The 144,179-nt window shown below is 42.4% G+C and overlaps 3 protein-coding genes, 2 long non-coding RNA genes and 1 pseudogene across 7 annotated transcripts; 4 read left to right on the forward strand and 2 right to left on the reverse strand.

Annotated features, from left to right (window-relative positions):
- Positions 1–2,860: 2,860 nt before the first annotated feature.
- LOC112256398 (MAPK/MAK/MRK overlapping kinase-like) lies at positions 2,861–10,723 on the reverse strand. Of its 3 annotated transcripts, none has more exons than XM_024429643.2 (12): positions 10,340–10,723; positions 9,433–9,547; positions 9,014–9,103; positions 8,844–8,914; positions 8,640–8,718; positions 8,452–8,500; positions 8,164–8,342; positions 7,836–7,937; positions 7,568–7,741; positions 7,313–7,436; positions 6,899–7,099; positions 2,861–3,680 (listed from the first exon to the last, which is right to left on the reverse strand). In XM_024429643.2, the coding sequence occupies exons 1-12, from the start codon at positions 10,623–10,625 to the stop codon at positions 3,603–3,605; spliced, it is 1,548 nt and encodes a 515-aa protein (XP_024285411.1). In that variant the 5' UTR covers positions 10,626–10,723; the 3' UTR covers positions 2,861–3,602. The 3 variants fall into 3 exon arrangements, with proteins under 3 accessions (XP_024285411.1, XP_024285412.1, XP_042161217.1); XM_024429644.2 differs by having other exon boundaries at positions 10,566–10,722; XM_042305283.1 differs by lacking the exon at positions 10,340–10,723 and adding an exon at positions 9,692–9,954.
- A 31-nt stretch (positions 10,724–10,754) lies between these two features.
- Positions 10,755–49,211, forward strand: LOC112256397 (nuclear export mediator factor Nemf). The gene is made up of 32 exons (XM_024429642.2): positions 10,755–10,934; positions 11,324–11,392; positions 11,543–11,645; positions 11,738–11,863; positions 12,041–12,192; positions 24,040–24,107; positions 24,243–24,332; positions 24,462–24,535; positions 24,633–24,700; positions 24,864–24,939; positions 25,107–25,247; positions 29,331–29,539; positions 31,174–31,350; positions 31,505–31,568; positions 31,665–31,753; positions 32,010–32,113; positions 32,394–32,456; positions 34,167–34,279; positions 34,378–34,435; positions 34,535–34,593; positions 34,715–34,835; positions 34,928–35,183; positions 38,541–38,580; positions 43,159–43,214; positions 43,306–43,456; positions 43,630–43,707; positions 43,934–44,125; positions 45,537–45,575; positions 45,697–45,803; positions 46,005–46,048; positions 46,964–47,043; positions 47,745–49,211. Exons 1-32 carry the CDS (start codon positions 10,876–10,878, stop codon positions 47,820–47,822), a joined length of 3,204 nt encoding a protein of 1,067 aa, XP_024285410.1. The 5' UTR covers positions 10,755–10,875; the 3' UTR covers positions 47,823–49,211.
- LOC112256399 lies at positions 48,419–79,384 on the reverse strand (annotated as a pseudogene).
- Positions 79,385–79,817: 433 nt separating this feature from the next.
- Positions 79,818–81,663, forward strand: LOC121840733. The gene is made up of 5 exons (XR_006079863.1): positions 79,818–79,939; positions 80,345–80,457; positions 80,650–80,720; positions 81,327–81,444; positions 81,549–81,663. It is a non-coding gene; the product is annotated as an uncharacterized LOC121840733 (long non-coding RNA).
- Positions 81,664–81,726: 63 nt separating this feature from the next.
- Positions 81,727–82,354, forward strand: LOC121840734. Its single transcript, XR_006079864.1, has 3 exons — positions 81,727–81,926; positions 82,035–82,118; positions 82,273–82,354. It is a non-coding gene; the product is annotated as an uncharacterized LOC121840734 (long non-coding RNA).
- Positions 82,355–82,730: 376 nt separating this feature from the next.
- On the forward strand, positions 82,731–85,034 carry LOC112255713 (kelch domain-containing protein 1). The gene is made up of 5 exons (XM_042305734.1): positions 82,731–82,834; positions 82,941–83,013; positions 83,233–83,317; positions 83,569–83,621; positions 83,890–85,034. Exons 1-5 carry the CDS (start codon positions 82,747–82,749, stop codon positions 84,023–84,025), a joined length of 435 nt encoding a protein of 144 aa, XP_042161668.1. The 5' UTR covers positions 82,731–82,746; the 3' UTR covers positions 84,026–85,034.
- The last annotated feature ends 59,145 nt before the right edge of the window (positions 85,035–144,179 follow it).

Below are 144,179 nucleotides of genomic sequence, written 5' to 3' on the forward strand. Positions count from 1 at the left end.
ATTTAATCCTAGTAAAAAGTCCCTGTTTTAGGTCAGCTAGGATCACCACTTTATTTTAAGAATGTGAAATGTCAGAATAATAGTAGAGTGATTTATTTCAGCTTTTATTTATTTCATCACATATCCAGTGGGTCAAAAGTTTACATACACTCAATTAGTGTTCAGTAGCATTGCCTTTAAATTGTTTAACTTTGGTCAAACATTTTGGGTAGCCTTCCACAAGCTTCCCACAATAAGTTGGGTGAATTTTGGCCCATTCCTCCTGACATAGTTGGTGTAACTGAGTCAGGTCTGTAGGCCTCCTTGCTCGCACACGCTTTTTCAGTGCTGCCCACAAATTGAGGTCAGGGCTTTTGGATGGCCACTCCAATACCTTGACTTTGTTGTCCTTAAGCCATTTTGCTACAACTTTGGAAGTATGCTTGGGGTCATTGTTAATTTGGAAGAGCCATTTGTGACCAATCTTTAACTTCCTGACTTATGTCTTGAGATGTTGCTTCAATATATCCACAATTTTCCTTCCTCGTGATGCCATCTGTCTAGTAAAGTGCACCAGTCCATAGTCTGGCTTTTTTATGGCTGTTTTGGAGCAGTGGCTTCTTCCTTGCTGACCGGTCTTTCAGGTTATGTCGATATAGGACTCATTTTTAATATGGATATGGATACTTTTGTACCTGTTTCCTCCAGCATCGTCACAAGGTCCTTTGCTGCTGTTCCGGAATTGATTTGTACTTTTCGCACCAAAGTACGTTCATCTCTAGGAGACAGAACACGTCTCCTTCCTGAGCGGTAGGGCAGCTGTGTGTTCCCATGGTGTTTATAATTACGTACTATTGTTTGTACAGATGAACGTGGTACCTTCAGGCTTTTGGAAATTGCTCCCAAGAATGAACCAGACTTGTGGTCTACAACTTTTTTTCTGAGGTTTTGGCTGATTTCTTTTGATTTTCCCATGATGTCAAGCAAAGAGGCCCTGAGTTTGAAGGTAGGCCTTGAAATACATCCACAGGTACACCTCCAATTGACTCAAATTATGTCAATTAGCCTATCAGAAGCTTCTAAAGCCATGAGATTTTCTGGAATTTTCCAAGCTCTTAAAAAGGCACAGTCAACTTAGTGTATGTAAACTTCTGACCCACTATAATTGTGATACAGTGAAATAATCTGTCTGTAAACAATTGTTGGAAAGCTTACTTGTGTCATGCACAAAGTAGATGTCCTAACCGACTTGCCAAAACTGTTTGTTTACAAGAAATGTGTGGAGTAGTTGAAAAACAAGTTTTAATGACTCCAGCCTAAGTGTATGTAAACTTCCAACTTCAACTCTGTGTTGAATTGGATTTTCCCCAAACATAACACTTTGTTTTCTTGACAAAGTGTGTTTTGCCACATTACATTTTTTTTTTTTTATTCCTTTCAGGCAACTGAGTTAGGAATAACGCCTGTATATTTAGTGACGGTGTATTGATGCACCATTCAAAGTGGAATTAATAACTTCACCATGCTCAAAGGAATATTAAATGTCAGCTTTTTTTTTTTACCCATCTACCAATCGGTGCCCTTCTTTGCGAGGCATTGGAAAACCTCCCTGGTCTTTGGTTGAATCTGTGGATGAAATTCACTGATCAACTGAGGGAACTTACAGATAATTGTACATGTGGGGTACAGAGATGAGACATAAAAATAACATGTTAAACACTATTATTGCACACAGTGAGTCCATGCAACTTATGACTTGTTAAGCAAATGTTTAGTCCTGGACTTCTTTAGGCTTGCCACAACAAAGGAGTTGACTACTTATTGACTCAAGACGTTTCAGCTTAATTTTAAAAAATTCATTTGTTAAAATTTCAAAAAACATTATTCCACTTTGACATTATGGAGTACCAGTGACAAATCTACATTTCTTTTTTTTGTATTCGGGCTGTAACGCAATACAATGTGGTAAAAGTAAAGGGGTGTGAATACTTTCTGAAGGCAATGTATGTACACTTTATATACAAACGTATGTGGACACCCCTTCTAACTAGTGGATTTCAGCTATTTCAGCCACACCTGTTGCTGACAGGTGTATAAAATTGAGCACAGACATGTAATCTCCATAGACAAATATTGGCAGTAGATTGGCCGTTCAGTGACTTTCAACGTCGTACCGTCATAGGATGCCACCTTTCCAGCAAGTCAGTTCGTCAAAGATCTGCGCTGCTAGACCTGCCCCAGTCAACTGTAAGTGCTGTTATTGTGAAGTGGAAACATCTAGGATCAACAACAGCTCAGCCACACAAGCTCACAGAATGGGACCACCGTTCTGTGTCCTCGGTTGCAACACTCACTACAGAGTTCCAAACTGCCCATGCAAGAAACGTCAGCACAAGAACTGTTCGTCGGGAGCTTCATGAAATTGGTTTCCATGGTCCAGCAGCCACACCCAAGTCTAAGATCACCATGTGTTGGTTGGAGTGTTGTAAAGCTTGCCGCCATTGGAACGCCAACTATGTCCATACAGATGGTTTGTCAAGATCAGTGGCGAAGAACTTAAACGGGCCTGCACAGAGCCCTGACCTCAACTCCATAGAACACATTTGCGATGAATTGCCCAACATCTTGTGGCTGTGGAAGCAAGTCCCTGCAGCAATGTTCCAACATCTAGTGGAAAGCCTTCCCAGAAGAGTGGAGGATGTTCATAGCAGCAAAGGGGGGACCAACTCCATATTAATGCCCTTGATTTTGGAATGAGACGTTCAACGAGCAGGTGTCCACAAAATGCTGGTCATGTAGTGTACCTCTGTCTCAAAAAGCTGTCACAGCTTTGGAAAATCTTATGTAATATGACATTAAAAAAGGGAAAAACATTCACAGAACGTGTTACAAAATACAGTTACATTTTATACTCCTTTGGCAATGCAGTAGTATATTCTACAGATCTTTTGTAAAAGGGGTGGTACGAATGCACATTCTGAGAGTTTAAGGAGTTTCTTTTGTAATTATTGTCATGCACATGACACTTGCTTTGGAAGTCACTCGGAAATCTGCAACTTTTGATTTTATTATAAAGATATGCTCTATGAGCAAAAAAGTGAATTTCCCAAAATCTAATTTTATCAAGCACTAGCATACACTACACTGTGCTGAATCAATGAACTAATGCTGGCTCTTTCATCACTTGATTAACTATATCAGAGCTCATCCTTGAATTTCTGCGTTGCATGCGAGTAGTCATTAGCTAAATTTTGAGCAAACTTATCAACAGCTGTTAACATGACACCTAATTTAGTTAGGAAATGGCTGGGTAATTAATGGTTAATAGGCAATATCTCATTAGGCTAACACTGATGACAGAGTCAAATATACTTTGGGAATCATGTTATATTTCATCTGCAGGAATTATGACTTGTACAAATTAACCCTGGTAATTATTGCTATGTGATATTCCTTTGTCAAAAGCCCTGTTTGCATTTCTCACCAGAAAGTGGCAGGCTTTACAGAAGCTGAATAGCTTTGTTCAAACAATATTGTCTTAACATTTCAAACAAAGCAGATTAGAGTATGTACAGTAGCTACAGGTTCTGTTAAACAGCAACGGTTCTTAAGAATTGGGGCTCTCAGTAGCCACCGCGTTTCCTGTCCAAAGGAGGCATGTAGTAGGTCTTGAAAGCAGAGCGGTAGGACTCATCCCTTGGCTGTTGGGAAAAGAGACAAAGGTTATTAACAGAAATATGAACAACACATGGGTGAGTCCTGATACTGTATGCATCAAGGGTCTCAGAGTAGGAGTGTTGAGCTAGGATAAGTGTTGCCTTTTAGATCATAATGCATAAAATTACAAGGACAGGGGCGACCTGATCCTAGATCAGCACTTCTTCTGAGACGCTTGACACTTACAGCCTCAGATGTTCTGACATTAGGGTGGTCTTCCATTAGCTCCGCCTTAGCTCACTGGTCACCATAGCAACACCCACCCGTAGCACACGCTCCAGCAGGTATATTTCACTGGTCATCCCCAAAGCCAACACCTTGTTTGGCTGCCTTTCCTTCCAGTTCTCTGCTGCCAATGACTGGAACGAATTGCAAAAATCACTGAAGTTGGAGACGTATCTCCCTCACTAACTTTAAGCGTCAGCTATCAGAGCAGCTTACCAATCGCTGCAGCTGTACACAGCCCATCTGTAAATAGCCCATCCAACTATCTACCTACCTCATCCCCATTTTTGTTTTTCTGCTCTTTTGCACACCAGTATTTCTACTTGCACATATCACTTCTAGTTGACAGTGCGGAGTAAAAACAAACATGAACTCACTCATAAAAACAGCAACTCTGCTGTAGTCGTTGAAGTCTCTCTCTAGTCATGGTTTTAGAAATCTCACAGTATCAATTTTGCTGTAGCTTTCATGTTTTAGTAATTTAGCGGACGATCTTATCCAGAGCGACTTATGAGTGCATACATTTGAATACTTTTTCCCCCCATAGTGGTCCACCATGGGAATTGAACCCACAACCCCAGCATTGCAAGCGTCATGCTCTACCAACTGAGCCACACAGGACTTTCTTTTATGCCTTCTACATTACTGCAGACATGGTAATCTGAGCCATCTGATTGGCCAGCGGTGGGCATATAGTGCTCCCCCCGGGAAGGTAGGATTTGTACCCTCTGACAAATAAAAAGGGAACACGTTATCCACCCAGCGCACAGGACAGCTGAATCGGGTGCACATATACCACCAAAAACGCAAAACTAATTCAAAAAATAGGAACTGTAGTAAAATGCCAAATGGATCTACCTCCTGGTCCTCTTCCCCTGTCTTTACCCACCAAGGGTAGAGACAGAGATGACCTTGCCTACTGAAATACCGGATTGGGCAAAGCCACCAGAAGACGACTCAAGCCAACCAACTACTGAAACTGACTGGTGTCAGGAACAATCACCCTCTGCCTCAAGTGACACCTCTGAATGGGAACAGCTGATAGACTCATTGCTGATAGAGTAAGGGCACTGTCATAAACAGAGGCCCATATGTGCACTGTAAGAAAAGTATTTCCTCATTGTTGCTAGAGTAATAGGCTCTGTCATAACCAGAGGCCCATATATGCACTGTAAGAAAAGTATTTCCTGTTGTAAGATATGTCATCACCCTCTCTGCTCTGAGGGAATGGGAGGAGCAGCGGATCGGGTGCAGAGAATCAAAAGGTATATAAAGAGACATTTGCCATTACTTTGGCGCTGACTTCTTGAATTCTGAATTCATTTAGACAACCATTTGACTTTGGGTAGATTGACACCTGACTCAAATTACTTAAAAGATTCTAACTTGTTGGATCTGAGAAGTGACTCTCCGATATACCGTTTAACTATTGCACAGTTGTTTTGTCGCTTTGCGCCAGGTACATGGGTGCTGATGCAAATATATCCAGAAGAGTTCTCTGTAACCTCTCGATTGAGCTCAGCATCTCGTCCTCGTTGCGGGCCACTGACGCTGTGGTAGTTCAACGGGGTTGAGAGGCACTCTAGTCCTTAAGGTTATCCCTTGCTTTCTCTTATGGATGTCTGAATTGACCCTGTGGTTTTGCGCCAGGCGCGTGGGTGCTGATGCAAATATATCCAGAAGAGTTCTCTGTAACCTCTCGATTGAGCTCAGCATCTCGACCTCGTTGCGGGCACGGAATTTTTGATATTCCATTTGGGGCAGGGAATCACCAGCGGGTTCTCCCATCCAGTCCAAACTTGAATCCCTCAATTTAGCAAAGCACCGACTCCAATTCATCCTCTCAGCCAGTAGAGGGGAGTCGCTACCTATCTAAATTCTTAACAGAACTCTGACCGATTTAAACTCTGCTCCTGATCTCGTGGGTCTCCTCGTCATCTCTCAAAGGTAATTAAATAACTATTACAAGTATTTAATATAGAGATAAGTGTTATCATTGTACCAGGCATTTTATAAGAGCATTAAGTCATTTGCATGTTTTTGATTAACGCTGTGTGTGACCGAGTAACAAATTGTGTATTTTGAAGTGTGTTTGATTGTAAAAGACAAAAAAACAGAGTGTTTTCAAAAATAAACGGTAGTCTTATTTTGTCTCGAGCAAAAAGTTTCTCTCAAAGACCGTTAACGGCACGGGAGATAACAACTCTGACACTCCCCGCTACCGGGACACTGGAAACGGGGATCAATGCTCTATGACAGAATGAGTTACCATTAAAAGACAAGGAGGAAGGTGTGTCCAGTTGTGATTCATTTAATTGTCTTATCGATCTAAGTTTTATTTTCCAAGCGATACATAGCCGACGGGCAGAGTAGTGAGACTAAGTTGACTAAAGGTCTTCACACTTTAAACTAGATACATCATAGAGGGGAAACACTCAACCACAGGGAAATCATATAGAGACTGGTAGGACTAGTGCTTAATAATAACTCAAGGACCAATTAGTGGTGAAACAAAGAGTCTAGAGGATAAATGTGGGGTTCACACATCCCAGCTAGAGCTAGACCGGTGAGAGTGACAAGGCAAAAGACCTCTCTACGCGGACAACGCTTCGATATAGAAAGAGAGGCAGGGCTACGCGAGCGGTCCTGGTTATACCGAGATAACCTGAAGTATCTATAGTGCCCTGTCCAATCCAGGGAACGGGACGCTAACCACCTCTAGCACCCCGCTGCCGGCCAAGGGGCGGGGCTGAAGGTTTCGTATCGTGACAGAACGTAAGGTTTATCGACTTAGAAGGCCTCGGAGATCGACCAGTCAATAGCGATCGACCGTTTGGAGACCACTGCTTTATAAGATGTGCAATAAAGTAATGTCCATACAGGACTTTTGTCGTAGAGAGTAGCCTTAGGGATGTCTTAAAATAGGGAGTAGCCGTAGGGATGTTGTAAAATGTACATCGTAATGGAGTGTGTTTACCTTAGCCAACCGCAAGTGGCACTTTTTTGACGTGATGACTGGAAGGGGGGACCCACAGTGAGTGATGGTAAGAGCTGGCACTGTGGCAACAGGGTAGGTGATCTGGGGTGCAGGCACTACCACATTGAGCTTTGGTAATTCCACTGGATAATGTTGGATGTTGCGTCTGATCCGAGGCTCGGCAACATGCTTTATGTTGTGCTGCAAAACAAAATAATATTAGGCCATCATGAGAGACTAACCACATCATAGCAGGGCAAAGTGCATCGCAATGCTACTTTTGGTACTATTTCCAGTATGTAGCCTACTATTACATGTCATCCTAATATTTGTAATGGGGTTTTCATTACTCATAAAATCTGATGTAGGGTCAACCTTTTGGACCTATTTTTCAGTGATGTGGCCATCTCTTACATGCCTCCTGCCCTGTCTGGCCATGCGCCACATGTGATCCACAGAGTTGGGGGTCCCACTGCTCTGTCCTCCCTCTACAGTCCCAATGGCCCTGTGCAGACTATCAGCTCTCCTCTCTGCCAGCCTGAGACAAGGACCAAAGAGGACAGGAGGGAAGATACATTATTTCATTTGGTAAATGCTATCTTACACACTACAATTTTAAGGCACAGTACAGTATGTCTGGATTTTCTATCCAGTACAGTGTGTGCTTACCGTAGCTCTCTAAAATAGGCGTGCTGTAGTGCCGCTCGTGAGCCAATGCGCTCCTCTGGGTCGTAGGCCAGCATCTGGTAGAGCAATGACAGACTGGGCGCAGAACAGTTTGGGATGAGCCGAGAGATCCCACTGCCCTTCCGTGGAGGGAAGTCAAAACTAATCGCCCTAGACCTGTCAACAATAATGTACAACAATGTCACTAAGGACAATTGTTTCCATTGAACATACTGTGAAGGTATTGGTCTCCATTACATGAGAAACGTACTGCCTGAATTTTTGAAGAAGACTGCTGTCAGGTGTACCCAAAACATCATGGATCTTTGTCACCTGATCCAACTCGTTGGTACCCGGAAACAGAGGGCTGAGACTGAAATATAAAAACATGATAATATGTGATGCCATCAAGGCTACTTACACAACAGTATGTGTTCATGAATGTCTGACTTTGACCATAGAGGAATACATATCACTAAGGCTATAACCTAATTATAATCCTACATCCTATTTAGTCGGCTTTTTGGGTATGCAAGGATGGAAAGTACATAAGCAGTATGTAGTTTGAGAATTTGGTCACAGCCAATGACGAGAGGTACCTGATGATCTCGTAGAAAACACATCCTACACTCCACATGTCCATCTTGTGTGAGTAATAGCCATCTGTGAGGAGGCACTCTGGGGCTCTGTACCAGCGGGTGGAGATGTACTCTGTGTAGGGGGGCTTGGAGTGCAAACTCCTGCACGAGCCAAAGTCTCCTAGTTTGAGCACATCATGCTATGGAAGCAACCAACCAAATCATGGGCAACATATGGTAAATAATGTAACAGTAACAGTTCTTATTTACAAATTAGCAGGCAAGGTTTTCAGCATCATTTTTACTTACTTTGATTAGAATGTTCTCTGGCTTAACATCACGGTGGAAGATCCCATTGCTGTACGAAGGTAACAAAAGAGTAAAACGGTTTACTTTTAGGGGAAGCAAAACAATTACCCTTAACCCCCCCTGTAAGAAATGTAAACTAAAAAAAGAATTATTTCATGGACATGCTCCCATCCATATTTCATTCTTACCTATGCATGTGATCGAGTGACTTGCAAAGTTGATACATGTAGTGTCTGATTTTACTTTCTGGCAAAGGTTGTTGCCTCCCTGCAAGTGAGAATAGTTAGCAATACACAAGATAACAGAATTGGAAATAGTCTTTGATGTATTGTAGTTACAATTATGGTAAAGGTTTCATGTCATTCACAGTAGCAGTTCCCTGTGTGTCTGACCTCGTATGTACTCATAGATGTTCATCTCCATCAGCTCACATACCAAGGACAGGGTCCCTGATTCTTTGTCACTGTAACACATTGAATGAATCAGACAAAATGATCATGTTATAATTCAGTTCAGGCTTCACACATACAATGAAAACGACTGTGACAAACATTGTACTCACAATATCAATTCATGCAGCTGAATGATGTTGGGGTGAGGGTTCAGTTTCTTCATGGCCTGGACTTCTCGTAGGTTGTTGGCCTGTTCCAGGCTGAGCAACAAAAAACAAAACACGTTTATTATGTGTAACTTTATTGTAGAGAACATGTCTCATGACTCATTTTCAAAGATGTAGGCTTAAAAATTCTTGCCACAAAACTTCAAGCCACGTTGTCCCTCACTGACCTACTTGGTCAGGGTATGTTGAAACCAATATACACATCAATGGTTGACACCCAGTAGGATAGGTAGGGGTGTCATACTGCTGCTGCTGGCTTTCGAGGCAAGGGTCCACGTACAAAGAGGATGCCATGCACCTGAAGGCAAGCAGCAGGCAGAAAGAACCATTATATACTTATGGGCAACACTCATGATAATTACCTGCTGAGTGACTGCTTCATCGTTTTACAAGCATAATATTTCCCATCTTTCAGGCTTTGAGCCTTCACCACTTCTGAAAATGTCCCTTCTCCAATTTTCTTGATTATCTTGTAATCTGCATAAGAACAAAGGAGTTGAGAAAAAAACATGCAGCTATCTACAGTAGCTGTATCTAGCAAACGCTAGCGTACTGTACTAGTTTGCTAACGTTAGTAGCTAGCTAGCTCGTTAGTACAGGCAAACAATTCGATCAACTTACTATCCATTCTTCAAAGTGTACACTGCATATAAGTAAATTATCCATAACGTTACTATCTAGTCCTATATTTAAATAACACATTGCGATATTTTCATGACACATTGTTGTCAAAGATTTGTATAACTAATCTCATTGTTCTATTTGTGGTGTTGTGGCATGTATTTCAGCTAACTCCAAGATTGAAAGGCTTGGGGGAAAATACGCCTTTCTGGTCTCTAGGCTAATGAAGACATTTCTAATCTCTGCTACGAGCTGGCCATGTTGGCTGGGCCGTCACCTTGGTAACCAGGCACGCCTCACCCTCAACTCTGACCTAAAAGGTGGATGATTTGAAACAAGAAACTTGTCTCGTACAGTGGCTGGCTATCTATTTCTGACATTGGACTCACACTCAATGATGTATGCACACTTTTACTGTTATGGACGTCCAAATGCCTGTATTCTGCAAATAGTATAACAATTGTGTTTTTGCTCTATTACAAAAGGTCTGCACCCATCAGTCGCTCAAGCAGAGAGATGGAGCCAAATGCAACGTAGCTTACCCAAAAAATGCACAAATGAACCAAATATATATTTCCCATAACGTGGAGCATGTTCATGTAAACATGTTGATCGTTTGAATGCCATTTTGCGAAGTCTTGATCTCACCTTTTTTCCAAAGAAGCTTGCCTAAAATTAGCTCAGATCTATTTCGATTGTACGACGTTGTATTGTTATATATGTCCATGAAGCTTTTCCAGTCGATACTATGCGTTTTGTTTGCTTTGCGAATGCATGCTCTATTTTTCACACCAACAAGCCAATTTGTGTAATACATAATTATACGATAGCTGACGAAGAGAACGCATTTAGTACAACAATGCCCAAAATCTACCGTTAATTTGTATCTTGAAACACTCCCAAGTAGCAGCGGGTGACCATCACCTGGCAGCATCAACCAACAAAATTCATCATTGCGTAATGTAAATCATTTTCGTCCAATGTCCGCGCATGCACGTGCACAAGTGTGTGTTTGTGTGCGAGAGTCCACGCTTGCGTGGTATTTTTGATTCAAACAGGATTCCGTACAAATCTAGACCGCGCATGCGTGCTGTAAAAGCTAGCGTGTTTCGTTGCTGTGTGCTGCTCTCCTTGTCTGCAGTGTAAATGTTTCGGACAACGAATACAAACTACTAATTTTCACCATGAAAACAAGATTCAATACTGTGGATATCAGGGCGGTCATTGCTGAGATAAATGCTAAGTAAGTTAGTCTGGTTAGTGCATCATGAAACGTGCTAATGTTGGCTAGCTAGTTAACGTTAGCTAGTTACTGTAGCAAATGTCGAAGTTAAAAGAGAGTTTTGGCTTGTTCGACATTGCAGGCGACTGACTGATCTTCAAATCACCTTGAGTCATAAATAACGACTCATTATTATTTGTAGCAAGATCAGTCACAATTTACCCACGAAACCTCACGGTTTTGACACTCGTACACGGCCATTGAACAACTAGCTAACTAAATAACTACTGTCAAAAACCGTTTTTGACAGTACAGATATCTAGCTAAATGGATAGCTAGCTAACAAAATATGATTGGGACTTATGAATAACGTCAGCATGACACTAACTTAACTTGTTATGTTATCACAGTTACCTTGGTATGCGCGTAAACAACGTGTATGACATCGACACCAAGACCTATCTCATCCGTTTGCAAAAGTAAGTCTGCTGCCTGTCAGTGGTACCAAGCTACAGCAACCATCCATGTTGTTTCCATGATGTTTATTTCCAGAACTTGTCATGTACACGTAGTCCTAGGGATGACTGGTGTTCAAGGTTAGAATGGAAAACGTTTTTGTTTGTTTTCAGGCCTGACACCAAATCTATTCTACTGGTTGAATCTGGACTCCGCATTCATTCTACAGACTTTGAATGGCCCAAAAATATGATGCCCTCTGGCTTTGCCATGAAAGTGAGGATACGTTGTTTTTTCAGTTGTCCATTCACTTGTCAAGCAATGATGGATGTCTTGGTAACTGACTGTATGATGACTCTTCCCCACAGTGTCGAAAGCATCTCAAGTCAAGACGACTAACACAGGTGAAGCAGCTTGGGGTTGACAGGATTGTTGACATCCAGTTTGGCTCAGATGAGGCTGCTTACCATCTGATAGTGGAACTCTATGACAGGGTGAGAAATTACCATTCCCTTTTTCCTCTCTCCGAGTCTGACGTTTTCATTGTACTCCTCAACTGTAGAATACAGTACTCGTTTCATATTTAGCAATGATATTAGATAGTCCATGCTGTTCTCTTTATGATCGTCATGTTGAATGCAGTGTAATGTGCACCCCCTGTGTATGTGAAGGGTAACATTATCCTGGCGGACCACGAGTACACCATTCTGAACCTGCTGCGCTTCCGCACAGCAGAGGGAGAGGAAGATGTGAAGATAGCGGTGAGGGAGAGGTACCCTGTGGAGAACGCCAGGCCCCCAGAGCCCCTCATCAGCCTGGAGAGGTAAGACATCCCCTGGAGGCAGATAGTGGGGTAGGATGAATGAATCATGGGTGAAGAGTGGGTTAGGATGAATCATGGGGCCAATGCAGGCAAAAGATTGGGAAAATGTAAATATTTGCAGATTAATTCGGTGAAATGTTGAGGGATTTGTCACAAGATGTTTAGTGATCTGAGCATTGTATTCAATTATATATATATATATATATATATATCAGTACCAGTCAAAAGATTGGACACACCTACCCTTTCAAGGGATTTTTATTTTTACTGTTTTATACATTGAAGAATAATAGTGAAGACATCAAAACAATGAAATAACACATGGAATCATGTAGTAACCAAAAAAGTGTTAAACAAATCCAAATATATTTGAGGTTCTTCAAAGTATCCACCCTTTGCCTTGATGACAGTTTTGTACACTCTTGGCATTCTCTCAACCAGCTTCATGAGGTACCGTGGGGCAAAAAAGTATTTAGTCAGCCACCAATTGTGCAAGTTCTCCCACTTAAAAAGATGAGAGGCCTGTAATTTTCATCATATGACAGAAAAAATGAGAGAAGAAAATCCAGAAAATCACATTGTAGGATTTTTAATGAATTTATTTGCAAATTATGGTGGAAAATAAGTATTTGGTCACCTACAAACAAGCAAGATTTCTGGCTCTCACAGACCTGTAACTTCTTCTTTAAGAGGCTCCTCTGTCCTCCACTCGTTACCTGTATTAATGGCACCTGTTTGAACTTGTTATCAGTATAAAAGACACCTGTCCACAACCTCAAACAATCACACTCCATACTCCACTCTGGCCAAGACCAAAGAGCTGTCAAAGGACACCAGAAATAAAATTGTAGACCTGCACCAGGTTGGGAAGACTGAATCTGCAATTGGTAAGCAGCTTGGTTTGAAGAAATCAACTGTGGGAGCAATTATTAGGAAATGGAAGACATACAAGACCACTGATAATCTCCCTCGATCTGGGGCTCCACGCAAGATCTCACCCCGTGGGGTCAAAATGATCACAAGAACGGTGAGCAAAAATCCCAGAACCACACGGGGGGACCTAGTGAATGACCTGCAGAGAGCTGGGACCAAAGTAACAAAGCCTACCATCAGTAACACACTACGCCGCCAGGGACTCAAATCCTGCAGTGCCAGACGTATCCCCCTGCTTAAGCCAGTACATGTCCAGGCCCGTCTGAAGTTTGCTAGAGAGCATTTGGATGAGCATTTGGATGATCAAGAAGAATATTGGGAGAATATCATATGGTCAGATGAAACCAAAATATAACTATTTGGTAAAAACTCAACTCGTCGTGTTTGGAGGACAAAGAATGCTGAGTTGCATCCAAAGAACACCATACCTACTGTGAAGCATGGGGGTGGAAACATGCTTTGGGGCTGTTTTTCTGCAAAGGGACCAGGATGACTGATCCGTGTAAAGGAAAGAATAAATGGGGCCATGTATCGTGAGATTTTGAGTGAAAACCTCCATCCATCAGCAAGGGCATTGAAGATGAAACGTGGCTGGGTCTTTCAGCATGACAATGATCCCAAACACACTGCCCGGGCAACGAAGGAGTGGCTTCGTAAGAAGCATTTCAAGGTCCTGGAGTGGCCTAGCCAGTCTCCAGATCTCAACCCCATAGAAAATCTTTGGAGGGAGTTGAAAGTCCGTGTTTCTCAGCAACAGCCCCAAAACATCACTGGTCTAGAGGAGATCTGCATGGAGGAATGGGCCAAAATGACCAGCAACAGTGTGTGAACCTTGTGAAGACTTACAGAAAACGTTTGACCTCTGTCATTGCCAACAAAGGGTATATAACAAAGTATTGAGAAACTTTTGTTATTGACCAAATACTTATTTTCCACCATAATTTGTAAATAAATTTATAAAAAATCCTACATTGTGATTTTCTGGATTTTTTTTCTTCTCATTTTGTCTGTCATAATTGAAGTGTACCTATGATGAAAATTGCAGGCCTCATCTTTTTAAGTGGGAGAACTTGCACAATTGTTGGCTGACTAAATACCTTTTTGCCCCACTGTAGTTACCTGGAATGCATTTCAATTAACAGGTGTGCCTTAAGTTAATTTGTGGAATTTCTTTCGTTAATGCGTTTGAGCCAATCAGTTGTTCTGCAAGGTAGGGGTGGTGTACAGAAGATAGCCCTATTTGGTAAAAGACCAAGTCCATATTATGGCAAGAACATCTCAAATAAACAAAGATAAATGACAGTCCATCATTACTTTAAAACATGGTCAGTCAATCCAGAAAATTTCAAGAACTTTGAAAGTGCAGTCCCAAAAACCATCATGCGCTATGATGAAACTGGCTCTCACGAGGACCGCCACAGAAAAGGAGACCCAGAGTTACCTCTGCTGCAGAGGATAAATTCATTTATTAACTGCACTTCAGATTGCAGCCCAAATATTATTTTTTATTTTTTTATTTCACCTTTATTTAAACAGGTAGGCAAGTTGAGAACAAGTTCTCATTTACAATTGCGACCTGGCCAAGATAAAGCAAAGCAGTTCGACACATACAACGACACAGAGTTACACATGGAGTAAAACAAACATACAGTCAATAATACAGTATAAACAAGTCTATATACGATGTGAGCAAATGAGGTGAGATAAGGGAGGTAAAGGCAAGAAAAGGCCATGGTGGCAAAGTAAATACAATATAGCAAATAAAACACTGGAATGGTAGATTTGCAATGGAAGAATGTGCAAATTAGAAATAAAAATAATGGGGTGCAAAGGAGCTAAATAAATCAAATAAATACAGTAGGGAAAGAGGTAGTTGTTTGGGCTAAATTATAGGTGGGCTATGTACAGGTGCAGTAATCTGTGAGCTGCTCTGACAGTTGGTGCTTAAAGCTAGTGAGGGAGATAAGTGTTTCCAGTTTCAGAGATTTTTGTAGTTCGTTCCAGTCATTGGCAGCAGAGAACTGGAAGGAGAGGCGGCCAAAGGAAGAATTGGTTTTGGGGATGACTAGAGAGATATACCTGTTGGAGCGTGTGCTACAGGTGGGAGATGCTATGGTGACCAGCGAGCTGAGATAAGGGGGGACTTTACCTAGCAGGGTCTTGTAGATGACATGGAGCCAGTGAGTTTGGCGACGAGTATGAAGCGAGGGCCAGCCAACGAGAGCGTACAGGTCGCAATGGTGGGTAGTATATGGGGCTTTGGTGACAAAACGGATTGCACTGTGATAGACTGCGTCCAATTTGTTGAGTAGGGTATTGGGGGCTATTTTGTAAATGACATCGCCAAAGTCGAGGATTGGTAAGATGGTCAGTTTTACAAGGGTAATGTATGGCAGCATGAGTGAAGGATGCTTTGTTGTGAAATAGGAAGCCAATTCTAGATTTAACTTTGGATTGGAGATGTTTGATATGGGTCTGGAAGGAGAGTTTACAGTCTAACCAGACACCTAAGTATTTGTAGTTGTCCACGTATTCTAAGTCAGAGCCGTCCAGAGTAGTGATGTTGGACAGGCGGGCAGGTGCAGGTAGCGATCGGTTGAAGTTTTACTTGTATTTAAGAGCATTTGGAGGCCACGGAAGGAGAGTTGTATGGCATTGAAGCTTGCCTGGAGGGTTGTTAACACAGTGTCCAAAGAAGGGCCAGATGTATACAGAATGGTGTCGTCTGCGTAGAGGTGGATCAGAGACCCACCAGCAGCAAGAGCGACCTCATTGATGTATACAGAGAAGAGTCGGTCCAAGAATTGAACCCTGTGGCACCCCCATAGAGACTGCCAGAGGTCCGGACAGCAGACCCTCCGATTTGACACACTGAACTCTATCAGAGAAGTAGTTGGTGAACCAGGCGAGGCAATCATTTGAGAATCCAAGGCTGTCGAGTCTGCCGATGAGGATGTGGTGATTGACAGAGTCGAAAGCCTTGGCCAGATCAATGAATACGGCTGCACAGTAATGTTTCTTATCGATGGTGGTTAAGATATCGTTTAGGACCTTGAGCGTGGCTGAGGTGCACCCATGGCCAGCTCTGAAACCAGATTGCATAGCAGAGAATGTATGGTGAGATTCGAAATGGTCGGTAATCTGTTTGTTGACTTGGCTTTCGAAGACCTTAGAAAGGCATGGTAGTATAGATATAGGTCTGTAGCAGTTTGGGTCAAGAGTGTCCCCTCCCCTTTGAAGAGGGGGATGACCGCAGCTGCTTTCCAATCTTTGGGAATCTCAGACGACACGAAAGAGAGGTTGAACAGGCTAGTAATAGGGGTGGCAACAATTTCGGCAGATCATTTTAGAAAGAAAGAGTCCAGATTGTCTAGCCCGGCTGATTTGTAGGGGTCCAGATTTTGCAGCTCTTTCAGAACATCAGCTGAACGGATTTGGGAGAAGGAGAAATGGGGAAGGCTTGGGCGAGTTGCTGTGGGGGGTGCAGTGCTGTTGACCGGGGTAGGAGTAGCCAGGTGGAAAGCATGGCCAGCCGTAGAAAAATGTTTATTGAAATTCTCAATTATGGTGGATTTTTCAGTGGTGACATTGTTTCCTATCTTCAGTGCAGTGGGCAGCTGGGAGGTGTTCTTATTCTCCATGGACTTTACAGTGTCCCAGAACCTTTATGAGTTAGTGTTGCAGGAAGCAAATTTCTGCTTGAAAATGCTAGCCTTAGCTTTTCTAACTGCCTGTGTATAATGGTTTCTAGCTTCCCTGAACAGCTGCATATCACAGGGGCTGTTCAATGCTAATGCAGAACGCCATAGGATGTTTTTGTGTTGGTTTAAGGGCAGTCAGATCTGGGGAGAACCAAGGGCTATATCTGTTCCTGGTTCTAAATTTCTTGAATGGGGCATGTTTATTTAAGATGGTTAGGAAGGCATTTAAAAACAATATCCAGGTATCCTCTACTGACGGGATGAGATCAATATCCTTCCAGGATACCCCGGCCAGGTCGATTAGAAACGCCTGCTCGCTGAAGTGTTTGAGGGAGCGTTTGACAGTGATGAGTGGAGGTCGTTTGACCGCTGACCCATTACGGATGCAGGCAATGAGGCAGTGATTGCTGAGATCTTGGTTGAAGACAGCAGAGGTGTATTTAGAGGGCAAATTGGTTAGGATGATATCTATGAGGGTGCCCGTGTTTAAGGCTTTGAGCAGGTACCTGGTAAATTCATTGATAATTTGTGTGAGATTGAGGGCATCAAGTTTAGATTGTAGGATGGCTGGGGTTGATTCTAGCCATCCCGGATCCGGGATCATGAATACAGCCTCAAGCTCATTACCATAACGCAACGTTAACTATTCATGAAAATCGCAAATGAAATTAAATAAATATATTTGCTCTCAGCCTTTTGTTAGCCTTTTGTTAACAACACTGTCATCTCAGATTTTCAAAATATGCTTTTGAACCATAGCTAAACAAGCATTTGTGTAAGAGTATTGATAGCCTAGCATTCAGCATGCAACATTTTCACAAAAACAAGAAAAGCATTCAAATAAAATCATTTACTTTTGAAGAACTTCAGATGTTTTCAATGAGGAGACTCTGTTAGATAGCAAATGTTCAGTTTTTACAAAAATATTATTTGTGTAGACAAATCGCTCCGTTTTCTTCATCACGTTTGGGTAAGAAAAAACCCGAAAATTAAGTCATTACAACGCAAACTTTTTTCCAAATTAACTCCATAATATCGACAGAAACATGGCAAACGTTGTTTAGAATCAATCCTCAAGGTGTTTTTCACATATCTATCGATGATAAATCATTCGTGGCAGTTTAGTTTCTCCTCTGAAGAAATCGAACGCGCATGGACCTAGAGATTACGCAATAATTTCGACGCAGGACACCGGGCGGACACCTGGTAAATGTAGTCTCTTATGGTCAATCTTCCAATGATATGCCTACAAATACGTCACAATGCTGATTCATCGCCAGAGGAACAGAGGAGGAGCAAAATAAGGGTACGGCTAAAAGTAATAAGAATTGGTCTGGAACAGAGAGTTAAAGGAGGTTTCTGGGGGCGATAAAATAGCATCAAGGTATAATGTACAGACAAAGGTATGGTAGGATGTGAATACAGTGGAGGTAAACCTATGTATTGAGTGATGAAGAGAGAGAAATTGTCTCTAGAAACATCATTGAAACCAGCAGATGTCATTGCATGTGTGGGTGGTGGATAAGGTATAGTGAGCAGGACTAGAGGCTCTACAGTGAAATAAGCCAATAAACACTAACCAGAACAGCAATGGACAAGGCATATTGACATTAAGGAGAGGCATGCTTAGTCGAGTGATCAAAAGGGTCCAGTGAGTAGAGAGGATTGGTTGGGGGTCACGGCGATTTAGACAGCTAGCCAGGCCATCGGTAGCAAGCTAGCATAGGATGGAGGTCTGTTATTAGCCACCTCTTGCGTTCCATCAGTAGATTAGTGGGGTTCCGTGTGGTAGAGGGGATTAATCCAAATCACACAAAAAAAAAAAAAACAATAGATGTAGTTATAGAGGCCCAAGAAGAAAAAATAATACAAATAAATGAATAAATTGTCCGATTGTCTATTCAGATAGCAGCCGATAAAACAGCTAACGGTTAGCGGGCCGCAGATGGGCGTTCAGGTAACGTCGCGACGGAGGAGCCAGCCGGATAACTCCTTCGGGTAGATAACGTCGGCAGTCCAGTTGTGAAGGCCCGGTGGGGCTCCGCGTAGGCAGTAAAACGGGTCCGGATAGGTGATTGTAGCCCAGGAGTGATTGATGGAACTCTTCAGCTGGCTAGCTCCGGAATAATTGATGTTTGCTCTGGAATCGACGAAAGCCGATAGTCACACGGATAGCAGCTAGCTAGCTGTGAGATCCAGGTATGAATGTCCAGAGTTAGCGGTTGAAATCCAGGGACATGGAGAGAAAAATTGGTCCGGTATGTTCCGTTCCGAGCCTCGCTGCGCCGTACAAAACTGGCGATAGATTTTCGAGCTAAAGGATGGCTGATGACCACAAACCGTGGTTAGTTGAATACTAACAATTAGCCAGTAAAGAAGCTAACTAGCTTCTGATTAGCTCCTGGCTAGCTTCTGGCTAGCTTCTTGGAGGATTACAGATTTGAGGTAAATAATACTTTTTTTATAAATATAAATTGGTGAGGTGGGTTGCAGGAGAATGTTTTGAAGATGAGTTTTTGGAAAATTAAAAAAATATATATAAAAGGTATGTGAAAAAAGTTGTATATATATATATTATACGGGACACGACAAGACGAGGACAAAAGACGTCTGAACTGCTATTCCATCTTGGAATCAATGAATCAAATGCTTCACAGAGTTCAAGTAACAGACGCATCTCAGAGGAGACTGCATGAATCAAGCCTTCATGGTTGAATTGCTGCACAGAAACTACTGCTAAAGGACACAAAAGAAGAAGAGACTTGCTTGGGTCAAGAAACACGAGCAATGCATATTAGATGGGTGGAAATCTGTCCTTTGGTCTAAGTCTAAATTGGAGATTTTTGGTGCCAACTGCCGTGAGATGCAGAGTAGGTGAACGGAGGATCTCCACGTGTGGTTCTCACCATGAAGCATAGAGGAGGGGGTGTGATGGTGGGGGGTGCTTTGCTGGTGACACTGTCTGTGATTTAGAGTTCAAGTCACACTTAACCAACATGGCTACCACAGCATTCTGCACCGATACGCCATCCATCTGGTTAGGGCTTAGTGGCACTATCATTTGTTTTTCAACAGGACAGTGACCCAACATACCTCCAGGCTGTTTAAGGGCTATTTGACCAAAAAGGAGAGTGATGGAGTGCTGCATCAGATGACCTGGCCTCCACAATCACCTGACCTCAACTCAATTGAGATGGTTTGGGATGAGTTGGACCGCGGAGTGAAGGAAAAGCAGCCTACAAGTGCTCAGCATATGTGGGAACTCTTTTGTGGTCACTACATGATTACATATGTTATTTCATAATTTTGATGTCTTCACTATTATTTTACAATGTAGAAAATAGTACAAATAGAGAATAACCCTTGAATGAGTAGGTCAAATCAAATTTATTTATATAGCCCTTCGTACATCAGCTGATATCTCAAAGTGCTGTACAGAAACCCAGCCTAAAACCCCAAACAGCAAGCAATGCAGGTGTAGAAGCACGGTGGCTAGGAAAAACTCCCTAGAAAGGCCAAAACCTAGGAAGAAACCTAGAGAGGAACCAGGCTATGTGGGGTGGCCAGTCCTCTTCTGGCTGTGCCGGGTGGAGATTATAACAGAACATGGCCAAGATGTTCAAATGTTCATAAATGACCAGCATGGTCGAATAATAATAAGGCAGAACAGTCAGGTGGAAGTTGAAACTGGAGCAGCAGCATGGCCAGGTGGACTGGGGACAGCAAGGAGTCATCATGTCAGGTAGTCCTGGGGCATGGTCCTAGGGCTCAGGTCAGTTGAAACTGGAACAGCAGCATGGCCAGGTGGACTGGGGACAGCAAGGAGTCATCATGTCAGGTAGTCCTGGAGCTCAGGTCCTAGGGCTCAGGTCCTCCGAGAGAGAGAAAGAAAGAGAGAAGGAGAGAATTAGAGAACGCACACTTAGATTCACACAGGACACCGAATAGGACAGGAGAAGTACTCCAGATATAACAAACTGACCCCAGCCCCCCGACACATAAACTACTGCAGCATAAATACTGGAGGCTGAGACTAGGTGTGTCTAAACTTTTGACTGTGTGTGTGTGTGTAATCTGACAAGGGAAACTGTTTTGAAAACACCACGCCTCCATCTTGACATTCCCCCACCATTGCAAAATGTTTTTGAAGCTATAGAAATGCATTTATTAATGTCTACATTTGTTTTTGTCACATGCATTCTGTTAGAGACACCTTAATACTTACTTTTAAAAATTGTATTATGTCAGCTAAACATAAAAATAAACATGAGAAAATATATAACATTTTCCTTAAAGTTATGCTAATATCCCCACTACAACAACAAAAATACTTGAATATGTGTAATTATCTCCTTTAAATTGAATTGAAATACTGTAGAATTCTTTTCATTACTATGGAGGACTGCTCCTTCTATAGGGAGTGACAATATCGCCGTCCGGTGGCTTCAAAGCTCTACAGAGGGTAGTGCGTACAACTCAGTATATCACTGGGGCCGAACTCCCTGCCATCCAGGACTTCATTACCAGGCGGGTGTCAGAGGAAAGCCCAAAAATTGTCAGACTCCAGCCACCCAAGTCATAGACTGTTTTCTCTGCTACCGCATTGCAAGCGGTACCGGAGCGACAAGTCTCTGACCAGAAGGCACTTGAACAGCCTATACCCCCAAGCTATATTCACTAGATTCTACCCACACACTCACATACTACACTGACACTCCAACACATACATATATTGACACCACAGACACACTTTACATACTCTGCTTCTACTCTGTTTATTATACACTGCTCAAAAAAATAAAGAGAACACTTAAACAACACAATGTAACTCCAAGTCAATCACACTTCTGTAAAATCAAACTGTCCACTTAGGAAGCAACACTGATTGACAATACATTTCACATGCTGTTTTGCAAATGGAATAGACAACAGGTGGAAATTATAGGCAATTAGCAAGACACCCCCAATAAAGGAGTGGTTCTGCAGGTGGTGACCACAGACCACTTCTCAGTTCCTATACTTCCTGGCTGATGTTTTGGTCACTTTGGAATGCTGGTGGTGTTTTCACTCTAGTGGTAGCATGAGATGGAGTCTACAACCCACACAAGTGGTTCAGGTAGTGCAGCTCATCCAGGATGGCACATCAATGCGAGCTGTGGCAAGAAGGTTTGCTGTGTCTGTCAGCGTAGTGTCCAGAGCATGGATGCGCTACCAGGAGACAGGCCAGTACATCAGGAGACGTGAAGGAGGCCGTAGGAAGGCAACAACCCAGCAGCAGGACCGCTACCTCCGCCTTTGTGCAAGGAGGAGCAGTAGGAGCACTGCCAGAGCCATGCAAAATGACCTCCAGCAGGCCACAAATGTGCATGTGTCTGCTCAAACGGTCAGAAACAGACTCCATAAGGGTGGTATGAGGGCCCGACGTCCACAGGTGGGGGTTGTGCTTATAGCCCAACACCGTGCAGGACGTTTGCTGTTTGCCAGAGAACACCAAGATTGGCAAATTCGCCACTGGCGCCCTGTGCTCTTCACAGGTGAAAGCAGGTTCACACTGAGCACATGTGACAGACGTGACAGTCTGGAGACGCCGTGGAGAATGTTCTGCTGCCTGCAACATCCTCCAGCATGACCGGTTGGGCAGTGGGTCAGTCATGGTGTGGGGTGGCATTTCTTTGGGGGGCCGCACAGCCCTCCATGTGCTCGCCAGAGGTAGCCCTACTGCCATTAGGTACTGAGATGAGATCCTCAGACCCCTTGTGAAACCATATGCTGGTGCGGTTGGCCCTGGGTTCCTTCTAATGCAAGACAATGCTAGACCTCATGTGGCTGGAGTGTGTCAGCAGTTCCTGCAAAAGGAAGGCATTGATGTTATGGACTGGCCCGTCCGTTCCCCAGACCTGAATCCAATTGAGCACATGTGGGACATCATGTCTCGCTCCATCCACCAATGCCACATTGCACCACAGACTGTCCAGGAGTTGGCGGATGCTTTAGTCCAGGTCTGGGAGGAGATCCCTCAGGAGACCATCCGCCACCTCATCAGGACTATGCCCAGGCGTTGTAGGGAGGTCATACAGGCACGTGGAGGCCACACACACTACTGAGCCTCATTTTAACTTGTTTTAAGGACATTACATCAAAGTTGGATCAGCCTGTAGTGTGGTTTTCCACTTTAATTTTGAGTGTGACTCCAAATCCAGACCTCCATAGGTTGATACATTTGATTTCCATTGATAATTTTTGCGTGATTTTTGTTGTCAGCACATTCAACTATGTAAAGAAAAACGTATTTAATAAGAATATTTCATTCATTCAGATCTAGGATGTGTTATTTTATTTCCCTTTATTTTTTTGAGGAGTGTATATCCTGATTGCCTAGTCAGTTTTACCCCTACCCATATGTAGTTGTGTAAAGTTCTTAAGTAAAAAATACTTTGGTGTATCTGTACTTTACTATTTATATTTTTGATAACTTTTACTTCACTACATTCCTAAAGAAAATAATGTACTTTTTACTCCATACATTTTCCCTGACACCAAAAAGTACTTGCTACATTTGGAATGCTTAGCAGGACACAAATGGTCTAATTCACACACTTATCAAAAGATCCTCTCTGTTCATCTCTACTGCCACTGATCTGGCAGACTCACTATCCATAAATTAAAAAACAAGAAAATGTTGCTGTCTGGTTTGCTTAATATAAGGAATTTGAAAATATTTTTACTGTACGTTTTGATACTTAAGTATATTTTATCAATTACACTTACTTTTGATTCTTCAGTATATTTTAAACCTTTTACTCAAGTAGTATTGTACTGCATGTTACTTGAGTATTATTCTATTAAGGTATCTTTCCCACAATTATGACAATTGGGTACTTTTTCCACCACTGCCCACATGTACATACGGTATTGGCTCAATTACCTCAACTACCTTGTACCCCTGCGCATTGACCTGTATTTCTTACTTTTTAACTCTGCACTGTTGGGAATGGGCTTGTAAGAAAGCATTTAATTGTAAAGTCTACACCTGTTGTATTTGGCGTTGTGACCAATAAAATTAGATTTCAATAAGCAGGATTTTTGCAATCATCCAGCCAGGATTTCTGGAAAACTTGGTTATTTTGGGAAAGTTTACCGGACTTTTGCAACCCTAGTTGGGCACGAGTTCATTGAAGAAATAATCCTTTGTTTTGGTTTGTTTTTCATGTAGACTCACTGAAGTCCTGTCGAAGGCCACAAATGGAGAACAGGTGAAAAGGATCCTCAATCCCCACCTTCGTAAGTAGTCTTCATCTCCTCAAAGTGGCTCCATCCATTGCTCATCCAGGTTTAGTTTAAAAATAAATGTTTTACACAATGTTATTATTGTAAACAGCAGACTTACCTTCTAATATGATCTATCTGCTCTTTCAGCATATGGGGCTACTCTCATAGAGCACTGTCTGATGGAAGTGGGACTCCCCGGCTTCATCAAAGTGGACAGCCAGTTTGATGCTGCACGAGGTACGTTTCTTTTAGACCAGCTGTAGCCTTTGGCAGATTACAAAGATGTGCTGCTGGTATATATTATTCAATCAATGATCATCAGAATTGTGATATTCTGGATGAAATAGGCTTAATTGTTGTCTGTAGATGCACCCAAAATCCTCGATGCCCTGCAAATGGCAGAAGTTTATATGGAGAAAACGGCAAGCTTCGATGGAAAGGTAGGTCTCACGTCTTATTGAGAATATTCATTCATACATCAGATCCATTTGTCATAGCGAAATTATAGAAAACTGTTTCTCCCTTGTTTTGTTGCAGGGCTACATCATCCAAAAATGTGAGAAGAAACCAAGTTTAGCCCCAGAGAAACCTGAAGAATTGCTCACGTAAGTTATTTTATTTGACTCTCATTCTGTGCTTATGATATTATGTCTCCAAGTTCTGTTATTGGTAAGATCAGCATTACGTCTCACCAGAAGCGTTATGGAGGTTTTTGTTTGCTTGGTTGGTGAGATATGTTCAAGTCTCCAACATTGTCTTCTTTTACAGATATGAGGAATTCCACCCCTTCCTCTTTGCCCAACATGCAAATAGCCACTATGTTGAGTTTGATACATTTGACAAGGTGAATTTTAGAATATATGTCCTTTATATGTATTTATTTACCCTATGCATACGTTGGGAAAATGTCATTGTTTCCCATACGTACCTAGTGTACTAAAACTATATTGGTATTTTCACAAGACGTAAGGTATGAGATCACTTCAGTAAGTCTTGCTCCTCTGCGCTTAGGCAGTGGACGAATTCTACTCCAAGATGGAGAGTCAGAAGATTGACGTGAAGGCCCTGCAGCAGGAGAAACAGGCTCTGAAAAAGCTGGACAATGTCAAGAGGGACCACGTGCAGAGGCTGGAGGCACTGCACCAACTTCAGGTCAATACTGAAGAACTCTCGCATCACCACCAGACCTGAGCTGTGTTCGAATACCAATACTAACCGCACTAACTGTACTATTTGTGACGTGAATTGAGTACAGTTGAAGTCAGAAGTTTACATACACTTAGGTTGGAGTTATTAAAACTCGTTTTTTCAACCACTCCACAAATTTCTTGTAAACAAACTATAGTTTTGTCAAGTCGGTTAGGACATCTACTTTGTGCATGACACAGGTAAGCTTCCAACAGTTGTTTACAGACAGATTATTTCACTGTATCACAATTCCAGTGGGTCAGAAGTTTACATACCCTAAGTTGACTGTGCCTTTAAACAGCTTGGAAAATTCCAGAAAATTATGCCATGGCTTTAGAAGCTTCTGATCGGCTAATTGACATCATTTGAGTCAATTGTAGGTGTACCTGTGGATGAATTTCAAGGCCTACCCTGCTTGACATCATGGGAAAATCAAAAGAAATCAGCCAAGACCCCAGAAAAAAGACCTCCACAAGTCTGGTTCATCCTTGGGAGCAAACGCCTGAAGGTACCACGTTCATCTGTACAAACAATAGTACGCAATTATAAACACCATGGGATCACACAGCTGCCATACCGCTCAGGAAGGTGACGTGTTCTGTCTCCTAGAGATTAACGTACTTTGGTGCGAAAAGTGCAAATTGATCCCGGAACAGCAGCAAATAACCTTGTGAAGATGCTTGAGGAAACGGGTACAAAAGTATCTATATCCACATTAAAACGAGTCCTATATCGACATAACCTGAAAGACCGGTCAGCAAGGCAGAAGCCACTGCTCCAAAACCGCCATAAAGAAGCCAGACTATGTTTTGTAACTGCACATGGGGACAAAGATTGTACTTTTTGGAGAAATGTCCTCTGGTCTGATGAAACAAAAATATAACTTTTTGGCCATAATGACCATCGTTATGTTCGGAGGAAAACGGGAGAGGCTTGCAAGCCGAAGAACACCATCCCAACTGTGAAGCACGGTGGTGGCAGCATCATGTTGTGAGGGTGCTTTGCTGCAAGAGGGACTGGTGCACTTCACAAAATAGATGGCATCATGAGGTAGGAAAATTATGTGGATGTATTGAAGCAACATCTCGAAGTCATCAGTCACAAAGTTAAAGCTTGGTCGCAAATGGGCCTTCCAAATGGACAATGACCCCAAGCATTCTTACAAAGTTGTTGCAAAATGGCTTAAGGACATCAAAGTCAAGGTATTGGAGTGGCCATCACAAAGCCCTGACCTCTGTCCTATAGGAAATTTGTGGGCAGAATTGAAAAGCATGTGTGAGCAAAGAGGCCAGAAACCTGACTCAGTTACAACAGCTCTGTCAGGAGGAATGGGCCACAATTCACCCAACTTATTGTGGGAAGCTTGTGGAAGGCTACCTGAAATGTTTGACCCAAGTTAATCAATTTAAAGGCAATGCTACCAAATACTAATAGAGTGTATGTAAACTTCTGACCCACTGGGAATGTGATGAAATAAATCATTCTCTCTTCTATTATTCTGACATTTCACATTCTTAAAATAAAGTGGTGATCGTAACTGACCTAAGACATGGACTTTTTACTAGGATTAAATGTCAGGAATTGTGAAACTGAGTTTAAATGTATTTGGCTAAGGTGTATGTAATCTTCCGACTTCAACTGCATATAGTATGCTTATTCATCATAGTATGGATATAGTTAGTATGCCAAAAGTTTCCGGATGTCGTACTAAATCCGGATGTCGCCAAAATACGAAGTATACATGCAGAGGACACCATTTCCGTACTTTTTGGGCCCATTATGCACATCTTCAGAAAATGGGCGTGGCATCACAATGTTTTCAGATTTGGAGAAAATGTCGGACTTCGGCAGTATAGTTTCTGGCGAGAGCGAATTCAAATTCATTGAACTAACTAATGGCAAATGTTAATGTTGAGCAATGTAATAAAGTAATGACATTTCAAATAAGTTACATTACACGTTATGTTGGCTGACAATTTGTTAGCTACGCTATCCTTACGAACCGCAAAGCAAAGCATTACAGCACTATGTACCGGTATGTTAGCTAGTTACCTAACGTTAGGTGGATACTAATACATCGAGCTTGCCAGGCAGTATATTAACTATCTGCTGACTAACCAACGTTTTATTGACTTGATTATTCACATCATTCTTAGCTAAGTGGTGTAGTCGTTTTGCGTTTCATTAGACGTTAATTAGTCTCGTGCACCATTGAATATGGCCGGTGTCAGTAAACGTTTGCAAAAAAAAAAGAGTAATTGTTGCCAGCTGCACAGTTAGTCACCAACGCTCTGGATAACATGAAAACAGCCTAACCAGCTCTGCTATGGCGAGTAAAATGGTAAGAGTGAGGTGTTCTCTCATTTGTGTCTGGAAGTAGCTAGCCAACATTAGCTTGGGTGCTTGACTGCTGTTGAACACTCGGATCAGCCTTACTCCTCGTCAAGAGCGTCCAGTGTCGGCTCTGAACGCTCCGAGAGTGAAACGCTCTGAATTTACAATCTGACAACGCTCTGGATTTACGAACGCCCAGAGCACACTCTGGCACTGCAGATTTGAATTTACGAACACACCCAAAATCGTAAAATGTTTAGCTAGTCATTTGTTATGCTAGCAGAGGTTGCATAGCAACAGCATCGACTTACGGTAGACAAGCAACGCTCTAGTACGCTCAACTGAAATGATACCGTTCGTTTACAGTATACTAAAATTAACTAATATAGTCATTAAGTATGTAGTATGTTAGAATGGGTATTCGAACACAGACCTGGGTTCAACTAGTATTTGTTTTCTTTCAGATACTTAAACTGCTCTTGATTTAGCCTTCCTTGCTCAATGGAACCAATGGAGTAAACCCGACCCATCAACAGGCAGTCTCAATCAAGCACTCAAAGTATTTAAAAGATAACCAATGATATTTGAACTTGTGTCTGATCACCACAGTGAAAACAAATGGTCAGAGCTAAAGGAGTGCTAATGGGTCCGGCCAGAGTCATGTATTTAGAGAGTTGGTCCAATGCGGTTTTTACATTATGATGCGTTTACATGACACTTCAACATTCTATGGCAGCCATGTTAGCTCCCAATTACATTACATGGGGAATATTAAAACAATGTTATGTAACTGAATGTCTAGAATTAGAACAATATTCAAAATTCTAAAAGTTTGCCTCTCTAAATGCATGGCCCTTGGTCCCGCTAATCACCCCAAACAACCCAAAAGTACCCACAACTCAAAACAAACACAAACGGGTACACAAAAGAACCCATAACAACCACAAACAGGTTCCCTCTCCCCCTCGCTCTCGCCATACTACCTGTCTAATAAAGAGTCAGGTTATGGCTGGAATGAAGGATGACTGATAGGCTGTGTGGGGGGTAATGATGGGAGGATTGTCATCCATGATGACCCACTTTGTGTATGTGTCCCAAATGGCACACTATTCCCTATAAAGTGTACTTCCCACTTGGTCAAAAGTAGTGCACTTTATAAGGAATAGGATGGCATTTGGAAATCCGCCTATGTAGCGGAGGAATATGTAGCTCCCAGGCTGTGGTTTACATATTGATCTGATCCGTAATGGGGTGATTGGTTTGATCACCTGATCGATCGACAGTCACAAACCTTGTTACTGTAGCAGGTGACATGCATGGATTTCCATAATTTCAGAGGCGAGACTACTCTGCGTCGCAAATGGCAACCTTTTCCTTGTATAGTGCACTACTTTTGGAACATAGTCACCAGGTGTTGGCAGCACCTTATCCCAACATCTGTGTGTGTGTAGGCAACACTAATGTACATAACCTGATCACAGGTAATCTCATTGAAGGAGGAGAGGTGGCTCTGCCAAGACATGTAGTTGAACACCTTCTGTGTGTTATCTAGTTATGATGGTAAGCATGTGTGTCTGTGCCAGGGTTATTTCGAAATGAAGATGGTCAATTCAAGAAGTGATTTTAATTTAAAACGGAAAGACTTTTGATATAAATAGCTTGTACTCAGTTATGCGAATGCTAAAGGAGTGCTAATGCTAACATTTGTTGCAGGAGGTAGACAGGCTTAGGGGCGAGCTGGTGGAAATGAACTTGCCCATAGTGGAGAGGGCTCTGCAGGTGGTGCGGAGCGCCCTGGCCAACCAGGTGGACTGGGCCGAGATAGGGCTGATCGTCAAGGAGGCCCAGGCTGCCGGAGACCCAGTGGCCTGCGCCATCAAGGAGCTGAAGCTGCAGACCAACCACATCACAATGCTTTTAAAGTGAGTTGATGCCCAAAATGGGGATACATTTCTAATTGCCCCTCAGGGATTGATAAAGTCATATTGAATTGAACTGTCTTTGGTTCGGTTTAACTTGACTACTGCCCTTTAACATTACAACTGAGCTGAGCTGTACTAAGCTATACGCATCCATCCTATGCTGCTGCAATCTTGCTGGAAGGTTGTGGGAGCGCGGCGTTGCAGTTTCCCAGCATATATCGCCCACAGCGTCTAGGATTTGAATCCCACGTCCTTGATGCTCCCCTCTATCACTGTGTCCCATCCTCTTTCAAACTGTCTAAATAAGCTGAACAATATGTAAGGGGGGCCGAGCTCTTTACTGTAGGTGTCATATGTATGCATTTAAAAAGCCTGGTATAAACAGTGTTGCCAAGAATCCCGCTCGAAAGGAAAAATGTGATATTGTATCCAGCACAGAACAGTTCATAGTACTCCAAATACTATGAATCAACCACTAACCCACCTTTATCTGCCCTCTAGCCAATTAAATAGATGGATGCTGAACAGAAAGAACAGGGTCATGCTCATTAGGGCCTCCATTAGAGTTCCATGTAATACTGTGTGCCTCCCATAGTCTGTTCTGGACTTGAGGACTGTGAAGAGACCTCTTGTTGCATGTCTTGAGGGGTATGCATGGGTGTCCGAGCTGTGTGCCAGTAATTTAGACAGACCGCTCGGTGCATTCAACATGTCAATACCTCTCATAAATAAAAGTAGTGATGAAGTCAATCTCTCCTCCATTTTCAGCCACGAGATTGACATGCATATTATTAATATTAGCTCTCTGTGTACATCCAAGGGCCGGCCATGCTGCCCTGTTCTGAGCCAATTGCAATTTTCCTAAGTCCTTTTTTGTGGCACCTGACCACACGACTGAACAGTAGTTAAGGTGTGACAAGACTAGGGCCTGTAGGACCTGCCTTGTTGATAGTGTTGTTAAGAAGGCAGAGCATTGCATTATTATAGACAGACTTCTCCCCATCTTAGTTACTACTGCATCAATATGTTTTGACCATGACAGTTTACAATCTAGTGCTACTCCAAGCAGTTTAGTCATCTCAACTAGCTCAATTTCCGCATGATTTATTACAAGATTTAGTTGGGTTTAGTGAGTGTTTTGTTCCAAATACAATGCATTTAGTTTTAGAAATATTTAGGGCTAACTTATTCCTTGCCACCCACTGAAACTAACTGCAGCTCTTTGTTGAGTGTTGCAGTCATTTCAGTCGCTGTAGTAGGTGACGTGTATAGTGTTGAATCATCCGCATACATAGAAACTCTGGCTTTACTCAAAGTCAGTGGCGTGTCATTAGTAAAAAATGTAAAAAGCAAGGGGCCTAAACAGCTACCCTGGGGAATTCCTGATTCTAACTGGATTATATTTGATATGCTTCCATTAAAGAACACCCTCTGTGTTCTGTTAGACAAGAAGCTCTTTATCCACATTTATAGCAGGGGGTGTAACGCCATAACACATACGTTTTTCTAGCAGCAGACTATGATCAATATTGTCAAAAGCTGCACTGAAGTCTAACAAGACAGCCCCCCACAATAATTTTATCATCAATTTCTCTCATGCCGACTGAAAACTACCCTGTTGTTTCCCCGTTCAGGAACCCATACATTGTCCCAGAGGAAGTAGAGGAGGAGCATGTAGCCGAGGTGGCTGAAGAGAAGAAGGGGAAGAAGAACAAGAACAAAGAGAAGGGTCAGAAGGGCAAGCCCAAGAAGGACCAGCCCATGCTGGTGGATGTGGACCTCAGCTTGTCAGCTTACGCCAATGCCAAAAAGTAGGCTCTCCACTCTCTCTGGCTTAGTGTATTCTTTGAACTGAAAAATTAAATAGAACAGTTATGTTTTATCTCTATGCTTTGAACAGTATGGCCAGATGTGGTTTTAGGTATCAAGCTGACGAACCCAAACGTTTATCTCCTTTTTTCCCAGATACTACGACCATAAGCGAACCGCTGCTAAGAAAGAGCAGAAAACCGTGGAGGCAGCCCAGAAGGTGATGGTGCCACATGCATATGAAATTCTCTGTCGATTGTGTTTGTGGTCAGTTTTTATATTTGTAACATTTTTCCCCTTTTTCATTTAATTCAAGGCTTTCAAATCTGCTGAGAAGAAGACCAAGCAAACCCTTAAAGAGGTCCAAACGGTTACGACCATTCAGAAGGCCAGGAAAGTCTACTGGTAAGACACTTAACCTAACTGAATCTGCATTCACCCTCTGAAAACTTGCCATGTGTAGAGAGATGAGCAGTCATTGACAAATCTGAACTAATGCAGCCATTTTCAGCTAATGCAACACCTGTAAGAAGTAATTAAATGAGCGCAAAGTTCTCTCCACCTTTGTGTCAGATTTGTGACAAATTCATATTCTTCTGGGCAATTTACTTTCTCTATCTTTTCAGTATGTGACAAATTATGTATTGTTGTGCTCTGTCAGGTTTGAGAAGTTCCTGTGGTTCATCAGCTCAGAAAATTACCTCACCATCGCCGGACGTGACCAGCAACAGAATGAAATTATCGTTAAGCGCTACTTGAGGGCTGGTAAGAGTGGAATACACTTATTATAGTCCTGCCTTACAACAGGCTATGGACAACTATCCAATGTCCACACCAGCATCAAATACATGCCCAATACATTGTTTCGGACTTGAACGTATGCTAGTTTGGTACACAACACGCTATGTTACACTATCCATACTAGCATACCACATAGAATGCAGTCACAATACATTGCTTCATTGTAGTTAGTATGCTAGTAAGGATATTGGAACAGAGTCTATCTCTACCTGTGTGAAAATCTCATGTTGGTGTCTCTTATCAGGGGATATCTACGTTCACGCCGACCTCCATGGAGCAACTAGTTGTGTCATCAAGAACCCATCTGGTAAGAGCTGGCCTAGTTCTGTGATCAACACACTGTTGTTCAGTCAAATGATGCTCTCTTATCCTCTGGAATTTCTCTTTAATATACAGTACCAGTCAAAAGTTTGGGCACACCTACTCATTGCAGGGTTTTTCATTAATTATACTATTTTCTACGTTGTAGAATAATAGTTTCATATAGTAACCAAAAAAGTGTTAAACAAATCAAAATAATATTTGATATTCTTCAAAGTAGCCAACCGTTGCCTTGGTGACAGCTTTGCACACCCTTGGCATTCTCTCAACCAGATTCATGAGATAGTCACCAGCTTCATTAGGTGTGCCTTCGTAAAAGTTAATTTGTGGAATTTATTTCCTTCTTAATGCGTTTGAGCCAATCAGTTGTGTTGTGACAAGGTAGGGGTGGTATACAGAAGATAGCCCTATTTGGTAAAAGACCAAGTCCATATTATGGCAAGAACAGCTAAAATAAGAAAAGAGAAACAACGGTCCGTCATTACTTTAAGATGTGAAGGTCAGTCAATCCGGAACATTTCAAGAACTTTGAAAGTTTCTTCAAGTGCAGTCCTAAAAACCATCAAGCGCTATGATGAAACTGTCTCTCATATGAGGACCGCCACAGGAAAGGAAGACCCAGAGTTACCTTTGCTGCAGAGGATAAGTTCATTCGAGTTACCAGCCTCAGAAATTGCAGCCCAAATAAATTCTTCAGACGCATCTCAACATGAACTGTTCAGAGGTGACTGCGTGAATCAGGCCTTCATGGAAGAAGAGACTTGCTTGGGCCAAGAAACATGAGCAATGGACATTAGACCGGTGGAAATCTGTTCTTTGGTCTGATGAGTCCAAATTTGAGATTTTTGGTTCCAACCACAGTGTTCCAACCAGAGTAGGTGAATGGATGATTTTGTGAGGGTGCTTTGCTGGTGACTCTGTTATTTATTTAGAATTCAAGGCACACTTAACCAACATGGCTACCATAGCATTCTGCTGCGATACGCCATCCTATCTAGTTTGCGTTTAGTGGGACTACCATTTGTTTTTCAACAGGACAATTACTCAACACACCTCCAGGCTGTGTAAGGGCTGTTTGACAAAGAAGAGTGCTGCATCAGATGACCTGGCCTCCACAATCACCCGACCTCAAACCAATTGAGATAGTTTGGGATGAGATGGATCGCAGAGTAAAGGAAAAGCAGCCAACAAGTGCTCAGCATATGTGGGAACTCCTTCTAGACTGTTGGAAAAGCATTCCAGGTGAAGCTGGTTGAGAGAATGCCAAGAGTGTGCAAAGCTGTCATCAAGGCAAAGGGTGGCTACTTAAAAAAAAGTTTTATTTAACCTTTATTTAGCTAGGCAAGTCAGTCCTAGGAACCGTGCTTTGAAGAATATAAAATATATTTAGATTTGTTTCACACCTTTTTTGGTTACTACATGATTCCATATGTTCTTTCATAGTTGTGATGTCTTCACTATTATTCTACAATGTAGAAAATAGTAAAAATAAAGAAAAACAATTGAATTAGTAGGTGTGTCCAAACTTTTGACTAATACTGTATGTTCGTGCAACTTAAAGTGAATAACCCATCTTAGCCCAAATTCTAGTTATAACTACCCGACTTGAATTTAAGCTTAAGTGTTGACAATCATCTGTGAACTCTCCATGTATTTTAATGGGGTGTATTGTGGCACTTATATCTCTTCCCTCTAGGTGTGCCCATTCCTCCACGCACCTTGACCGAGGCGGGCACCATGGCCGTGTGCTACAGTGCAGCCTGGGACGCCAAGGTTATCACCAGCGCATGGTGGGTGCACTACCACCAGGTGAGTTCTCCTGGGAGCCTACTTCAGGATTGGATGGTTGGATCAGGGTGTGGTCAGAGCTGCTCCAATTATAACTCTTCTCGTCTCTCTCTGTCTAGGTGACTAAGTCTGCCCCCACTGGAGAATACCTGACCACTGGAAGTTTCATGATCCGAGGTATGCCAACATCTTCCCAGTAGCCACCACATGGTGGTTATGTGTCAATTATGTAGTTTTGGATTATCGACAGCTAAAACAGCATTCCTATTTTCACAGGAAAGAAGAACTACATGCCGCCCTCTTATTTAATGATGGGTTTCAGCTTTCTCTTCAAGGTGAAAGCTAATGTTTTAAACGTGTTTGCTCTGTCATAGTCTTAAAATATATCTGACTGCCTTTTGAGGAGTCAGTTGGTAAACCCTATCTTGGCTCAACAGTCTAGTCTTGTGTCCACAGGTAGATGAGCAGTGTGTATTCAGACACCGGGGTGAGAGGAAGGTCAAGACCATTGACGAGGACATGGCGGATGTGACGTCCAGCACAGCAGAGCTACTAGAGGATGGGGAGGAGCTTATTGGTACAGGGCTTCAAGAGCCACAGACACATACACACCTCTGTACATGAATCTATTGGTTGTTGCATTTATGTACCATACATATGTTTTCCCAGGGGATGACAGTAGCAATGAGGGAGAGGGGGAAGACGGAGGAGGAGATGGAAAGAAGAATGGAGTGGAGGTAAAAGTAGAGAAAGCCACTGAAGGGGCAGAGGCTGAACATAAGGAGGATGGAGATGCTAAAGAACTGGACGACATGAAGGAGGAGGATGTGGAGGGGTTCGAGGCGAAGGTGAAGAGTGATGGGGAGAGTGCAGAGTTCAGTTTTCCAGACACCACCATCTCCCTGTCCCACTTGCAGTCCACCAGGTAATATTATGCTGCTACTGTATGTCGCCGTTGTATGTGTGCCGGTCATGTTAATGTTATTCCATTGTAGTTGAATACCAAATATTACCTTTTGAATTGAGTAAAGGCTGGTGTCTAGAACAGTAGACCTAGGTCAAATATGTAGGTGAAATAGTTTAGAGATACAGTATCAGTCAAAAGTTTGGGGACGCCTACTCATTCAAGGGTTTTTCTTTATTTTTTAAAAACAATTTTCTACATTGTAGAATAATAGTGAAGACATCAACAATATGAAATAACACATATGGAGTCATGTAGTAACCAAAACAGTGTTAAACAGATCTAAATATATTTGAGATTCTTCAAAGTATTCACCCTTTGCCTTGACAGCTTTGCACACTCTTGCATTCTCTCAACCAGCTTCACCTGGAATGCTCTTTCTAACAGTCTTGAAGGAGTTCCCACATGCTGAGCACTTGATGGCTGCTATTCCTTCAGTCTGCGGTCCAACTCCTCCCAAACCATGTCAATTGGGTTGAGGTCAGGTGATTGTGGAGGCCAGGTCATCTGATGCAGCACTCCATCACTCTCCTTCTTGATCAAATAACCCTTACACAGCCTGGAGATGTGTTTTTGGTTATTGTTCTGTTGAAAAACAAATGATAGTCCCAAATAATAGTCCCAACCAGATGGGGATGGCATATTTCTGTGGTAGGTGTGCCTTGAATTCTAAATAAATCACAGTCACCAGCAAAGTACCATCACACCTCCTCCTTCATGCTTCACCGTGGGAACCACACATGCGGAGATCATCTGTTCACCTACTCAGCGTCTCACAAAGACACTGCAGTTGGAACCTAAAATCTCAAATTTGGACTCCTCAGACCAAAGAGATTTCCACCGGTCTGATGTCCATTGCTCATGTTTCTTGACCCAAGCAAGTCTCTTCTTATTATTTTTGTCCTTTAGTAGTGGTTTCTTTGCAGCAATTCGACCATGAAGGCATGATCCACGCAGTCTCCTCTGAGCAGTTGATGTTGAGATTTGTTTCTTACTTGGACTCTGTGATGCATAAATTTGGGCTGCAATTGGGGGTGCCGTTAACTCTAATGAGCTTATCTGTAGCAGAGAGAACTCTGGGCCTTCCTTTCCTGTGGTGATCCTCATGAGAGTCAGTTTCATCAGAGCGCTTGATGGTTTTTAGGACTGCACTTTAAAAGTTCTTGACTTTTTCCCCATTGACTGACCTTCATGTCTTAAAGCCTAAACCTTGATGAATGTCATCAGAGTGCGACGTATGTTTGTTGTTGTCGACCGCTGAAACTGAAACCTGTCGAACACTGAAGCCTTTACTAAATACCTTGGTTTACTTACTGACAGTGTTTTTACTGACTGTGTTTTTATATACTTTTATTTTATTTTGAATCCTACGGCTCTGTTGAGCTAAGTTGCTGTGATCGCTGCTATCTGTCCTGCTGGGATCCTGACAGATTCTTTATAGGGGGAGAGACGCAAAAGCCCAGCTAGCCTAGCTGGCTCGACGGTCTCAAATGGAGGCCGCCATTGAACACTTCCAACGTTGCAGGAGCTGCGTTTACTTTGTTTTGTTCCGGGACAATGTGGACCGCGTTGACTTTCAATGTAGCAACTGCTTGCTTGCGAAGGACTACAGAAGCGAAGTAGCTACACTTAGCAAGCAAGTAGCAAACCTACATAAGCTACTGGGCCACGCCCACCTACTTTTTCCCACATGACACTGTCGTAGTCCATGTGGGGTCAAACGACATCAGGAGAGCTAGCTTGGAACGTTTGAAAAATGGATTTTAAAGAACTGATTTTAGCATTAAAAGACTCAAAAACAGCCAATAATTTCAGGTCCAGTACCATCGTCGGGCCGCAGGTATGAAAAATTCAGCAGACTGCTGGCATTACACATCTGGCTAAAAGACTACTGTAGTCACTTTTATTGATAACTTTGACACCTTCTGGAAACAGAAGATACTCTACAGGAATGACTGAGTCCATCCAAATCATCTTGGCTCCTGAACTCTGTCCAAGCATTTCAAGGCTGTGTTGAAACAATAACTGGTAAATTATAAAAAAGGTATTTCTCACGACGGCTACGGAGAGCATGATCACACAGTCGTCCGGAACAGCTGATTCTCTCATGCATGCCTCGGTGTTGCTTGCCTCGAAGCGACTGCATGGCCAGGCACGACTACAGCACCACCATTAAGTTTACAGATGACACAACAGTGGTAGGCCTGATCTCCGACAATGATTTAGCTTGTCTGGTAGGCTCATGTCACTGGGCAGCTCGTGGCTGTTCTTCCCTTTGTAGTCTGTAATAGTTTGCAGGCCCTGCCACATCTGACGAGCGTCGGAGCCAGTGTAGTACGATTCAATCTTAGTCCTGTATTGGCGCTTTGCCTGTTTGATGGTTCGTCGGAGGACATAGCAGGATTTCTTAGAAGCTTCCAGGTTAGAGTCCCACACCTTGAATGCGGCAGCTCTACTACAGTCTACAGTCCTGTAGTTTAGACCGAGTCACTGGTGCTTCCTGCTTAAATTTTTACTTGTAAGCAGGAATTAGGAAGATAGAATTATGATCAGATTTGCTAAATAGAGAGCGAGGGAGAGCTTTGTACGCGTCTCTGTGTGTGGAGTAAAGGTTACCTAGAATTTTTTAAATGTGGTTGCATGCTGATAGAAATGAGGTAAGACTGATTTAAGTTTCCCTGCATTAAAGTCCCCGGCCACTAGGAGCACCGCCTCTGGGTTAGATTTCGTGCACCAGCTGTTTTTTTTACAAATATACATAGAACCCCGCTCGTCTTACCGGACGTAGTGTGTTGTTCTATCTAGCCGGTGCAGCGTATATATCCCGCCAGCTAAATTTTATCCATGTCGTCGTTCAGCCACAATTCAGTGAAACTTTAGATATTACAGTTTTTGATGTCCTTTTGGTAGGATATTCGTGATCATACCTCATCTAATTTATTGTCCAATGATTGTACGTTGGCAAGTAATATTGATGGTAAGGGCAGATTTCCCAAACGCTATCAGCGCATCCTTACGAGGCAAACCCGCCCTGTGTCCTCTATACCTGCGTCTCTTTCTCTTGCCAATGACAGGGATTTTGGCCTTGTTGGGTGTCTGAAGTAAATCCTGTGCATCCTGCTTGTTGAAGAAAATATATTTGTCGAATACGAGGTGAGTGATTGCTGTCCTGATATCCAGAAGCTCTTTTTTTGCCGTAAGATACGATGGCAGAATAAAGTGCAGCTCAAGTATTTGAAATGTCTATTTGACCCAGGTCTGTTCAGTGCCCGAAAGTGCAACAGTATCAGAAATGTTTCTGTTTGTTTCTCTCTCCAGGGAAACCCAAAGTGCTGGTTTCAAAAAGGTGTCCATTCAGGTAAAGCCATTGTGATCGGTGAACTTCTGACCGTTTGCAATCAAATAATTGATGTTTTATAGTATACGTTTTTATTTTGTAAACGTAATATCATACAGTTGAAGTCGGAAGTTTACATACACATAGGTTAGAGTCATTAAAACACCTTTTTCAACCACTCCACAAATGTCTTGTTAATAACAAAACGTTTAAAAAAAAAAGACCCGATCTTTAAGAGGTTTTAACAAACTATAGTTTTGGCAAGTCCGTTAAGACATCTATTTTGTGCATGACACAAGTAAGCTTATTTCACTGTATCACAATTCCAGTGGGTCAGAAGTTTACATACACTAAGTTGACTGTGGTTTTAAACAGCTAGAAAAATTCCAGAAAATTGTCATGGCTTTACAAGCTTCTGATAGGCCCATTGACGTCATTTGAGTCAATTGGAGGTGTACCTGTGGATGTATTTCAAGGCCTACCTTCAAACTCTGTGCCTCTTTGCTTGACATCATGGGAAAATCCAAAGAAGTCAGCCAAGACCTCAGACATTTTTTTGTAGACCTCCACAAGTCTGGTTCATCTTTGGGAGCAATTTCCAAATGCCTGAAGGTACCACGTTCATCTATACAAAGAATAAACACCATGGGACCACACAGCCGTCATACCGCTCAGGAAGGAGACTCGTTCTGTCTCCTAGAGATGAACGTACTTTGGTGCGAAAAGTGCAAATCATTCCCAGAACAACAGCAAAGGACCTTGTGAAGATGCTGGAGGAAACGGGTACTAAAAGTATCTATATCGCCATAACCTGAAAGGCCACTCAGCAAGGAAGAAGCCACTGCTCCAAACCCCCATAAAAAATCCAGACTACAGTTTGGAACTGCACATGGGGACAAAGACCGTACTTTTTGGAGAAATGTCCTTTGGTCTGATGTAACAAAAATATAACTCTTTGTCATAATGACCATCGTTATGTTTGGAGGAAAACGGGGGAGGGTTGCAAATGGGTCTTTCAAATGGACAATGACCCCAAGCATACTTCCAATGTTGTGGCAAAATCGCTTAAGGACAACAAAGTCAAGGTATTGGAATGGCCATCACAAAGCCCTGACCTCAATCCTATAGAAAACGTGTGGGCTAAAATTCACCCAAAATGGGTGAAAATGGGCCAAAATTCACCCAACTTATTGTGGGAAGCTTGTGGAAGGCTACACTTAATGTTTGACCCAAGTTAATAAATCCTCTTATGGCTGCGATCCCTGTACAGGGATCAACATCAGGGGAAATTTCAGTGTGACAAGTAAAAATACAACGTCGTAACATTAAGCATTCTTGAAAATGCAAGTGTCTTACATCCTTCAAAAGATTAGGATCTTGGTAATCAAACTACGTTTTCCGATTTAAAATAGCTATTACAGAGAACAAATACCATGCTTTTGTTTGAGAAGAGCAATCAACAACAAAAACATTTTCCACCATGACAGTTTTTACACATTCACATCTGAAGGTAAAATTATGACTTACATTCTGATATCTTGCTCTTATTTCTCTTCCTGAGGGTCCCAGTCATCAAACGAAGTGCTGTTTTCTTTGATAAAATCCATTTTATACCCTAAATCGAAACATTTTGTAACCCGTTTGTGCCGTGAATTCCATCTCGCAATTTTTTACGGAGCATTCGCCGTAATTACACACGGTAAACAATCGTTTATCTAGTCATGGTTGGATTCAGTGCATTCCTCTGGATGTTTTGCAACACAGCCAAACGTCATTGTTTTTTTTGCGGGGAGTATTGACCGAAGTGAACTGATTTGAAGACAACGAGCAACGACTTATGCACCAATAATTTTAGCGACGCTTCGTTGATTGACTGTATTTCTGCCCAATGATCTTCTTGAAATCTAGCTGGGTAGATAGCCAATGAGCTGAGGTAAACACCAGTATGTAATGGTTTTGGGTTGGACCACCATTCCTTGTTTGTAAATGCACGCGTAAGGAACTCCATTCTCGCCTTGACTCTCAGAGGAGTTGCTGTGACGCTTGTTACGCGCAGCTGTATTTTGGAAAGTTGTATTTTCAACGATTTCATTGAAGACATCATGGCGAATAAATCAGGAAAAGGGAAGTGAAGGTGAAAAAGTGAAAGTGAGACAGATTTTTTGTTTGAGGAATCTTTGAGTGTTATGATTCAAACAGGAACTGAGGAGCTGTTTCTGCAAGGACAGGACATACTTCTGGACGGGTAAGTGCTAATGCCGTTTTATAAAATATAAATATATATATATATATTTTGCACAAAAAAATATATATATTTTGCAATGAAATGTGTGGTTTGTTTGTGTTTGTGTGTGTGTTGGTATGTTTGGGTGTGTATATACACTGCTCAAAAAAATAAAGGTAACACTTAAACAACACAATGTAACTCCAAGTCAATCACACTCACACTGTGAAATCAAACTGTCCACTTAGGAATCAACACTGATTGACAATGAATTTCACATGCTGTTGTGCAAATGGAATAGACAACAGGTGAAAATTATAGGCAATTAGCAAGACACCCCCAATAAAGGAGTGGTTCTGCAGGTGGTGACCACAGACCACTTCTCAGTTCCTATGCTTCCTGGCTGATGTTTTGGTCACTTTTGAATGCTGGCGGTGCTTTCACTCTAGTGGTAGCATGAGACGGAGTCTACAACCCACACGTGGCTCAGGTAGTGCAGCTCATCCAGGATGGCACATCAATGCGAGCAGTGGCAAGAAGGTTTTCTGTGTCTGTCAGCGTAGTGTCCAGAGCATGGAGTCGCTACCAGGAGACAGGCCAGTACATCAGGAGACGTGGAGGAGGCTGTAGGAGGGCAACAACCCAGCAGCAGGACTGCTACCTCCGCCTTTGTGCAAGGAGGAGCAGGAGGAGCACTGCCAGAGCCCTGCAAAATGACCTCCAGCAGGCCACAAATGTGCATGTGTCTGCTCAAACGGTCAGAAACAGACTCCATGAGGGTGGTATGAGGGCCCGACGTCCACAGGTGGGGGTTGTGCTTACATACAGCCCAACACCGTGCAGGACGTCTGGCATTTGCCAGAGAACACCAAGATTGGCAAATTCGCCACTGGCGCCCTGTGCTCTTCACAGATGAAAGCAGGTTCACACTGAGCACATGTGACAGATGTGACAGAGTCTGGAGACGCTGTGGAGAACGTTCTGCTGCCTGCAACATCCTCCAGCATGACCGGTTTGGCGGTGGGTCAGTCATGGTGTGGGGTGGCATTGCTTTGGGAGGCCGCACAGCCATCCATGTGCTCGCCAGAGGTAGCCTGACTGCCATTAGGTACCGAGATGAGATCCTCAGACCCCTTGTGAGACCATATGCTGGTGCGGTTGGCCCTGGGTTCCTCCTAATGCAAGACAATGTGGCTGGAGTGTGTCAGCAGTTCCTGCAAGAGGAAGGCATTGACGCTATGGACCGCCTGTTCCCCAGACCTGAATCCAATTGAGCACATCAGGGACATCATGTCTCGCTCCATCCACAGACTGTCCAGGAGTTGGCGGATGCTTTAGTCCAGGTCTGGGAGGAGATCCCTCAGGAGACCATCCACCACCTCATCAGGAGCATGCCCAGGTGTTGTAGGGAGGTCATAAAGGCACGTGGAGGCCACACACACTACTGAGTCTCATTTTGACTTGTTTTAAGGACATTACATCAAAGTTGGATCAGCCTGTAGTGTGGTTTTCCACTTTAATTTTTAGTGTGATTCAAAATCCAGACCTCCATGGGTTGATAAATTTGATTTCCATTGATAATTTTTGTGTGATTTTGTTGTCAGCACATTCAACTATGTAAAGAAAAAAGTATTTAATAAGAATCTTTCATTCATTCAGATCTAGGATGTGCTATTTTAGTGTTCCCTTTATTTTTTTGAGCAGTGTATGTATGTATATCTATATATATATTTTCCATGTCAGATATATATATTTTCCATTTTTTTAATTCACCTACACACCTACAGTTGCCCTCTTGGTTATCCATCAAAATGATCTCCAGCATCCTATCTGACTGTGTGGCTATTCTAGTACATGTGAAAGATGATGCTACAACAATAAAAAACTGAAAAAGTATGCTCTTTCTTTCTCTTTTCTTCCACCAGATCTACTGTGTTATATTCTCCTACAGTCAATTAACATTTCCACAAACTTCAGAATGTTTCCATTCTAATGATACCAAGAATATGCATATCCTTACCTCTGGGGCTGAGCTACAGGCAGTTAGATTAGGGTATGTCTTCAGGTGGAAATTGAGAACAAGGGATGCAGCCATAAGAGGATAAACAATTTAAAGGCAATGCTACCAAATACTAATTGAGTGTATTGTAAACTTCTGACACACTGGGAATGTGATGAAAGAAATAAAAGCTGAAATCACTCTCTACTATTATTCTGACATTTTACATTCTTAAAATATAGTGGTGATCCTAAGACAGGGAATTTTTACCACGATTACATGTCAGGAATTGTGAGAGAAAAAAAGTTTAAATGTACTTGGCTAAGGTGTATGTAAACTTCCGATTTAACTGTATGTACAATTTATTCTCCATTAGGTTGAGGTGGAGGCGCAAAAAGAGGGGGGAAAACACATTACAGCCAAGCAAAGAAGGTAAGCTAAATACATTGCAATGTAACCTTCCCTCGTGGCTAACATGCGTGAATGCAATGGTTTTGTTTTGCTGCTTTCTTCTTGTCCAAAGGGAGGAGAAGAAGGGGAAACAGGATCATTCTGAATCTCAGGAAGAAGAGGGAAAGACTGAGGAGACGCATGGTGCCTCCGCAGCCAATCAGAAAACCAAGAGTGGGGGAGGGGGAGGAGCCTCTCAGCATCCTCTTAAGAGACATCAAAAGGTGAGACATTTTCAAAGTTTTAAATGAACTAAATTAGTTGTAGTCCAATTCGACCAGAGATTGGTTCTAGTGCTGGCTAAGGTTGTCATCTTTGCTGTCTTCGTGGTGGCATTAGTTAGAATAAACTGCTCTTGAAAGTCAAGCTTTTCATCTATGCTGTTGTTGAAATCTAGAACAAGCTGAAGAAAATTAAAGAGAAGTACAAAGACCAAGATGAAGAGGATCGGGAGCTGATGATGAAATTGTTGGGGGTGAGGAGTATGATGTTGAACTTTCCCTCACACTGTTGAAATGTCTGGATTACGAACTGGAACACAAATTAATGATATGAACATATCTGTAAAATATGATACCAAAAAATGTATAAAAACACGTTGAATGAAACTGAGTTTTTTTTATGGCTGGTTACTGGTTACCAATAAATGTTTCCAATAAAGCAGTACAGTACAGGAATTTATTGACATTTTCCGTCTGCAGTCTGCTGGCTCCACTAAGGAAGAGAAGCCTAAGAAGGGCAAGAAGGGGAAGGGCAAAGACGAGGTGTTGAGAAAACCACCCCAGAAGCAAGCCCAGAGACCCCGTCCTCAGGAGGTCATCTTAAAGAAACCAGAAGGGGAAGAGGAGGGTCTAGCTGTGGAGGAGGGAGCAGCACCTGAACAGGATGACAAGGTAAAAAAAAGTTTTTGTTTTCCTTTCTCCAGGGAACACGCAAATACTCTTAAAATGAATGATTCCTTCCTCAAAGTAATCACTAGGCAGGTTTCCATTGACCTGAGGTTTATTAGACAAAAATAGTGTCCCAAAATTGTGAAAAAGCCAAGTCAGTTAAGAACACATTCTTATTTTCAGTGACGGCCTAGGAACAGTGAGTTAATTGCCTTGTTCAGGGGCAGAACGACAGAGTTTTATCTTGTCAGCTCGGGCATTCGATCTTGCAACCTTTCAGTTACTAGTCCAGCACTCTAACCACTAGGCTACCTGCCACCCCACTAGTATAATAGAAATAGGTCAAAAGTATAATAGAAATGTTCTAAAGATCAATACTGAACAAAAATATATAAACGCAAAACACACAACGATTTTACTGAGTTACAGTTCATAGAAGGAGAAATGCTCACTAATGGGGATATAAAAAATTTGTTCACAAAATTTGAGAGAAATAATATTTTTGTGCGTATGGTATATTTCCACTCATGAAACATGGGACCAACACTTCATCTTTTTTACATTTTTAACTATTCGACGGGTGGATTTTTCTTTCGTCAAACTCTCTTTTATTGCATCAAATGATGATGGAAACTGTTTTTTTGAATAATGCTGATTGCTTAATCATTTATGAAGGGACGTGTGGCACGTGATATCACGCAATTACAAAGCTTCACTCCACATTTAATTCTAAATGCCTACTGCTTTCTAAATAATACATTTTTCCACAAGGATTGTCTTGACTTTCAAGAATGCTTGAATTACGTTGGCTAGATGCAAGTTTCACCATCCAATTATTTCAGATCTACAGGAGTGCAAGTTTCACCATGGCATGGTGTTATGATGGCACATGAGAAATTTTTGTAAATTCTTGCATTCTATCCATGGCTTTTGCGGGCTATCTGAGACATGAAACAGATGGGTGGGAGGGAATACAGGCTGCCTAAATGTATCATGGAAACACTTCATTTCTATTTGACACTAGGTTTTTGTGAAAAAGTGCTTTCTTTTTTGTTGTGACGTCATTATGTCCAGCTGTTTTTGTCAACACAAGACTGTTAAGACTGGAAATGCACCGTAGAAGGCAATTGTCACATCTATTTTCTATGCAAACTAGCTAAAAGTCGAGAAAAAAATCACTGGACAAGTTAATAAACGTAGCTACTGATCTACATGACATAATTGGTTAAAGCAATGCCATGGAAAACTTGCACCAATCATCAATCCATTTGTCAGATCAGTGATTACTTTAAGGAAAGAAGAATTCATTTTAAGAATATTTGAACAGGGCCTCTGAATCCATGTTTGCTTGATCTAAGAATTGAAACAAAGGTGACTGAAGAAAAGGGAGGAAGACTATTTATTTCTGTTGCAGGAAGGAGATGATCAGGACCAAGACAACCCTGGAGCAGAGGTGGGTTCTTTGAGATTACTGTATTACTGTTCAAACCTGGCCTATAAATATATTTTAATGAAATCCTTTGTTGCAGGGCCAACATCCTTGTCTTATTGTGTCTCTCCATTGACTTCCTTAGGAAGCAGAGAAACTGCTGAATTCTCTGACGGGCCAACCCCACCCAGAGGATGTACTGCTGTTCGCTGTGCCAGTCTGTGCCCCCTACACTGCCCTCTCCAACTACAAGTAAGGACAACATATCTCCCTAGTTTTATAATATCTATGTAACGCCAGTAATTCCTACCATTCCATCGAAGCCAACCTAACACCAATGTTGATTAATCCATTTACCTGTATAGGGATATACTTATTCTGCTTCCATTTGCCATAGGAAATGGGACATGGCTATGTTTTCAAAGTTAGCTAAACAACAGTGTTTCCCACTAGGCACAAGGTGAAGTTGACCCCAGGGACCCAGAAGAAAGGAAAAGGTAATATCAGAGCAGTTAACGTGTTATAAATGATAAGAGGGCGTGTGCCGAGTGAATTTCGGTTCATTTTCAGTTTTTAAACAACTAATTGATCCGACGTCGTTTCAATTGAAATTAATTCCATTTCGTTCTTCTCTGTAAATAAATCAAATCCAGCCTGAACTGTGTGAGGGAGTTGTAGTTTCCAACAGGTCAGAATTCTACATAGTTAAGTGCATAAAACGTAATTAACTCCAATGACCACAATCAATTGCGCATCTACTTGTCTGGTTGGTTTCTTTTATGCCTGCTATGAAGAGGCAGAAGAAATCACGATCTTGAGGGGATATAGAGAGCAGCTGTTGCTTCACGAGGTATCTCTACCTGAAAATACATGATTTAAGTGATTGGTTGTTGGTATTCAGCAGTCATAAAAGTATGCCTTTACTTTGAAAAACTACAAAATTGTGGTTTTATCAGATAGCATATGCAGCAGCTCTATAGAGATGAGATGATGACTTGGAATTAAATAAAAAGTCATAAATCAAATGTAATACACAACTGAAGTATTTTATTAAAGTGAATAAATTATGGTCCATAAGTGAAAAGCAGTCAATACCTTCATGGGACTTTTTATTAATTGTTTCAGTGTTCCATACAAATAATCTATATATATTTTTAAATGAACCAAAACAACCTCAAGCACTAATCGCTCAGCACATGCGTCTTAAGGTCCTGACTACTGAATAGTGTCTGTTCCAGGTGCATAGGAGTCAAAATATGAATACTGGAGGAGGTAGAGACCCGCACAGTAACAAAAAAGGGAATAGATCCAAAATGTTTTTTTGACAGTGCAGGTCTCTATCTTATCTAGTATTATAAATGATGACATGGCTGGATCCTAGGAAATTCTGTATCTATATTTTGTCCTCCCAGCTGCCCGCACTGCAGTATTCAGCTTCATGAAAGCCAGGGAGGCTTCGACTAGAGAGAAGGACCTGTTTCGCAGTGTCAAGGTAAGGCGGAATGTGTTCATTAGGGTGCACTGTAACAAAACAAGTTATTTTTATTGGACAGAGTCCATTTTGAGACTACTGAATGGCAGGTAGCCAACGTGCTCGAGTTATTTTATGTAAATGGAATGTTATTTCTATAACATGCCGGTCCAGACAAATCTTTTGTGATTTCACATTTGAGAAACCCCAAACAGCAAATCACTTCCGAAAAATATGAACAAAGGCTCCAAATAAATTCTTTTAGAAACAGCAAAGCTCTCAGTATAGTGATGCAGGTCTTTAGATGTTGTACACATGAAATTGTGTTATTCCAAACTTTATCCACAACATCTAAGTAAATGAAGAATACAAAGTATATTGAAAGCTACAGACAGTTGTAGAATCTATGCCAAGAGGCATAGTGGTGGCCAACGCCCTATGATCACTCGTCAGTTAGTGTTTCCTTTACTTTGGCATGCAGCAGGCTACACGGAGAATTGAACAGCAAAATTAAGAGTCGCGCAAAAGGGAATATAACATTGCGTACAACATCTAAAGACTTGCATCACTATACTGAGAGCTTTGCCATTTATAAACGGGTGATTTATGTATATAAAATCAATTTGACATTCTAGAATATGTAAGCACCTTAGCTATTACTTGATATGAATGACTGCGTAGCCACTTGGCACAAAACAACAACCATCCTTTTCTCATTTCAGGATACAGATTTATCAAGAAACATCCCAGGCAAAGTTAAAGTGTCAGCACCTAACCTAATGGCAGCCAAGAAGAAATAGACCTATACAATTTAGTCGACATGGACTTTCTTCACGAAACAATGAGTTAACCCCACCCTTAATAGTACTATGATGTCTGCAATTGGATGACAGGAAAAGCTTGTGCACCGAAGCATTACATTTTCCTGGATCTTTACTTCAAGATGACAGGGAGGGGGAAAGCAATGCAAAATGTCAGAACAAAATCTGATTTTACATGTATTTTTTCTTGATTCAAAATTAAGATTTTTATGAAACTTGTGCAAATAATACAAAATGAGAAACTTTTTGTGGTAACTTCAGTGCAACTGGTATTATTACCTGATTAAAAACAGAAAATACTACACAAGCCTCTTCTGACTAACATGGTCAAAGGTATAACACCTTTCCAGCAGGACTGAACATGGTATTTTCAAACACTGGCATGACAAATTCACACCTAAGGATAATGAATGTTGCCATGCTTGCTGACTGGCCAACACCACTCCCATCAAAAGCCTAAAAATGTTTCACTAAATTAATAACACTCGTGACAAGATGGGTTGAGCTGTCCTCTTTGTTCAGCTAGCACCAAGGTCATGACTGTCCACACACACCCCGGCATCCCATAGAATGTGGTGGAATATGCCTCATGACCCCAGTGCATTGATGCCTCCCATCCTCTGTTTGAGACTGTGTAGCAGGTGTTTAGGCAGGCAGTCCCATGACACAGCCAGCAACTCTCTGTGCTGCAATGCTGCTTCCATACAGAACCTAGAGAGGGGGACAAGCAAGTTTTACATTGACTAAAAGATGTGTTCATTAGGCACCAAACGGACTGACTACTGAACCTTTGTTGTTGCATGCCCTCCCTAATAAACAAAACCCAGTAGTTAGGGCCATGTTTTTGTCTGGGTTCAGGGTTGTTTCTCTACTCACCAGACAAGTGACTTGGGTTGAACCGTGAACACCAGCAACTCTTTGCTGTGAGCCTGTTAAAGGCAATTGACATATCTTTATTCAAACCATACTTGGTAGTAAACATTGTTATCAATCAGTTTGTAGTTTTAATTTTAAGTGACACTTGTGGTCTCACTGTACTCACTGCTCGCTGATGGGACAGCAGGTTATTGGCACAAACACAAAGACCTCCCCATCAGGACCAGAACAGGCCGTGTGCCAGAGCCTGACACAAAAAAAGAGGAAAATGACTAAGGACACACACACACAAACAGTGAAACAAGCAGCTCCCATTCATTACCACTAATTGGTTTCTCTCTTGCGATATTACCTGGGGCTCTGTGTATGATTGTGCTTGTACTGCTGCCACTTGTTCTTGCTGACGCAGTACAGCCAAGCGTCACCTGTATATATTACAAAAGGATGGAGGAATAAAACATTTGGTCATGCCTTGGACTCAAGGAAAATGGATAAGGAAGTATTCTTCACTCACTCAGTGTCTCTCTATATGTTGTGAAGCCTCCGAACAGGAAGATGTGATCAGGTGACACGGGGGTGAGGGAGTGCCATGAGCGTCCCACAGGACCCTGCTGAGGAACACTCCTGTAGAGGGGCAAGGGAAGGTCAAGGGGAAATAGGACCGGGGTAAAGGGTTAGTCCCATAAAGGTGAACAGAGGTACATCTATGGGTTAGAGCACAGCCCCCTCCCCTAAAAAAAGGTGTTTAATGCTATAACATGCATGAAGACATTTTGGATGAGGACTACATTTCATGCCACTCCCAGGAATCCATGTCGATGTAGTGCAAGTCGTTCAGGCGGTAATCCTGTTGTAAAAGAGACAAAGCATCAAACATTTAGAATACAAGCTCCTTTATGTGATAAGTCATAGAAATGAACATGGTCAACATCTATCTACAGGCCCGTGATACAATTTCACATTAGACAGTGTGACCGTAAACTCAGCAGGAACTTGAGTAATCTCTTTTCAGAACATTCCTACTTACCCTGTAACGCCCCCCAAACACATAGCCTCGGTTGCCCACCTTGGCACAGGCATGTGCTGCCCGGGGAGATGGGGCATTACCCTTCAATAGAAAGGGGGAATGGAGAGGTGAGACTGGAGCTCCCATTGAAACAGATGTGCAAAATGGCTTCCAACACAGAAAGTTGTGACATGATTTAAGGGAATGCTGTTACCTTGGTGACTGGCTGGCTCCAGGTGGACATCTCCAGGTCCAGAATGTGAATGTGGTTGTTCCAGCCCCGCCCCGGATTATCTCCCTGTTACAACACACAGAGAAGGGATTGTTTTCATTAGGGCATGCAAACATTTAACTACGGAACAAAAATGTGCGTTTCTTATTGGTTATCCCCGTTTCAGTAAAAAAAAAAAGAGTTTGGTGCTTAATTAACACGACCAAGAACTTTACAATTATTGACAACTCCCTTTGCTCCAGACAGATACACTTAACAGACCATTTTCATACTGGTGTTAAAAGCAGCTGAAGGTTTCAAGGGTTGTGCAATTAATTGACCATACCATGAATGAAGTTTCATCGTATTCAAATGTCCCTCTGTGAGCTCCTTGTGCCATATATCCGTAGCCACCGAAGAATACTAGCCTGTGAACAGCTGGCAGTTAATGGAGAAATGGTTTGAAGTGACAAATGCATCAGAAAGGTATTGGGAAGATCATCAGTCAATTTTGTATGATGTTCTGTGTAGAATTTCTCTTGCAACCCCATAGCTTGGTAAAGGCTGCTTTAGAGGTAATGAGATGGAGCAACTCGAAGACCTATTATATAAACACACTGCCTGCCAATAGACCAACTCACCTATTCTTGTGAACCCAGCAGCCCAGTTTGTCCTTGCAGGACGGGGCCAGGCCCTTGAGATGCTTCATCTCCTCCCAGCAGAGGAGAGGTGTTCGGAGAGGGAGCTGAAAGACCTGAAGGGCAGACGGTATAAATGGAATAAGACTAGTCTCTTGTAACAGACATTAACATTTTAAAGGCCCAGTGCAGTCAATTCTGTTTTGTATCATTGTACAGCAAATGTAGCGATTAAAAGTTAAATGGGCTTCCATCGCAAAATGTTTTTTTGCGGGTGCCCACTGGTATTGCTCTCCAGCCAACAGCTTTATTGGCACACTGTTGGCTAGAGCGGACGTATAGCCTACATGATGAGATTATTATTAAGGACAAAAGATTGAGATCTGTCAAATGGCAGCCAAGCATCGATTAAGATATCACCAGAATAAGAACCTCAATATTTATTGGAAAGGAGCATCACCTTGCACTTTCACCACTCTGTGAAGTTCATCATTAATTTCATCTGTAGCCTAATAAACAGCATGCTTTCCTGACGAGTCGTAGTGGGAGGACATGTCATCGCGTGACTCCAAGTTTACTTCGATATGTTATTATATCAATACTTACGCATAAAAGCATTTCCACCGATATTTCTCGCTAAAATATATTTTACAAACACAAAAAGATCACATTTAGTTTTGTCGACATTTGGGAAGTCCATCATGTGTTTCCATCATGCTGGTCATTACATGTTTTACTTCATTACTTTACTCTAAGGTTGGCTGGAAACCTGGTTACTGTAAAAAAAAAAAAATGTTATAGTGGAAAATACAATCTACATACGGCCATCTAATCAGCCTGTTTGCATGGGCAGGAGTTTAGGCTTTCCTGGTGATGTCACCAGGCCATAAATTGATTAATAGACCAATAAAGATTTCCAAACCTGTATCCCAATAACAGCTAGTATTAAGTTTTCCCCTCCCCACTCAGCCACAGTCCTTGCACAATTCTTGCTTGATAATTTTGTTGTTGCTATTAAGCAAATGTTAGTTTTAATGGAAAACAATTACAGTAAGGTACTTAATAGTTACCCAGAAATGATTTGGCTGCATTGGGCCTTTTAAGTCTGTTGGCAAACAGGCTTCTGAGGTGAGATAGCATAAATCATGCCATGGTGAATGTCCTGCTGTGGTGCTTAAAGGAACAATCAGCAGTTGCTATAAGAATTTGTTCTTAACTGACTTGTCATGTTAAATAAAGGTAAAATAAAATAAAAAATAGCTATCTATGAATTTGAGTGGTTACATTTTTCCAGAACCATCCCTCAGCGGTTTACCAAACCAGGGTTGGGGAGCCGCTTTGGGATTGTTGCTTTAAAGTGGGAGCAGGGATTTTAAATGGAAAATTCTGTAATTCTCTAATCATCACTGCATCGAAAGATATCTCCATGTTGGTAGCATGCAGCAGTTTTAGGTTGTAGTTATAAGAAGTTTTAGGTTGTAGTTATTATAGGAATTATAGGACTATTTCCCTCTATACCATTTGTATTTAATTAACCTTTGACTATTGGATGTTCTTACAGGCACTTTAGTATTGCCAGTGTAACAGTAGAGCTTCCGTCCCTCTCCTCGCTCCTCCCTGGGCTCGAACCAGCAACACAACGACAACAGCCACCATCGAAGCAGCGATGCAGAGCAAGGGGAACAACTACTAGAAGGCTCAGAGTGAGTGACGTTTGAAACACTATTAGCGCGCGCTAACTAGCTAGCCATTTCACTTCGGTTACACCAGCCTCATCTTGGGAGTTGATAGGCTTGAAGTCATAAACAGCGCAATGCTTGACGCACAACGAAGAGCTGCTGGCAAAACGCACAAAAGTGCTGTTTGAATGAATGTTTATGCACCTGCTTCTGCCTACCCCCGCTCAGTCAGATACTTGTATGCTCAGTCAGATTATATGCAACGCAGGACACGCTAGATAATATCTAGTAATATCATCAACCATGTGTAGTTAACTAGTGATTATGATTGATTGTTTTTTATGAAGATAAGTTTAATGCTAGATAGCAACTTACCTTGGCTTACTGCATTCGTGTAACAGGCAGTCTCCTTGTGGAGTGCAACGAGAGAGAGAGGCAGGTCATGATTGTGTTGGACTAGTTAACTGTAAGATTGCAAGATTGTATCCCCCGAGCTAACAAGGTGAAAATCTGTCGTTCTGCCCCTGAACAAGGCAGTTAACCCACCGTTCCTAGGCCATCATTAAAAATAAGAATGTGTTCTTAACTGACTTGTCTAGTTAAATAAAGGTATGAAAAAATAAAATTTACTTTTAAAATTGTATTTTATCGGCACCCAAAAATACCGATTTCCGATTGTTATGAAAACTTTAAATCTGCCCTAATTAATCGGCTATTCCGATTAATCAGTCGACCTCTACTGCATACTCAGACCTGTCCCCCAATGAGCATGTTTGGAATGCTCTGGATAGACATGTGCATGTTTCATTTCCTGCCAATATCCAGCAAACTTCACACAGCCATTGAGGAGAAGTGGGACAACATTCTACAGGCCACAATCAACAGCCTGATCAACTCTATGCAAAGGAGATGTGTGTCGCGCTGCATGAGGCCCCCATAGTCAGTATCACACCAGATACTGACTTTTTTTGGGGTATCTGTGACCAACAGATGCATATTTGCATTGCCAGTCATGTGAAATCCATAGAATAGGGCCTAATTAATTGATTTCAATTGACTAAATTCCTTATATCAACTAACTTGGTAACATCTATGAAATTGTTGCATGTTACATTTATTTTTGTTCAGTATAGTACCAGGTTGGACCCCCATTTGCCTCCAGAACAAATTCTTATTGTTTTTAGCTGATAGGAGTGGAACCCAGCGTGGTCTGCTACTGCAATAGCCAAATCGTGACAATGCTCGACAAGTTGTGCATTCTGAGATGTTGTTCTACACACCACTGTTGTACTGTGCTATTATTTGTCTGTTTGTGGCCTCCCTGTTAGCTTGCACGATTCTTGCCATTCTCCTTCACCCACAGCACTACAGCAAACTGGATGTTTTTTGTTTGTCGCCCACCCTAGACCTGTGGTCACTAACTGGTATCCCAATACAAGGCATTCCTAATCACCAAACATTTATGTAAAAAACATTTGTTTAAATAGCATTACATTCCTATTTATTTATTTTTTCGTACCATTGGCGGTAGGTGCACTTGATTCAGCAGTCTTACAAGGCAAAGTGTTCCCATTTTGAACCATTTCATTTCTGAAGGTAGAACTGCCTACCCAGCAGGCCCAGAGAGCAAGTCAAGTGCAGCCATAGCCTACCGCTGGCCGCTCAGATCAGCACATCCTGCAGTTTCCTCGAGGCATAAACTGTAAAAAGAGGCCTCAAACGCACAGCAAAGTTGATACTGAGATTTCAAAAACATTACTAGAACTCAACAAATACAGCAAAGAGCTGCTGTTTTTATGAGTAAGTTGATGTTTAGGTTGTTAATCAGCACTGTCAACACTTTTATAAAGCCATAAAATGTGTGTTCTCCCTACTTCCACTCACGCTACAACCAGCACTGCAGCTGCAATGAATGAGTAGGAAAGTGTTCCGATAAGCTTGTGTTATTATTTGCGGCTTGTCTTTTTTAATAGAGGAATATTTAACTTTCTCTGGTCATATAAGTAACGTTAATTGGCGCATGATGCAGAAATAATGCAGCGTGACTTGAGTTTTGCAATCAGCTGGAAGACTGTCCCCTTTTCTCAGCGGAAGGAGGTGTGCACAGGGACGGTGAGTGGCAGCCTCACTGCTGCTCCCTCCCTCCCTCCCCTCAGGCTGACCCATCAGATGCAGGCCACCAGTCCAGTAAAAAGACACTCAGCTGTGCCTCACAAGTTATACAAATAATTACCAGTGTGATCATATACCTACATTTTTTTAAATGTCATTTGAAAATGGTCTGAGAAAAACATTGGCAGGGCAATTCAAGCATAGACAATATGCACAAACATTGCTACAGAACTTTTAATTTGGTGAATGTGTTTTTTAAGGGTGTAGCTCAGCTTTAATATTGCAGATAAATTGTTGCTTCTATCAATGTAATTGTCAGCATCATTTCCAATCCCCCAAATATATTGTTTTAATTGGTTAATGTTGCAAAGGCTTACTTTTTTTAAGTCATGTTTAAATAAATCTAAGAGGTTGATCTCTGCTGTGATCTCGATGTGCATGAAAAGCCCAGGAGGGCGGCTGTTTCTGAGATACTGGATCCGTCGTGCCTGACACCAAAGATCTTGCTTAGAACACTCGGTTTGCCTATTCCAACGTTTAATCGAACAGTAACAATGCCTGCTTTACATAGCAAGTCACGGACACCTGACTCACTGTCTGTAGGAGCTAACTATTTTTCGTAAACTGTGTGGTGTAAACTGTATCACATCCTGCCATGATTGGGGGTCCATGATAGGGAGGCGCACAATTGGCCCAGCGTCGTCCGGGTTTGGCCATCATTGTAAATAAGAATGTGTTCTTAACTGACTTGCCTAGTTAAATACATGTGTATTTTTTATTTTACCTTTATTTAACTACGCAAGTCAGTTAAGAACAAATTCTTATTTTCAATGACGGCCTAGGAACAGTGGGTTAACTGCCTGTTCAGGGGCAGAACGACAGATTTGTACCTTGTCAGCTCGGGGGTTTGAACTTGTAACCTTCCGGTTACTAGTCCACCGCTCCAACCACTAGGCTACCCTGCCGCCCCCTAAAGAGAAGATGTTTTACAATCGGAATTCTAAGAGAGAAAAATAATTCAGATTGCAAAAAGCAGTTACTGGGTAATACTTGGATTGTTATTGCCTGTTAACTAGTATGAACCTGCAAGTACTGTGTACCAACTGTGTACTGTGCCAGATCAAAAACATTTGACAACTTTTTTGCACCGTGGAGGATGGTTTGTTTACATGGGAACGCAAAACGTTAGCTTTCATGCTATCATTAACATAATATAAATACGTAGCTCGTGTATAAAGACTAGTTTGCAGTAAGCATAATTTTAAACATATTGATTGTGCGACACTACCAACGTAGCCTAGCTAGCTAACACGTTAGAAAGCTTGCAGAAACAGCTGACATGAACGTGCTAGTTAGTTTGCCATATCATCCAATTTAACTGCGGTTAATGCATAAAACATTGAAAAAGAAGATTCAGCTTATATGTCACTTTACGTACAGGACTTCAAATGACCGTCTGCTTTGGCCTTCAGCGTAAAGCGTTGTTTTTGTCCAGTGATTACTGTGCAACATTTAGTTGAAGCCTGACCGGAAGCAGCCAAAAACATCTCATTTCCGCCATCTTTATGGGATCAATATAATTTCATTTGTGCAAGAAGGATAGTAGCCAGAATAGAAGCGTAATAAAAAATATGATTTTATTGTCAAACATTCACCAGTCAAGTGAAAAAGAACAGAGTTGACAATTCAAGGAATGTGAACCTTTATTCTCCATGATACAAAAGGTAGTGTGAGGTGATAGACATATGACGTCTGGTTTAAAGTTTTAAAAACTTTGCAAGGTTAAACCTTTGTGTATTTTCATTTTAATGCTGTTATATTATGTATCTGCCAGTTCTGACTGCCATTGTCATTTTGGTGGGCTGTCCCTTTTAGAAATGAGTGAAGGCAAAAGGCTGCTGGGACATGCTGTCAGGAAAAGATGGAAGTGGATGATGAGTCAAATCAAATCAAATTTTATTTGTCACATACACATGGTTAGCAGATGTTAATGCGAGTGTAGCGAAATGCTTGTGCTTCTAGTTCCGACAATGCAGTAATAACCAACAAGTAATCTAACTAACAATTCCAAAACTGTCTTATACACAGTGTAAGGGGATAAAGAATATGTACATAAGGATATATGAATGAGTGATGGTACAGAGCAGCATAGGCAAGATACAGTAGCTGATATCGAGTACAGTATATACATATGAGATGAGTATGTAAACAAAGTGGCATAGTTAAAGTGGCTAGTGATACATGTATTACATAAGGATGCAGTCGATGATATAGAGTACAGTATATACGTATGCATATGAGATTAATAATGTAGGGTAAGTAACATTATATAAGGTAGCATTGTTTATATATTTACATCATTTCCCATCAATTCCCATTATTAAAGTGGCTGGAGTTGAGACAGTGTCATTGTCAGTGTGTTGGCAGCAGCCACTCAATGTTAGTGGTGGCTGTTTAACAGTCTGATGGCCTTGAGATAGAAGCTGTTTTTCAGTCTCTCGGTGCCAGCTTTGATGCACCTGTACTGACCTCGCCTTCTGGATGATAGCGGGGTGAATAGGCAGTGGCTCGGGTGGTTGATGTCCTTGATGATCTTTATGGCCTTCCTGTAACATCGGGTGGTGTAGGTGTCCTGGAGGGCAGGTAGTTTGCCCCTGGTGATGCGTTGTGCAGACCTCACTACCCTCTGGAGAGCCTTACGGTTGAGGGCGGAGCAGTTGCCGTACCAGGCGGTGATACAGCCCGCCAGGATACTCTCGATTGTGCATCTGTAGAAGTTTGTGAGTGCTTTTGGTGACAAGCCGAATTTCTTCAGCCTCCTGAGGTTGAAGAGGCGCTGCTGCGCCTTCTTCACGATGCTGTCTGTGTGAGTTGACCAATTCAGTTTGTCTATGATGTGTATGCCGAGGAACTTAAAACTTGCTACCCTCTCCACTACTGTTCCATCGATGTGGATAGGGGGGTGTTCCCTCTGCTGTTTACTGAAGTCCACAATCATCTCCTTAGTTTTGTTGACGTTGAGTGTGAGGTTATTTTCCTGACACCACACTCCGAGGACCCTCACCTCCTCCCTGTAGGCCGTCTCGTCGTTGTTGGTAGTCAAGCCTACCACTGTTGTGTCGTCCGCAAACTTGATGATTGAGTTGGAAGCGTGCGTGGCCACGCAGTCGTGGGTGAACAGGGAGTACAGGAGAGGGCTCAGAACGCACCCTTGTGGGGCCCCAGTGTTGAGGATCAGCGGGGAGGAGATGTTGTTGCCTACCCTCACCACCTGGGGGCGGCCCGTCAGGAAGTCCAGTACCCAGTTGCACAGGGCGGGGTCGAGACCCAGGGTCTCGAGCTTGATGACGAGCTTGGAGGGTACTATGGTGTTGAATGCCGAGCTGTAGTCGATGAACAGCATTCTCACATAGGTATTCCTCTTGTCCAGATGGGTTAGGGCAGTGTGCAGTGTGGTTGAGATTGCACCGTCTGTGGACCTATTTGGGCGGTAAGCAAATTGGAGCGGGTCTAGGGTGTCAGGTAGGGTGGAGGTGATATGGTCCTTGACTAGTCTCTCAAAGCACTTCATGATGACGGATGTGAGTGCTACGGGGCGGTAGTCGTTTAGCTCAGTTACCTTAGCTTTCTTGGGAACAGGAACAATGGTGGCCCTCTTGAAGCATGTGGGAACAGCAGACTGGTATAGGGATTGATTGAATATGTCCGTAAACACACCGGCCAGCTGGTCTGCGCATGCTCTGAGGGCGCGGCTGGGGATGCCGTCTGGGCCTGCAGCCTTGCGAGCGTTAACACGTTTAAATGTCTTACTCACCTCGGCTGCAGTGAAGGAGAGACCCCATGTTTTCATTGCAGGCCGTGTCAGTGGCACTGTATTGTCCTCAAAGCGGGCAAAAACGTTATTTAGTCTGCCTGGGAGCAAGACATCCTGGTCCGTGACTGGGCTGGATTTCTTCCTGTAGTCCGTGATTGACTGTAGACCCTGCCACATACCTCGTGTCTGAGCCGTTGAATTGAGATTCTACTTTGTCTCTGTACTGACGCTTGTTTGATAGCCTTGCGGAGGGAATAGCTGCACTGTTTGTATTCAGTCATGTTACCAGACACCTTGCCCTGATTAAAGGCAGTGGTTCGCGCTTTCAGTTTCACACGAATGCTGCCATCAATCCACGGTTTCTGGTTAGGGAATGTTCTAATCGTTGCTATGGGAACGACATCTTCAACGCACGTTCTAATGAACTCGCACACCGAATCAGCGTATTCGTCAATATTGTTATCTGACGCAATACGAAACATGTCCCAGTCCACGTGATGGAAGCAGTCTTGGAGTGTGGAGTCAGCTTGGTCGGACCAGCGTTGGACATACCTCAGCGTGGGAGCCTCTTGTTTTAGTTTGTCTGTAGGCAGGGATCAACAAAATGGAGTCGTGGTCAGCTTTTCCGAAAGGGGGGCGGGGCAGGGCCTTATATGCGTCGCGGAAGTTAGAGTAACAATGATCCAAGGTCTTTCCACCCCTGGTTGCGCAATCGATATGCTGATAAAATTTAGGGAGTCTTGTTTTCAGATTAGCCTTAAAATCCCCAGCTACAATGAATGCAGCCTCCGGATAAATCGTTTCCAGTGAGTTAAATAAAGTTTGTTCAGAGCCATCGATGTGTCTGCTTGGGGGGGGATATATACGGCTGTGATTATAATCGAAGAGAATTTTCTTGGTAGATAATGCGGTCTACATTTGATTGTGAGGAATTCTAAATCAGGTGAACAGAAGGATTTGAGTTCCTGTATGTTTCTTTCATCACACCATGTCACGTTAGTCATAAGGCATACGCCCCCGCCCCTCTTCTTACCAGAAAGATGTTCGTTTCTGTCGGCGCGATGCGTGGAGAAACCCGTTGGCTGCACCGCCTCGGATAGCGTCTCTCCAGTGAGCCATGTTTCCGTGAAGCAAAGAACGTTACAGTCTCTGATGTCCCTCTGGAATGCTACCCTTGCTCGGATTTCATCAACCTTGTTGTCAAGAGACTGGACATTGGCAAGAAGAATGCTAGGGAGTGGTGCACGGTGTGCCCGTCTCCGGAGTCTGACCAGAAGACCGCCTCGTTTCCCTCTTTTTCTGAGTCGTTTTTTTGGGTCGCTGCATGGAATCCACTCCGTTGTCCTGTTTGTAAGGCAGAACACAGGATCCGCGTCGCGAAAAACATATTCTTGGTCGTACTGATGGTGAGTTGACGCTGATCTTATATTCAGTAGTTCTTCTCGACTGTATGTAATGAAACCTAAGATGACCTGGGGTACTAATGTAAGAAATAACACGTAAAAAAACAAAAAAACTGCATAGTTTCCTAGGAACGCGAAGCGAGGCGGCCATCTCTGTCGGCGCCGGAAGTTGTTTAAGTTCGAATCAAGCAGCGTGTCGAGCAAAGTTGGTGAAGATGAATGTACTGAATGGACAACAGTAGTATTGAAAACTGGAATTGGAGTGGAGGATACATGTATGAATGATAATGAATCTCTTCTTGTTGGGATGCATATGTGGGAGACCCGTTTGAGGTGTCAAATTGTGAAGTATGCGCTGGGAAAAGTGGTCAGTTAGTGACCAGGAGTGGTCTTATTTTGATTAATTGTATTTCTGAAGAACAGAGGAAGATAGCAGTGAGCCTAAACATAATCTGGACAAAATAAGTTTTGTGTTTTTAAAATTCGGCGTAAGAGCACCCGTCAAAGGAGTCATCTCAGGGGTGATGATGGCTGTTCAGGTTGAATCCCAAAGAGAATTCCTGGTGTGGTTTGTGCCTGGGGTTTGACCCGCTGGGTGAATGGAGAAAAATAAGAAAGTTTGTCGGTCCTGTTGATATGCTGTAAGAGCTTTTGTCTACAGACCATTGCAGTGTAAAGGATTTGGTTATGTTTCAAGACAGTATATTGAAGAACGGTGTGTGGAAGGATGACAGTGTTGCAATTGTGATAAGGGATCATGATCTCGAGTTCCTGGAGTGCCCTGTAAGGGTGAAGGAGATTGAGGTGGCAGAAGTTAGAGCGGTCATTCAAATCTTCTATGCAGAGGAGATTTCAAAGTATTGAGAAAAGAAGTGACATTAGTGAAGATATGGTAGTGGATGCACCACAGCCTGTAGTAAATGTTTGCTGCCAGTCAAAAGATACCCTGTGTTAAAGGTGGATTTTGCGACATTGACAGTTATAAACTATAGGGCACAAGTCTCAAAGACATGTAAGAAACTGGACATTATTGTGGCTGCGGCAGAAAAGTTTTTGGGACTTGCAAGGGGTATTGCCGCCTGAAGAGCCGCCATCCTTGAGTCTGTGTATGTATTATTTAACAGAAAAGTTGTTTGATTTAGTTTTGTTTATTTTTGGGGGTAGGTTTTGGGGTATTTCTTTCCATTTTTGGGAGTCCTGTTTCCATCCCGCACAATAGATTGTGGAATGCACATTAAATTGTGCGATTGCCAATACACCATAAAATAAGAACAAATGGAGGAGAGTTTTGAGAAATGTTTGGGATGTACATGGCTGAGGTTCTATTTGTTTGAAAAACCTTTTAAGAGCCTATATTAGCCATTCCAAGTGATAATTTGTTGCTCATTTTTGTGGATTGTTAACCCCAATGACAAAGAATTTATGTTGATTGTTTTAGAGCAGTGGTTCTTAACCTGGGTTCGATCGAATCCCAGGGGTTCGGTGAGTCAGTCTCAGGGGTTCTGCGGAGGTCAAGACACATTCGACTAATATGATTCGTGATGACACGCCGCGCTTGGCCATCATTGGCTGCAGGTGATCACGCTACATTGCTTGGCCTATCTGTGCTGCAGGGAATTTGGTGCGCTCAGTAGTCGACTTGTGACTGTCTTGTGATTTCTTTCGGATAATTTTAATCCCTTCATACTTACTATGTCGAGCAAAAAAAGAAAGTGGTCGGACGAATATGTACAATATGGATTCACATGTATATCGGAACGTGATGGGAGTCAGCGTCCTAACTGCATGATTTGCAATGCCAAGTTGAGCAATTCTAGTCTAGCACCAGCAAAAGAGAACACTTCCTTAAGCTGCATGGAGATGGAAAATACAAGAACACAATGCTCGCTGAATTCGATGAAAAGGCTACTCTGCCTGTTCTCGGCTTTGTACCCATCAACAAACCGATCCTCTCAGCATCGTACGAAGTTGCTTACCTGATTGCAAAGCAGGGCAAACCACACACCATTGGTGAAACACTCATAAAACCAGCTGTGTTGAAGATGGCGAATATCATGCTGGGAAAAGAGGCTGAAGTTAAGTTATCCCAAATTCCTCTTTCAAGTGACACCATCAGCGACAGAATAGAGGACATGAGCAAAGTAGTTGCAGATCTGATTTCAAGCCCGGCAAAATTCAGCCTTCAACTCGACGAGACAACAGACGTTTCCAATCTAAGCCAGCTTGCTGTATTCGTGCGCTATGTGAAAGACGACATGATAAAGGAAGATTTTTTATTTTGTAAGCCTCTTACAACAACAACTAAGGCAGCCGATGTGAAGAAACTTGTGGATGACTTCTTCAAAGACAACAATCTTTCGTGGGATATGGTTTCTGCAGTTTGTTCGGACGGAGCTCCAGTCATGCTGGGAAGAAAGTCTGGTTTTGGTGCGCTAGTGAAAGCCGATGCATCATTGTTACGCATTGTATTCTGCACAGTCATGCGTTGACAACAAAAACTTTGCCTCCAAAACTGGCAGAAGTATTAAAAATTGTAGTGGAATGCGTGAACTGTGCACGAACTAGTGCTCTGAGGCACCGCATCTTCGATGAGCTGTGTAAAGAAATGGACTCTGAATTCGAGGTACTTCTGTACCATTCTAACGCTTGGTGGGTATCCCGGGACAGGTGCTGAATCGTGTTTTTGCCGTGCGTGTGGAATTAGCCCTGTTTTTGCAAGAGCACCAACATTGTCATGCAGATTGCTTAAAAAAATTCTGAGTTCATTCTCATTTTAGCGTACATGGCTGATATCTTCGCAGCTCTCAATCAAAAGATGCAGGGCGGTGGAGTCAACATCATCGAAGCGAAGGAAAACCTGAAGGCTTTTCAAAAAAAGCTACCGTTATGGAAACGACGAACAGAGAACGATAACTTCGCAAACTTTCCCCTGCTAGACGACGACTGTGTAAGTAAGATCGAAGATGTATCTGGAATCGGAGACATTTCTGTACCAGCGGAACTGAAGCAAGCAATTGCCACGCACTTAGATGAGCTTGCAAAGTCTCTCGACGGATACTTCCCTACAAGAGAGTCATATCCAGCATGGGTGAGATAGCCGTTCACGTTTAGTGTTGAGACAACAGATGTCAATGATGAATACCTCTGTGAAATCATTGCAATTCAGCAGAGCCAGGTTCAACAGCAACGCTTTGGTGTCAACAAATGGTAACGTACTGTTATTGCTAAGAAAGCTCTGGAGATTTTCATACCGTTTGTTACAACATATCTTTGCGAGCAATCCTTTTCAAGGATGCTGGACATAAACGAAGAAAAGGAACAGACTTTGTTGCGAAAATGACATGAGTGGCACTTGCCAAGGTGAAGCCGCGCATTTCTGAACTGGTCTCTGAAAGGCAACAGCAGAGGTCACACTGATATTCATTATGTTTTTGTGTGAAAATCATGTTTTGATGAATTTGTTCGTTGAACACTGATGTTGATAAACGGTTCATGTTGTGCACCAGTAAAATATATATCTATGTTTTCATTAGAAAAAAATCATATTTTATTTTTCCAATTAAGTAGGGTTCGGTGAATGCGCATATGAAACTGGTGGGGTTCAGTACCTCCAAGGTTAAGAACCACTGTTTTAGAGGATGCCATGAACATTGAGCTGTTTTAAGGAACTCTGAACCAGGCTGGATTTTCCTCTTCCTCAACCATCCTGTGAGATTGATCCTGTTGACTATTATTTTGTGCCTTTATTAGATGACTTATTTTTGCATTTTGAAGGGAGATTTCAATTTGTTTTGCTTTTTGATTGACTTTAGGACCGTTTTTAGTTGGACTTACATCCTGAACTTTATTTGGTCTAATTTCATTGTTTTTGAATTTATACACTGACAATATGCATTTTTTTGCATACTTTGTTCAATTTGTCTGTTTTGCTTTGGTCACAGTATAGGAGCAGTATTTCTTTCAACTTTTATATGGTAACATAGTTTGTGATCCAAGCTGAATGTTACAGTATGTACAAATAAAATACAAAAGTATTTTTAGACAAAAAACATGTTACACAACCATTACAGCCGATCCAAGTCCAGAATTATCATTATGGTCTTCAGAGACTTTGAAGTTTGCTGTGGTGAACGAAATAATATTTAGATCAGAAAGAAGAATTAAGACATCAAAACCAAATTGATTCTCAATACTCTAGTTACCGTATTGCCAGTAAAGAGCAATGCTAATAAAAATAATGAGTAACGCTAAGTGTAGATCCTGCATAAACAAAGACAAAATAACATTTCTCACCTGTCCTTAAAAGTGAACCCACTTTTTGGGAAGCAGCCCTGCATGAACAGAATGATACATCAAACAGTACATAAAAACAGCTTATAAATGAGAATACAAGATCTATCATACTGAGTCATAATAAAACAAAGTGGTAAAAATCTCTGAATAAGTATCAAGTACCAGGTTGATGTAGAGGCAGTCTGTGTTGGATATGTTGAAGGGGTCATATTTGTCTGCAAAGATGATAACAGGCATGGGATAAACCCGTAAAGCGTAGTCATAGGCCCAGAACACTGGACTGACACACAGCGGCAGTGTTGCCAGGTGGCCCTGCAACAAGATGGTCTTCACAAACTGGAGATAAAGATAACATGAAAATGTCTCATGACGAATAAACTGTACTACAGGACCCGTATTCACGAAGCATCTCAGAGTAGGAGTGCTGATCTAGGATCAGTTTGGCCTTTTAGATCTTAATTTTATGGACGATTCTAGAGCCGCACCCCTACCCTAAAATGCTTTGTGAATACAGGCCATGGTTACTAGCCAAGTTAGATGCTATAGGCAGTAGTAGTAGAGGTTGACTGTGTCATAACTGAGGAGCTAAATCTCACATGGTTTGGAATGCGGCGATTGCTGGTAGGCAGCCGGACACAATTTCTACACATCTTGTTCACCAGGTCTTCTCAAATGACAACAATCTCTTGGCTGCAGTACTGGATTCGGACACAGAAAAAGTAGATTCACATGTTGTTATATGTCAAAGATGACATTTACAAAATGCCACTGCAGAGGCAAAACAAAGACAACAAACCATCTAGCAACCTGTGAAAACAAGATTGGTAAAATGCTATAATGAGCAAATGTAGCCTTATGCATTGGACAATGCTAAAGATTAGCTATTATGTGAACAAAAATCATAAGAACTTTGCTAATAAAGTTCAAGAAAACAAATTATGGAAAAGTTAACAAATCAAGCAACTATAATATTTCAGTCACTTGGATGAGTTCGTAGTGAACACAGAATGGCACCCTCTGTCTGAACTCCTCAGTGATGTGGTCTGCCAACGTGGCCTGAGGACATAAGCATTTATATAAAGTAGAGTACCTCATGGTTAGTACAGAACAGAAAAAACCCTATAGAAAGTGTCTATTGAGAAACATTGAAATATCAGAGGATTATAGTCAAATCATGAGCAATACAACAGAGGAATAACTTGTCTCAGTTTTTCCACTCTCACCTGGGTAGGATTGTGCTGGGACCAGGGTCTTCAGGGACAAACACAAAGTGACTCTGCAGTTGAAAGGATCGATTCAATCAGGAAAGTAAACCAACAACCGAGAAACTATTACCTGTAGAATTTCTGACCAGACCTCAATGAATCTCGAGGATGAAAAAATAATACTTTGGTTGTGTCTACTTCGACGTGTTAATGCTTCGGTCATAACCCATTTGCTAGGTCAGAATGATACCTTCACAAGCAGGGCATTAAAGATTTATTTTTTTAACTTAAAATCATTTTTTACCTTTGAGTGATTTGTGTTTCCATAGGGGGCCGGGGAGAAGTTTCTGCAGAAGATGAAGCAGGTGGGAGGCATATCTGCGTATCCTACAATGGACACATGAGAAGGTTGTTTCAGACCATACTATTGAGCAGTAGAACTAGATATTAATCAAATGGCCATCGGACTATTTACATTGACCCCCTCCCCATTGGTTTTGTACACTGCTGCTACTCTCTGTTTATTATCGATGCATAGTCACTTCACCCATACCCACATGTACAAATTACTTCAACTAACGTGTACCCCCGCACACTGACTCGGTACCGGTACCCCCTGTAAATAGCCTCATTATTGTTATTTTATTGTGTCACTTTTTATAATTTTTTACTTTTGTTTATTTGGTCAATCTTTTCTTAACTCTTCTTGAACTGCACTGTTGGTTAAGGGCTTGTAAGTAAGCATTTCACGGTAAGGTCTACACCTGTATTCGGCGCATGTGACAAATAAAGTTGGATTTGATATTGAGCAGATGTATGGAGACTGCAAAATCTCTGAGATGGAAATGTAGGACAAACACATAAATGACCAATGTCAACATTAACCATACGATTTTAATAAATGCTTCAATCAATCAATACAATTTGATTTATAAAGCTCTTCTTACAGAAACAGTTGTCAAAGTGCTTTACAGTAATCTGGTAAAGACCCCCATATGAATTCTTATTCTGTGAGTGAGAAGTTATCGGACAAACCTGAGAACATGAGGTGGATTTTCTCCAGCACCTCCACACTATCCAGCCAAACGTCAGAGACCATCACAAACCAGACTTCATTCTCATTGTTTTTTTATTTGAATTATTTATAAAAGGGGATTTATTTTTAATGCCAACTGTACAGTTCAAAACATTTTAAAAGAACTTGCACCCAACTCAGTAGACCTACTGATTTTCAGACGAGGAGACATTATGTAGGCCATGTCGAATTATTAGTCAAGAAGACGATACTTATACAGTTGAAGTCGAAAGTTTACATACACTTAGGTTGGAGTCATTAAAACTCGTTCTTCAACCACTCCACAAATGTCTTGGCAAGTCGGTTTGGACATCTACTTTGTGCATGACACAAGTAATTTTTCCAACAGTTGTTTACAGACATTATTCCAGTGGGTCAGAAGTTTACATACACTAAGTTGACTGTGCCTTTAAACAGCTTGGAAAATTCCAGTAAATAATGTCATGGCTTTAGAAGATTCTGATACATGATGTCAATTAGCCTGAGTCAATTGGAGGTGTACCTGTGGATGTATTTCAAGGCCCACCTTCCAACTGAGTACCTCTTCGCTTGACATCATGGGAAAAATCTAAAGAAATCAGTCAATTTTTTTTTGTAGAACTCCACAAGTCTGGTTCATCCTTGGGAGCAATTTCCAAACGCCTGAAGGTACCACGTTCACCTGTACAAACAATAGTACGCAATTATAAACACCATGGGACCACACAGCTGTGTCAAATTCAGACAGATGTTAATATTAGCTCTCTGTGTACCTCCAAGGGCCAACTGTGCTGCCTTGTTCTGAGCCAATTGCAATTTTCCTACGTCCTTTTTTGTGGCACCTGACCACACGACTGAACAGTAGTGCCTTTAGCTTCGCTCCAGGCCTGAGGGGGCATGCTCTCTAGTAGGCTTAAACTGAAGATGTGGCAAATAGGAGTGGCAATATCGTCTGCCATTATCCTCAGTAATTTTCCATCCAGATTGTCAGACCCTGTTGGCTTGTCATTGTTGATAGACAATAACAAAAAATGTCTATGTTACCTCTTTCACACTAATGTCACCTCTTTCACACTGACTTAACAGAATTCAAAAGTACAATTCATGTCTTTCATAATTTGGTGTAATATACTTGGATGTGTTGTGTCAGTTCGTGTGTTGTGTCAGTGTTCGTTGCTTATCTTGCCAATGAAAAAGTCATTAAAGTAGTTTGCGATATCAGTGGGCTTTGTGATGAATGAGCCATCTGATTCAATGAATGAAGGAGCCGAGTTTGATTTTTTTTTCCCAAAATGTGTATTTAAAGTACCCCAAAGCTTTTTACTATCATTCATCTTCGTTTCATGGTGTAGTTTATTTTTCTTTTAATTTATTTTAGTCACATGATTTCTTAATTTGCAGTATGTTTGCCAATCAGTTGGGCTGCAAATCAAATCAAATTTATTTATATAGCCCTTCGTACATCAGCTGATATCTCAAAGTGCTGTACAGAAGAGTTAATTGCCATACCTTTTGCCTCATCCCTCTCAACCATACTCTTTCTATTCCTCATCTATCCAAGGGGATTTAACAGTTTTTACAGTCATTTTCTTAATGGGTGCATGCTTATTAGTAACTGGAATAAGTAGTTTCATAAATTCGTCAAGTGCAGCGTCTGGTTGCTTCTCATTACACTCATTACACACAGACCAGCAAATATTCTTTACTACAAAACTTCTTGATTGACCTCTTATACACTATATTAGGCCCAGCCTTTGGCACTTTGGTTTTCCTAGATATGGCTATTATATTGTGATCACTACATCCTACGGATTTGGATACTGCTTTAAAGCAAATATCTGCAGCGTTAGTAAAAATGTGATCAATGCATGTTGATGATTTAATTCCTGTGCTGTTTGTAACTACCCTGGTAGGTTGACTGACAACCTGATCCAGGTTACAGTCACTGATTACAGTTTGAAGCTTTTTCCTGAGTGGGTAGCTTGATGAGTGCCAGTCAATATTTAAAATCACCCAGAAAATATACTTCACTGTTGATATCGCATCCATTATCAAGCATTTCACACATATTATCCAGATACTGACTGTTAGCACTTGGTGGTCTATAGCAGCGTCCCACAAGAATGGGCTTTAGGTGAGGCAGATGAACCTGTAGCCATATTACTTCAACAGTATTTAACAGATCGTCTCTAAGCTTTACAGGAATGTGGTTCTGAATATAGACCGCAACACCGCCTCCGTTGGCATTTGTCTTTTCAGCAGATGTTATAACCATGTATTGCTACCACTGTATCATCAAAGGTATGATCTAAGTGAGTTTCAGAGTTTCAGAATATGAATGTCATCTGTTACAAGCAAGTTATTGACCTCATGGACCTTGTTTCCTATATGTTAATATGGGCTATTTTTAGCACTTCTGGATTGCTTGACTGTTTTTAATGCTTTACTGGGAAGCTTATCATAGGTAGACTTACTTATGTTATTTACATTGGAGCTGATAGTGCAGGATGAGCAGCATAAAGTGGTCTTACTACTATTGCTCAGTGCTAACAGTGTAACTCTGGTTTATAGGCTCATGATTACGGCTTACAATAGCTGTAGGATAAACAGATGTATTCGGTGCAATTAGGGGTACAATTAAATTACTTACATTGTGTTTGCCAATGCCCATAAGATCATGTACATTTGATGCAGCATTATGGCGACTCAGTGTCACAATGGTAGGAATTAACTGAGCTGGTCTTGGATAATTTACCTGTCACTGTTTCAAAGCAGCCTTGAAATGAGTTTCACGCCCAACGATGGTACTGGACCTGAAATGATTGGCTGTTTTTTTTTGTCTTTTAATGCTAAAATCAGTTCTTTAAAATCAATTTTCAAATGTTCCGAGCTAGCCCTCCTAATGTCGTTTGAGCCACACATGGACTACGACAGTGTCAGCTCCCGGCATCTGTGGTAGAACAGTCGGAAGCAGCCTTGTTATGTCCTGTACTCGTGCTCCTAGGTAGCACAGGGTATTTGCCAAGGGGACCGAGATGTTTCTCACCGTAGAGCTGCCTATGATGACAGCTGGTGATGTTGAATGGGCCGGTCTCTCAGGCAGCCTCACGGTCTGGTGAACCCGAGGTCGAAGACACCGGAGAGGGAGACAGAGCCGAGGACGAAGACGCAGGTACCTCCGGATCTGATCTTGATTGGGAAGCCACCATGGACGAAGGCAAAGCCGTTTCTGGTCTGTGTCAGTTCCAGGCTCAACATCTCCATGGAGACCCCCGTTGCCAGAGGTCGCCTTCTTCGATTTCCACGGCGAGTGACATACCTCCATGGCTGGTTGGTTGGGTCGAGATCAGCTCCGTTCTCCAGGGAAGGGGGAGACCCCTTCAGGGATGGCCCACTCCTTAGCACCGGCCAGTCGGCTGTGGGAGCCGACACGGCGGTGAAACTTCCACCAGACCAGAGCGGTGTCCAGCTACTGGTGTGGAAGAAAAAAGTAGGTGGGCGTGGATTCCCCAGTAGCTTATGTAGGTTTGTAACTTGCTTGCTAAGAGTAGCTACTTCACTCTTGTATTCCTCTGCAAGCAAGCAGTTACTACATTGAAAGTCAACATTTTCCCGGAACAAAACAAAGTAAACGCAGCTCCTGCAACTTTGGAAACGTTCAATGGCGGCCTCCATTTGAGACCGCAGAGCCAGCTAGGCTAGCTGGGCTTTCACGTCTCTCCCCCTCTACAGAATCTGGGGCGGCAGGGTAGCCTAGTGGTTAGAGCGTTGGACTAGTAACTGGAAGGTTGCAAGTTCAAACCCCGAGCTGACATGGTACAAATCTGTTGTTAGAGGATTCAAAATAAAACTGAAAGTATATAAAAACTGTCAAGGTCTTTAGTTCAGGTTTCAACAATAAACATATGCCGCGCTCTGTGTGTGTGTAGTATTCAGACCTCTTGAGTTCTTCCACACTTTGTTACGTTACAGCCTTATTCTAAAATGGAGTAAATATATTTTTTTCTCTCAATCTACAGACAATACCCCATAATTGGCTCCCGAGTGGCACAGCGGTCAAAGGCACTGCATCTCAGTGCAAGTGGCGTCACTACAGTCCTTGGTTCGATTCCAGTCCCTGGTTCGATGGCACACCTATATTTGGGGAGTTTCTCCCATTCTTCTCTGCAGATCCTCAAGCTCTGTCAGGTTGGATGGGGAGCGTTGCTGCACAGCTATTTTCAGGTCTCTCCAGAGATGGTCAATCGGGTTCAAGTCCGAGCTCTGGCTGGGCCACTCAAGGAGACATGTCCCGAAGCCACTCCTGCGTTGTCTTGGCTATGTGCCTAGGGTCGTTGTCCTGTTGGAAGGTGAATCTTCGCCCCAGTCTGAGGTCCTGAGCGCTCTGGAGCATGTTTTCATCAAGGATCTGTTTGTATGTCTGCTCCATTAATCTTTCCCTCGATCCTGATTAGTCTCCCAGTCCCTGCCGCTGAAAAAGATCCCCACAGCCTAAGGCCAGCATGCAAGAGTCTCCTTTTCACTGTTGACGTTGAGACTGTTATTTTGCGGGTACTATTTAAATGGAGCTGCCAGTTGAGGACTTGAGGTGTCTGCTTCTCAATCTAGACACTAATGGACTTGTCCTCTTGCTCAGTTGTGCACTGGGGCCTCCTCTTTCTATTCTGGTTAGAGCCAGTTTGAGCTGTGAGGGGAGTAGTACACAGCGTTGTACGAGATCTTCAGTTTCTTGGCAATTTTTCGCATGGAATAACCTTCATTTCTCAGAACAAGAATAGACTGACGAGTTTCAGAAGAAGGTTCTTTGTTTCTGGCCATTTTGAGCCTGTAATCGAACCCTCAAATGCTAATGCTAAAGATACTCAACTAGTCTAAAGGCCCGTTTTATTGCTTCTTTAATCAGGACAACAGTTTTCAGCTGTACTAACATAATTGCAAAAGGGTTTTCTAATGATCATTTATCCTTTTAAAATTATAAACTTGGATTAGTTAACACAACGTGCCATTGGAACACAGGAGTGATGGATGCTGATAAATGGGCCTCTGTACAATGGGGAGAACAAGTATTTGATACACTGCTGCAGCGTGCGCAAACCTGGTCAAGAACTACAGGAAGCGTATGAACTCTAATTGCAAACAAAGGTTTCTGTACCAAATATTAAGTTCTGTTTTTCTGATGTATCAAATACTTAAGTCATGCAAAAAAATGCAAATGAATTACTTAAAATCATACAATGTGATTTTCTGGATTTTTGTTTTAGATTCCGTCTCTCACAGTTGAAGTATACCTATGATCAAAATTATAGACCTCTACATGCTTTGTAAGTAGGAAAACCTGCAAAATCGGCAGTGTATCAAATACTTTCTCCCCACTGTAGATATTCCATTCAAAGAAATCTGCTGTTTCCAGCTACAATAGTCATTTACTATTAACAATGTCTACACTGTATTTCTGATCAATTTGATGTTATTTTAATGGATACATTTTTTTTGCTTTTCTTTCAAAAACAAGGACATTTCTAAGTGACCCCAAACTTTTGAACGGTAGTGTATATTCATTCATTTGTATTGCAGATATTACTATATTTTCCAATTCAAAGTCCTTAACATGATTTTAGCTGCTCACCTCTTTAAGCGTGTGTGACCATCCCCAAGACAATGATCTCTCGTAGCTTAGACGTACTACCTAAAAGTGCTTCAACAGTCTTAAGCTGAAAACAAGCACAGATCAAGATCAGGGCAATCCATTCACAAGACTTGAGGAAAGTCTGGAAAATGTCCTCATAGCTTATATAAAATCGATTAAACACGTAAAGTGTGTCTTAAGTTATAACAGAGTTATTACCTGAAATGTGTTCCTGCTTTCTTCTGCAGCGGCCCTGCCTCTATTACAGGTGGGGTGAAGAGCTCATGCCGATGGCCTAAGTGTCAATGTGGATCATGGTACACATTTCACTATCATGTACTTACTTTACATTTATTTGGCAAGTGGATTTGGAACACCTTCTCTTACAACAACCTCACAGAGAGCAGCGTGTCAGGGAACTTTTTTGTATATCAAAGACCAGCAATATAGGATTCATTCAAAGGCCCAAAAAATGGAGCGAACTGACCTGCTGTAGGAGTGTGTAGCGTTCCCTGAAGAACTCTGCTTTGTCCCTCGCTGAGCCACAGAGACATGGAGCAGAGTGGGTGGTCATGGTAAGGCTGGGGGAAGAACAAACAGCTTCACTGAGGGATGTCTTGATATGGTGGTTTCATTAGAAAGAACATTTATTCTAGAGTGTATTTGGTATAATATTTGGACCATGACCCATGCAGACTTGAAGTCAACCCACACATTTATACTTACGGTACAAACTTCTTCCTCTCCGTACTGTAGATATATCTTGGCACATCAAAAGGGCCAATGATGTTGAAGACGTTATCTCTGAAAATAATTATATTTCACATTGACAAGGAAAATATGGGGGATGACAAGTGAATGTATGTGAAATTGGTTCTTGTGAGAATGACACCTTGCTCAACTTATATGGTTTCATCACGACTGGCTGGAGTGCTGCACAGTAGTCTCCACCACAGCCAGCTCAATCATACTGGAGGTCACCGTCCAGGAGAAAAGAGGAGTACATCATTGACATAATTCACAACTGATTGTATTGAGAATTGTGTACATTATGTTAGTGGTTGTGATCAAAGACTCATCGATGATGACATCCAGTTCCAGCTCATTGACAGACCAACACCTCCACCATGTACCTGCAGGCTTCATTGGAGGACAACAACACATATATATGCCCAGTCAGACCATTATTACTGTTCCAGCTGGCTGATAGGCGTTATTAGGTAGGTAATGTTAAGAGTAGCACATTGAATTTTCCATCAACCTTTATTTGGTGATCCTTCCTCAATTCCAACTTGGAAGGAAACAAGTCTTCTAAACTGCCATGTCCAAATGCAGGGAGTTTGTTTGATGCTCTGTTTAAAAAATATATACTTTTTTGCTCCATGAAGTAATCCAACAATGTGTACGCCGCCATCTTGTCCATTTCAAATCTTCTCTCATTCATTGAGACAGGTGGATGTCCAGCCCAAAGTGCTACATGTCATGACACTCACCCATCTCGATCAATGAGAGAATATTTAAAATAGACAAGATGACCGCGTACATACTGTTGGATTACTTCTACATTCCTAAATTCCAACAAATCCCCAACAACTAGACATGGAAGTTTAGAAGACGTTTTGTCTTCCATGTCGGGAATTGAGGAAGTATCGCAAAGTAAAGGTTTGTGTGTGCCACGCTTAACATTACCCATCTAGCCATTAACACCCATCAGACAGCTGTAATCGTATGGCAGTCAAATGTTTTAGTTACATCATTACCCCCATAAACACTGAGTGTACAACACATTAAGGACACCTTCCTAATATTGAGTTGCAATATTTTCCCTCAAAACAGCCTCAATTTGTCAGGGCATGTTTTACAAGGTGTCCCACAGGGATGCGGGCCCATGTTGACTGGCTGGATATCCTTTGGGTGGTGGACCATTCTTGATACACGCAGGAGGGAAACTATTGAGTGTGAAAAAACCCAGCAGCATTAATTCTTGACACAAACCAGTGCACCTGACACCTACTACCACACCCCATACAAAGGCAGTTAAATATTTTGTCTTGCCCATTCCTCTAAATGGCACACATACACAATCCATGTCTCAATTGGCTCAAGGCTTAAAAATACTTATTTAACCTGTCTCCTCCCCTTCATCTACACTGATCTAATGGATTTAATCTTTCTGGGACAGGGATTCCGCTAGCGGAACACCTGGCCAACAACCACTGAAATTGCAGGGCGCCAAATTCAAAACAGAAATCTCATAATTAAAATTCCTCAAACAAGTATTATACACCATTTTAAAAGATACAATTCTTGTTAATCCAACCAGTGTCCAATTTCAAAAAGGCTTTACAGCAAAAGCACACCATATGATTATGTTAGGACAGCGCCTAGCCACAAAAACCATACAGATATTTTCCAGCCAAGAAGAGGTGTCACAAAAGTCAGAAATGGCATTAAAATTAATCACTAACCTTTGATGATCTTCATCTCGTGGCACTCCCAGGACTCCATGTTACACAATAAATGTTTGTTTTGTTCGATAAAGTTAGTCTTTATGTCCAAAAACCTCATTTGAAAATGGCGCGTTATGTTCAGAAATGCATGGTCTCAAACAAACAGCTGGTGAAATTGCAGAGAGCCACATCAAATTACAGAAATACTCATCATAAACATTGATGAAAGATACAATTGTTACACATAGGATTAAAGATACATTTCTTGTTAATCCAGCCGCTGTGTCCGATTTCAAAAAGGCTTTACAGCGAAAGCACACCATGCGATTATGTTAGGTCAGCACCTAGCCACAGAAAACCATACAACCATTTTCCAGCCAAGGAGAGGTGTCACAAAAGTCAGAAATAGCGAGAAAATGAATGATGATCATCATCTGATGGCACTCCCAGTTCTCCATGTTAGACAATAAATGTTTGTTTTGTTAGATAAATTTAATCTTTATGTCCAAATACCTCATTTTTGTTCGCTCATTTAGTCCAGTAATTCAAATGCACAAAACGTGAGCACAAAGTCCAGACGAAAAGTCAAAAAAGTTCCATTAAAGTTCATAGAAACATGTCAAACGATGTTTCTAATCAATCCTTAAGGTGTTATCATAAATATTCAATGTTTCAACCAGACAATAGAAAGGGAACGAACGTCGCGCGCACGGCCACGCGAGATAAACAACTCATGGCTTTCAGCTGAGCCACTTGCAGTCTTATTCTCTCCCCTTTCACAATAGAAGCCTGAAAACCAGTGGAAATCTGTCCTTTGGTGTGATGAGTCCAAATTTCAGATTTTTGGTTCCAACCGCCTTGTCTTTGTGAGACGCAGAGTAGGTGAACGGATGATCTCTGCAAATGTTTAACTTTTAACAAGGCACACCTGTTAATTGAAGTGCATTCCAAGTGACTACCTCATGAAGCTGGTTGAGAGAATGCCAAAAGTGTGCAAAGCTGTCAAGGCAAAGGGTGAATACTTTGAATCTCAAATATATTTAGATCTGTTTAACATTGTTTTGGTTACTACATGATTCCATATGTGTTATTTCATAGTTTAGATGACTTCACTCTCATTCCACAACGTAGAACAAAAAAAAAAAAAAAACCTTAGAATGAGTAGGCATGTCCAAACTTTGGACTGGTACTGTATGTGTAATATAATGGAACTGAGAGTCATGATCAAAGACTAGCTCGGGCCCTGCGCCACTAGGGGGCTTAGCCCCCTTCAGTTTAAAATTTTTAGCCGTCTCAGTTTTAGTTTTATGTCCCTATATAAAATAGCAAAAAAGTTCAAATGATTGAGTTAGAGGTTGGCGCCCGCAAAAGATCTGTATCTCAGCTCCTCTGTGTCAGCACAATAGACAGGGCATGATGTGGTGTGTGTAAGCAGCCTGGTCTTTTTTATTTATTTAATCTTTATTCATAGACTAGACGTAACATAGTCAATATAGATTAGTATCATATGTTATGTTTGGTTACATAAGACAGAAGGTTACTTAAAAGGTGCTAAATATGCAGAAATCGCTACCGCCATTTTCTGGTTGCTAAAATAAGAATAGCTCGCATAATTTCAGTTTGTAAAACAAACAGTTATAGTACAATGATTCTCTGCACAATCTAAACCGCTGTGAAAAATATTTTCCATAACCAAAAATATATATTTTCAGCTGTTTGAAGCTGGTGTACAAAACCGAAAGTAAAAGACGCAAAAACAAAACTTAAGAACGGAACTCATAGAAATAGTGCACATAGAACAGATCTACTGCTTCTGAGACATGCTTTCAATGAGAATGGCAGATCTATAACTCAACATTTATTTGTGAATTTGGTCAGGTCGTCCAAAAAGTTACATATTGCAGTTAAGGCAAACAAATATTGTACATTTTGCAAATTCGTAACAAATCACACAAATTCTAATTTGTAACATATACAAAAATAGATACATACCATACGAACGTAACATATTATACTAAATGGAGTATCTCAGATTTACTTACAGAATAATACAAAATGCTCTGAGACCAGGTTGGAGCTGGGGGGCTATGGAAAGCCACTGGGTGGTTAGGTGTGACTCCGTTGGGTTTACACTCCGTTGGCTAAGTGAATAATGTGATACACCTCCTCCTGTAATATTTGATTTCAACGTTTTCCGTTGAGGCTGCTTCACTCTTAGGTATAAAACGAGTTAGCGTTATTAGCTTTAGTCTATTTAGCTAGCTTGACCCAACTAATCTGCCACGATGGATATCAGAAATTGGCTTCGCCCATGTACCCAAACAAAGGAGAAAGAGAGCGATGAGCAGCTGCATCAAACCACCGAGGCCGCCGCCAAGCCCAACAGCGATGATGCTCCCGAGCTGCAGCTAGCTCCATGTACAGAGCATACCCACCCTTCCACAAGTGCTGCCATAATGGCTCCACAGCCGCCTCCACCCCTGACTGTTCCTGATGAGCTTGGAACAGAGAAGCCAGCCCAGGTTAGTGTAGAATCCTTTAATAACAACTAGCTAATAGGAAGAGAGTGGCTAGAATACTCGGTTACTGCAGATGCTGCATTTTGTTTTCCCATGTCGAAAGTTCTGTTTTGGGTCCAATGCTAACGCAGACAAGGTCTTCAACCCAAGCTGGGTATTCTAACTGGAAGACTGATATTGATATTACCAAAGGATTTGCTAGACACGCATCAAGCAAAGAGCATTGCACTGTGGAAATAAAACATAGTTTGAAGTGCTATTGGGACCATTGGTGTCACTTTCAACACTTGTTAATGATCGGCAGCTGGCAAGAAATCTCATGTATTTATATTCGACCATGCTGGTCATTTATGAACATTTGAACATCTTGGCCATGTTCTGTTATAATCTCCACCCGGCACAGCCAGAAGAGGACTGGCCACCCCACATAGCCTGGTTCCTCTCTAGGTTTCTTCCTAGGTTTTGGCCTTTCTAGGGAGTTTTTCCTAGCCACCGTGCTTCTACACCTGCATTGCTTGCTGTTTGGGGTTTTAGGCTGGGTTTCTGTACAGCACTTTGAGATATCAGCTGATGTACGAAGGGCTATATAAATAAATTTGATTTGATTTGATGTATTTGTCAGCGATTGTGATTATCGAGTTCCTTGTTTCAAACCAGCAACCACTGAGGGGGACATTGGACACGATAAGAATCAAGATGGGAGGGGGGCAGCGGACTTTCTGTCTATGATGAAATATACTCTCCAAAAAAACGAGGAACCTGCCAAGGTGTTTAGCACCATATCCCATAATACCACATAAGTAACACGATATTCAAAATTAAATTGTTCCTACTGGATGTGAAAATATATCCACTGGACAGTACAGCAGGACAGAGGAAAAGAGACTGAGTGTAAAAGATTGTTCCTCAGCACGTTGGATGTGGTCATTGGTGAAATGTCAGAACAATTCAGCAAAGGAAACTGCCAACTGGTGGCGGCACTGTTGTGTGCCCTTGACCCAGAGAGCCATTACTTTCTAGATGTAAAGCTACACCTGGATCTAAGCAACAAAAGATTTGGTGGAAGCTGAGTTTATGGTCGAGCTGCAGTTTTTGCAGCCTGAAATCGCCCAGTCTAGCTCCAATGAGAACAAATGGACCCCACTTGTTATCCTGTAACAATTCTCTGGGCCTCTCTCCACTATAACGACTGTGCTTTCTGCACTGAAACATGGACTGACTTTGGGGCGTCCCACAGCTACATGCGAGAATTTATTTTCCACTTTGAAAAATGTGTTCAGTCAGCAGAGTAGAAGCACGCTACACCAGACGAAAGCTCAACTAATAAAACTGTCATTTGAGGGGGATCTTACAAGATTTGGGGAGAATAGAATTATCAATTACTCCGGAAATTCCACAGAGCATCAAGGAAGCTGGAACTCTTTAAAAGGTAAGATTGAAACAATCGAGCTGGTTGGTTTTATCAAAATCTTGCTTTATTGTGTAGAGCGCTGTCCATTGTGCTGATAGAGCGCCGCAAGATTGTGTGCCATTGGACTTGTCACTTCTTGGTCAAATGCTTTTTTTTTTTTTTTTTTTTTTACTTTTGTGTTTGTGGTATAGCGTGATATAAGCAGGATTCAATTTTATTCCAACGCAAGTACCCAAATGACCCCATTTATTTGGCAAAACAGCTGAGCATGGCTGCATCTCACTGTATTAGGCTGTGCTTTTGTTATTTGGATTTCCATTGGCCTTTCATTTACTGCGTTTGTTAACTGTTAATGTAAAATACATATAGTTGGTGTCATGCCTTTATCGAGGTGATATTTTGTTTACTAGGCTTACTACTATGTACCGCTGTTTTGTTCTGTTCGAGGTTGTCGGTATTCTAAGCCAAACTGCTATACAGTTTTTGTTTGCATGCATAAATAACTAGCCTACTACTTTCAGCATTTAGTTAGCATTATTGTGGTAAGGCAGCTGTGTGTACGGCTGCATTCACATAGGCTGCTTGTAATAGGGTAATTGCCTATCTAAACCGCACTGCTGTAGGGGGCTGTCCATTGTTCTGATACGTCGCAACAGACAGGCTACAGATTCCAAAATAACTCAATGATCTCGAAGTCTCAGCATTTTAACGTTGTTTATGGTTTATTACATGATTCCATAAGTGTTATTTCATAGTTTAGATATCTTCACTCTCATTCTACAATGTAGAAAATACAAAAAAAAATTAAGAAAAGAAAAACCCTTGAATGAGTAGGGCGTACTACTTTCGGCATTTAGTTAGCATTATTGTAAATGAAAGGCGCAGTAAATGAAAGGCGAATGGAGATCCAATGATTATAAGCAGAATTCGATATAAGTCCAATGCAAGAACACAAAATGTAGCCCGCTTGGCGATTTCAACTGACCCTAGCCACTCTATCCTGTCTGGGCCAGCATAGCTTCTTGGTATGACACTGACACAACAGACCAATTTGGCTTCTAACTAGCAATGCAGCCGTTACATTTACTGTAAACAAATGTCAAGAACAACATGATTGACAAACAATAACATACGGTCGAAGCATAAATCCCCGCATCTTGCAGCCAGCAGATACTTTCGTCTTGACTTTGCGAACCTTCATTGTCAATCCAATCTTCCTTCAACAATCAAACATTTGGACCTAAATCTTAACTTCCGCCGATAGGCTACATGTTTCGTCACTTCCTCCAAAGCAAAAATTTTACACAAGTTTATTTTTAGTCTGCAGTCTTTGCAATCTGGAATCTTTGGGACGTCCCCATTGAAGTTGAAACGTAAATTGGTAGGGTAAAGGTTAAAGGGGAAGTCAGCAGTTGCTACATGAATTTACATCCATATTAATGATATGTATGCATTGATTATTGGAAAATATCATTTATAAATGTGTTTTTAAACAAAGAAAATGAAAGCAAACACTTTATAGCCTAAAAACATAATTAAACTATAATGTTTTATATCATACATGGTCAATCCAACGCACCCGTAGCTCTGTTAATTAATTTGAGAGTGATTACATTTCTCCAGCCCCATCACTAGGCTTTTTACAGAACCATGAGTGGGAACGCCTTTATTGTTTTTAATGCTGATTGCCGCTATTAGGTTAGGGTTTAGGTAGGGACGTCCCAAGGATCCCAGATAGTACAAATCACGATTATGCCGAGATTTGCTGTTTGAAGTCTACACCCCGTATTCACAGACATGTAAGTATATAAATTATTACTCGAATGTTAATTAATGTACTATCCTCCATGTGTTTATTCATCATATCTCAATAATATTCTCATATTTACAACACATCAGTGTAGAACGAATGCAGAATAAAACAACTATTAGGTTGAATTGGGACAACCTGCCTGAAGCTTATCAGGGAAAGAAAAACTCGTTTTCTCTGAAAGCTGTTGCACTTGATTAAAAACATCTTGAGACGACAGGACGTGACCAATTGTAATTATTCAATTACCATCCTCTTCTCTTCGCTGTGTTGACAAAAAATGAGCAACTCGGATCTCTGAGCAGATTTCTTCAACGATACCATATAATGTCCTGACACAGTGATATTTGTTTCAATGTGGCAACGTATCCTATTTTATTTTCCCTTTATTTAGCATTCATGGATTCTGCAATTGAAAAGCACTGTTCAGAGCTTGTAGCCCGTGAGCGAAGTGGTCATACGGCTCTAACTGAGAGAAATGTCCTTTACGTGTGGGGAGGCTACGTGGTAAGTAGAGACTGTCAAACAGAAAGCCTACCTGGCTGCAACTGTCTTGACAAGCATTGCCAATGGATAGTGTTATCTTTCATTTATGTTTTGCATTTCACCAACATTCTATTTGGATCATGAATAAATATTCAATGATTATGCATGTTGATTGATGCCAAATTACTATTCTATGTTACTTGTTTTCTGCAGTCAATTGCTGATGATGAAGTTTTCCTACCTAATGATGAAATCTGGTTATATGACTTAGAAAGAGGTGTATGGTAAGAATATGAATGGAATTTTAACAAAGTAACACATTTCTAAGATCATGAATGGAGAAGTTGATATCTTATGAGAACTAAGCTTGATTTCGAATCTTCTACTACAGACTACCCATCAAAAAACAACCACGCAACAATTTACTTAACCAGTTTTTGCCCAGTGGGTTGGTTCAGTGCAAAAGTTGAATAATTTAATTTCAACAACAAAAAATCTATGTGATGACATTGAATCAATGTGCAAAAACGCATCGACGTCAGGGAATTTTGTTATTTTTTCACCCAACGTTTAACCTAAATCCAATGACAGGGTTATTTAAAAAAATAATAATAATGTTGAATTCATATCAACCAAATGTAAATCAAAACTAAATGTTGAGCTGACATCTGTGCCAAGTGGGAAACATTTGAGAGATGTAAACACTACATTTCATAATTATGGAGCTCTGCATTAGAGGTTGTTACATGTTATTTACAATGTTGTTACATAGTTGCTAGAAGTTTATTAGTCAGTGGTTTGTGTTTATATCTGTACTCTATGCTTTTTGTGAATTTTGCACCCTGCAACTTACATTTCCCTGTTTTGTTTGTTTATTCTCCATTCTGAAGGGAAATGTGCAGGATGTCAGGTGAGGTCCCGCCCCCCATGTCAGGCACCTGTGGCTGCTCTCTGAATGGAGACATGTACATATTTGGGGGATGCGATGACAACGGCCAGACCAACCAGGTAAATGTACAGTACATTTGCAAGGATGTGTGAAAATCCTCAATAGCTTACTAAGCCTTACATTGTTTTGTTTACATTTACATGCTGAAATGGTATGTTTTCAGCTTTACTGTGTCAATCTTCTGGATGGAAAATACACTTGGAGGAAAATTAACCATAAGAGTGGCTCCCCTCCCTCACCCAGAGATAAGCTCTCTTGCTGGGTTTTCAATGGCAGGCAAGCATTCTTTAAAAAACAAAACAATGCCCATGGCAGTACTGCCCTAATTAGGAACATTTATAAATCGAACCTTGCCATTTTACTATTGGTGGTGATCTAAAAAAAATTGTTGGGGGTGCACAGCTACCCTGTAAAACTAAACTCTTGTGATTGGGATATGTTTTGGTTATTCTGTAGGCTCATCTACTTTGGTGGATATGGTCATAAGCAACTTGATGACATCAATAACAACAGAAGCTTCCTTATGGACGAGGTGTCATGGGTAAGTTTTGCTTATGGGTGCAATTATAGCCAAACATATAAATACATTTTCTAGTACTATTAACTATTTTAACTTTATTATATGGATTAGTAATACTGTGCTCTGTAGGTGGATGACATCTATTGGGGATGGAACAATGAAGTCCATATGTTTGACCCAACATCAGCCAGTTGGAGTGAACCACATACCAGTGTAAGACGATACATTGAACGTGTTTATTTATTTTTAAAAAGACATGATATCATATACAATAAACTTAAGAATGTGCTATGACATCACATGATTTGAGGAATGGAACATACAAGGCACATATTATACTTTATTTGTGGATATCTACTGTCTACAGGGTTGTGCACCTGACCCGAGAGCTGCCCATGCCAGTGTAACACTTTGCCACAAAGGATATGTATGTGGGGGCAGAATAAGGGTGAGAAATTATTAATTTTGACTCCTCTCCATGGTTGCATTGAAACACAGACACAAAAATCCTAAAGTGTATTACTAATAACATTTGTGGGATTAAATCTTTTATTGTACATACAAGTTTAAATATACATACTTAATTCAAGTTTTTTAAATTTGGTTTTAAATCTTCATTTTTCTTTTCACTTTCAGGAAACCAGGACAAGTGACCTTTATTGTCTAGATCTAGAATCATGGACATGGTACGAAATGTACGCATTTACTGTTCACTCTTTCAAATGCTCAACTTAAAATGGTTACTTTCCTGTTCTATACTGTGATCACAACACGCTTGATTTTATTTTTTTAACTGTTCTTTCAAAATGGCTTTTCTAGAGTACCAGCATCCAATGTGCCAATGGGAAGGTCGTGGCATACCCTCACTGCAATATCTGACAGCGGTTTGTTTCTATTTGGAGGACTGAGTATAGACTGCAAACCAATGAGTAAGTCATTTACCTGTACAGATTCAAAATCCTACCTCTGTACCTTTAATAAGGTCCACGGAAACATGGCATTCGCTTTTCTAAAAAATAAATGATATCTCTCCAGGCGATGGCTGGGTATTTGATGTTGGGACGAAGAAATGGAGAGAGTTTGAGCATCCATACATGAACAAACCAAGGTAGTGCATGTTCAAGTTGTTTGTGTCATGTTTAAATCAAGCTAAATTACTAAATTACTAAATTGGATAGCATTACATGTTCCAATCTAAAGTCTGAGGAATGTACCCAAAATGTGCAAATGATAAAACTGTAAGCACATTGTCTGACCCATAGAGATCCTTTGATTTACTTTACATGTAATTCTATGATCTGACCCTTTATTTATTTTCCACCCTCAGGTTGTGGCACACAGCATGCCAAGGGAAAGACTCTGATGTCATTGTGTTTGGGGGTAGTTGCAACTACATCCTTCGAGTAGACACAGTAAGTATAATGGAAACCACCTTAGAATCATTCTGTTTCTATGGAAACCACTCAAGGATCTTCTCTAATCATTCACATTGGATGATTTTACCATTTGTGACAGGAAGGAAATTGCTTGGTATTATGTTAATGTAAAATTATTAAAATTCATAAGCAGATCATTGATGAATTATGGAACATGTATCATGAATTATGGAAGACATGTTTACAATGAGCTGTTATGGTACTGTTTCATTATCACCTTTCTTCAGGGTCACTGCAATGATGCACTTGTTTTCCAGACCCAGCCCTACCCACTCTTTCGGTAACTAATCAATTATGATAATTCAATGAGGGAGAATCTGTTCTCAGCTAGAAGACACTGACATTTTGGAAATCATGTTGACTGATAAAACAAAAAAATATTCTATATGCAGAATGGTCCCCATACAAATAGTTCATGGAATTTATTATTTTGCTGTTACATAGATGCTATAACACAGTGACAGTTTAGTATTGTAAGCTACAACTACCAAATGCATGCAATGCCCTCTTAGCCTATACTTAAACTGTTTTTTTTAAATGTCTCACAGGATATGTGAGGATTACATAGCCAAGAATGTGAAGAACTGCAAGATGCTTGAAAAACAGCTTCCATTTGTGCCCCCAAAACTACTGCCAGCTGTACAGAAGAGAATATCATTTTTTCGGACAACAAAGAAAATATAGCATTGTCAGATATAAATATTAAGGGAAATGTTCAGTATTATAAACTAGGGGGTTTGAGTCCTGAATGCTCATTGGCTGACAGCCATGGTATATCAGACTGTATACCACATGTATGACAAAACATTTATTTTTACTAATTACGTTGGTAACCAGTTTATAATAGCAATAAAGCACCTCTGAGGTTGGTGGTGTATGGCCAATATACCACAGCTAAAGGCTTATTCAGGCACTCCTCGTTGTATCGTGCTAAGAACAGCCCTTAGCCATGGTATATTGGCCATATACCACCAACCGCCGAGGTGCCGTATTGCTTAAGTAGACTACAGTAAACTGATAATGCAGAGTTCAGACTATGTTCCTCATATTACTGTTGAGAAGGCCTTCATTGTATGTGGGGCGATTTGTCTTACAAAACATTATTGATTTATTGTCAAATGTCTTAGTGTATTTTACAAGGCATTCAGAAATGATTCAGACCCCTTAACTTTTTCCACATGTTATGTTACAGCCATCATTACTTTAACACATGGTCAGTCAATCTGGAAAATTTCAAGAACTTAAAAGTTCCTTCAAGTACAGTTTCAAAAACGATCAAGCACTATGATGAAACTGGCTCTCATGAGGACCCCCACAGGAACGGAAGACCCAGAGTTACCTCTGCTGCAGAGGATGAGTTAGTTACCGCCTCAGAAATAGGAGCCCAAATAAATGCTTCAGAGTTCAAGTAACAGACACATCTCAACATCACCTGTTCAGAGGAGACTGCGTGAAATCCGGCCTTCATGGTCGATTTGCTGCAAAGAAACCACTACTAAAGGACACCAATAAGAAGAAGAGACGTACTTGGGCCAAGAAACACGAGCGGTGGAAATCTGTCCTTTGAGTCCAAATGTGGAGATTTTTGGCTCCAACTGCTATCTCTTTGTGAGAAACAGAGTAGGTGAACGGATGATCTCCGCATGTGTGGTTCCCACCATGAAGCATGGAGGAGGTGTGATGGCGCTTTGCTGGTGACACTGTCAGTGATTTATTTAGAATTCAAGGCAAACTTAACCAGCATGGCTACCACAGCATTCTGCAGCGATACGCCATCACATCTGGTTTGCATTTAGTGGGGCTATCATTTGTTTTTCAACAGGATAATGACCCAAAACAGCTCCAGGCTGTGTAAGGGCTATTTTACCAAGGAGAGTGATGGAGTGCTACAGTACATCAGATGGCCTGTCCTCCACAATCCCCTGACCTCAAACCAATTGAGATGGTTTGGGATGAGTTGCACTGCAGAGTGAAGGAAAAGCAGCCAACAAATGCTCAGCATATGTGGGAACTCCTTCAAGAATGTTGGAGAAGCATTCCTCATGAAGCTAGGTGATAGAATGTCAAGAGTGTGCAAAGCTATCAAGGCAAAGGGTGGCTATGAAGAATCTAAAATCTAAAATATTTTGATTTGTTTATCACTTATTTGGTTACTACATGATTCTGTGTTATTTCATAGTTTATGGTTTTTACTATTATTCTACAATGTAGAAAATAGTAAAAATAAAGAAAACCCTTGAATGAGTAGGTGTGTCCAAACTTTTGACTGGTACTGTAAGTATTCCTACCCTTAGCTATGAGATTTGAAATTGAGCTCAGGTGCATCCTGTTTCCATTCATCATCCTTGAGATGTTTCTACAACTTGATTGGGGTTTACCTGTGGTAAATTCAATTGAATGGACATTTGGAAAGGCGCACACACATCCTGTTTCCATTGATTTGGAAAAAGCACACACCTGTCTATTTAAAGGTCCCACTGTTGACAGTGCATGTCAGAGCAATAACCAAACCATGATGTTGAAGGAATTGTTCATAGACCCCCGAGACAGGATTTGTGTCGAAGCACAGATCTGGGGAAGGAACGGTACCAAAAAAAATTCTAAAGCATTGAAGGTCCCCAAAAACACAGTGGTACCCATCATTCTTAACAATGGAAGAAGTTTGGAACCACCAAGACTCTTCCTAGTGTAGGCCACCCAGCCAAACTGTGCAATCGGGGGAGAAGGGTTAAGTTAAATAAAAGGGCCTTGGTCAAGGAGGTGACCAAGAACCCGATGGTCACTCCAGAGTTCCTCTGTGAAGATGGGAGAACCTTCCAGAAGGACAACCATCTCTGCAGCACCACCAATCAGGCCTTTATGGTAGAGTGGCTAGACGGAAGCCACTCAGTAAATACACATGACCGCCCACTTAGAGTTTGCCAGAAGGCACCTAAAGGATGATGAAACCAAGATTGAACTCTTTGGCCTGAATGCCCAAGCATCATGTCTGGAGGAAACCTGTCATCTCTACGGTAAAGCATAGGGGTGGCAGCAACGTGCTGTGGGGATGTTTTTCAGCGGCAGGGACTGGGAGACTAGTCAGGATCGAGGGAAAGATGAACAGAACAAACACAGAGGTCCTTGATTAAAACCTGCTCCAGAGCGCTCAAGACCTCAGACTTGGGCAAAGATTCACCTTCCAACAGGACAACAACCCTAAGCACACAGCAAAGACAATGCAGGAGTGGCTTCGGGACAATTCTCTGAATGTCCTTGAGTGGTCCAGCCAGAGCTCGGACTTGAACCCGATCGAACATCTCTGGAGAGACCTGAAAATAGCTGTGCAGCGACGCTCCCCATGCAACCTGACAGAGCTTGAGAGGATCTGCAGAGAAGAATGGGAGAAGTTCCCCAAATACAGGTGTGCCAAGCTTGTAGCGGCATACCCAAGAAGCCTCAAAAGGCTGTAATCGCTACCAAAGGTGCTTTAACAATGTACTGAGTAAAGGGTCTGAATACTTATATAAATGTGATATTTTCCCGTAAAAAAAAAAAAATAGTAATACATTTGCAAACATTTCTAAACCTGTTTTTGCTTTGTAATTATGGGGAAGTGTGTGTGTAGATTGATTGGAAAAAAAACTATTTAATACATTTTAGAATGTCGAAAAAGTCAAGGGGTCTGAATCATTTCCGAATGAACTGTATATGATGACTATGAATGGATGTGTATTCTGCCTGCAACAAAAGCAAAGGCATTTTAATAAAGAAGACCGTTGTAAATGTTTAATATCATTCCTAATTTTTACAACTTCAACTTTGCTTTGGCCACCACCCCCAACATGGTTATAATAACATATAAACCTTTTGATGAGTCATAAAAATGTTAATTCACTGATGTCAGAGAGGCTGAAGTTCTTATTATTACTTTTTTTGCTTTTTAGACAAACGTCACGCAATTGGATGAGTCCCTTTCTTGGGCCCAGCTCCTGCCTTGTTGCCATGTTTTCGTCAGAGCGAATGCTCTCTTAGCGTGGTGTTTTGGGAAATGCATTTTACATCTTCCACCGTTGTAGGAAAATGCATCGCTAAAACCTAAATTCCTCAACCTAAATTCCATCGCTATCTGGAAACCGGGCCCTGAGGTGATTGGTTAAAAAAAACAATTAGTGGAAAAAAAGATGACAGGCTGGTAAACGCAACCAGTAACACTCCCATGTCTTCAGTATCTATTTCAGAGTTCTTATAATTGTTATTCATTATATTATTATTTTTTTTAAAAGGGGACATATTCTTCTTTCTAAAAAAGGGGAAAGGTTACATCTTGTGTGTTTAGCTTTACTTACCTTGTGCTGTTACACCATTTGAGCATAGCTTCTACAATTGCAAAGTGCTGTACTCAGACCTTGCCAAGAGGGTCAAGTCTGCTTGGAATATCGAAGAGCATTAGTCACACCACAATAAATACTACAATTTGAAAGAATTGTATTACTGTTATCATAATTTTCTTGAACATTGTTTGTATTACTACAAGGTGTAACCAGATGATAATGGAATTCTAAATCTCCAAACATAATCTAATTGAGACAAGGATAGATAAGGATGGCAACTTTAATTTCTTTAAATCTTGTAACAATATAGTAAAAATGTAATTACATTTTTGGAATCTGCAAACTAATGTTTTATATACACAAAATAACCTTTTTAAACCAGACAAACATACATTATATACTACTTCTTGTCATTTTTGGTCTCCCAATCTGTAAAACTGATATGTGCGAAACATAACTGAGCATATGTTCGATCAGTGGTCACATGACAAGTTCTAAGGTACGTGTCGGGTACAATGTCCAAAGTCTCCATACTGTCCTTGACATTACACTACACTGGCTGGTCACCATTTCATTCAGAAGCACTGCCACGGAACAGTTTAAGGGACCTTATCATCTCAGGCCTTACTGAAGGCATTGGTCTAGGAACTCAGAGTAACACGATAGGGAGCAAAAGTGGTGATGCACTGGCACATCTGTGCCTCCCATGTCATCTACCAATACCACAGTGTGAGAGACGAGATGCAGATTCATGCTGACAGCTGTTTTGATGTAGTTCACACTTGACAAAGGTGGGCAGGGATGAGATGAGGCCCATATGGGATTCTGTGTGGTGTAAACAAGAGAAACAGTTTAGGCTAAAATATTATATAACACCTTGCACGATACTACAGGTGATCCTAGACTTCAAAACGAGGTAAAAGCATTTTATGGGTGAAATGTTGAAATCAATAATTGAACTAACCTGATGTTGGCCACAGCCCTGGATGCCATCTCCTGCAGTGTGAGGGGAAAGGTGAGCTGGATGGTGTGGCCCAGGGGGCTGGGATGGGTTAACAGATTACCAAACAGGTCCAGGTTCAAGAGTTAACTTTCGGAAGTCCCCTGGCAGCACGGCCAGCTTTTGTGGGCTGCTGACAGAAAGGGCAGCTTGGAGATATGGCCAATGTGAAAGGGCAGCCACACCAGTTTGTTGTCGTCCAGCTTGAACTTGATCAGCTCTCGCAGCTGGCAGAACTGAAGCGGCAGGGCCTGTTCTGACTCAGGTCTAGGTGTTGAAGGGTTCGCTGCAGGCTGGACAGGCAGAGGGCATCACTAAAGGTCGTTAAAGTGGTCGATTTGGAGCAGTGGTTCCCAAACTTTTTATAGTCCTGTACCCCTCCCTTCAAACATTCAACCTCCAGCTGCATACCCCCTCTAGCATCAGGGTCAGCACACTCTCAAAGGTTGTTTTTTGCTATCATTGTAAGCCTGCCACACACACACACACGCACATTTATTAAACATAAGAATGAGTGTGAGTTGTCACAACCCGGCTCGTGGGAAGTGACAACAAGCTCTAATAGGACCAGGGCACAAATAATAATCAATAATTTTGCTCTTTATTTAACCATCTTACATATTACATATTCATCAAAAATTGTGAATAACTCCCCACAGTTGAATGAGAAGGGTGTGCTTGAAAGGATGCACATAACTCTGAAATGTTGGGTTGCATTGGAGAGATTCTCAGTCTTAAATCATTTTCCACACACATTCTGTGCCTGTATTTAGTTTTCATGCTAGTGAGGGCCGAGAATCCACTGTCACATAGGTACGTGGCTGCAAAGGGCATCAGTACATTAACAGCACCGGCTCTATCCTTGCCAAGGCAGGATACTCTGCGCGCAGCCCAATCCAGAAATCTGACAGTGGCTTCTGATTTAAATTACATTTTCACAGAACCGCTTGTTGCAATTTCGATGAGGCTCTCCTGTTCTGATATCGGTTAGTGGACTGGAGGCAGGGCATGAAAGTGCTAACGAATCCAGTTTGTGTTATCCATTTCAGGAAAGTACCTGCGAAATTGCACACCTAACTCATTCAGGTGCTTCGCTATATCACATTTGGTACTAATTAGGATGAGAATGTTGAGTATCAACATGCAAGAGTACCTGGTTCTGCAAATAGGTGCTGGAGGTCTGATACTCATGGATGTGTGTCCATTCAGCAACATGTGGATGAGTTAGGGGGTGGAGCTGACATCCTGGAGTGATAGGTACCTTCCTTCATTTGAGATTACCAATGATCAGCGACCACCTTACCTAGTAATTACACATGCCCCTATTGTTATGTTTTAATAGGTCACTCTCTCGGAACTTGTCTCAAATGCACCAGGACGCGTTTGTCAAAGTAGGACAGAGGAAGCGTGATCAGACAACAGATCTATCTGCCTGTGAGGGTACTAAGGTTGTGGTATGTCTAATGCCTGTTGAATTGACTCTTAGTAATGGCACTATGACAATTTTTTATGCCAGTACCTTTGGTAATATCATCAATAATTGTATGATAGTCCTATCATACCATTGGGACTTACTTTATTTCCTAATGGGACTTACATTATTTTATGCCTATTCCTGGTTACCAAAGTTGTGGCAAGGGTCGTGTTATTTGATATATGTAGTACCACATGTAAGACATTCTGTGAACTCTCCCTTTTCACACTGTCACTGTCACGTTCTGACCTTAGTTCCTTTGACTTGTCTTTGTTTTAGTATGGTCAGGGTGTGAGTTGGGTGGGTTGTCTATGTTCCGTTTTCTATGTTGTGTTTGCGTTTGGTCTGATATGGTTCTCAATCAGAGGCAGGTGTCGTTAGTTGTCTCTGATTGAGAATCATACCTAGGTAGCCTTTTCCCACTTGTGTTTTGTGGGTGTTTATTTTCTGTCTTTGTGTATGTCACCAGACAGGACTGTTTTGTTTCGTATCATTCTCGTTATTCTCGAACCGCTCAAATAAGCAAAGAGAAACAACAGTACTTTAAGACATGAAGGTCAGTCATGTTTATTCAAGTGCAGTCGCAAAAACTGCTCTGATGAAACTGGCTCTCATAAAGGACTGCCACAGGAATGGAAGACCTAGAGTTACCTCTGCTGCAAAGGATAACTTCATTAAAGTTACCAGCCTCAGAAATTGAAGCCCAAATAAATGCTTCACAGAGTTCAACTAACAGACACATCTCAACATCAACTGTTCAGAGGAGACTGTGCGAATCAGGCCTTCATGGTTGAATTGCTGCAAAGAAACCACTACTAAAGGACACCAATAAGAAGAGACTTGGGGGGGGGGTTGCTTTGCTGGTGACACTGTCTGTGATTTATTTAGAATTCAAGGCACATTTAACCAGCATGGCTACCACAGCAGTCTGCATCGATACGCCATCCCATCTGATTTGGGCTGATGATGACCTAGCCTACACAATCCCACGACTTCAACCAAATTGAGATGGTTATGGATGAGTCGGACCACAGAGTGAAAGAAAAGCAGCCAACAAGTGCTCAGCATATGTGGGAACTCCTTCAAGACTCTTGGAAAAGCATTCCAGGTGAAACTGGTTGAGAGAATGCCAAAAGTGTGCAAAGCTGTCATCAAGGTGATACTGGTGGCTATTTGAAGAATCTCAAATATAAACTCTGGCTGCTCCATGCAGACTGGCAGCTCTGGCTGCTCCATGCAGACTGGCAGCTCTGGCTGCTCCATGCAGACTGGCAGCTCTGGCTGCTCCATGCAGACTGGCAGCTCCGGCTGCTCCATGCAGACTGGCAGCTCTGGCTGCTCCATGCAGACTGGCAGCTCTGGCTGCTCCATGCAGACTGGAAGCTCTGGCTGCTCCATGCAGACTGGCAGCTCTGGCTGCGCTGAACAGGCAGGAGACTCCGGCAGCGCTGGAGAGGAGGAAGGCTCTGGCAGCGCTAAACAGGCGGGAGACTCCGGCAGCGCTGGAGAGGAGGAAGGCTCTGATAGCGCTAGACAGGCGGGAGACTCCGGCAGCGCTGGAGAGGAGGAAGGCTCTGGCAGCGCTAGACAGGCGGGAGACTCCGGCAGCGCTAGAGAGGAGGAAGGCTCTGATAGCGCTAGACAGGCGGGAGACTCCGGCAGCGCTGGAGAGGAGGAAGGCTCTGGCAGCGCTAAACAGGCGAGGCGCACTGAAGGCCTGGTGCGTGGTGCTGGCACTAGTGGTCCTGGGCCGAGGACACGCACAGGAAGCCTGGTGCGGGGAGCTGCCACCGGAGGACTGGTGTGTGAAGGTGGCACAGGATGGACCGGACCGTAAAGGTGTACTGGAGAGCCTGAGAGCAGAGCTGGCACAGGACGTGCAAGGCTAGGTAGGTACACAGGAGGCCTAGTGCGTGAGGCTGGCACAATCTTCACCAGCCGACTAACACGCACCTCAGGACGAGTATGGAGCGCTGACCCAGGTGCCATCAAATCCCCGACACGCTCCGTCGGGCGAATATCGTACCTAAAGCACCAAACTAGCAACTCCCTCATAACTCTCTCCTCCACTTTCCCCATTAACTCCTTCACAGTCTCTGCTTCACTCACCTCCAACACCGGCTCTGGTTCTGGTCTCCTCCTTGGCTCCTCACGATAAACAGGGGGAGTTGGCTCAGGTCTGAACCCTGACTCTGCCACACTCTCCCTGAGCCCCCCTCCAATACATTTTTTGGGCTGACTCTCTGGCTTCCATCCGCGTCGCTGTGCTGCCTCTTCATACCAGCGCCTTTCCGCTTTCGCCGCCTCCAGTTCTTCTTTGGGGCGGCGATATTCTCCAGGCTGTGTCCAGGGTCCTTTTCCGTCCAATATCTCCTCCCACGTCCAGAAGTCCTGTGATCGCTGCTCCCCACGATAAACAGGGGGAGTTGGCTCAGGTTTGAACCCTGACTCTGCCACACTCTCCCTGAGCCCCCCCCCCAAGAAATTTTTGGGGCTGACTCTCGGGCTTCCTTCTGCGCCGCCGTGCTTGTCTCTTCGACTCCATTCTCCTATAGCCCTCTTCGCACTGCTCCAGCGAATCCCAGGCGGGCTCCGGCACTCTCTCTGGGTCGACCGCCCACCTGTCTATTTCCTCCCAAGTCGTATACTCTATACTCTTGCTGTCCATAACGTCCTCCCATGTCCATTCCTCTTTTCGCTGCTGTTGCTGTTGCTGCCTGTCACCACGCTGCTTGGTCCAGTTGTGGTGGGTGATTTTGTTACGGTTTTCTCCCGTCGAAAGAGAGTCGGACCAAAATGCAGCGTGGTTAGTTCGATACATCTTTAATAGACGAAAAAACACAAACAATACAAAAACAATAAATGTAACGTGAAAACCTAAACAGTCTATCTTGTGCTAACACACACAGAGACATAAACAATCACCCACGAAACATTCAAAGAATATGGCTGCCTAAATATGGTTCCCAATCAGAGACAATGAGAATCACCTGCCTCTGATTGAGAACCGCCTCAGGCAACCATAGACTTAGCTAGAACACCCCACTAAGCCACAATCCCAAAACCTACGAAAAACCCCAATACACAAACACACCACAAAATAAACCCATGTCACACCCTGGCCTGACCAAATAAAGAAAGAAAACACAAAATACTAAGACCAGGGCGTGACATCCCTTTTGTAGTTACTAGTTTTGATGTGATATTTCATAGTTTTGATGTCTTCACTATTATTCTACAATGTAGAAAATAGTAAAAAATAAAGAAAAACCTTGAATGGGTAGGTGTTCTAAAACTTTTGACCGGTAGTGTACGTGTCACGTCCTGACCTTAGTTCCTTTTGTATGTTTCTATTTTAGGTTGGTCAGGGCGTGAGTGGTGGGCATTCTGTGTTTTGTTCTTGTGTTTATATTTCTATGTGTTTGGACTAGTATGGTTCCCAATCAGAGGTAGCTGTCAATTGTTGTCTCTGATTGAGAATCATACTTAGGTAGCCTGTTTTCCCACTCTTGTTTGTGGGTGGTTATTTTCCGTTTCAGTGTTTTTCACCATTCGGGACTGTTTCGGTTTCTCTTTATTCGCTTGTTAGTTTGTTTCCTGTGTTCAGTGTAATAAATATGACGAACACTTACCACGTTGCATATTGGTCCGATATTTCCTACTCCTCCTCAGAAGAGGAAGACGACAACCGTTACAGTACGTTCCCACAACTTCCATGGAACCCAATGTTTTATCTGGGCTGTATCAAGTGAATTGAAAGACTCACAGGTTAAGGCCAGGCACCAAACCCTAATAGGGTATTTTTCGTCCTTTAATTGTATCACAATCAACTTTTACCAGTTGAATGTGGACACAAAGATACTATTTTTCTGAAATATTGTATTACAATATGCAAATTAGGCGATCTCATTAAATAGGCATATATAACGCAAATAAGGTTTCTGGACACTGGATGAAGCTAAGCAGGTTAGGTCCTGGTCAGTCCCTGGATGGGAGAACAGATGCTGCTGGAAGTGGTGTTGGAAGGTCAGTAGGAGGCACCCTTTCCTGTGGTCTGCAAAAAATATCCCAGGGCAGTGATTGGGGACATTTCCCTGTTTAGGGTGCTGTTTTTTGGATGGGACGTTAAATGCATGGCCACTTAAAGAGCCCATGGCAAATATCGTAAGAGTAGGGGTGTTAACCCCGGTGTCCTGGCTAAATTCTCAATCTGGCACTCATACCATAATGGTCACCTAATCATCCCCAGCTTACAATTGGCTCATTCCTCTCCCTTGTAACTATTCCCCAGGTCATTGCTGTAAATGAGAATGTGTTCTCAGTCAACTTACCTGGTAAAATAAAATAAAAATATGTAGTTGGTACCCCCTCTACTGCTATAACGGCCTCATCTCTTCTGGAAAAGCCTTCCACTATCTGTTCGAACATTGATGCGAGGACTTGCTTCCATTCAGTCACAAGAGCAATAGCAAGGTCTGGCACTGTTGTTCGGCAATTAGGCCTAGCTTGCAGTCGGTGTTCCAATTCATCCCGATGGGGTTGAGGTCAGGGCTCTGTGCAGGCCTGTCAAGTTCTTCCACACCGATCTCGCTTTGTGCATTGGGGAATTGTCATGCTGAAACAGGAAAGGGCCTTTCCCAAACTGAAAATAGCTGTGCTGCGACGCTCCCCATTCAACCTGACAGAGCTTGAGAGGATCTGCAGAGAAGAATGGGAGAAACTCCCCAATTACAATTGTGCCACGCTTGTAGTGTCATACCCAATACTTTGCTTCAACAAAATACAATTTAATCCATTTTTAGAATAAGGCTGTAATGTAGCAAAATGTGGAAAACATGAAGGGGTCTGACTAATTTCCAAATGCACTGTATGTTACAACTTGGCAGCTTTAACAGAAAGCATGAGGATTTTAGCTCAGGATTTTAGCTCACAGATACATTATTAGACTATATTAGTGATGTAATAATTACTTGGATGACTCACAACTTCTTCCAGCTAAATCAAGAAAAGACCAAGGCACTTATAAACACCAGGTAAAACACCTAGGTGTGATTTTAGATTCTGAACTCAATTTCAAATCACACATTAGGAATGTGACCAAAATAGCTATTTACCACTTGAGGAACATTGCCAAGGTGGGGCCGTTTCTATCTCAGGCTAATACAGAGAGACTCGTCCATGCTTTTATTACAAGCAGGTTTGACTACTGTAATGCTCTCCTGTCTGGTCTACCCAAGAAAGCCATTGGTCAACTGCAAAACATACAGAATGCTGCAGCACTGGTATTGACCAAGACCAGACAGAGAGAACACACTACACCAGTTTTAAAGTCTCTGCACTAGTGAGTTGTGAGTTTTAGAATACATTTTAAGATTTTCTATTGGTTTTGAAATCAATGCACCCCAATACATATCAGACATGTTTTTGAGTTATGTACCCAGTAGGTCCGTCAGGTCTTTTGGCACGCAGTAACCCGGCTGCTAGCAGAGCTGCCCCCCTGGCCACTCCGGTCTTCCGGGAACCCCGCTTACCTCCCCCGGAACGCGGGTGTTCTCGCTCAGTGTTCCCTCATCATCGAGCTGCAGCCCTCCTCCTTCCCCTCGGATCGCTCTAAGATAGCATACCTCATAACGCTGATGTCCGGGAGGGCTCTCGCCTGGGCTACGGCAGTAAGGGAACAACAGTCAGCCGTATGCTTCAGTCTGGAGGAGTTTATGGCGGAGGTAAAGAAAGTTTTCGATGCTCCATTGTCTGGGAGAGAGGCTGCCCAGAAGTTACTCCAACTTTGGCAAAACTCCCTCAGTGTGGCAGACAATGAGGTGGATTTCCACACATTGGCAGCTGAGAGGGCCTGGAACCCGGAAGTGCTGTTCGACTTTTTCCTGCACGGAGTATCGGAGGAAGTAAAGGACGAGCTTGCAGCCCGGGAACTACCGACGGATCTCGACTCGCTCATTGCCTTGATCATTCGGATCGATAGGCGACTCCGGGAACAAACGAAGGAGAGGAGATTCGATTTCAGTTGCCCGCCCAAGGATCTCACCTCACCTCCGAGGCATCCTGGAAGTCCCCGATGGCTCCGTTGCCGAGAGGACCGGAGGCCACCCAAGTTTCCCAGAGAGTCTCCGAAGTCTGCTGATTCCCCTCTTCCTGAGCCAATGCAACTTGGTAGAGCTAGGCTGTCTCCAGCCGAACGGCTATACAGGCTTCACTCTAAGAGTTACCTGAATTGCAGGACTACTTGTCATTAAGTCTCCACCTGTCCACTAAAAGACCAGGCTCACTGGTAGGAGCGAGTACTCTGGTGGGCCATACGGATAACTTTTCCTCTCCCCTTACTTGCACCCCTTTTCCATGCCATTTTGCTGTGGGGGAACCAGTCAAAATCTCTCCGGGTACTCACTGACTCTGGGGCCGATGAGAGCTTTATGGACACTACCCTGGCATCCGAGCTGGGCATCCCCACTTAGCCCCTCTCCATTCCCATGGTCGTTAGAGCGCTGGACGGGCGCTCTATAGGCCGAGTCACCCACAACACCACACTCATCAACCTATGTGTGTCAGGGAACCACAGCGAGATGATCCAATTCCTGCTCATTAAGTCTCCTCAGGTTGCCGTGGGATTCTCTTTGCTCCAGCGACACAATCCCCGTATTGACTGGTCTGCTGGTGCCATCACGGACTGGAGCCCATTCTGCCATGCTCATTGCCTGAAGTCAGCACAGACTGCCCCTGGACGTCTTCCTGGGGAATCGGAAGTTGCCCCGGACCTCTCCTCCAGTCCTGCGGAGTACCAGGACCTCTGGGAGGTGTTCAGGAAGGCCCGGGTGACTTCGCTTCCGCCGCACCGACCCAGTGGGATTGACCTTCTCCCAGGCAGGCATCACTCTGCCCCGGTGACGACTGTACTCACTGTACTCTCTCTCTGTACTCTCTGACCTTCACTGAGGCCTCCCTACGCAGAATTCATCCGTACTTCTGCCTCCCCCGCTACTTGTGCCGCTACTTCTGCCTCCTCCGCCGGCACAGGGTTCTTCTTTGTGGAGAAGGACAAAACCCTGCGCCTGTACATCGAATACCGGGGCCTCAAAGACATCATGGTGAAGAACCGCTAACCGCTACCACTCATCTCCTTTGCCTTTGAGCCACTCCAGGTGGCCACCATGTTCTCCAAGCTGGACCTACGGAATGCCTACAACCTGGTGCGGATACGGGATGGGGACGAGTTGAAAACTGCCTTCAACATGGCCAGCGGTCACTACGAGTATGTGGTCATGCCATTTGGCCTTACCAACACCCCTGCTGTGTTCTAGGCTCTGATTAATGATGTTCTCCATGACATGTTGAACCAGTTCATCTTCACCTACCTCGACGACATCCTCGTCTTGTCCCGCTCCACCCAAGAATAAGTGCTCCACGTCCGACAAGTTCTCCAACGCTTCCCGGAGAACCACCTTTTTGTGAAAGCAGAGAAGCGCGAATTCCATCGTTCCACCATCCCTTTCCTGGGTGACATCATCACCGCAGGGAGTGTACAGATGGATCCTACATCCAGTGTGCAGCTGCAACGTTCCCTGGGATTTGCCCAAATTTTATCGCCACAATTTTAATCGCCATCCAGGGTTACAGCACCCTGTTGTCCCTCCTGTCTGCACTCACCTCTCCCAAGGTTCCATTCACGTGGTCTCCAGCTGCTGACCGGGATCTCAAACACTGTTTCCCCACAGCTCCCATCTTGGTTCATCCTGACCCGTCCTACTAGTTCGTGGTGGAGACCAATGCTGCATCTGGGTCTTCTCTGAAACGTGATATGCTGTTGCAGAAACCAGAGATACATAAGCGATACATAAGCGAATGTATAAAAATCACTGATAAGCATAATATATAATATATACACTATATATACAAAGTATGTGGACAACCCTTCAAATTAGTGCATTCGGCTAATTCTGTCACACCCGTTGCTGATAGGTGTATAAGATTGAGCACACAGCCATGCAAGCTCAATAGACAAATATTGGCAGTAGAATGGCCTTACTGACGAGCTCAGTGACATTCAATGTGGCACCGTCATAGGATGCCACCTTTCCAACAAGTCAGTTCGTCAAATTTCTGCCCTTCTAGAGCTGCCCCGGTCAACTGTAAGTGCTGTTATTGTGAAGTGGAAACGTCTGGCTTAGCCACGAAGTGGTAGGCCACACAAGCTCACAGAACAGATCCACCAAATGCTGAAGCGCGTAGCGGGTATAAATCGTCTGTCCTCGGATGCAACACTCACTACAGAGTTCCAAACTGCCTCTGGAAGTGGAGGGTTAAACCAAGGCCTCATACCTTTTAAAGGGTTAATAAATTGTGTTATGATAAACTGTAAGGTCTCCTCTTCAGGAGACATGTGTGGTGTGTGTTTGTGTGTGTGTGTGTGTGTGTGTTAAAACTGTTTTGAGTGTTGTGCCCTTCAGACACTATCAGAAGGCGAAAAACTACAGTACATACATTACTACAGTACTACAGTACTACATACTCCAACTCTCTGGGCTCCACCATGGTTATCTGGTTTTCTGAGAACACAAGGCTATCGCAGGCCTGATGAAAACAGCCGCCTGTCAGAAGATGCTTTGACTCGTTCACCTTGTTATGACTATACTTGTGATGAAAGGTCAAGTTTCGGTCAAACCCACTTCTGAGCTATTAATTGCTGATAGGGGGAGATTAGATTTATTAAAATGTTGTTGCCAGAGAAACTCACACAAGGAGGACTGGGAGAGGATATATGAGTTACAGGATATCTTAGACATTTTGCAGAACCTGGGGAGAGCTATCATATACTGTACCAACTTCTGTACCAACTTCTGCCTACAGTTGTATTGCTAAAGGATAATTTAAATACTTAAACAAAGAGTCTGTTTCCTTTCCATTACTAATAATTATATAGACCTGATCATTTGTTGAAGAAATTGACCAACAGAAGAATTGTTCGTCGGCAGCTTCATGAAATTGGTTTCCATTGCCGACAAGCCTAAGATCACCATGCGCATGGCAAGTGTCGGGCGGTGTGGTGTACAGCTTGCCACCATTGGACTCTAGAGCAGTGGAAACGCGTTCTCTGGAGTGATGAATCACGCTTCCCCATCTGGCAGTCCGACAGACAAATCTGGGTTTGGCAGATGCCAGGTGAACGCTACCTGCCCCAATACATAGTGCCAACTGTAAAGTTTGGTGGAGGATGAATAATGGCATGGGGCTGTTTAATGGTTTGGGATAGGCCCCTTAGCTCCAGAGAAGGAAAATCTTAAAGCTACAGCATACAATGTCATTCTAGATTATTCTGTGCTTCCATCTCTGTGGCAACAGTTGGGGGAAGGCCCATTTCTGTTTCAGCATGACAATGCCCCCATGCACAAAGCGAGGTCTATACAGAAAAGGTTTGCAGAGATCAGTGTGGAAAAACTTGACTGGCCTGCACAGAGCCCTGACCTCAACACCATCAAGCACCTTTGGGATGAATTGGAACGCCGACTGCAGGCCAGGCTAAATCGCCTAACATCAGTGCCCGACCTCATTAATTATATTGTGCCTGAATGGACACAAGTCCCTGCAGCAGTGTTCCAACCTCTAGTGGAAACCCTTCCCAGAAGAGATGATGGTGTTATAGCAGAAAAGGGGGGACCAACTCCATGTTAATGGCCTTGATTTTGGAATGAGATGTTCGATGAGTAGATGTCCACATACTTTTGTTATGTAAGTGTATGAGTATATAGCTATTTGCATCCCACACACCTAAAAATCTACTTGTCTGCAATTCAGCTTTTAGCTGCAAATGTGTACAAAATCAAATAAACCTCACTATAAAATAACAAAGGCCAACCTGAAGTACATTATTATACAACATGTCAGTGATAACATTTGCGTTGTATATGTTATGATAGTGTCACGTTCTGACCTTTATTTCCTTTGTTTTGTATTTATTTAGTATGGTCAGGGCGTGAGTTGGGTGGGCAGTCTATGTTTGATTTTCTATGATTTGGGATTTCTATGTTTCGGCCTAGTATGGTTCTCAATCAGAGGCAGGTGTCATTAGTTGTCTCTGATTGAGAATCATACTTAGGTAGCCGGGGTTGCACTGTTTGTTTGTGGGTGTCTATGTTGATGGCTTGTTTCAGCGCAGCTCGCATTAGCGTCACGGTTGTTATTTTGTTTACTGTTTTTGTATAGTGTTTCAGTGTTCAGTTCTTTCTTTAATTAAACATTCAACATGAACACATATCACGCTGCATTTTGGTCCTCCGATCCTTCTCGCCTCTCCTCTTCAGATGAAGAGGAGGACGACCGTGACAGATAGGTATAATTTGATTACATGAATTAAATTCCTATGAACAGGTTACACAATAATAATGTGACAGGTTAGAATACAAAGTGTTGTTCAGTGTTTCCCTGGGGACCCTTATAATGGGAAACATTTATAATGGGGAGACATCCCACAAGTAGAGCAGACCCAGCTGCTACTGCATTGGTGTCTATGGGGGAGCCACCCCTTAAATAAGACTGCAACTGACAAATTTTTAAAATGGTAAACAAACTGAGTGAACTATCTTAATTTATCCACCATCTTTGCTTACACCTGTTCAGGTGAGGGCATTATCCTGACAGGGATAGTTCACCCAAACTACAAGCTGACATATTGGTCATCTTAATGAACAGTCTATGGACAAATGCTCAAATGTTAGCTTTTAGCATTTTGGCACAAATCTAATGCAAGTCAATATCCCCTATATTAGTATTTTTCACACTTCATGTCCAAATCATGTTAAAGAAACTTAATTGAGCTACACAATCAATTTTAAACACACTTTTCATAAGAAGCCTTTGTGATGATGCGTGCAGCATTCTGTTTGAAACAAGCAAAATATACCTTTATCCTCTCAGTAAACTTAGCTTATCTTTAGGTCTGCTTCAGACTGTTTACCTTATATTGGCCTAGAACCTGTGATTTGATTAGATAATACGTATCTGTTATTTTGATTAGATAATATGTACAATAATACAATTGAAGTCAGAAGTCTACATGCACTTAGCTTTTCAACCACTCCGCAAATGTATTGTTAACAAACTATACTTTTGGCAAGTCAGTTAGAACATCTACTTTGTGCATTTTCCAACAATTGTTTACAGACAGATTATTTCACTTCTAATTCACTGTATCACAATTCCAGTGGGACAGAAGTTTACATACACAAGTTGACTGTGCCTTTAAACAGCTTGGAAAATTCCAGAAAATTACGTCATGGCTGTAGAAGCGTCTGATAGGCTAATTGACACCAGTTGAGTCAATTGGAGGTGTACCTGTGGATGTATTTCAAGGCCTATGTTCAACCTCAGTGCCTCTTTGCTTGACATCATGGGAAAATCAAAATAAATCAGCCAAGACCTCAGAAAAAATTGTAGACCTCCACAGGTTTGGTTCATCCTTGGGAGCAATTTCCAAACGCCTGAAGGTAACCCGTTCATCTGTACAAACAATAGTACGCAAGTATAAACACCATGGGATCACGCAGCCATCATACCGCTCAGGGAAGAGACGTGTTCTGTCTCCTAAAGATGAACGTACTTTGGTGCGAAAAGTGCAAATCAATCACAGAACAACAGCAAAGGACCTTGTGAAGATGCGGGAGGAAACAGGTACAAAAGTATCTATATCCACAGTAAAGCGAGTCCTATATCGACATAACCTAAAAGGCCGCTCAGCAAGGAAGAAGCCACTGCTCCAAAACTGCACATGGGGACAAAGATCATACTTTTTGGAGAAATATCCTCTCATCTGATGAAACAAAAATAGATCTGTTTGGCCATAATGACCATGGTTATGTTTGGAGGAAAAATGGGGAGGCTTGCGAGCCAAAGAACACCATCCCAACTGTGAAGCATGGGGGTGGCAGCATCATGTTGTGGGGGTGTTTGCTGCAGGAGGGACTGGTCCTCTTCACAAAATAGATGAACAGATATGACAGCTTGTTACACATAAGAAAAGGAAAAGGGCTGGGTTTGAGTGAAAGAGCGGGAAGACTGAGGAACAAAGGACGAAGCTGTGCTATCGTAAATACAGTATCTTATGCATTCTAAATTACTGCCCATTTGGAAAAGGAAAATGCTATAAATATTTACTCTGAGCTACGCTTCGGTACGTTGGTGGTAGATGGAAGGCCGTGTTGCCCAACCGAGTCCTTTGTCCTTTGAAGAATGTCTCTGCTGGTAAATTGGATACGTTGTAGTAACATCGTTGTGTGACGGGTCTGTTCCTTCCTAACCTGCATTTGCAGCTGCTGTTGCTAACTCAACGGCTAGGAGGTATCACTTCTGTAGTGAATAAGAGTTCAAAGTTCATACCATTCGCAACCAAAACACACGCCAGTTGGCTTCGTTCTGTAGTTATCATCTGAACCATTCTGACATCGGACCGTCGTCCTCACATCCTCGGAACAGGAGGTTATATTGTCGTCAAGGCTTTATATAGGAAGGGAGAGGAGGGAGTGATTGAAAAGTTTTATAGCCCATGTCCCTTCACAGGGGCGGGCCACTGATTGAGCAGAGCCCTACCTTATGAAAACCCAAATCTCACATTTTAGAAGCTAAAATCACATTTCATCACATCACGAATAATTTCATATTGAAACATTTCAATTGAACAACAATTCCATGTGAATCCGATAACTCTGATGTGTAGACTTTCCACTGTAGAGTTTGCCATCTTATCATTAATGAGAATGTCTCAGATGACAACCGAACTGACATCATATTCATTAAGTACCACCGCATGTGTTCAATTGGTTCTGTTACCAGAATATAGTTCATTTCCCCCCACCTTCTGATGTTCCCAGAATCTCTATGTTAACCAAGGGGTTTGCAAATGTTACATCAGTAGGGTAGAGAGAGGAAAAAGGGGGAAAGAGGTATTTATGACTGTCATAAACCTACCCCCAGGCCAACGTCATTACACAACACAACACTAAACAATACATTAATTGCACTATAACAGTGACAAACTGTGGCCACAAATTGTTATGGCCTACATAAAGCTGTCCCAACAGCAGAGTTTTCTTTTCATGGAGTGCATCGCTACACCAGGCTATCAGTGGAGCCTTGTCTGGCAGCGAAACAGTTAATTCAGTCTTGTTTTACTACCTTTTAAAAAAACATAGCTGATATGCCTGACTTGCTTTAACAAATGTGGTTTCTACTGACAATTGAGATTTACAAACTATGGCATAAGGGAACGACTACTGCAGAAGAGGCTATCAGTAATTTTGATTAAGACATTAATGAGTGAGCTAGGACGGACGTAGTCAATATAGCTATTTGTTCAGTACTTTTGAAATGTACAGTGACAGAATTCAGAACATAGGCCATTCTTACAGTATTCTCCCTGTACAACATGTCAGAACCGTAGGATATATAAAGGGAGCATATAAGCAGACAACGAAAGCTCTTACAATATTCGATGATTGCAGTATACATCTCCCTGGCATATTACATAATTTATGCAACAGCATACAATACATTTTTAGACTCACCTTGTTGTGCTGTGCACACTTGAACCAGAAGATGGTGGAATTTTGTCATCATAGTCTTGCATTCACTGGATTTATGGTGCTTTCAAGACAATTGGGAACTTTGAAAAAAAGGTTGAATCATGACGTCAGTGATCTTCATGTCAGAGCTCTAGAAAGAGGCCATGTTCCCGACTTGGAATTCTGACTTGGATGTAATTTTCTAACTTCCCAGTGGTCTTGAACTCACTGAGTCTGAGATTTACCAGTTCAGAGTTTCCAGGTGTTTTTAACGAGGCAGAAGTCATGCTGGATTAACAGCATGGTCAATGTATTCAACCTTTTCTGGCCCATGGTGTTGAATGTTTATCCTTTTAAGTTTGGAAAATAGACCCTTAAACCCAGACTTGGACCACACACCCACTCCACTGAATAGCAGGCTAGTGATTGCTTCGCAACGCTTGCAGTTAGCCATTGATCCCTTCCAAACCACTCATTGTTGAATTTGCGATTTCCAACTTGCTGTGTAAGGTTTATGTGCAATGGCTGATGAGCATCGATACATTTTATCTGTAATTTTTCTTCATAAGACAAGGATTGAATAGGATTTGCCAGTAGATTGTCGACTAAATCATGACGATGACTGTTTGTCTAGCTTGCTAACATTTTTTTTAAAGTATGATGTTGACATGATCAATCCAGTGCATGTAATCTTGGTAGCCATTTTATTAGATGTTCAGGAGTCTTACGGCTTGGGGGTAGAAGCTGTTGAGCCTCTCTGGGATATGTGGGACGCTAGCGTCCCACCTGGCCAAAAGCCAGGGAAAATGCAGTGCGCCAAATTCAAATAACTTGAATTAAATCACACATGCAAGATAGCAAATTAAAGCTACACATGTCAGATTTCAAAAAGGCTTTTCGGCGAAAGCAAACAATGCTATTATCTGAGGATAGCACCTCCGTAAACAAAGAGAGAAACGATATTTCAACCCTGCAGGCGGGACACAAAACCCAAAAATAAAAATATCATTCATGCCTTGACGAGCTTCTTTTGTTGGCACTCCAATACTCCCAAAGATTGGAAAGCAGCTGCGGTCATGCCCCTCTTCAAAGGGGGACACACTCTTGACCCAAACTGCCACAGACGTATATCTATCCTACCCTGCCTTTCTAATGTCTTCGAAAGCCAAGTCAACAAACAGATTACCGACCATTTCGAATCTCACCATACCTTCTCTGCTATGCAATCTGGTTTCAGAGCTGGTCATGGGTGCATCTCAGCCACGCTCAAGGTCCTAAACAATATCTTAACCGCTATCGATAAGAAACAATACTGTGCAGCCATATTCATTGATCTGGCCAAGGCTTTCGACTCTGTCAATCACCACATCCTCATCGGCAGACTCGACAGCCTTGGTTTCTCAAATGATTGCCTCGCCTGGTTCACCAACTACTTCTCTGATAGAGTTTAGTGTATCAAATCGGAGGGTCTGCTGTCTGGACCTCTGGCAGTCTCTATGGGGGTGCCACAGGGTTCAGTTCTTGGACCGACTCTCTTCTCTGTATACATCAATGATGTCGCTCTTGCTGCTGGTGAGTCTCTGATCCACCTCTACGCAGACGACACCATTCTGTATACTTCTGGCCCTTCTTTGGACACTGTGTTAACAACCCTCCAGGCAAGCTTTAATGCCATACAACTCTCCTTCCGTGGCATCCAATTGCTCTTAATTAAATACAAGTAAAACTAAAGGCATGCTCTTCAACCGATAGCTGCCTGCACCTGCCCGCCTGTCCAACATCACTACTCTGGACGGCTCTGACTTAGAATACGTGGACAACTACAAATACCTAGGTGTCTGGTTAGAGTGTAAACTCTCCTTCCAGAACCACATCAAACATCTCCAATCCAAAGTTAAATCTAGAATTGGCTTCCTATTTCGCAACAAAGCATCCTTCACTCATGCTGCCAAACACACCCTTGTAAAACTGACCATCCTACCAATCCTCGACTTCGGCGATGTCATTTACAAAATAGCCTCCAATACCCTACTCAATAAATTGGATGCAGTCTATCACAGTGCAATCCGTTTTGTCACCAAAGCCCCATATACTACCCACCATTGCGACCTGTACGCTCTCGTTGGCTGGCCCTCGCTTCATACTCGTCGCCAAACCCACTGGCTTCATGTCATCTACAAGACCCTGCTAGGTAAATTCCCCCCTTATCTCAGCTCGCTGGTCACCATAGCATCACCCACCTGTAGCACGCGCTCCAGGAGGTATATCTCTCTGGTCACCCCCAAAACCAATTCTTCCTTTGGCCGCCTCTCCTTCCAGTTCTCTGCTGCCAATGACTGGAACGAACTACAAAAATCTCTGAAACTGGAAACACTTATCTCCCTCACTAGCTTTAAGCACCAACTGTCAGAGCAGCTCACAGATTACTGCACCTGTACATAGCCCACCTATAATTTAGCCCAAACAACTACCTCTTTCCCTACTGTATTTATTTGATTTATTTAGCTCCTTTGCACCCCATTATTTTTATTTCTACTTTGCACATTCTTCCACTGCAAATCTACCATTCCAGTGTTTTACTTGCTATATTGTATTTACTTTGCCACCATGGCCTTTTCTTGCCTTTACCTCCCTTATCTCACCTCATTTGCTCACATCGTATATAGACTTGTTTATACTGTATTATTGACGGTATGTTTGTTTTACTCCATGTGTAACTCTGTGTCGTTGTATGTGTCGAACTGCTTTGCTTTATCTTGGCCAGGTCGCAATTGTAAATGAGAACTTGTTCTCAACTTGCCTACCTGGTTAAATAAAGGTGAAAAAAGAAAATGTCCCATAAACATCACAAATGGTCCTTTTGTTCGATTAATTCCGTCGACATGAATACAAAATGTATTTATTTGGCGTGTTTGATCCAGAAAAACACTGATTCCAACTTGCTCAACGTGACTACAAAATATCTCAAAAGTTACCTGTAAACTTTGCCAAAACATTTCAAACTACTTTTGTAATACACCTTTAGGTATTTTTTTAATGTAAATAATCGATAAAATTGAAGACGGAATGATTTGTGTTCAATACAGGAAGAAAACAAAGTGAAGCATGCTTTCTGGTCACTTGCCTCTATCTAACAGTACACTTCAAGTGACCCTCGTTCAAGATGGCCATACTTCTTCATTACACAAATGAATAACCTCAACCAATTTCTAAAGACTTTTGACATCCAGTGGAAGCGATACGAACTGCAAGAAGGACCTTTAGAAATCTGGATTCCCAATGAAAACCCATTGAAAAGAGAGTGACCTCAAAAAAATAAAGTCTGAATGGTTTGTCCTCCGGGTTTCGCCTGCTAAATAAGATCTGTTATACTCACAGACATGATTCAAACCGTTTTAGAAACTTCTGTCCAAATCTACTAATAATATGCATATCTTATCTTCTGGAGTAGCAGGCAGTTGAATTTGGGCATGCATTTCATCCGGACGTGAAAATACTGCCCCCTGTCACCAAGAAGTTAGAAGCCTCTTGGACTTGGCTCTCCGCTACCACTTGCCGTGCGGTAGCAGCGAGAACAGTCTATGACTAGGGTGGCTGGAGTCTTTGACAATTTTTAGGGCCTTCCTCTGACATCACCTGGTATAGAGGTCCTGGATGGCAGGAAGCTTGGCCCCAGTGATGTACTGGGCCGTATGCATTACCCTCTGTAGTGCCTTGCCGTCGGAGGCCGAGCAGTTGCCGTACAATGCAGTGATGCAAACCGTCAGGATGCTCTCGATTGTGCAGCTGTAGAACCTTTTGAGGATCTGAGGACCCATGCCAAATCTGTTTAGTCTCCTGAGGGGGAATAGGTTTTGTTGTGCCCTCTTCACGACAGTTTTGGTGTGCTTGGACCATGTTAGTTTGTTGATGATGTGGACGCCAAGTAACTTCAAGCTCACAACCTGCTCTACTACAGTCCTGTCGATAAGAATGCGGGTGTGCTCGGTCCTCCTTTCCTGTAGACCACAATCATCTCCTTTGTCTTGATCACATTGAGGGAGAGGTTGTTGTCCTTGCACCACACGGTCAGGTCTCTGACCTCCTCTCTATATGCTGTCTCTTCGTTGTCGGTGATCAGGCCTAACGCTGTTGTGTCATCGGCAAACTTAATGATGGTGTTGGAGTCGTGCCGTCATGAGTGAACAGGGCGTCCCTGTAGATTTTGCTGTGACGTAATGTCCCCTGTGACAGGAAACTGAACCAATCACGGCGCAAATAGAGAACATTACCAACCCCTATGCTCTGTATTTTCCACTGGCTGCCCAACCACCACAGAAAACACTGAGCTAGGCTGAAACACCTGCATTTTGGAGCTGCCTTACTCAAGCAAAAAAGAGAGCATGCGGCTTTATTAACTCAATTATATATATATTTTTACATTGTATGCAAACAGATAGTGACACGTATTAATCATACTGATGACGAGTACATACCGTATCTGGCATATTGGTGTCTGTCTGACGATGTTTCACGTGAACACGAGGCCAATCCAGTTGTCTGAAAATCGGTGGGACACACACCAGCGGCAGCACCACTCCTCGTCTCCTTCACCCTTTTCAGATTGCGAACATACCGGTCCCGAATCTTTCCCCATGTTTCTTTGATATCAATATCGGTTCTCAAATTTTGTGATATCTTCCTCCAGCTTTTGTCTTTTTCTTGCTTGTCCAAATGCAACCACATCAAAGGGTTGTAAAGGTTCTTGTGTTGTCTCACCAGCTCACACAGGCACTACTCCAAACTGGACGTAGACAATTGCGCTTTGCAAATCTCAAAATAAAAAGCACAAAAAAGGAAGCTTGCAAGTAGTAGAAGCAAAGTAGCAGAACGTCCATCTCTTCTGTGTTTATACCAGAAGGGATACCGAAAAAGATGTGTTGTAGAAACATGGGCGGGACTTCTGTTGCAAAACTCACTCAATACTGCCCCTCAGTCTTTGCAAGGAATGATCGGGTCTCAATTTCCAGGTAGGAAAAAACTGCGTTGAACAACGGAGCGTATTACAAGGAGCAGCCCGTTTTGTGATGAAAAACGACATTGCAACACTGCGCTACGCTCCGACGACCCTGTTTACGTATTGTCTGTAAACCCCTTTAGTGTGAGTGGCCATATAATTATATGGCAATGACCTTACTTGTCATCATTTCATTTTAGTGAATCACACAACTGCTAGTACTGGCTCTGTGCTAGTGGCTCTGTGCTTCGTATCCGGGAGCGTAATTATAGCCTCAAGCTCATTACCATAACGCAACGTTAACTATTCATGAAAATCGCAAATGAAATGAAAGAAATATATTCACTCACAAGCTTAGCCTTTTGTTAACTTCTTGCGTCGAGCCATCCCGGATCCGGGATCGTGAATACAGCCTCAAGCTCATTACCATAACGCAACGTTAACTATTCATGAAAATCGCAAATGAAATGAAATTAATATGCTAGCTCTCAAGCTTAGCCTTTTGTTAACAACACTTGGTATTTGTGTAGGAGAAATCGCTCCGTTTTGTTTATCACGTTTGGCTAAGAAAAACATCCGAAAATGCAGTCTCTACAACGCCAAACTTTTTACCAAATTAACTCCATAATATCGACAGAAACATGGCAAACGTTGTTTAGAATCAATCCTCAAGGTGTTTTTCACATATCTATTCAATGATAAATCATTCGTGGCAGCTGTGTTTCTCCTCGAAGCAAACGAAAAATACACGCACAGCTGGAGATTACGCAATAATTGCAACGGAGGACACCAAGCGGCCACCTGGTAGATGTAGTCTCTTAAGGTCAATCTTCCAATGATTTGCCTACAAATATGTCACAATGCTGTCGACACCTTGGGGAAACGACAGAAAGTCGAAGCTCATTCGTGACCCATACACAGCCATATAAGGAGACATTGGAACACAGCGCATTCAAAATCTGGGGCACGTCCTGTATGAAATTTAATCTTGGTTTCACCTGTAGCATTAGTTCTGTGGCACTCACAGACAATATCTTTGCAGTTTTGGAAACGTCAGAGTGTTTTCTTTCCAAAGCTGTCAATTATATGCATAGTCGAGCATCTTTTCGTGATAAAATATCTTGTTTAAAACGGGACCGTTTTTTATCCATAAATTAAAAGAGCGCCCCCTATATCCAAGAAGTTAAGCCAATGCCTTATGCCCCAGGAGTTTCTCCTGATATTTCTGTATTTGTTAACAGGCCAAGTTTGATGTGTTGGTTCACCAGACTCTTTGCGCATTTGGGTGGACGTGTCTGGGAACGAGATTACTGTATTACCCTTTTATTTGATAGACAAGAGACCTCTTAGGCAAGAAATGACTTTGTAATGATTACATTGAGTTCTCTACTTAAATCATACCTACACTCAATGACATCCTCCATATTTAATTTACATACTATCTGTCACCTGTCTTGAGACCCATTTTAGGTCACTTTCGAGCTCCTTCATAGCCTTAGTGTCATGAAAGTGGTGTCACCTTAGCACATTTTATCTAGACGTGTGCAAATGTCAAAAGTGACTTACAAAAACTGAATTGATCCTTAACTCCACATATCCCCAGGCTTTATTCAGAAAGGCATGAAAAAAACAAACACATCAACAAACACCGTATCGATCAGCAGGGCAATGATTGGCCATGTTCTACTGAAAATCCACTTGTACTACTGCCAATCCATCTTATTTACAACCCTCTATGGCTACATTTACACAGGCAGCCCTGCCTCTGGGAATAATTGCAGATTGAAAAGCTGAAGGCAAAGTGATGGGAAGCAGGCATGACCCAAAATTGCTTCAAGGAGAGAAAATATATTCAGTTTAATGATCAGGCCCCCTCCATTGACATTTGGAAAATCCAATATTCCAACTTGGAGCAGGCAATCTCTGAGTCTCTTTCTCTTTCTCATGGCAATGCGTTTTCAGTGCGATCCGCGGCGGAGTCCAATGAACATTTATAACTCCCCACATATTTGGCATCAAGTCCACCATCACCAGTGTACCAGAGACAGGTAATAACACTGTGATGTGTGAGAAACAGAAACATCCCACTGAGCTGCAAGAATGATTTCACCAGGATGCAAAACCACAGGACGATATAATTAAACTACTTAATCACGTAACTGTAATTAACTAGGAAGTCGGGGCACCAAGGAAAATATTCAGATTATAAAGTTATAATTTTCCTAATATAACATTTCAGATATTTTCATATCTGATCAATAGTCTCCTGAATTAATGAATTATTTATTTGACCTCACGTTAGTCTCATTCCAAACGTCATAAATTGTTGGTTATCTGCAGGAACCCAGTCTTCACTATGAGTCATCCATACATCAATTGTCTTAAATCATTTATTTATTAACTAACTAAACAGTCACAGAAGTGCACACACAAACAAACAAAGTAAATATGGTTACAAGAAATGATAGGGGAATGTGCCCTAGTGGGCTAAACCGGCATGGCGGCTTGGTGTACAAAAGGGAAGTGGGGGTCGACTGAGAAGACAGCACACAGTTGATAATTATAACAATTGAAATGCTAATCCTCTGCACATGAACGCTCACTCATTCGGCAACAATTGCAATCAATACATTAATTTACGCTCAGTGTGTCGTCGGGATCTCTGCTGAAAAGTTTGTTTCTGTTGAAGACTTTTCATCCTCTCTCTCTCTCTCTCTCTCTCTCTCTCTCTCTCTCTCTCTCTCTCTCTCTCTCTCTCTCTCTCTCTGTCATAGTTAGAATGGATAGTTCAGAGTGACATTCATTCATTTCGTTATAGATGTTTCGGCGGTTGTCGTTCTTTGCGTTCAATGATACCGAATTCCTAGCTGCAGACTAGTAATTAATATCAAAGACTTGTTCTTATTCTGTCGGTATCGATAGTCTAAGAGTTTAACCACGTGGGATGGTTAAAGGATTCAGCAATCGTCTCAAACCTTGGCCCTCTTGTTATCGAGGTAAGCTGGTCTGCAACCTTTGTCCTCTCGTAATTGAGAGAAACATAGTCTGTTGAGAAATTCTCAAAGTGGGGGTTTCATTCGGGACAGCAGAAAAAGGCTGTCTCATGACGCCAGGTCCGAACTGGGCTCATGGGCGGTCCTCTGATTTAGTTAAACTCAAAAGGCAATTGGAGTTTCCTTCATTAAACAGTCCAAAATCACATTACACAATTTTACAAACAGTATAATCTTCACTCATTCATCTTATACAAAAATTAGATGTAAACCTCATATCTGAGGCTATTATATAAATCGCGTTATGGTAATGTGGCCGTATTGTCTCCCATGAGTGTCACAAAATGGTACCAAATGGACCAGTTCGCAGCTGGATTCTTCACTGATCTTTTATACCTTCTCCAGAACAGAAATGTTGTTCGGACCTCAAGTTCTGTGAAGTGGAAGAAATTCCTTTGTTCTCTATGAAAATTCACTCTGTCTCTATACTGTGGCCATGAGGAGATCATCTCCTCCAGGAATTTACGACCTCTCTCTGACCACAGCAGCCTCTGTGTAGGAGACAGGGAGAGGGGGATGGGGCTTGGTGTACCCAGAGGCCAACGTCATGACATTCCCAACCCTCCAAATGGTGCTGAGGCACACCACTTTCTATTCCAATTCAATTTCTGCTGTAATTTTGTAAATGTAAAATTTTCAAATCACATTACTACAAAAGTAAAAGTACATTGAGAACTTCACAGTTTCTATTTTCGATCGACGGGACCATTTAGGAGAAGCATTAGCTACTTTGAATGTGTTTAAATAAATCAACCAACCACCGGTATAAAAAGCCTGAACTGTAAATAAGAGAGCACAGAACAACCTGGCTCAACCTTCGCTCCAGCAGATTACCTCGTTGACCTTAATGGAAATAAACATGGAGACTATTCACAATCACTGCAACAACAAAAAATGATGGGAAATCACCTCAAGTGAAAATGGGACATCTTTGTAGTTTGTTTCTCATTCAGCCCTCTCTTCTTTAATTAAACTTCAACAAATTCCAACTCAAGAAGCTGCTTGTATGACTGGCATGGTAATTACCCATGGAAGAAATCCCCAATTTCTTTTGTTGCGAGTGTTTAAATGCTTTTTGGATTTATTTGTAAGCCTGAAATTTGGATTTATTTGTAAGCCTGAAAAGTAGCTTGGCATCTAAATTGTTAACAGCGGGTAACTCCATGTTTAATCATGAAGTTCGTTTTGCCAGGGTACATGTAAACCCATTCACCACCACCTGCACAATTACTGTATGAGCTCCAACCTGAGGGAAAACACAACAAACAAATAATGCACGATGGAGAGATGCTTCTCTCAGTACATGACCTTGTAGGGTGCTTTCAGGAGGTCTATCAAAATGTTTTATTACTTTGGCCCCAAGGCCAACAACAACGTACTGTAGCTTTGTAGAAAAATATATCAACATTAAAGCCAAACATAATTATGAAATATCCAGTGGTTGGGCTTTTTAAACACACCTTAGTAATTGTTGGGTTGAAGATTTTAGAGTATGTTCAGGTATTATTTTTTGACTATACTTTAAGCAAAATATGTCCCATCCAAAAAAGATCTAATGACCTAATGCAGAGGTTAAAACCTACAAAACATGTAAAAAATGTATTAATGCCACTTTTTTATTGTCTGGCAATAGGAAGCCACCTAGTGCATTTGGAGAGTATTCAGACCCCTTGACATTTTCCCCTCATCAATCTACACACAATACCCCATATTGACAAAGCAAAAACTGTTTTTCATTTATCTCAAGCTCTGTCAGGTTGGATGGGGAGCATCGCTGCACAGCTGTTTTCAGGTCACTCCAGAGATATTCAATCGGGTTCATGTCCGGGCTCTGGACATTCAGAGACTTGTCCCAAAGCCACCACTGCGTTGTCTTGGCTGTGTGCTTAGGGTTGTTGTCCCGTTGGAATGTGAACATTCGCCCCAGTCTGAGGTCCTGAGCACTCTGGAACAGGTTTTCATCAAGGATCTCTCAGGATTTTGCTCTGTTCATCTTTCCCTTGATCCTGACTAGTCTGCCAGTCCCTGCCGCTGAAAGACGTCCCCACAGCATGAGGCTGCCACCAACATGCTTCACCATAGGGATGGTTCCAGGTTTCCTCCAGACGTGATGCTTGGCATTCAGGCCAAAGAGTTCAATCTTGGTTTCCTCAGACCACAGAGAATCTTGTTTCTTATGGTCTGAGAGTCCATTAGGTCCCTTTTGGCAAACTCCAAAAAGGCTGTCATGTGCCTGATTGGTGGAGTTCTGCAGAGATGGTTGTCCTTGTAGAAGGTTCTCCCATCTCATCAGACAAACTCTGGAGCTCTGTCAGAGTGACCATCGGGTTTTCAGTCACCTCTCTGACCAAGGCCCTTCTCCCCCGATTGTTCAGTTTGGCCAGGCGGCCAGCTCTAGGAAGAGTCTAAGTGGCTCCAAACTTCTTCCATTTAAGAATGATGGAAGCCAATTTGTTCTTGGGGACCTTCAATGTTTTTGGTACCCTCTCCCAGATCTGTGCCTTGACACGATCCTGTGTCGGAGCTCTACGGACAATTTCTTCGACCTCATGGCTTGGTTTTTGCTTTGACATGCACTGTCAACTGTGGGGCCTTTACAAATCATGTACAATTAATTGAATTTAGCACAGGTGAACTCCAATCAAGTTGTAGAAACATCTCAAGGATGATCAATGGAATCAGGATGCACTGGAGCTCAATTTCGAGTCTCATAGCAAAGGATCTGAATACGTATGTAAATATGATATTTCTGTTTTTTATGTGTAGTAACTTTGCAAAAATTTTGAAAAACCTTTTTTTCACTTTGTCAGGGCCAGGACTGAGTTTAGGAAAACCTGCTTCATAATTTGATCTAATTAATGCCACTTAGCAGGCACTTTTATCCAAAGCGACTTACAGTACTGTGAGTGCATACATTATTTAGGCTATATTTATCTAGCTAGCTATAGCACAATATTTGATGAGGGTTTGAGTGTGGTCATACTGTCGTCAAAAATATCCAGTTAGTACCGTGGACAACCTGGGACCAGAAATCAGGCATTTCTAACACATGATTAATGAGATATGTGTCGCTCTGCATGAGGCAAATCGTGGTCACACCAGATACTGACTGGTTTTCTGAGCTACGCCCCTACCTTTTTTGTAAGGTATCTGTGACCAATGGATGCATATCTGTATTCCCAGTCATGTGAAATCCAAAGATTAGGGCATAATGAATTTCAATTGACTGATTTCCTTATGAACTGTAACTCAATAAAATCTTTGAAATTGTTCCATGTATATCATTTATATTTTTGTTCGGTGTAGTATTTGGAATCTGTAAAATATTTGGAGTGTTTGCTTGAACCTACCTGCACTGTCAGGGTGGGGTTGTGATGTATATGCAGTCAGGAAGGAGGTGCAGGAAGAGCGTTTAATAATAAGATGAGGCAGATGACTAAAACAGGAGTAGCGTACTGAATGTGAAAACAAACCAATACTGCCTGATGACTAAGGCTACTGAGGGCTAAATAAAGGGAAGGTAATCAATGTTATGATGAAGTTCAGGTGTACGTAATGAAGGGGAGCAGGTGTGCGTAATGATGGTTGTGAGCACAGGTGGTTAGTAGACCGGTGACGTTGAGCGCTGGCGAAGGGGTTTAAACTTTTGGGATGATTCCTTTGGTTTCATTGTGCCAGGCAGGCAAGATCAATCAAGCAAAGCTAAAGTAGGCCTATGTGAAAGATGTTAAATATTATCTGAACCCAGATCTGACTACTGCAAAACAGTAAAAATGACTAGCTATCTGTATGGTTCCAACATGGCTTTTCTGTGTTGTAACGTTCCTTTATCACCATCATAAGGCTAAATGTAAACATGGGCAGATAAGTGGCTCGGTTGGGTTAATGTTGTGTTAATTATGTGTTTTCATTCCATGAGTGAGTACAAAAGACAAATGAGATGTATCAAATTGTTTCTGTCAGCAAGGCAAGCGAGTACAGAAGGGGAGATGTCCACAATTCAACCAATTACATTGAAAGACTTGGTTAAAAACTGTGTATAAAACTGTATATATACACAGTGTGTATAAGAACTACAGTAAATCACACGTGAGTTTGCATATAGTAATCATCTTGATTAGTACACACATCTTTTTCAATCAAAAGAAAGATTTCAGCCACTGTAAACGTATATTTCTCGCAACGCAAACATATAGGCTAAAATAGGACCTCAAATATCAAAATGGAAAAGCCTGACGGAAACCATTCCCCACACCTCAGAGAATTCACGTCTGATAACTGTCACACAGGTTTTATTGCCCCCATGTAGGTTGATTATAACTTGCTTGACTTTGCCTTTACGGAGGTTGACAGTAATAGAGTTATGGAATCCAAACAGTCCATTTGTTTGCTGCAATGTAATTAGTTTTTGCCCATATATTATTAACGTTGACATTGAGGGTAATAGCCAGTTGTATCCATTTCAGGGGGACTGACTCTGCTGTGAACTAAATGGGGAGCGGTGTCACAATTAATGAGAACTAATGGAGCTTGATTACAAATCCCCCACCCAAAACCAATCTAATTACTCATAAACAATGTTATTTTTCTCCGTCTCCTCTGGTGGAACCTGATTGCAGACTTCACAAGATGTTCCTCAAATTTAACGCCTTTAAAGGGAATTTCAGCATGGCTATGCCATGGCATATAGTCATTACTATATTAACAATATTATGTTTTTATCATAAACATCACAATTATCCAAACCACAAGCTAGAACAAACACATTTTAATTTCACTGGTAGAATCGAGAAGTTTCGACTCATCTGCTCATAGTGAACCACAAAGTCCGGCATTCATGGTGAATGCTGATACCGCCCCCTAGGTAGAGGGGGTGTGTCCACAAACTTGAATATTGGCGTTGTTTACTTTGAACGACCAACACACAGTAATCTCTAAACTTCTCTAGGCAAGATTTTTTTGAAAACTGTATTTCACTGTTTGTCAATGATGCCCATGTGGTGTTCTGTGCCTGGCTGTGCTAATTACAAAAAAGCGCAAAAATCATGAATTTGGATTACTGGGCTGAACGCGCAAACAAAAAGGAGGTATTTGGACATAAAGATGAACTTTATCGAACAACTCAAACATTTATTGTGGAACTGGGATTCCTGGGAGTGCATTCTGATGAAGATCATCAAAGGTAAGTGAATATTTATAATGTTATTTCTGACTTCTGTTGACTCCAACATGGCAAATATCTGTTTGGCTTGATTTGTTGTCTGAGCGCCGTACTCAGATTATTGCATGCTTTTTCCGTAAAGTTTTTAAAAAATCTGACACAGCGGTTGCATTAAGGAGAAGGATATCTTTAATTCTATGAATAACAGTTGTATCTTTTATCAATGTTTATTATGAGTATTTCTGTAAATTGATGTGGCTCTCTGCAAAATCACGATGTTTTGGAAGCGAAACATTACTGAACGTAACGCGCCAATGTAAACTGAGATTTTTGGATATAAATATGCACTTTATCGAACAAAACATACATGTATTGTGTACCATGATGTCCTATGAGTGTCATCTGATGAAGATCATCAAAGGTTAGTGATTAATTTTGTCTATATTTCTGCTTTTTGTGACTCCTCTCTTTGGCTGGAAAAATGGCAGTGTGTGTTTTTGTGACTTGGCTCTGACCTAACATAATCAATAATCATATGTTGTGCTTTCTCTGTAAATCCTTTTGAAATTGGACACGATGGGTAGATTAACAAGAAGTGTATCTTTCATTTGATGTATTGCACTTGTTAATGTATGAAAGTTACGTATTTCAAAAAAATATTTTTGAATTACGCGCTCTGCCTTTTTAGCGGAATGTTGTCGAGAGGTGCCACTAGCGGAACCCCTAGCCGTAAGAAGTGTTAAGGGAGAAATAGAAGTTTATTGCCCACATCACTAGTGTCCTGCAGTGAAGAACAATGTTTGTACAGATGGGTAGGAGGAGACTCAGCCTAGGAGAAAGAGTTAAATATCAGTGCTTGTGTGAAATGTATTTTTTTCTGAATACAGCTGTGTCAAACCTTTGGGAAGAATTAAACTTAAGCTTCTCTAGTGTCCGTGAGTTATTTAATCTGAAAAATTTGAACCTAACAGATAATATAAGTGGAAGTTAAGTTCCTTTAACTTCTTATGGTATAGGGGACGCTTGCGTCCCACTCTGCCAAAAGCCAGGGAAAATGCAGCGCGACAAATTCAAATAAATTATATAAAAATCTAACTTTCATTAAATCACACATGTAAGATACTCAATTAAAGCTACACTCGTTGTGAATCCAGCCAACATGTCAGATTTTAAAAATACACTGTGTGTGCTCAAAACAAGACTCTACGGCAAGCTCCTTCTGGCCTCCTGCAGCCACTACTGGTTCCTCCTCGTCCCTGGTCTCATATCTCTGGACTTTGTCACTGGGCTCCCTCTGTCTGATGGCAACACTGTCATTCTGACGGTAGTCGACCGGTTCTCCAAGGCCGCCCATTTCATCCCTCTCCCCAAACTACCTTCTGCCAAGGAGACGGCCCAGCTTATAGTGCAGCATGTCTTTCGGATCCATTGAATCCCGGTAGACATGGTCTCCGATCGGGGTTCTCGTCTCAGTTCTAGAAGGCATTCTGCACCCTTATCGTGTCGTCGACCAGCCCGTCATCTGGATTCCATCCCCAAACTAACGGTCAATCGAAGCAAGCCAACCAAGACCTGGAGACCACCTTAAGGTGCCTGGTCTCAACCAACCCCACTACCTGGAACTGTCAACTGGTCTGGGTGGAGTATGCCCAGAACACTCTTCCCATTTCTGCCACAGGACTCTCCCCTTTCGAGTGCTCCATGAGGTATCAGCCTCCACTCTTCCCTGAACAAGAGCAGGAGGTCAGCGTACCCTCGGCCCAGATGTTTGTCCGCCGCTATCGACATACCTGGAGAAGAGCCAGGGCGGCTATTCTCAAGACCAACTCTAGGTATTGTCGACAATTGGACCATTGCCGGACCCCAGCTCCCCGCTACCGCATTGGGCAGAGGGTATGGCTGTCCTCACGGGACCTGCAGCTTCGGGTATAGCCCCACAAACTGTCCCCCCATTTTATTGGTCCTTTTTCCATTTCCAGTCCTGAGTTCCACTGCTGCCCGTCTCTTGTTACCCCATACCCTCTGTATTCACCCTAAGGTCCATGTCTAGAATTAAACCTGTGTCTCACAGTTCTTTGTCTTCTGTCCCCAGGCTCACCACCCCCTCCCGTGCTCGCCTGAGGTAGAGTATCTACATTACCTACATAGAGAGTTTTAATCTGTATTTTTCGTAGCTGTCTACAAACCAACACAGACTGAGGCTGGCACTAAAATCACACTCAATGAGCTGTATTCCACCATAAACAAACAGGAAAATGCTCAGCCAGAGGCGGCGCTCCTAGTGGCCGGGGACTTTAATAAAAGGAAACTTAAATCGGTTTTACCTCATTTCTATCAGCACGTTAAATGCGCAACCAGAGGTAAAAAACTCTATCCTCTTGACCATAACTGATTCCTGCTTACAAGCAAAAATTTAAGTAGGAAGCACCAGTGACTCAGTCTATAAAACAGTTGTCAGATGAAGCAGATGCTAAGCTAAAGGACAGTTTTGCTAGCACAGATGGGAATATGTTCCTGAATTCTTCCGATGGCATGAGGAGTACACCACATCACTCAATGGCTTTATCAATAAGTGCATCGAGGACGTCGTCCCCACAGTGACTGCACGTACATACCCCAAACAGAAGCCATGGATTACAGGCAACATTCGCACTGAGCTAAAGGGTAGAGCTGCTGCTTTCAAGGAGCAGGACTCTAACCCGGAAGCTTATAAGAAATCCCGCTATGCCCTTCGAGGAACCATCAAACAGGCAAAGCGTCAATACAGGACTAAGATCAAATCGTACCACATCGGCTCTGACGCTCGTCGGATGTGGCAGGGCTTGCAAACCATAACAGACTACAAAGGGAAGCACAGCCTAGAGCTGCCCAGTGACACGAGCCCACCAGATGAGCTAAATAACTTCTATGCTCGCTTCGAGGCAAATAACATTGAAACATGCATGAGATCATCAGCTGATCCGAACAACTGTGTGTTCACTCTCTCCACAGCCTATGTGAGTAAAACCTTTAAACAGGTCAACATTCACAAGGCCACGGGGCCAGACGGATTACCAGGACGTGTACTCCGAGCATGCACTGACCAGCTGGCAAGTGTTTCCACTGACATTTTCAACGTCTCCCTTCCTGAGTCTGTAATTTCAACATGTTTCAAGCAGAGCACCATAGTGCCTGTGGCCAAGAACACTAAGGTAACCTGCCTAAATGACTACCAACCCATAGCACTCATGTATGTAGCCATGAAATGCTTTGAAAGGCTGGTCATTGCTCACATCAACACCACTATTCCAGAAAATCTAGACCCACTCAATTTGCATACCACACCAACAGATTCCCACAGATGATGCAATCTCTATTGCACTCCACACTGCCCTTTCCCACCTGAACAAAAAGAACACCTATGTGAGAATGCTATTCATTGACTACATGTCAGCGTTCAACACCATAGTGCCCTCAAAGCTCATCACTAAGCTAAGGACCTTGGGACTAAACACCTCCCTCTACAACTGAAATCTGGCGGTGGTAAGGGTAGGTAACAACACATCCGCCACACTGATCCTCAACACGGGGGCCCCTCAAGGGTGCGTGCTCAGTCCCCTCCTGTACTCCCTGTACACTCATGACTGCATGACCAGTCACGACTCCAAAACCATCATTAGGTTGCTGATGACACAACAGTGGTAGGCCTGATCACCGGCAACGATGAGACAGCCTATAGGAAGGAGGTCAGAGACCTAACCGTGTGGTGCAAGGACAACAACCTCTCCCTCAATGTGATTAAGACAAAGGAGATGATTGTGGACTAAAGGAAAAGGAGGACCGAGCAATCCCCCATTCTCATCGACAGGGCTGTAGTTTAGCAGGTTGAGAGTTTCAAGTTCCTTGGCATCCACATCACCAACAAACTAACATGGTCCAAGCACACCAAGACAGTCGTGAAGAGGGCACGACAAAACCTATTCCCCCTCAGGAGACTGAAAAGATTTGGCATGGGTCCTCAGATCCACAAAAGGTTACAGCTGCACCATCGAGAGCATCCTGACGGGTTGCATCACTGCCTGGTATGGCAACTGCTCAACCTCCGACCGCAAGGCACTACAGAGGGTAGTGCGTAGGGCCGAGTACATCACCAGGGCCAAGCTTCCTACCATCCAGGACCTCTATACCAGACAGTGTCAGAGGAAGGCCCTAAAAATTGTGAAAGACTCCAGCCATCCTAGTTATAGACTGTTCTCTCTGCTACCGCACGCAAATGGTGCCGGAGAGCAAAGTCTAGGTCCAAGAGGCTTCTAAACAGCTTCTACCCCAAGCCATAAGACTTCTGAACAGCTAATCAAATGGCTACCCAGACTATTTGCATCCCCCCACTGTTGGTCAAGGGCTTGTAAGTATGCATTTCACTGTAAGGCTCAGGTGACAAATAAAATTTGATTTGATATACTGTATTTAATACCATCTATTGCATCTTGCCTATGCTACTCGGTCATCGCTCATCCATATATATTTACATGTACTACATATTCTTATTCCATCCCTTTAGATTTGTGTGTATTACAATAGGTAGTTGTTTTGGAATTGTTAGATTACTTGTTCGATATTAATGCTCTTACGGAACTAGATGCACAAGCATTTCACTACACCCGCATTAACATCTGCAAACCATGTGTATGTGACCGATAAAATTTGATTTGATTTGATGCAATGAAGAGTAAGTGAGGTAAAGTGTACCCTTCAGTGACAGTGAGCTACGAATTCAAATAAACGCTACCCTAGCCATTTGAGTGTCTCCATGATGTCTCTGGGAGCACTGCTTTAAATTGAATTCACACTGCTACCCAGTGCCTCTCCTGCCGTTCCTCCCTCTCTCCTGCCTCTCCTTTCAATGATTCAGGACCATTAGCGTTTTAGAGATAGCATTTGACTCCCCTACCTACATAAAAAATGTTATTATTATTATTATGGTATAAATAATGTAGCATTACTTTAGTATTACTATATTTATATCCTATAGTATTCATTACAGGTGTTTTTGCACACTTTACTGTAGTATTCACTGTAGACTTTTTGCAGGCCGAAGTCTGGAAAAACACTATAGTGAAAACTGTAGTATTTATTGTAGCATTTTTGAGGATATGACTAGTATTTACGATAGTGGTTTTGCTTTATTATCTTTGACAGTGGTGACTAGTCATTCAGGTGTTTTGTGCACCACCTGTTTAGCAAAAAATGAATAAAATAAAAACCTGTTTTGACACGTTGTATAGATGATTGGAGACAGGCGCAGGAATACGTAATAGTAATAGTAATAAAAATACTCCACCCCAAAATACAACATGCTGTCTCACCCTGACCATAGTTTGCTTTGTATGTTTATAGGTTTTGTTTGGTCAGGGTGTGATCTGAGTGGGCATTCAATGTTGGATGTCTAGTTTATCTGTTTCTGTGTTTGGCCTGATATGGTTCTCAATCAGAGGCAGGTGTTAGTCGTTGTCTCTGATTGGGAGCCATATTTAGGTAGCCTGTTTTGTCATTTTGGGTTGTGGGTGACTGTCTATGTTAGTTGCTTGTGTCAGCACAGTTCTTATGATAGCTTCACGGTCGTTATTTGTTTATTGTTTTTGTACAGTTTACTTCGTGTTTTTTGTCATCTATTAAATGATGCATTCACACCATGCTGCGCTGTGGTCCGCTTCTTACGACTATCGTGACACATGCCATGCAAAGGCACAGGGACAAAGCCCAAAACAAACACGTATACAAAAACACAGGAATGTAAAAGTCAAACAAAAGAGCGAGGTTAAACCTCTAATAAATACATGGGACGATACCCGAAATAACAAGTGCACAATGCACACAGCACGAAAGTCAAAACAACAAAGCACAGGTACTCACAAGACCAACGGACATGGGAACAATAAACGACCAATGAACAAAGGGCACAATTATACAATTACTAATCAGAGGAAATGGGAACCAGGTGTGTGTAATAAAACAGTTCAGTGACGCCAAGAGGCCGGTGACGTAGACCTCCGGAACTGGTGCACGGAATGAGCAACGGAACTGGTGCACGGAATGAGCAACAGTACCAGCGGATCCGGCAGTGTATCAAATACGGCAGTGTATCAAATACTTGTTCTCCCCACTGTATATGATAAACAGAGAGTAGCAGCAGCGTAAAAAGAGGGGTTGGGGGGCACACAATGCAAATACTCCGGGTAGCCTTTTAATGACCTGTTCAGGAGTCTTATGGCTTGGTGATAACTGTTGAGAAGCCTTTTTGTCCTAGACTTGGCACACGGGTACCGCTTGCCACGCCGTTTTATTTTTTATTTTTTATTTCACCTTTATTTAACCAGGTAGGCTAGTTGAGAACAAGTTCTCATTTGCAACTGCGACCTGGCCAAGATAAAGCATAGCAGTGTGAACAGACAACACAGAGTTACACATGGAGTAAACAATTAACAAGTCAATAACACAGTGGAGAAAAAAAGGGGAGTCTATATACATTGTGTAAAAGGCATGAGGAGGTAGGTGAATAATTACAATTTTGCAGATTAACACTGGAGTGATAAATGATCAGATGGTCATGTACAGGTAGAGATATTGGTGTGCAAAAGAGCAGAAAAGTAAATAAATAAAAACAGTATGGGGATGAGATAGGTAAAAATGGGTGGGCTATTTACCGATAGACTATGTACAGCTGCAGCGATCGGTTAGCTGCTCAGATAGCAGATGTTTGAAGTTGGTGAGGGAGATAAAAGTCTCCAACTTCAGCGATTTTTGCAATTCGCCGTAGTAGAGAGAACAGTCTACGACTGGGGTGGTTGGGGTCTGACAATTTTTAGTGCCTTCCCCTGACACCGCCTGGTGTAGAGGTCCTGGATGGCAGGAAGCTTAGCCCCAGTGATGTACTGGGCCGTACGCACTACCCTCTGTAGTGCCTTGCGGTCTCGTGGAAAATTGCAAGATTCCCAGCCGCGTCTGAATCGAGGAGCGCCTTATGCAGGGAAAACTCAGAAAAAGTAACATACAAAAACATATGTGCAACAGAGGGCTCTGGGTGAGAATGGTGCCTGCTTACCTGGGGTGACGCCAGAGTGCCCTGCCCGTTGCCTCGATCCCCAGAGAAACCAACCTGGCACCAACCGGCAGTGTGGCCTCTGAGGCCACAGATGGTGCACGAGCTGGAACCTCCTCCCGTCTCCCTGCGCACCGCACCTCCCAGCTCCATGGGTATCGGAGAGGTGGTGTGGGGGGATGGAACCGACAAACCCCGATCTGGACGTCCGCGGGTAGCCAGCAGGTTATCCAGCCAGATGGACAGGTCCACCAGCTGGTTGAAGGTGAGGGTGGTGTCTCTGCAGGCCAACACCCGACAGACATCCTCGCGCAAACTGCAACGATAATGGTCGATCAGGGCCCTGTCGTTCATCCTGCACTGGTTGCCAGGATCCGAAACTCCAGGGTAAACTCCTGGGTGCTCCTCATCCCCTGCCTCAGACGGAAGAGGCTCTACCCTTGGGCGGTTGGTCGAAGACTGCCCGGAAGCGGCGGGTGAGCTCCTCGAAATGGTCCAATGCCGCATCTCCTTCTCCCCACACGGCGTTGGCCCACTCCAGTGCTTTCCCAGAGAGGCGTGAGACGAGGGCGGACACCCTCTCACGGCCTAAAGGAGCCGGGTGGACGGTTGCCATGTATAGGTCGAACTGCAACAGGAACCCCTGGCAGCCTGCAGCCATCCCGTCGTATTCCCGGGGAAGGGGGAGACGAATCCAACAGGGACCAGGAGAAGGGGGGAGGGGGTTGTGGAGACCCCGGTTGTGTTGGTGGAGGCGCTGGAAGAACTCCCTGTCTCTCCCAGTGGTCCATTGTTTGGACAACGCGGTCCATGGCAGTGCCAAGATGGTGGAGCATCGGCGCGTGCTCCTGGACGCGCTCCTCCACCCCTATACCTGGGGCACCTGCTCCTGCTGACTCCATTAGTGGTGCGGAATTCTGTAAAGGAGTGCGTAACTGGCGGCGGGGAAGTCAGGCACAGGAGAGCAAAACTTGGTAATCAACGGAGCAGTTTTATTTATAAAACCACCGGTAACCAGAACCGCGGACCAGAGAAACCGTGCACACGCACTTACAATAATCAATTCCGCATAAAGACATGGGGGGAACAGAGGGTTTTAACAACATGTCATGAGGGAAATTGAGACCAGGTGTGTGAGAAGACAAAACAAATGGAAAATGAAAAGTGGATCGATGATGGCTAGAAAGACCGGCGACGCCGACAGCCGCCCGAACAAGGAGAGGAACCAACTTCGGCGGAAGTCGTGACACTGGGTGTATTGATACATCTTCCAAAGTGTAATTAATAACTTCACCATCCTCAAAGGGATATTCAATGTCTGCTTTTTTATATTTTTACCCATCTAGCAATAAGTGCCCTTCTTTGCGAGGCATTGAAAAACCTCCCTGGTCTTTGTGCTTGAATCTGTGTTTGAAATTCACTGCTCGACTGAGGAACTTTACAGATAATTGTATGTGTCGGGTACCGAGATGAGGTAGTCATTAAAAAGTCATGTTAAACACTTATTGCCCACAGAGTCCATTCAACTTATGTGATTTGTTAAGCAAATGTTTACTCCTGAACTTCATTAGGCTTGCCATTATATACTTATTGACTCAAGACATATCAGCTTTTTATTATTCATCAATTTGTACATTTCAAAAAACTTAATTCAATTTTAAATTCAGGCTGTAACACAATAAAACGTGAAAAAAGTCAAGGTGTGAATACTTTCTGAAGGCACTGTAGGTAGATGATAGAAGACACCTTTTCCACAATCTATTTGGCCATATATACACTTGTGTTCTGCAGTATCTTCTGATTGGCATTGGGCCACCACAAGCTGCAATAATAGCTTCAATGTGCCTTGGCATAGATTCGGCAAATATCTGGAACTCTATTCGAGGGATGAAACACCAATCTTCCATGAACAATTCCATAGTTTTGTTGATGGTGGAAAACACGGTCTCAGACGCCACTCCAGAATCTCCCATAAAATGTTCAATTGTTTAGAGAAAAAGGTTACACACACACACACACACACACACACACACACACACACCCTCTTAGAAATTCACTGAGATCTTTTCTTCTAGCCATGGTAGCCAAAATAATGGGCAACTGGGCATTTTTATACATGACCCTAAGCATGATGGGATGTAACTCAGGAGCCACACCTGTGTGTAAGCACCTGCTTTCAATATACTTTGTATTCTTCATTTGTGTTTCCTTTATTTTGGCACTTACATGTTGCTCTGCCCTAGCCATATTTCTACCTCTAGTTTTCCACTGCTAGTTTCAATGTTTTGTGTCAGAGCGCACCTTACTGTAAGAGTGATTTTTAATTACCTTCATATAGGCCAATGACCCATACTGGGCACGATATATGGGATTTATGTTGCTCCCATGCCATTTCATTGGGATTTGTAACTACCCTTCACCTGGAATGCTCAATGAAATGGTCTGGGGTTTAGGGGTTTTTGTATGTTTGTGAGGTGTTTTCTAGTCTAGGTGTTTATGGAAGTCTATGGTTGCCTAGGTTGGTTGTCAATTAGAGGCAGGTGTTTATTGTTGCCTCTGATTGGGAACCATATTTAGGCAGCCATGTTCTTTGGGTATTTTGTGGGTGATTGTCTTCTGTCTTTGTGTCATTGCACCAGCTAGGACTGTTTCGGTTTTCACATTTGTTGTTTTGTATTGTGTAGTGTTCTCGTGTATGGTCTTTATTAAACATGTTGAAGTCTAACCAAGCTGCATTTTGGTCCTCCTCTCCTTCAGCGGAAGAAAGCCGTTACACTTTTATAAGGAGGGATTGTGGAGCCTGAAACAGGGGGTAATTAAATAAAATAAATACAATTCCAGGTGGTGATGGATAATGGTGAGGGGTCAAGAGTTAATTCAGTTATATTGTGTGTCGTGTGTGTGGGTCGGAATTAACTATTAAACCTGCTTTGTCTTGGTCGAGAGGAGGAGATTCATTCTAGAATTAATGACGTCATATTTTGTATATAAACTGTTCGTGGCAGCGCTCTCCCAGAATAAATACTATCTAATTTTGATAAGACTGGTCTCCGTCTATTTTATGCAAATAAGAATCTTACAAATTCTCATAAAATAGACTAAGTGAATTCAATTAATGAAAACATATTGGAATAATGAAATTATACCAACAGTTAGTCTCAGTTGTAGTCAGGTGATTGGCCCTACATGTTCTACTGTTGAATGGACTTGCACAACAACAATAACAGCAGTTATCTCAGAAAGTTGGTCCTCAACATCATATTACCTCAGACAGTCTAAACCTCTTATACACTGAGTGTACAAAACATAAGACTGACCAAGGTAATCGAGGTGAAAGCTATGATCCCTTATTGATGTCACTTGTTAAATCCACTCAAATCAGTGTAGATGAAGAGGAGACAGGTTAAAGAAGGATTTTTAAGTCTTGAGACATGCATTGTTTACAGTGCATTTGGAAAGTATTCAGACCCCTTGACTTTTTACACATTTTGTTATGTTACAGCCTTATTCTACAATGGATTCAATTATTTTTTTCTCCCCATCAATCTACACACAATACCCCATAATGTCAAAGCAAAAACAGGTTTGTAGAAATTTTAGCAAATGTATTAACGGTAAGAAACTGAAATATCACATTTACATAAGTATTCAGACCTGAGCCGCCAGAGTCGCCCGTCTGTCCTGAGCCGCCAGAGTCGCCCGTCTGTCCTGAGCCGCCAGAGTCGCCAGTCTGTCCTGAGCCGCCAGAGTCGCCAGTCTGTCCTGAGCCGCCAGAGTCGCCAATCTGTCCTGACTGGAGGGAGACTTTGGCGGATCCGGACAGGAGGGAGACTCTGGCGGATCCGGACAGGAGGGAGACTCTGGCGGATCCGGACTGGAGGGAGACTCTGGCGGATCCGGACTGGAGGGAGACTCTGGCAGCTCCTGGCTGACTGACGGCTCTGGCAGCTCCTGGCTGACTGACGGCTCTGGCAGCTCCTGGCTGACTGGCTGCTCCGCCAGAGTCGCCAGTCTGTCCTGAGCCGCCAGAGTCGCCAGTCTGTCCGGAGCCGCCAGAGTCGCCAGTCTGTCCGGAGCCGCCAGAGTCGCCAGTCTGTCCGGAGCCGCCAGAGCCGCCAGTCTGTCCGGAGCCGCCAGAGTCGCCAGTCTGTCCGGAGCCGCCAGAGCCGCCAGTCTGTCAGGAGCCGCCAGAGCCGCCAGTCTGTCAGGAGCCGCCAGTCTGTCAGGAGCCGCCAGAGCCGCCAGTCTGTCAGGAGCCGCCAGAGCCGCCAGTCTGTCAGGAGCCGCCAGAGCCGCCAGTCTGTCCTGAGCCGCCAGAGTCGCCAGTCTGTCCAGAGCCGCCAGAGTCGCCAGTCTGTCCGGAGCCGCCAGAGTCGCCAGTCTGTCCGGAGCCGCCAGAGTCGCCAGTCTGTCCGGAGCCGCCAGAGCCGCCAGTCTGTCCGGAGCCGCCAGAGTCGCCAGTCTGTCCGGAGCCGCCAGAGCCGCCAGTCTGTCAGGAGCCGCCAGAGCCGCCAGTCTGTCAGGAGCCGCCAGAGCCGCCAGTCTGTCAGGAGCCGCCAGAGCCCCCAGTCTGTCCTGAGCCGCCAGAGTCGCCAGTCTGTCCGGAGCCGCCAGAGTCGCCAGTCTGTCCGGAGCCGCCAGAGCCGCCAGTGTGTCAGGAGCCGCCAGAGCCACCAATCGGCCAGAGCCGCCAGAGCCGCCAGTCGGCCAGGAGCAGCCAGTCAGCCAGGAGCTGCCAGAGCCGTCAGTCAGCCAGGAGCTGCCAGAGCCGTCAGTCAGCCAGGAGCTGCCAGAGTCTCCCTCCAGTCCGGATCCGCCAGAGTCTCCCTCCAGTCCGGATCCGCCAGAGTCTCCCTCCTGTCCGGATCCGCCAGAGTCTCCCTCCTGTCCGGATCCGCCAGAGTCTCCCTCCTGTCCGGATCCGCCAGAGTCTCCCTCCTGTCCGGATCCGCCAGAGTCTCCCTCCAGTCCGGATCCGCCAGAGTCTCCTCCTGTCCGGATCCGCCAGAGTCTCCCTCCTGTCCGGATCCGCCAGAGTCTCCCTCCTGTCCGGATCCGCCAGAGTCTCCCTCCTGTCCGGATCCGCCAGAGTCTCCCTCCTGTCCGGCTCCGCCAGAGTCTCCCTCCTGTCCGGATCCGCCAGAGTCTCCCTCCTGTCCGGATCCGCCAGAGTCTCCCTCCTGTCCGGATCCGGCAGAGTCTCCCTCCTGTCCGGATCCGCCAGAGTCTCCCTCCTGTCCAGATCCGCCAGAGTCTCCCTCCAATCCAGAGGCGCCACTCACTCCAGACTCGACCATCATTCCAGTAGCGTCCTCTAGTCCGTGGTCGGCGGTGAGGGTTCCCGCTCCAGAGACATTAAGTAAGGTTGAAGTGGAGTGGGGTCCACGTCCCGAGCCAGAACCGCCACCTCGGATTTATGCCCTCCCAGATCCTTCCGTATAGTGTTAGGTGTGCGGCCGGGAGTCCGCACCTTTGGGGGAGGGGGGTACTGTCACACCCTGACCTTAGTATTATTTGTTTTCTTTGTTATTTTGGTTAGGTCAGGGTGTTTCATGGGTGATGTATGTGTTATCATCTTGTCTAGGGGTTTTGTATGTTTATGGGGTCCCCCAATCTAGGTGTTTTTGTACGTCTATGGTTACCTAGATTGGTTCTCAATTAGAGGCAGCTGTCTATCGTTGTCTCTGATTGGGAACCATATTTAGGCAGACATATTTTGTGGGTATTTTGTGGGTGATTGTTCCTGTTTCCAGTGTTCCAGTGTTAGTGTTCACGTTACGGGACAGTTTCGTCTTCATTCATTTTTGTCGGTTTGTTGTTTTTGTTCATTGTTTAAGTTTCCTATTAAATATGGATAATCATCACGCTGCATTTTGGTCCTCCTCTCTTTCACCCGAAGACAATCGTTACAGACAGTATCTGCTGTGTCAACAGTTTTCATTGTGTACAGACCCGTGTCTGGTCCTCTGACTCCAAACTGGAACCATCTCTCCCTGGTACGGTATAGAACAGAAAAATTAACTCTTGCTGGAATGCTCTTTAGGTTTTTTCTCCCAGAGGCCCATCCTCAGTAGAACACACACACAGTAGTTAAGAATACTCTATTCTGTTGCCTAAAACAACCATTTAATGCAATAAAAGTATTATAACATAATCTTGCAATTTTGCTCTCACACAGATGCACGGGTTTATGTCAAGAACTGCAAAGCTGTTGGGTTTTTCACGCTCAATAGTTTCCTGTGTGTATCAAGAGTGGTCCACCACCTAAAGGACATCCAGCCAACTTGACATAACTGTGGAAAGCATTGGAGTCAACATGGGCCAGCATTCCTGTGGAACTCTTTCGATACCTTGTAGAGTCCATGCCCAAAAAAACATTAAGAAAGAGTTCTTAATGTTTTATACACAAAGTGTACATCAGCCGGTCTGCAGTCAACTTCATGTCGCACATCATAATTTATCCATGATAGACTGCCCAGCCTCCAGTCCAGACATACAATACGGGTAATAACAAAGTGGATTATTCCTCTATTTGGTCGAGAGCATGATTCTTCCAGTTATCAATTTACGCCCTGGCGTCAGTGAAGGGAATATTGGTAGCGCTGTTTCTCATTTGTCATGTGGCAGGATTTAATATCTCCCTTCCAATAGCCAGGATAAGGAGTAAATGAATGCTTGCATCAACTTTATATTACCTTTAGCTTCCATCTTCATTAAATATATGCATAAAGTACATCCCCAGAGATCTTCATCCATCTACTCGGGTCATTCAGAATAAGGACCTCTTCAGAAAATAAATTGGGTGGCTCTGCATTATGCCTGTCTGTCAAATCTATGTGTAGGGTTGTACAAAAAAATATAACCTATTTTATTCAATGATTGTTTTAATAAATGTCTCTAGCCTGAAGGACTGTAAAATGCAGCTCTCAGACAGAGCTCTACAAATATTTTTGTGGGACTATGCTGCCTTCAGTTACTGGCAGAGGGTTTTGTAATTTTGAACAAAGCACTGTTTCTTTTTCATTACATTCTTGAGAAAATGTTATGAAAAAAACCCCACCACAATTGATTGCTCAAACTACGTAAAAATCCAATTAAAACCATTTCCACTCGCTTTGAGGAAACTCCGAACTGTAAAATGGCTCCGGAGAAGAAGTGTTAGAGGAATTCTAAATTCCTATATGTTTTGTAGCCAAAACCAAATTCACACTCTCTCTATTTCATAATAAGTTGTAAGTTTATCATTTATGCATGAAATAGATCGAGACCAGTCTTAAAAATCAGGTAACAGCGTTTAATTCAAGAGAGTACTGACTCAAAATACAAAGAACATTACATTTTAAGGAGAGAACATAAAATGAAGTCATCAGTTTCTCACACCCTCTCCGATCCACACAATAGCGCAGTGTCTTCAGGTCTGGAGACTGTCTTCTACTCCCCTCATAAAACAAACATTCCAATCTGTCTAAAATATATACTCTCCTCTACTAATGGAAGATAAAACAAACATTTTTATTTGTCTAAAGAGATATGCCATCCCTCTCCCTTAAACCCGCGAGGTACAGACAATTAATTCGTTTTACTTACATTTTCAGTAACAGCTTAACCAACATTTCATACCATAACATAATAGTATTAAAATAAATGGTTCTAATTTAAATGTATACATAATTAATCATTTCAACCAAAATTTCCTCCAACAATCCTCCCTTTGATCAAATATTATACATTCAAATCTACATCTAATTTTATCAAACATAAAAAATAAAAATATGAACAAACTTATAACTAACCTTATTATAAAGGTTTATCAGATTTATCATACGAATAGACTTATAATTAACCTTATTATCAAGGTTTATCAGACTCTTCACCCATCATTAATCAAATCTAACCTTAACTCCAACTGTTTTTAGACCTACATCAGAATCATAACGCTTCTTATCAGGATTTTCGTTACAATCTTTATTAAAAAACAGTCTAATATTGAGATGGGATACAACCTAGCCTCCCTAAACATCGAAAATGGTCTCATCAAATATAAATTCCCCACAAATAAAAGATCCAGATTCGTCCACTTGTTCTGTAGTCATACATTCAGTCCTCCACGGGTCAGAACCTGGAATCGGCCCATACCACACCATCTATTGTCATAGATTTCTCCAGAGTCCTGGAAATAAGGCCTCATACACAGGGAATTAGACAACAGCCCCCTAAAACTAAAACAGTCACACAGGTGAATGTAGCCCATAACACAGTGATCATAACATTTTTCCATTTTCCAAACGTACTATCAAAACCCAGTCAGTCAGAGAAGTATCCACCCCAGAGTTTTCTGCCAACCCGTGAGCCAGGGTGGTCAAACCAGCTGAGGCTTCGGGCACTAATTCGTCCGGAGATGTGTTATTTGGGATGTAAGCACAAACATGGTCCTGATAATCACGCATACTTCTCCCTTTTCAGCCATTAACATATCTAATGCAATTCTATTCTGCCAAACCATCCAGCTGGTTGCTTCAGTCTGTTCTGCAAAACCTTTAATAGCATCTCTGGTATACTTGTTAAAGCGCTGTTGATTACCATAAATATAATTAATCCAGTCCACGTTCTTATTGAGAGTAGACCCCCCGGAAATGCTTAACTCTAATCCTGCTAGGATCTGATTTCTTGCTTTGACTCATCTGGCACCCCCCTTGGAACCCCAATGTTATCAATGTATACTTAGTCAATAAGAGACCCGGATGGAATAGCTCTTTTCTCCCATTTGGCTATACTTCATGTCTTGGTGTTGAATGAGTGTCAAAGGCATTACAATGGAGCATAATCCTGTCCAATCTGTTGGTAAAACCTCGCCCTGACATCATTTCCCAAGATTACTGTACCGGGCCAAACGGTAATAATCTCCTCCGGTCACTGTAAAGGGAGAACCTGGGGATTTAAATAGTGCAAATCAATACAACTGTCATTATCTGGCATTCCTGCTTTCGTGAACAGTTTTACCACACCGGCCTAAACTCCTCTACCCAGAACCGTACTAGGGTGTCGACCAAGACCTGGTCATATCCATACCACAACCCTAGATTCTCCTTCATTTCTGTTTAAAGGGTTAAGCGTATCTTTATGCAATACATCCCTCTCTCCTGATTACAATCAAAAACTCTCATCTTCACTCTACTCTACCTTCTTCCATACTGGGCGAGTGGATTCATATAGCCCTCTCTCTCCAAATGAGCTATGACCTGTGTCCACGATCAATATGGGAACCTGCACCGATATATGCCATAATGACTCAGAGTCCTAGACTGTCATGTAGTTAGAGACTCCATTTTGGTCTACATAAAACTCCATTGAGAGATCCTTCCCAACCTCTACTCTAACTTCCTGTCTACCCAGATCTAGGGATCTCTTATGCTTATTTTGGAACAAAATCCTCATCGTCTAAACCATGGGTCAAATTATCACTCTCCGCATACTCAAGTAGGACGTGCTGTTTCAGGAATATGTCACCCACGATAAAACAGCTCAGACGAACAGCTTCCATGTGAAGCCCCACCCTCTCCCCGAGAACACATCACTTAGCAAGAGCCAGACACATCTTCACTTCTATGAACAACAACAGGGATGAAAAGACAGGGAGGGTTTTTTCATTCAAGAGATGGCCCCCGGAATTCTGTTAATTCCAGTTCTCCTCTCGAACACTGTTTATTGTTCGACAGTGTCAGTGTGTCTTAATAACCTCCCGCCATGCGATATGAATCCGGGTAGCTCTTTCAGCTAGCTGTCACCAGGAGTCCTTGGTATGGTCCCCCCAACAAGCCTCTGGGACTGGATTGAGTGACTTCACCTGTAGTTCACCTGTAGTGCATAAAATCTTGGACATACAGGTTTGGTTAACAACCAGTTTCTCATTTGTTCTATCTGATTATTAGCTAAAAACATTTTTTTATTAGTTAATTATCCCGTAGGTCACATCCTATCCTAGAACACAATTTACCCATCCCGCCTTTGTTACCTGGCTCTGCCCAGGTAACAACCTTGCCTACTCTTAAACAATGACTTAGGTAAGATTTAGTAAATTATCCTAATGTCTAACATCATCATGTAGGAAACCCTTTTAATTTTCCACATGTCCAATTCTCCCTTGGGCGTCCATTCATGTCAATCCTGTAACAATACTCTGTCAAGTTTCTTATCTACTTTAAAAACTATCTGTGCTACTTATATATTTTCTTAAATATATATATTAACCAATTTAAACCATAACCCATTTCTCTCATATCTCTCAAATACCACTAAACGTCTAACTGTTTGACTTTATCTAAAATCATTGATTTTTAGAAAAAACATGTCTATGAGTGGCTTATCTCTAAAGTCCTTACATTTCCTTATTCAATCTATCTTAATCCTAACAATAATCCAAAATCATCACAGATGTCCTATATTCCTGTTAAATTTAATACTATTTAAAAAACTTCTAATAATCAAACAAAGTCTAATAAATGCTAACCATATCAAAATCCTTCCTACACTAACAAGCCCTTTCCTTCAGGGACCCTCAGTATTCTATCTGACAATAACATGAATTTAATATGTGTTGCAAAGTGTGGAATACCTTATCTACAGTAATTTATCACCCCTAAAAACTGTAACTTATTTGTCTATGTAATTCCCTGCCCTATTGGCTTAATCTATCTCCTATCCAAACCTCAATGTATCTTATCTTCCCCTATTTATTCTCAATGATAAATATGACTTTTTCTCTGTTACAATACCAAATCATTAATAGCCCATTCAAAAACTTTACAGCTAATGTTGTAAAACAGAATCCTGAACACTTTCTCTTCAGTGATTCAAACAATAATTCTAAACCCCTAACCAAAACTCCATTATAATGAATTTACCTTAAAACTAGTAACTCAATATGACCACATTCATTATACAAATGACTCTCCCCTGAGGATGATCAGACCTCAGAAGACAGTCACGATAAGATCAATAGGTCATAAAATCAAAAAATTCACTTGTATAATTAAAACTCATAAACTAAAAACTCAAAGTTCCATATGTGAGCGTGCCTCTTTAAAATACCTTTGCACTAAAACAAATAGTCCTAACAATTGTTTTATGTGTATATACTTGCAGACCTGTTTTAATTTGGTTGTTTATGGCCTCATTCTCCCCAAGATTATAATCCCAGGAAACATCTAAAATTGAGACACCTAAACATCAATTTTCCCAGAAGAACACAACACTCCTAATTTGCATTCACTATGCTACTTTGATTCAGAAACTCAAAAGTGAACCATAAACTAAACCTAATGACTAAACCCTTTAACTCAAATCATTAATCATGAGTTTTAAACAACGTCAATGTATATGTTTACTTAAATGAACATGCTACCCTTAGATACAATTAACCCGATAACAGTATTGTATTACTTCTTCCCCTCTGCCGCAAATGTCGTTCATTTCTCAGTGTAAGAATTCCTAATCCCAGATATTTACTAAAAATGTAAACGCGTTTTCCCTTGGCTCCTTCAACTCACATCCTTTAGATAAATTCCATCCGTCCCGGTATGAAGAATCCTACTTAAACACACCAGAACAAATGCTTAATTAAGTTAAATCAACTCCTAGAATAACCAGTCTCATAGGAACCAAACAAGTAGGTATATAGACTTTTTTATCACCTTCTGAAAAGTGACTCAAAACAATAATGCACGCATTTTCCTTCTAAAAGACACAAACAATTTTCTCCATTACCCCCAGTCCATAGCAACAAAAGTGCCTCGCTAGTGACGTCATCATCAAGCGCTCAACCTCAGCCCAATTCGTAGCGACTTTCAATGAATTGTAAATAATTGTTGTTCGATAAACCAAACCTAATTTATCACATCTGTTAAAATCTTGAATTATAATTTATCACCCCATCGCTAATTTTATAAAACATTTCGATGGGTATAGATCGTAATTGTCTCTTCGTTATTATTTAGAATTCATTTTGATCTAAGTAACTGTCTCATCTTTGACTTCGTATTTTAATTACGACTCTATTCCCAATACGTTATTCACTTGTCTAATTAAAACTCATAATAATCCATATGTGAGTGTACTCATTTAAAATACCTTGTCACTGGGAACAGGGAAAATCCCCTTAACCCAAACTTTTACTATTACAACGAAACCTAATAATTCCGATAATCCCTTCACATCATTTGTTTTAAATCTCTCGATGTTTCATGTAACTCATTCAGTCTATCTTCAAATTGTCGTCCCAAAATATTTTATACACTACCATACACTCAAACCACTGTGATTGACGTGCACTGTCCCTTTAAGACAAGACATATACTTTTTCCCCGTAAAGAAAAGTATTTGGAACTTCTGGCCGCTTTTGAAAAGTAACTCTAAGCTATAATGCATGCATTTTCCCTCTAAATGCCACAACCCCTTTTCTCTGTTTAAATTTGAGGAACGATGTTGTTCAACGTGAAACGTCATCACACATCTGCCTGCCTCTTGTAAAATATATATTCCCTATTCAGATTGTGTTCAGTTTTAAATTCTAATCATCAGAGTAAAACCAACCCAACTTCTCAACTTACCATACCCTTACATTTAAACGTACCATGTTTTGTGCTAAATGTATCATATGTCAGTCGATTCATAAATAGCTATAACGTCCGGATAGCATGAAATTGTATCGTATCTCTCCATTATTCCCTACATTTATTTACATTTATTCCCTACATTCTGTTCCATATAACGCTCATCTCCCGTTAGTTCCGGGGCTTTTTTTGAGGCATTTCCACCCATTCTTAATCCTTACCGTTACTAGTAGCTATGATATCTAATCACTTATCTATGCCTTTCTATATTTAATTTTAAATTCTATGTGCGTGTACTTCTATAAATTTGTAATTTACCATTACTAAATCACTTTTGTTCCTTTTCTATCTGACTATGTGTGTGTCTCTTTAAAAATAATCAGTATGTATTTTCCTTCCTGTGAACCGCGTCCATAGAAGACTTTTGATCGGACATCACCTTTCACCCATAGGATATTCCTTTTGGGACTTTCAACGTTAATGTCTCATATCTCACTACTCTAGACTAAGTTAACCTCTCCTGTGAACCACGTCTATAGAAGACTTTTGATCGGACATCACATTTCACCCATAGGATATTCTTTTTGGGGCTTTCAACGTTAATGTCTCATATCTCACTACTCTAGACTAAATCACTTTATCCTTTGATATTAATTTCTTTCAGCATTGTACAGGTTCAATTATTCTGTTCGCCTAGAATTACCCTGCCTTCTCACCAAGCCTCTTTTATCTTTATTTAGGTATGTCTTTTGAATTAATGGCTATCCTATTTGTACGGAACAAGCGTCCTAATTCTCCAATGCGTACTATATCTCTCCTTAATAACCTTCTGGCTTGCAAAACCAGGATTTATTAAGCTCTAGTTTATTTATGGTAGCACACCTTACCACAGGTCAATTTCAGACCTGCTTCCTTCCTATCGATTTTGGTTAAAACCCAAGGTAGAAACCCATTTTATTTGTTCAGAATATTCAAGCACCTATTGATCAAATTCAACTCCTTCATAACATTTTAATCAATAAATATCCTAAATAATCCCTCCCAAATTCGAGAATAAAGGCTACTATACCTGCTGCCGACCGGGAAAAGCACTGTTCGTTTGAATCTAGTCACCTTTCCTGGAATCCGTGATAATACGCAGGCCTGAATTTTAACCTCAATTTGGAGGTCAGGTCTTTTAGTAAAACGAGTCAAAAACTCGTCCGTGCACGATTTTCAGCGTACTACCTCCAGATAACAGGGAGGGGTATTTAGATCCGGGATCGAAGGACCAATTGTTAGAGGAATTCTAAATTCCTATATGTTTTGTAGCCAAAACCAAATTCACACTCTCTCTATTTCATAATAAGTTGTAAGTTTCTCATTTCTGCATGAAATAGATCGAGACCAGTCTTAAAAGTCAGGTAACAGCGTTTAATTCAAGAGAGTACTGACTCAAAATACAAAGAACATTACATTTTAAGGAGAGAACATAAAATGACGTCATCAGTTTCTCACACCCTCTCCGATCCACACAATAGCTCAGTGTCTTCAGGTCTGGAGACTGTCTTCTACTCCCCTCATAAAACAAACATTCCAATCTGTCTAAAATATATACTCTCCTCTACTAATGGAACATAAAACAAACATTTTTATCTGTCTAAAGAGATATGCCATCCCTCTCCCTTAAACCCGCGAGGTACAGACAATTATTTTGTTTTACTTACATTTTCAGTAACAGCTTAACCAAGAACCCATACATTTCATACCATAACATAATAGTATTAAAATAAATGGTTCTAATTTAAATGTATACATAATTAATAATTTCAACCATAATTTCCTCCAACAAGAAGGCAGATGTTTTACGTTCCCCCAACTGATTGTGTTTTTTGTTTGTCTATTTGCATTGTTTGTAACTTTTTTAAAAACTTATTTTGTACATAATGTTGCCGCTACAGTCTCTTCTGACCGAAAATAACTTCTGGACATCAGGACTGTGAAAACTCACCATGGACTGGCAGAATCATTTTTTTCCTTTAACAAGTCTGACGAGCCCGACGTGAACGATGTACTGCTTTCTCGGTAACAAGCCCAGATCCCGGTAATTTGCGTGAAGAGGAGGCAAAGAAAAAGGGGCCGGAGGGCAAGCTGCCTTCTGAGAATTTGTAAGCGATCTAATAAACCCCCACTTCCTTCCATTTTGCTAGCAAACGTGCAATCTTTGGAGAATAAAATAGATGACCTTCGCAGAATATTAAACTACCAACGGGAAATTCAAAACTGTAATATCTTATGCTTCACAGAGGTTTGGCTGAACGATGACACTATCAACATACAGCTGGCTGGTTATACGCTGCACCAGCAGGATAGAACAGCCGCGTCTGGTAAGCCGAGGGGCGGCGCTATTGCTCGCCTGAGGTAGAATATCTCACGATAAGCTGTAGGCCACACTATCTACCTAGAGAGTTTTCATCTGTATTTTTCGTAGCTGTTTACATACCACCACAGTCAGAGGCTGGCACTAAGACATAAACAAACAGGAAAATGCTCACCCAGAGGCGGCGCTTCTAGTAGTCGGGGACTTTAGTGCAGGGAAACTTAAATCTGTTTTTACCAAATTTCTAATCGGCATGTGCAACCAGATGTGCAACCAGAGAAAAAAAAATCTCTGGGCCACCTTTACTCCACACACAGAGACGCATAACAAAGCTCTCCCTCGCCCTCTATTTGGCAAATCTGATGATCATTTTATCCTCTTGATTCCTGCTTACAAGCAAAAATTAAAGCAGGAACCACCAGCGACTAGATCAATAAAACAAGGGGTCAGATGAAGAAGATGCTAAGCTACAGAACTGTTTTGCTAGCACAGACTGGAATGTGTTCCAGGATTCCTCCGATGGCATTGAGGAGTACACCACATCAGCCATGGGCTTCATCAATAAGTGCATCGATGACGTCGTCCCCACAGTGAATGTACGTACATACCCCCACCAGAAGCCATGGATTACAGGCAACATCCGCACTGAGCTAAAGGCTAGAGCTGCCGCTTCCAGGGAGCAGGACTCTAACTCGGAAGCGTCGACGAACCATCAAACAGGCAAAGCATCAATACAGGACTAAGATCATCTCGTACAACACCAGCTCTGATGCTCGTCGGATGTGGCATGTGGCAGGGCTTGCAAACCATTACAGACTACAAAGGGAAGCACAGTTGAGAGCTGCCCAGTGACACGAGCCTACTAGACGAGCTAAACTACTTCTATGCTCGCTTTGAGGCAAATAACACTGAAACACGCATGAGAGTGCCAGCTGTTCCGGAAGACTGTGTGATCACACTCTCCGCAGCCGATATGAAGGTTCTACAGTACTTCACTGGGGCCAAGCTTCCAGCCATCCAGTACGCATTTCACTGTATTCAGCGCATGTGACTAATATGATTTGATTCAAGTTTGTCATATCAAATATAAGCACAATTTCAGATATTTTTTTCCCTTCGATAGTATCAAACTTTTGATTTCGCAAACAAATAAAATACCTATCATGGTGCAAAGAAATAGAAATTATCCATTTGTAATTTATTCAATGCTACTTAATTAAAACTCTGTTGTTAATTCCAATTTCTGTCCTAGTATCTCCTCAGGGCATGGGGGTGTCAGTTAGTATGTCACTGAAAATATAGATTCACCAGTGTGTTTAATAGAAATTATCAACATGCCATTTGATTATAAAATGTTGAAAGTCGCCCACACACACTAATTGGTTTTAATCAAATCAAATCGAATTCTACTTGTCACATGCACCGAAAACAACAGCTGAAGACCTTACTGTGAAATCCTCACTTACAAGCCCTTAACTCTATTTCTGGAACTACATTGTTGGTTAAGAAAATATTTACTAAATAAACTAAAGTAAAATCTAAAAATATCTAAAAGTAACACAATAAAATAACAATAATGAGGCAACAGTACATACAGGGGGTACCAGTACCGAGTCAATGTAAGGGGGTACAGGTTAGTAGAGGTAATTTGTACATGTAGGTAGAGGTAAAGTGACTATGCAAAGAGAATAAACAGCGAGTAGCAGCAGTGGTGGGGATAATGTAAATAGTACAGGTGGCCATTTTATTTATTGTTCAGCAGTCTTATGTCTTGGGGGTAGAAGCTGTTAGGGAGCCTTTTGGACTTAGACTTGGCACTGTCTTGGGTGAATGGAGTCTTTGACAATTTTTTGGGCCTTCCTCTGACACTACCTATTTCACTTATAATACACTGTGTCACAATTCCAGTGGGTCATAAGTATACATACACTAAGTTGACTGTGCCTTTATACAGCTTGGAGAATTCCAGAAAATGTCATGGCTTTAGAAGCTTCTGATTAACTAATTGACTAACTGCTAATTGACATCATTTGAGTCAATTGGAGGTGTAACTGTGGATGTATTCCAAATGCCTGACGGTACCACGTTCATCTATACAAACAATAGCACGCAAGTATAAACATAATGGGACCACGCAGCCGTCATACCGCTCAGGAAGGAGATGCGTTCTGTCTCCTAGAGATGAACGTACTTTGGTGCGAAAAGTGCAAATCAATCCCAGAACAACAGCACTGCGGTTTGCAACTGCACATTGGGACAAAGATCGTACTTTTTGGAGAAATGTTCTCTGGTCTGATGAAACAAAAATAGAACTGTTTGGCCATAATGACCATTTGGAGGAAAAAGGGGGATGCTTGTAAGCCGAAGAACACCATCCCAACCGTGAAGCACAGGGGTGGCAGCGTCATGTTGTGTGGGTGCTTTGCTGCAGGAGGGACTGGTGCATTTTGCAAAATATATGGCATCATGAGGGAGGAAAATTATGTGGATATATTGAAGCAACATCTCAAGACATCGACTGAAGTTAAATCTTGGTCGCAAATGGGCCTTACAAACCTGACTTAGTTAACACCAGCTCTGTCAGGAGGAATGGGCCAAAATTTACACAACTTATTGTGGGAAGCTTGTGGAAGGCTACCCAAAATGTTTGACCCAAGTCAAACAATTTAAAAACTGAGTATAAATGTATTTGGCTAAGGTGTATTTAAACTTCCGACTTTAACTGTAGATATAAATTTAGATATGATGCTTACCTCAATGCACAAGATGTTCAAATCAAATCAAATGTATTTATATAGCCCTTCATACATCAGCTGATATCTCAAAGTGCTGTACAGAAACCCAGCCTAAAACCCCAAACAGCAAGCAATGCAGGTGTAGAAGCACGGTGGCTAGGAAAAACTCCCTAGAAAGGCCAAAACCTAGGAAGAAACCTAGAGAGGAACCAGGCTATGTGGGGTGGCCAGTCCTCTTCTGGCTGTGCCGGGTGGAGATTATAACAGAACATGGCCAAGATGTTCAAATGTTCATAAATGACCAGCATGGTCGAATAATAATAAGGCAGAACAGTTGAAACTGGAGCAGCAGCACGGCCAGGTGGACTGGGGACAGCAAGGAGTCATAATGTCAGGTAGTCCTGGGGCATGGTCCTAGGGCTCAGGTCCTCAGAGAGAGAGAAAGAAAGAGAGAAGGAGAGAATTAGAGAACGCACACTTAGATTCACACAGGACACCGAATAGGACAGGAGAAGTACTCCAGATATAACAAACTGACCCTAGCCCCATGACACATAAACTACTGCAGCATAAATACTGGAGGCTGAGACAGGAGGGGTCAGGAGACACTGTGGCCCCATCCGAGGACACCCCCGGACAGGGCCAAACAGGAAGGATATATCCCCTCCCACTTTGCCAAAGCACAGCCCCCACACCACTAGAGGGATATCTTCAACCACCAACTTACCATCCTGAGACAAGGCTGAGTATAGCCCACAAAGATCTCTGCCATGGCACAACCCAAGGGGGGGCGCCAACCCAGACAGGATGACCACATCAGTGAATCAACCCACTCAGGTGATGCACCCCTTCCAGGGACGGCATGAGAGAGCCCCAGTAAAAGCCAGTGACTCAGCCCCTGTAATAGGGTTAGAGGCAGAAAATCCCAGTGGAAAGAGGGGAACCGGCCAGGCAGAGACAGCAAGGGCGGTTCGTTGCTCCAGAGCCTTTTTGTTCACCTTCCCACTTCTGGGCCAGACTACACTCAATCATATGACCCACTGAAGAGATGAGTCTTCAGTGAAGACTTAAAGGTTGAGACCGAGTTTGCGGTCTGGAGCTCTATAGGAGAAAGCCCTGCCTCCAGCTGTTTGCTTAGAAATTCTAGGGACAATTAGGAGGCCTGCGTCTTGTGACCGTAGCGTACGTGTAGGTATGTATGGCAGGACCAAATCAGAGAGATAGGTAGGAGCAAGCCCATGTAATGCTTTGTAGGTTAGCAGTAAAACCTTGAGATCAGCCCTTGCTTTGACAGGAAGCCAGTGTAGGGAGGCTAGCACTGGAGTAATATGATCAAATGTTTTGGTTCTAGTCAGGATTCTAGAAGCCGTATTTAGCACTAACTGAAGTTTATTTTGTGCTTAGCCGGAAAGTAGAGCATTGCAGTAGTCTAACCTAGAAGTGACAAAAGCATGGATTAATTTTTGTACATCATTTTTGGACAGAAAGATTTTTTGCAATGTTACGTAGATGGAAAAAGCTGTCCTTGAAATGGTCTTGAGATGTTCTTCAAAAGAGAGATCAGGGTCCAGAGTAACGCCGAGGTCCTTCACAGTTTTATTTGAGACGACTGTACAACCATTAAGATTAATTGTCAGATTCAACAGAAGATCTCTTTGTTTCTTGGGACCTAGAACAAGCATCTCTGTTTTGTCCGAATTTAAAAGTAGAAAGTTTGCAGCCATCCACTTCCTTATGTCTGAAACACATGCTTCTAGCAAGGGCAATTTTGGGGCTTCACCATGTTTCATTGAAATGTACAGCTGTGTGTCATCCGCATAGCAGTGAAAGTTAACATTATGTTTTCGAATAACATCCCCAAGAGGTAAAATATATAGTGAAAACAATAGTGGTCCTAAAACGGAACCTTGAGGAACACCGAAATTTACAGTTGATTTGTCTGAGGACAAACCATTCACAGAGACAAACTGATATCTTTCCGACAGATAAGATCTAAACCAGGCCAGAACTTGTCCGTGTAGACCAATTTGGGTTTCCAGTCTCTCCAAAAGAATGTGGTGATCGATGGTATCAAAAGCAGCACTAAGGTCTAGGAGCACGAGGACAGATGCAGAGCCTCGGTCCGATGCCATTAAAATGTCATTTACCACCTTCACAAGTGCAGTCTTAGTGCTATGATGGGGTCTAAAACCAGACTGAAGCATTTTGTATACATTGTTTGTCTTCAGGAAGGCAGTGAGTTGCTGCGCAACAGCCTTTTCTAAAAAAAATTGAGAGGAATGGAAGATTCGATATAGGCCGATGGTTTTTTAATATTTTCTGGGTCAAGGTTTGGTTTTTCCAAGAGAGGCTTTATTACTGCCACTTTTTGTGAGTTTTGTACACATCCGGTGGATAGAGAACCGTTTATTATGTTCAACTTAGGAGGGCCAAGCACAGGACGCAGCTCTTTCAGTAGTTTAGTTGGAATAGGGTCCAGTATGCAGCTTGAAGGTTTAG

Source organism: Oncorhynchus tshawytscha, linkage group LG24 (assembly GCF_018296145.1).
Source record: "Oncorhynchus tshawytscha isolate Ot180627B linkage group LG24, Otsh_v2.0, whole genome shotgun sequence".
Lineage (NCBI taxonomy): Eukaryota > Metazoa > Chordata > Actinopteri > Salmoniformes > Salmonidae > Oncorhynchus > Oncorhynchus tshawytscha.

What these genes read in the sequence shown, in the direction of transcription:
- LOC112256397 (XM_024429642.2), top strand. Translation starts at nt 10,876, where the DNA reads ATGAAAACAAGATTCAATACTGTGGATATCAGGGCGGTCATTGCTGAG. An exon ending in TAAGCGCTACTTGAGGGCTG is followed by an intron (nt 32,114 to 32,393) that starts GTAAGAGTGGAA and finishes GTCTCTTATCAG; the next exon opens with GGGATATCTACGTTCACGCC. An exon ending in GACCCAGAAGAAAGGAAAAG is followed by an intron (nt 46,049 to 46,963) that starts GTAATATCAGAG and finishes TTGTCCTCCCAG; the next exon opens with CTGCCCGCACTGCAGTATTC.
- LOC112256398 (XM_024429643.2), bottom strand. Translation starts at nt 10,625, where the DNA reads ATGCTGCCAGGTGATGGTCACCCGCTGCTACTTGGGAGTGTTTCAAGA. An exon ending in TCACTCGATCACATGCATAG is followed by an intron (nt 8,501 to 8,639) that starts GTAAGAATGAAA and finishes ACCTTCGTACAG; the next exon opens with CAATGGGATCTTCCACCGTG. An exon ending in GCCACTTGCGGTTGGCTAAG is followed by an intron (nt 3,681 to 6,898) that starts GTAAACACACTC and finishes TTTTCCCAACAG; the next exon opens with CCAAGGGATGAGTCCTACCG.
- LOC112255713 (XM_042305734.1), top strand. Translation starts at nt 82,747, where the DNA reads ATGGGAAGGTCGTGGCATACCCTCACTGCAATATCTGACAGCGGTTTG. An exon ending in TATAGACTGCAAACCAATGA is followed by an intron (nt 82,835 to 82,940) that starts GTAAGTCATTTA and finishes ATATCTCTCCAG; the next exon opens with GCGATGGCTGGGTATTTGAT. An exon ending in ACATCCTTCGAGTAGACACA is followed by an intron (nt 83,318 to 83,568) that starts GTAAGTATAATG and finishes ACCTTTCTTCAG; the next exon opens with GGTCACTGCAATGATGCACT.